This window comes from Scomber scombrus, chromosome 18 (genome assembly GCF_963691925.1).
Source record: "Scomber scombrus chromosome 18, fScoSco1.1, whole genome shotgun sequence".
In the NCBI taxonomy this organism is placed as follows: domain Eukaryota; kingdom Metazoa; phylum Chordata; class Actinopteri; order Scombriformes; family Scombridae; genus Scomber; species Scomber scombrus.
Genome location: NC_084987.1, coordinates 18,422,777 through 18,536,519, shown reverse-complemented (window position 1 = coordinate 18,536,519; position 113,743 = coordinate 18,422,777). Strand labels below are relative to the sequence as shown.

The window sequence follows — 113,743 nt, the reverse complement described above, 5'->3', positions numbered from 1 at the left end:
GTACATTTACTTTTTCATTCAATTTCAGTTCATTTTACTACAGTACATTGAGAAATTCAAACTTTGGGAAATGTATACGTGTTGTTTTATTATATCTTGTTCATTGTGTAAAGAGGTTGTTCTGGGGTAAAACCATAACCATCATTATTCATTGCAGTATCAGGTTTTTACAGTCAGTGTTTTAAATTGAGTAATAGCTACTTTGTAGTGTATGTGTTTTCAGTGGCAACGTTTGGTTTAGATGTAACATTACAGGGGTTTGAGTGGAGAGATTACTTTTGAAATTGGAAGTTTGAAGTTGTGAAGTTGAGTGTGGGATTATGAATTTGTGTTTAGAGTTTTGGGAAAAAGGAGCATCATTTCAAGAAATGTGTATTAACAATCATTAAAAACTGTAAAAGTTGTATCCCATTTCTTGCCCAGTGCATCCTGGGATAAGCTCCAGCCATCTGCAACCATGAATAGATGAACAGCTGGACAACTTCAGATTTTAGTGATGTTTACAACTTCCAAGCATTCACATCATCGGACAGGTCAAAACACTTATAAGACTGCATTGTTGGAGGATGACAGTTAAAAAATACTTTGCAGTGAAAATATAACACTGTTGGAGATAGTAACAAGGGAAGATCATTTGGACTGCAGCTGGGCTCATTTACATCTTGAGTCTTAATAATACTCTGCTGAATAAAAAAAAGCAAAGACACAACTTTGAACCCCTGATTGTGATTTGAAACAGAGTTGATTACTGTAATATCTCCCTGTATCCTTTACATTTAGGTTTAATTACCTTGAATAACAGACTGACGTGAGGGATCCGTGTTTGTCTGCTTTAATATTATTTAACGGCAAGTCTTTCAGAAGTACCCAAGCCTCCGAGTCATAATTACGTAGCATAAACCAACCGTAGAAATAAATATATCAGAGGAACAAGCCAGAGGTTGCCATTTCTCAGAGTATGTGCATGAAGGCTTCAGTGTTTCAGCATCTGAATACCCTTCCTATCTCTCCTTTATAATATCAGATTTGGGAGGTGAGTCCAACTCTCTTTTTTTAACTCTCTGAAAATGGCAATCAAATAATCACAACCAAATCATGCAGCAATTAGCCAGATGTGCAGACGTGCGAAAGTACAATAATCAGGATATGAAATTCTCTCTCAAGCTCCGTTTTACATTCTTCACACAACTACTTCTGCCACTTTCTGAGTGCAAACTCAGTGGGCCATATACAGGGACATTTTTGTATTCTTTCCCTAAAACTGTCTTGCTCACACAAGTGTTTTAAGCGAGATTCAACAAACTCTCTTAACTCCCTGAACTCATCATAAATCGCTCATTTCAGCATTGATGAATATCACCTATTCATGAGGAGGTGCGTGTTTGAGAGATTTACTCATCAGCATATTCATAATCTAAAATTGCCATTAAAGTCGACACGTTCTGCTCTGTTTGAGGAGGTTCAATTACAACATGTTCCAAAAGAGTAAAAACAACAATTTCACACTGCAGAGTTTTAAATCTTGTTTTCGGTAAACAGAAATAAACATAACATTTTAGAAGTGTCAGTTGTTGGGGACCCAAAACAATTATGAAATATTAATACAGCTTCCAACGACATGCCCTCAGAGCAGTGTTGTGTGTGACAGAAATAAAGATGGAATGAAGTTAGCTGCTAAAACATTTTCCTGCCTTTTGTGTCGCCGTTCAAAATAACTATGAAGATTTTTTTTTCCTTCAGACGTGGTTTGACATGAACAATTTAGGGTAAAGAACAAGCATTTCTCCTGACTTTTGTCATTGCGACTGCAGGACCCCTAACTGTGAAACTACAGTAGCTATTGACTTCTAATTCTTACTGTTTGAATGTGTGTACTCCTCCCCCGGGCTGTAACTCTAAATGAGAATGGGTTCTTAAACAGTTTGCCCTGCTTTAATGGAGGTTAAAAACCCAGCATGGGCTTCCAATCTCAAGAGTAGAGTGGCGGTATAGGGGAATGGAGAAATTACACAACAAAAGCACTCTAGGCTCCATCATTCCCCTTTAAGTTTGAATGATGTTAAGATCAGGTGACCGATGAAGCACCTTCTAGTCATTTAAACCACTCTTGAATTTGTGTTTCTGGGAAGGGTTATTGTGAGCAGACTGTCAAGAGGAAACTCTATGATGGACCCCGTACTGTAAAATGGCTGTGAAGTGATTCAGAACTCTATGGCACAATTATATAATCTAATGATCTCAACCCAAACCACTACAGATCACATCTAACAGCTGGGAAGCTGAAGGCGTTCTGCGGCTTCTTCCATCCGTCCAAATATGGTTAAAAATGATCTTTTAGACCATTCAGCCAACCATCCATTTTCCAACTCTGCTTGCATTCAGGGTCACAGGGAGGGTCAGCACCTCTAGTGTTTACAGGGCCAAAAACACGGAAACAATGAAGGAAAGCAGCCAGTTTAATAAAAAGTCTATTGTTTTCTTATCACTTACACTGTTTTTGTTTTCCTCTAACTAGATGTTATGTGATTATGCACTGGGTTTTGACACAGAAACTTCATCAATGACAGCTCTACAATGCCATCACTGCAAAGCCTAGATTACTTTTTAAATGATCCATTTTTATGTTTAGTAATTATTTTGCTTTGCAATCTCCTTCAGACTCCTTAGAGAGATTTATAGACATTGATGCGGGGCAAATACTATTAATTGTTTTAAGCTTCCACACTGTGTCATTAACAACCAAAAACCCTTCACACAATCAACTAAACACCAACAATTATGGACCAAGCTGTGAAAATATTTGTATTGCTTTGACACAGAAAGCATTCAGTGACTAAAGCCTTCAAATTTTCTGAATACCTTTCTCACTTGAACACAAACAGCAAATTAAACTCTGTGGATCTGCAGCCAATTTTGAAAATGCTTACACTTACACTTCAAAACTATTCAGTTTATGTTCAAAAACTCACTCGCTAGTCATGTAAATATCTGCCCAATCATAACGACATTGAAATACATCTATATTCCCCCAAAAACAAGAAAAGTGTCAAAAATAAAGCCCACTGAAACCTTTCCTGCTGCATTTCTATGACTCTTTGCTGCAGAACATATTGTATACAATTTTTACTATTGTGTAATAATAATAATAAAAAGTGTGTTTAGACGATATACACCTTTCTTGCATCGTCAATTAAAAAACATTACAGTACCAGTCAAACGTTTGGGCACTTCTACTCATTGAAAGGTTTTTCTTTATATTTACTGTTTTCTACATTGTAGAACAATACTGAAGACATACAAACTATGAAATAACACATATGTAGTCATGTAGTAAACTAAAGTGTTAAATCATCATATCTTTCATAATTTGAGATTACTCAAAGTAGCGACCCTTTTGCTTCAATGACAGCTTTGCACACTCGGCCTTCTCTCAACCAGCTTTGTTAATTTGTCACCTATAGGGTGCTTTTCCATGAGTCTTAAGGAGTAATGCTGAGTGCTTTTTGGCTGCTTTTCCTTCACTCTACCCTCCAACTCATCCCAAACCATCTCAGTTGGGTTTAGGTTGGGTGATTGCCCAGGAAGAGTCATCTGATGCAGCACTCCATCACTCTCCTTCTTGGTTAAATGGCCTTTACACAGACTGAAGGTGTGTTTGGAGTCACTGAACTGTTGAAAAACAAATGATGGTCCCACTAAGTGCAAACCAAATGGGATGGTGTGTCGCTATTGTGGTAGTAGTCATGCTGGTCAAGAGTGCTTTGAATTCTGAATAAATCACCAACAGTGTTACCAGTAAAGCCCCCAGACACCATCACACCTCCTCCTCCATGCTTCACAGTGGGAACCACACATGCTGATACCATCCATTCACCTTCTTTGCGTCTCACAAAGACACAGAGGTTGGAACTAAAAATCTCACCATGGACTCATCAGACCAAAGTACAGATTTCCATTAATGTCCATTCCTTATGTTTCTTGGCCCAAGCGATTCTCTCCCTCTCACTGGTTTGCCTCAGTAGCGGTTTCTTTGCAGCAATTCAATCATGAAGGCCTGAGTAATGCAGTCCCCTCCTGACACTTCATGTTGAGATATGTCTGCTACTTGAACTCTGGGAATCAGTGATGTGGGCTCTAATATGAGGTACTGTTCATGGGTGATTTCTGAGGCTGGTGACTGTAATGAAATTAACATCTGCAGCAGAGGAAAATCTTAGTTTCCTTTCCCCAAGAGATCCAGTTTCATCATAGTTTTGCATGTTTTTTGTGACTGAACTTGAAGAAAATGTAAAAGTTCTTGAACTTTTCCAGATTGACTGACCTTCATGTCTTAAAGTAATGAACTGTTGTTTCTCTTAGTTGAGCGGTATGTAGGTCCTTCAACTTCTGGCAAAAAGGTGGCCTGAGGCTGCTCTCTAATTGATTGCTTCAGATTTTTCACAGGTCACAGCTCTCTGTACTGTTCTACAATGTAGGAAACAAAAAGTAAAGAAAAACCTTTGAGTGAGTAGACTGGTACTGTATACACAATAAAACAACAAAAAACTAGAGATCACAAAGTGATTTACTACTTCAAAGAAGTAAGATGCATCATGTGTCATTATTAGTGCTTTTTATCGCAGCATGTTCTGATTGAAATGAGCTGTTGTGAATTTATATTAAATTTTAGTTATTTGTTTTTTTGTGTAAAATGAGCTGCTCTACCCAGCAGTGTGTAGGTAAAGTGTGTACGTACAGTAGGATTTTGTGGAGGGTTTTCTGTGTTTACTGCAGACAAAAATGCTCAATTTAACGGTGGATTTTACATTGCAATACAGTTTACACTGTTATGTGTGCTCGCTTAGCAATACAGCTGCAGGAATTGGGAAGAATTGTGACTTTTTTAACTAATGCCAATCAAGAGTCATATGTAATCACTTCCTTAGATAAAAAGCCTACTGCATATCTTAGAAACAACTATGTTTCAGTGCTAATTTTTAAATGTCTTTTAAGAATATAAGAACTTAGAAGTTATAAAAAAAAATGTTAATAATGTGCTTTAGTTCCATTCATGATCCCTTATTAAATGAACTTTCACCTCAACACTAGCAGCAAATAAATCAGTCAACAATACAATTCAAAAAAATACAAAATGCTGATTTTATCAATGGCAGTTATTTTTGCTTGTGAGATTCTATCTTGTGTGCCTGAATTGTTGCTGAATGTGCATTACCACGACACGAAATGCAACAATTGGTCAGTTTGTTGAGATAATTTGGCCGTTTCATGCAGAAGAGTTGGGGAATTTAACAAAATTGCTTTCACAAATACTGCAGAACTTTTTTGAATTTGTGTTGATTATTGAAATTGCAATTTCCTGAAAGGTATGGTTATCTGTGTGAAGAGTTATGAAGATGAGGACTTATTATTCAACCTTACATGCAAGGAATCATTAAAAAGAAAACTGTAATAAGTGAGGTGAAAAGCTCCTCTGTTGTGCCTCTGATCACAGCAAGGTGCCCTATAGTGTACTGACCTCACTACAAAGGTTAAACCAGTGGAGGTCAGCAAAAATGAGAGCTGGTGTTAAGCTTCGACTCCACCAGGTGTACACCTTAGTTCAATCAGCAATTCAGATGTGTCTCAGAAATACCAGCTGTTGCACCATATGTGGAAGATTAGCAGGTGTAAATGTATATCACAGCACCTCCCTGGACTCCCTGCTCTACCTCTGACTGAAATTAAACAGCTAAAATTGAGAGACTAGAAGCAGAGGCTTAGCTGTTTGCTGTTTTAAACTCATTCTTTGTGTGTTGAGACTGCAACCACTTCTGTTATATGAGCTAGTGAAAAGTATTTTATCCTGTAAGTGTAACAAACACTTAAATTGCTGCAACTAATAATCATTTTCATTATTAATTAATCTGGCAATAATTATCTTGGTTAATCTAATTGTTAAGTCTATGAAATGTCATAAAGTGATTTTTTTTTTAATTCCAGTCTCCTTAAATCCAGTGTGACATTGTCAAATGTCATTTTTTGTCCAATGGGCAGTCCAAAATTTAAAGCTATTTCATTTGAGAAGCTGGAAGCTTTTCTTGAAAACAATCAAATGACTAACATATTACTGTTTTAGCTCTAAATTAAACAGCACTTAGTTTCTTAGTGTTTGGCCATGTAGACACTTGTAGATCTAAATAATGCTTGCCAGTAATTGCTAAAGTATGAGAAGATAAGAGGATTATACCAAGACTGGAGTTGCAAATTTTGACACACTTTTGCACTGATGCAACTAGCTGATTTTGCCATTCCTTTGTCTTTTTTTTAGTATTCAGGTTCAAGATAATGTATTTGTGCCATAGGTAAATTTAGTTTGCAGTAAGGGAAGAAGGCATCCAATCTTGACACACATATTACAAGCAGCACAGATGATAGATAAATATGATGAAGTGCTCAAGACACAGCTTTGACAATAAAGAATTCATAGTGCAAATAGTGGGAATCTTCATTGAAAATAACTAGTTATCTGCTGTAACTGTCTAGATTAGGGATGCTGTGTCAAGCTGTGACACACTGATAAGCCTGTTTCTGTTCTTTAAAATTAGGTTTCCAAACCTTGACATCAAAGTCAAAGTAAAGTAAAATATATTCTATCAAGGTAAAATAGAATAAGGTCATCTTGGTTTTATCAATATGGAAATAAGACAGTTTCCTCAAGCAAAAAACACTGGTACCCCCTTTTGAACACAGATTCACAACTTGCTTCAAAGTTCAGTTTGGGGTCAATAATTGTCCAAAGATATTTGTAGGACTGCACATATTTCACTGTCTGACCCTTAATGGATATGACTTCATATTTGTGGGCATGTCTTCTAAAATCACTTTGTTTAAGTAAAGATAGGACAACTCACACCACTTGACAAAGTAGCTGCTTGACCGGGCAGTGGCTGGTCTCATTGTCCTGGAGCCGACTAACAATAACAGAGTCTTCTGCATGCTTTAAAATGGTCCTATTTTCACACCTGCTCTGACACATATTTGTGTGAAGGATAAACAGTAGGAAAGCACATATCTTTGTGGGGAGCAAGAGGAGAAGCAAACTTGAGATAAGTCAAATTGCTCTAAAAGCCTACTGGTTAAAATATGGGGGTGAACTGTGTTAACAGCAGAGGAAAAGTCAATAAATAAATGTCTAGCTTGAGTCCCATTTCCCCCAGTGTTTAAAAAGTAAATTAAGCAAAGTGACTGTGGCACTACTCCTCTGTGTGTCCTGTAAGCAAACTGCATGGGATGAAGTGCATACTCAATTTTCCTAAAGATTTCACCAGTTTCTCAAAGGTTTTCATTAAAATTGACATGAGTGAAACCGGTATAGAATTGTTAAGAGTTTTGAGGCAGCTGTATTTAGGAACACGGGCTAGCACGGCATCCTTACAGACCTTAGGTACATGCTGAAATTGTAGTGGAATACAACCATAAATGTTGGCAGGTGCTGGACCTTTTCAACATCCTTTTGGTCTGTGTCAAAGTTCAGATTGTCTTCAAGTTTGTGACCGCTGAGTTTCAGTACTAAAGTCAAAAGTATCAAAACTAGAACGTGACTGATACATCGGTCAGCCGATATTATTGGCCAATATTGGCATATCACAGATATATCAGTACCGGCTAATGTTGTCCAATATGCACCAATATTTTTATATATAGCTGCATTTTATGTATATTTGTGGTATTTTCAGTATATATTTTAAAGTTAATGTGTACTTTTTATCTGTTTGTTGTTGATAGTAATTGGTAATCATTAAAGTCCAAGTGGACTAATATCATTTTATACAATAAAGTTTATTGTTAAACTGTATTATATAATGCCTCCATTACATAGCTTTGTCGCATGTGTTTGATAACCACATAACTCCCCAATATCTGCATCTGTATCGGCCCCAAATATGCAGTATTAGTCGGGCCCTAATCAAAACTAATATAAAAAAAATGATTGAGGGCATTAGCAAGCTTTGTATTTGAACTGAAGCCATCCAAAGTGACATGACTGCTGTTCTTTGGAATCCGGAGGTCTGTTACAGTTTTCATGCTACACCAGGCTGAGCCAAGGTTGTTAGGAGCCATCTTGTTCTCTAGTTCAGATTTATGGTTCTGTTTTGCTTTTACTGGACACTGAACAGGCTGCACTAGGAGTTCAATCAATAACTCATCTATAGTAGATGACAGTGTGACACCACTCTTTGCAGTCCGGATCCCTTATTTTATACACATTGTACATTTCATATAGCAGGAGTTTAAGCAGTACACTTACACTATACAGATAAACGGCATAACAGACCTTGGAATGAGTTTTAATCCCTTGTTCGTGTACATTAAGAGCAATTGGCACAGAAGAGTGAAAATCTAATTTGACAGTAAATGCACAAATAACCTGGAATTAATAAATAACAGTACTGGTGAAGCTGGTCCTTTCTGACAGGCTGGAATACAAAAGCTCTTTCTGGTAGCCATTTTTTTTTAAACCAGAGCCAACAGCATCAAGACTTATTACTCCACCACTACGGAGCTCAGTAGACCAGGTTGACCTTAACGACTCACAGCCTTGATGAATATCTAAATAACCTTCCCCCCTGAGTTCTTCAAATCTATCTCTCCTCTCTCCATTCACGCTCATCGGCTGCTTGCATTTCTCTTCACCCCAATCACTCACTCCTTAATGGAACTTTACAATAACTGTCCTTTTAAACCAATGGCTTACTCTTTTTTTTATTTTTTTTGGCCCCACAACTTTCCCTTGTAACAACTTGCTCCCCCCTCTCCTCTCCCTCTCTATGTCTCCTCCTCAATGAAGGACAACAGAGGTTACTGAGCTATGTCGGCGCCTGCAGGCAGGACAGGCTTTCAGGAAAGAGAAGATGAGGTTGATGCTACTCTGAAATCTAAGCGCTATTCTCACCAGTCACGTAGGCTCATTTTACTGTCACCTTAATGCATATTGAGAAGGGTAGCCTCATGGTTAGAATAATGGAAGGTTTATATATTCATAAAGCATTGAGTTTTACTTCATCATCAGAAAAAGAAAAGCCCCCCCTTTAAGCTGAAATTGTTGACTTGAATACCTGCTCAGTTTATGTTCAGTTTATGTTCACAACAGTTGCAAAGCAGCCTTTGGCCCAAACAGTCCAGTCTGACTCTGGACAGATGGGCCCTTGGGCTCCGAGAGAACTCTGACACTGGAGCAGAGAGGAGGGACAACATGTGGGAGGACAGGAGGGGAGCAGTTTAAAGACACGATGTGGAGTTTTGGTCTGTCTGTCTCCCTCAGAGGGTATAAAAGATTCAAACTGGGCCAAAGACAGGCCACACACACACACACACACACACACACACACTCATCTACATGCACAACACAAACATGCACACACACGTACCAAACTGTTGAATTCAGCCACATTAAAAAGCAGACCAGGTTAAGCAGACAAGAAAATGACTTTCAAAAAAAACTACTGCAGACAGTTAGGCAATAAACAGAGAGAGAGAGAAAGAGACAGAGAGGCTGACTGAGGAGGACAGCCAGGAGAAGAGCTCATTAAACTAAATGTGAAGGGCAGCCACCGACAGTTTGGGGTTTTTTTTGTTAGACAGGCAGAAAGTATCGACAGGAATCATTACACACACAGATGTCTTCATAAAATCTCTGAGAGCAGCTGTTATCAAATATTTCTTAAAATCCTCTGCCTAATTAGTTAGTTAGGTAGTTAAAGTAGTTAAAGTATGAAGACATTTTAAAGTTATATCACAATAAGAAATTCCTTCCAATTAGTGACACCAGTGGCCGTTAGCATCAGAATTCTGTTGCTCGAGCGTGTGCTTGCACTCAGTTAGCACAAGTGAGCAGCGGCACGAGACGACTGCAGGTGATGGCTCTTTCCTCACTTAAACTTCTCATAACAACATAAAAAGATGTCTAACATTGAGTTGTACCACTTACTCCCAGTCACCTCTCCACATGCAGGAGCTGAGAGGAGAAATACAAAGCATGTTATCTAGAAGTGTGTAGGCCTACTGTACATTAAAGACATAATATGATATTAATTTGAATGTTTTTTGTCTGATAGGATTTTTTAAAGAATGACACATATTTCTCAAAATATTTGATAATGGATGCGATATTAAATATTTATCTTGACAGTGTCAGATATGTCTTATGAATAATAATATTCAAGTTAAATCCAACTTATAAACTTCTTGTTTATTGTTGGTGATAAAACTAGCTATCAGGCACAGTGTAACCAACTACTGGACTGGTGATATGCAATATACCTGTGTGCAGCAGTATTAGAAGAAGTGTGCACCAAGTGTGGATTAAGTGTAGTGTGTGTTGGTAAATTTCAGACGTGGGACACACTTGGCAGTATGTCAACATGCACTTAAGACTCAAGACTGTAAATGTGGGTATTGGGGCTCAAGTTGTCTCATTCCAGCAGATGCAACAAGGCTAATAGGAGAGTGAGAGAGATGTCAATCAAAAAGTTTTTACATGTCCACAGAGTGTTGAAGAGGTCTTATCAGGAAAAGTGAGTTAAAACACCTGCACGGTTGGACCACAGACTTTTGCAAGTTATCGATTAAAAATGGTTGACTAACAGTTTCAGCACTAATTCTATCTCATTTCCTCTCACCGTTGTCACTTTTCATTCTCTCATTATTATCCCTCCATCTCCACCTCCCTCTTACATCTTTACATCTCCCCCAACTCCCATTCCTATCTTTCTTTATTGATTATTAGCCTTCTCTCCTGCTTCTTCTATCTTTGTCCAATTCCCTTCCCTTACTTTATCTTTTTCTCTTCTAATTCTTCAGTGTCATTACTGTCACTTCCACAGCTCCTTTGTTACCTCTTCCTACTGTCTTTAACAAACACATTTTTCTTTTTGTCCTCCTCTGTGTGAGTGTGCCTGCATACACTTGGGCAGCATGATAAGCGTCAGGGCCTTTTCGTAGGAGCAAAGTCGTGAACCAGTGGTCACGGACCATTAGTCACACACAGTTTACGACATTAACCCCCATCAGCATCTCTCACTTCTATAAGCCCATTCGTGTTTGTTTGTGTGTGTGCGTGTGTGTGTGTGTGTGTGTGTGCGTGTGTGTGTGTGCGTGTGTGTGTGTGTACCCACTTGAAAATTAGATAGTATGACTCACTGAATTATGCTTGTTAGACATAATATTTTGTGACAGTTAGTGAGCAAAGACTATCTGTGTGGTGTTTGTGTGTTTAAGCTAAAATAGGAAAGTGGTGTCACTCAGTATACCTCTCTATTTCTCTCTCACTCCACCCCCCCCCCTCCAATGTCCCCTGCTCTGGATGAATCACACTCACCTAGAGATACCTGCGAAGGGCACTTCAGACATTTCCTCCGAGATGCTGCAGCCTCCGGGCGCGAGAATGCTACATGCTCTGTGACGTAAAGACAAAACTCCGTAATGAATACATAAAGAAACATGTACTGTTATGTCATTTTTAATCATGTAGGGACATGCAGGACATCACTGTAGCCTCCAGGTAACCAGTAAAATGTGTTCTCATGTTCAGTGTGATTAACAGCAGCAATATTACTTGTCACTACCTTCCAGAGCTGTTTCCAGGCATATTTTCAGGGAAACTACATCTAAGGTGTATAGTGCCAAGGGACAATGCCAGATTGGTATTTGTATGTTCTGAAACGAACATTTGGGTTTTTGGGTAAAAAACATCCAGAGAAAATTAGATCTCATATGGGCCACATGACCCCTTTGGACCGGCCACTCCGCAGTGACTTTTTTAAATGGGCCGCAAATCATGAGGCCGTCTGACTCTAAATCAGGCGTTTGGCAGGAAGAAGGACCACTGAGATGGAAGAGGAACAAAACGAGGTCAGGGAGATTGGTGTGGGGGGGGGGGGGGGGGGGGGTTGAGGAGAAAGATCGACAGAAAGGTGGTGGGAGGAGGACATGAAGGGACGGATACATGACAGGTGAATAAGAAACGTAGATTGAAGGAGAAGGGAAGAATATTACACGTGATCGGAGGAGGAGGGAGAGACATGGCGGGCAGTTGTGAGGAGGATGAGAAGAGAAAGCCGAGAGGACGCTGGGGAGAGATGTGCAGGAATGTTGGCAGGAGGAGAGAACAGGGAGATGATGGGAGATGAAAATGGAGCTGAGGGATTGCAGGAGGTGGAGAAAAAGAAAGACACAAATTTGGCAGGTAAAGGAGGAGGAGTAGGCCCAGTGAAGTGGTGGGATGAAGAGAAGGGAGGGTTAGGGAAAAGCTGGGAGGGAGATGAAAAGTGAAATAAGAGGTGGTGGGCGGTAGAAAGTATGCAGACAGAAAAGGGGGGGGGGGGTCAGGGGAAGAAGAAATATTCAGCAGGAACGAGGAGAAAGAAGGGAAAGGAGACTCAGGAAAGTCACAAAGGGAGAGAGGGAGAGAGTAACAACTCTATCAGAGGAGGGAAGAAAAGGAGAAAAGGGAGGTCAGGTGTACAGAGGATGAGGGCAAGAAGGTACAGGAGGAAGAAGAGGATTACAGGATAAACAGACAATGTTGTCATGCGGGTATCTTGGGAATTTTGGGATATCTGATAGCTGTCTCCTGACTCTATAATGGGGGCCTGTTTACTAATGACGAGTTATTACTTCCCTGACTTCATTATAGAAGGAGATGGAGATTTTGGCGGTGATGAGGACAGAAAAACAAGCATAGATGAGAGCAGATGAACAGAGAGGTAAAATGATGGAGGATGGAAAGAGAGCTGTTGTTTGGGCAGTGATAAAGGTCAAAGACTCGGGGGGCTCGCTGCTGTCTGACAGTAGGACACGCAGCAATCCCTCAGAAAAAGAGAAGGGGGGGGGGCAGATAGAGAGATAGACAGAGGGGGAAATTATAGTTTGTCTTCGCTGTGTGTGACAGAACTGATAGAAACAGTTGATTCTCCAGCCTCAAACTATAACCAAGCTAATTATCTCAACAAAGGCCGCTAATGGCTACATAGCTTAATAATTACCCTAAAGTGTACGCTATTTTGAGCCTTTATAATAGGCTTTGCTCCTCACAGCAATATAGTGTTGTGGCACATGAGCCTATTGTAATTATTATTTGCTACAGCACAACATGTCATGTCATCCAGACATGCATTAATGCTGTCATACACATTTATGATGATGAGATGCCAAAGCTTTGGTTACATAGGAACAGAAACAACATTGTACTGTGTACCAAGAAAGATTCCCTGAGTGCAACTTTGTTGACTAGCTACCAAAACATATGAAGTCTTTTTTTTCATAGTTTATATATGTATTTAACTGACACTGCAGTCTCTGTAAATGTGATGATTAGCAAACTGTGTCCAAGCCTTTTCTGCAATACCAGAATATTCTAGTGGAGACATTTTTAATACTTTTTTTTTTTAAATCATACTTGTGTCTTTTCTTCTTATGAAAGCATCAGAATCACCCTCCCATGTCCTTGGTTACCCTCAAAGGGACAGCACTGGACACAGTTATCTACTGGAAAATTGCTATTTTGGGGTGTGCTTAAAGGAAAAGTTTAGCTATAAACACTGACTACTGGTCACATTTAGGGAAGTCATATTTGTGTCCTTGAGTGTTACACTGTGTTTAAGAGAAGTTGCAAAGGTTTAAGTTATTCATGTCAAAAGTTTCAACGATAATGACAAAGTTAGCTACGCTTTCTTAACAGCAGAGGGGATAATGTTGGACAACTTGTAGTGGATACATTTCGCTGTAGACTATTAACCTTTGGTAATTGTCGACATACAATTATCATTTAATTGCCTAAAAGACTCCAACAACATCTCCTCCCCACATGAGCAGAAAACTACCGTTTGCTTGACAAAAAAAGCTCAACACAAGCTCAACTTACTTTGTCTCTCCAAACATTTCAAGCACATGTCCTGGCTTTCCTTGGCAGAGGGAGTTGCTAATCCTTATGTCATTTAACTAAGTTAATTAAAAGGCAGGCATGTCATTTCTATTTGAGAGCAAGTTGTATTTGATTTCCCAGTCTGTGACAGCAAGGCACCGCCGGGTAAAAAAAAAAAAAAAAACTCAGGTGAAGTTTGCGTTTTCTTTGGCACACTGCCGCCATCTTATGGGTTTTATTATTATTTCATAGACGCTTGTGCGCCTTCGCCCAGTTTGGTCCTTGTCGATTGCCATAGGGAGGAGCAAGAACGCGTCGCCCTAGCAACGGATAGGCTTTAGATATTTAGGATCAATGAGCAACATAAATCTTATAAACTGGGTTGAATTTCTCGGGAAATTGACACACCTTCAGTTTCCAATTCATAGACTGAAGCTGTGATGGCTACAAACAACCCGTCCGTGTTTCTTCTCACGGTGAACGGGCAGATTGAGGGAGCGAATGTGAGTGTTTCTCGGTTAGCCTAGCCTAGCAGCTAATTTCAGCGAACACTCGGCTCATTTTTGTTTCGACTATGAGTTTGTGTTTCGGTACTAACATTGCCAAGTCTCATGTTGATATGTCTTGTTGTTTTTCAGTTTCCAGAGTACGACAACTTGTACTGCAAATACTGTTTTGTTTACGGCCACGACTGGGCTCCTACTTCGGTGAGTAGCTGGACATGAAGGTTGATTTTGTTCATGGTGTCAGGTCAGTATGTTAATGTTGTAATGTAAACTGCTCTACATGCTGTTAGGAACATACCACAAGCTATAGTCTCACCAGCAAATCTGTATGCGTGTTTGTGTACTTTCTTCTAGGGCTTGGAGGAAGGCATCACTCAAATAACCTGTAAAGGCAGTCAGTCTTCACACAGATTAATATGGAACTTCCCTCTGGAAACAACCTTTAAGAGCACAAACCCTTCTGGATGTGAGCATTACACACACAAACACACCAGATAGCAGTGTTGGTAGTTATTGCTTTCATTCAGGCTTTGAGTTTTATCACTGAGGTTCCAACAGAGCATTTAGGACCTGGAAGATTAAAAATGTGTTATAATTATGATTTCTTCTTTATTTTGCAGGGCCTCAGCTTGTGGTGAGTGTGTACGGTCCAGATGTGTTTGGCAACGATGTGGTGAGGGGCTATGGAGCGACTCACATCCCCTTTACACCTGGACAGTCAGTATTGCCTCAGCCATCAACTTCCTCTTCTTTATTTATGCAACAGTCAACAAATCTTAGTTGTGTTAGTGGGGTTTTTTAAGGGCAGGGTTTTATATAATAATATATTCCACTTAATAACAAAGTCTTTATATCCCATGGTCTCACCAGAACTTTTCAATGAAGAGCATTTTTCTTTTCCAGACATACATGTACCATCCCCATGTTTGTGCCTGAACCCACATGGAGACTTCAGAAATTCACAAGGTGAGATGTGTGAACAGTGGTGTGTTTCACCATCTTTATCTGCAGCTTTGTTGCGACGGATGGTGTCGGGCCCGTTTATTGTTGCAATTATTTATTAGCATCTGTCCCAAAAATCCAGCATCAGTCATGCCCTAATCACTGCAGTCATTTTGTATTTGGCTCAGAGCCCTTCCAACACAGAGGCGCTCTATGCTCAACACTGCACCTGAATGCCTCCAGTGTAGACACAGACAGCTGCTGCCTTGCTGACATGCTGTTCACACCACGCTAGCTGTCTAGACACGACCTTAGGCGTCTGTGGTGAGAATACTCCACATCAGTTGGCATTGATTGCCAGCTGCTGTTATTAGTGCATCATAGCTACATGCTAATCAAGGTAATTCCGACCAACCCGCTAAACTGTATGAGAAGCATCTGGACCTTTTTAGTTTTACTGTTCAAACAGCAACATTGGAAGTATTTGTTTTTCCGCTCGGACTGGGAAAAGTCTCTGTGGGCGGTGCTTTTTCTTCCACATGCAGCCAGACAAATCAGTGTTTAGGCTAGATACATTGACCCATCACTTCCTGTGGGTCATGGATGGCTTTTAAGGTAGATGATTTGCAAAGCAATTAAAACATATCTCCTGATTGTTTGAATTTGTTTTAATGTTAAAGTCTCATTCAAGAAAAATAAAGTTAGAAATCTTATTTAAAATGTCATATCAGATTTGGATGATACTGTCAAAACAACGTCTATGTTTAATATATTAATATTACCTTTGTGTATCAGTAACTCACTCATCAGATTAACCCTGCTATGTATACAATATACTGTACACCGGCAGCTTAGTTCACTCGGAGGTTCAATGCCTTCCTCCCCTCTCTCTTTAGATTTAACATGTGTTTTCCTTTTTTCTGTAGTTGGCTGTTGGGACGGCGGCCCGAGTACACAGACCCTAAAGTAGTAGCCCAGGGTGAAGGGAGAGAAGGTGTGTGTGCATTTATTTCTTTAATGTGCATAAACACGAAGCTCCCACATATCGATGGTTGTAATTCAGGTTTTTAGTCATTAATAATCTAATGTAATTTACCTCTATAGGTCGAAAATGTTTAATTGAACTGCCAAATGTAACATTCTCATTATTAGGCATGTCAGTCTCCATATGTTACTATTAAGGTTTCAGGTTAAAATGAGTTATCATAACAGGATTCTTTCTGGGTTTGTTTAATGTATCCTGTTTGTATTATTTCTGTGTTGCAGTGACACGGGTTCGTTCCCAAGGCTTCGTTACCGTCTCCTTTCACATCATGACCAAAGACATGAAGAAACTGGGCTACGACACAGGACCGTCAAACCTTTCAAGCAATCGGTCATATTCGGCCACATCGGGCTGGTCAACAGAAGAGCAGCTGTGGAACACGTAGTAACCTAAAGGACTGTTTACGGGACAAGCAGCTGGTGGGTTTTTCTACTCCTCCTTCCCTCGAGTGTTTGTTCCCCACCAAAAACACAACACTCACTTAAAATACGAACTAACATGTTTACTTCCTGCTTTATAGACTCAGTCACATACACACACGCTGCCGTGCTCAAGTGTTTTATAGTACAAATGTGTAGAATTGAAATTATGACATTTTAGCATATATTTGTATTGTCTTAAATTTTTCAGTTTTACATTTTATACTTTTTTAAATAAATGTGGACTTCACAGAAACAATGTGTGAATGCAGTGAGTATTTGTTAAGACTACTATACATGTTTAAACTTAAATTGAGGCTTAGGTTAATGTGAAAATGTAAAATTTCTACTCATGTTTGTATGTTTAGTTTTTAAAAAAAACCACAAGGACACACACACAGACAGTGGAGTTACAGAGCTGAAGTGATACAGATTTTATTTTGACCAATGCAGCTACAGTTGTCCTCATCCAACAGGGTGTGGGCCTGCTGCGTTCGTTTGTTTAGATGCCATTAAAATACCACGGTGACTTTTTCCTACAAAAACCCATTACACAGAATAATAAGGTATACAGAAGAACAGTATGTTACAATAGTACAAATGATAAATTATATTATACAGTTATAATGCCAACGGGTTGAGCACGTATCCAATAAAAAAAAAAAAGCAGCCTGCTCCCAGTACTATGAGAAGGGTAAATAGACAGACATGTAAAAGAATAGAGGCTGTTTATGCATATAAAGACAGACAGTCCAAAAGGTCGGTTAGTCCTCTTGATAAAAGCATAGTGAATACATAGTAACACAAAGAGGAGCTCGCTACACACAGGCCACATTTTCACTGCACCATAGCCACGACTGTGAAACTGCTGCCAGGGATCAAGAAAAAAAAATGTTCATCTGCAGTGTCTTCTGACTTTAGGAGTGCTGAATTTGTTCAAGACAGTAAAGGTTGTTTTTTTGTTTTTTTTTTCAATGCATCCATAACAAACTTTTCCACAATCGCTGGAGTAAAGTTTAAAGGTCAGGCCGCAGTGAAATCAAGGCCAGTGAGAAAGTGACACGTCTTCGCTAGAATATCATAGTAGCCTTTCAATAAAGTATAAAATAAGTTTGCAAAACACATCAAGCGGCATGTCTTCTTATCTTTTTACTTTTCCGACTCCAATTTTTGCATATATTTAGTTGAGATTAAAAATGTTTGCTGGTCTGCAAGTGTCACACCCATTCATTCAGGATCCCAAGCCAAAAAAAAGGAATAAAAAGAAGAGACAAAAAAGAAAAAGAAAAAATCATCACCACCCTCAGCATCATCAAAATCATTCAAACAGTTGGAGCCGCCCCTTTTGCCTGAGAGAATAAAGGTCTGTTTAGTGGAAATATTAACAGGTCCTGCAGTGTAGCTATCATACCACAACAGACCAGGAGAGGGCGCCAACTCACACCAAGAGAGACAAACACTCTTTCGACAGTAACAACATTGGCAGTGATAAACAGAACTGAAGAAAAATGGAGTACAGTGGCCTAAAGAGAGTAAGGATCTAAACATCAGGCGCAATTCATCATCTTTAGCTGGATTTCATCAAATGTAACTCAAATAACAGAAGACAGACGCTCAGTTTGCTGTCAGTAAATGTGCCGATATTTAGCCAACAGTAACACTTTAAATGTGCCGATATTTAGCCAACAGTAACACTTTCTTACACAAACTTTTGAACAAACGGTAAAATAGCTCTGAAATATTAAAAAAAACAACAACAATGGGAGTCTGATATCATGAGCATCCATAAACTGAAAAGAAAAAAAAATGTCAGTGAAGTGTGACCCTACTGTTCATCTACTCAAAAGTATTACATCCTCAGAAATCACAGTCGCTATGACTTTGGTAACAGTTGTGCTTCTAAGAGAAGAGAATTACATAGCCTACCCATAGGGTGAAAAAACTAGAATGACAGAAAATAGACAAAAGAGAATGAAGATGATACATGGCTTAAGCTAGTACACAGCTCCAAAACTCAGAAAGGCTTAGCTATGGATTTACATCTAACGAGTAAATAACAACAAAAAGTAACCAACAAAATTAACAACTGCTTGTTTACATGACCTGTCTCGCTTTCTTGCTGTGGGATTCCCTGGGCTATCAATAGACCAGTACAGGAACAACCACCGTTAGTGAGAGTGTGTGTGTGTGTGTGTGTGTGTGTGTGTGTGTGTGTGTGTGTGTGTGTGTGTGTGTGTGTGTGTGTGTGTGTGTGTCCACCAGATAAAGTTCTTGTAGATAGATTAGCCACAGTAAATCCACTCGGAGGTATAACTCGCTTCACGATGCTGAGTGGCTGACGTGCCCTTTAAACCTGGAGCTTTCTTGGCAACGCTGTCGCTATAGGAACAGTCGTTGATATGTGGTTGCGCGCACACACGGGCACACTTAAGGCTGCAGATGTCTACATTACCACTTGTTTCGACTTAAGGATCTTACTTGAAAACAGCTCTCTCTTCAACTTAACTAAATGAGAAATGGAAAAACTTGCTCATTAAAGTACACTTGGAAGCTAAGCATATCTCTCATGCAAACTGCGCACGCACGCACACGCACACACACACACACACCTCCCTCTTCCCTTTGACCCTAAAAACAAAACCAAAAAAAAGATATTTCCCACGATGCCGCTCCTTGAATTCAGATGGCAAAATACTGATGCCATCGCAGTTCATGTCTTCTCTAAAACACACACCGGGGGAGACTCAGTGACACAAACATTGACATGTGGCTGTTAGTATCTGAGCATTAACAGTACGCCTGCAAGCACACACACTCAACAAAAATTGCGTTAACTCATCTTTTTCAACCCCTTAAGGACAAGGGATTCATCATCTCCTTTGATAAGCGTTCAGTGTAAATCCCGTGACCCCGTAGGGTCAAAGTTCTTGTGGAAGGGTTGGGGAAAGTTCTGCGGTGAACTGAAGTGACCAGATGAGAGTTGTGACCGAGTGGTACCGAGAGCCGAGGCAGTGTGGGTCGTCTCGTCCTCTATTTGTTTAGCGGCTAGCCTCTCTCCCTAAGCTAAGGTGTAACGGTGAGCCCAACAGTGGCAGAAAGAAAAATTTTAAAAAAGCAAAAAATTGTGCAAAATCCCTGCTTAGTAACACGCACACACGCACATACACATACATACACACAGAGTATAAACACATCTGACTGTCTCTCTCATCCATACTCCAGTGTGTGAATTAAAACCCACTGGAATATACACAGTGTAAAAGTACTAAGATGTGCGCACACACACACACACACGCACATACATACACACACACTTTCAGCTGACAGGGCTTATAAAAGATTAGCTCTACTGAAGAGATAAGATCCTGGCGTTAGTACAGTCAGACTCTCCTGTCACTCCACCACAGAAGAAGAGGAAAAGAGCAGTCCTAAGGGAGAGGAGGCGAGTGAATGAGAGGAGGACAGTAGAGGAGACACTAGGTCCGGTCTTGCCTCTGTGGAAAAACTGTAAACACCCCTGCTACTCTGTAAGTCTGTAGACAGATGCAAATGCTTTGTGGTCATCAACATCATCGTCAGATCAGTATGGAACACACAGGACTAGGCAGCTTGTAGCACTGAGAGAAATAGAGAGAAGCGGAAGTCTGATAAGATAGGAGGAAGCCTGGTTTTGACTACGACCTGGCTGGGAGTTGGTTATAAAAGGGATACATGGGATAAGACATCTCCTTGTTCATGTTGAAGCTTCGTAAGGAGCCAAAGTGGAAGAGAGAAAGAGAGAGAGAGGAGGGGTTACTCTGGGTGGAAGTCATCCTTTCACAAAAGGAAGGGGTTGGTGGTTCCGGTGGGCTGGGTCCCGGCCTGGGGGGGCATGCTCATGAGCGGCTGAGGCATAGACATGGAGGCCGGGATGCTAACGCTTATCCCCGCACTAGTACCTACCCCTCCCACGGCGCCAGCCCCCATTCCGGGCATCATGAGGCCCATGGGGGCCATTCCTGCCAGAGGGACCATGGCGATGGGCTGAGCAGGCAGGGAAGAAATGGCCATGGGTTCAGCTATGGTGCCGAACCCAGCGGGCATGGGGCTGACACGCATCTGGTTGAGGGTCGGGGGAACTGGCTGGCTCACTTGGAAGGGGTTGGCATGGGCTGCTGGAGCTGCAGCAGTTCCACCTAAATAACGCAATGGACAAAGAAAGCAATTCAATGATACTAAGCTCACAGAGAATCAGAACTGTGTACATTACATGTAGGTTTGAGTTCTAAAACAAGTAAAATGCTATTGTGCTAAATGCTAATCCATACTTTCTATTACTTAAAATAGATTAACTATAACCAAGATGGCCAACCACAATGTGCTACTGTAATTTTATGAAATAGCTATGATTCATCTCTCTTGCTGCTGAGTTGATAGCTAATATTGGTAGGGCAGGGTAAATGATTCAGTATTAAACTGTGTAGATGGGTGTGTCTGCCTGTGTGTGTTCAGACCTGCACGTGTATGTCCACGTCTTTTGGCTTACTGGCTTCACTGCCGAGCTAGCCAACTCTTATCTAATCAGCACAAGTTATCCAGCATGTTTACCTGCTTTGAACTCATGTTTATATAGAGTGTAAAAAACACCAGGAAGTGGTAAGATTTTAGATTTTGCAGGCAATTTCTTTATATCTTTATATCTTCTCTTTGTCCTCCCACCTGTTGAAGCCAAGAATGGGTTGATGACTGGTGGTGGCTGAGCTGGTTTGGTCACCAGAGAATCCAGATTGACCAGGGCAGCATTGGGACCCAGGAAGGACTCTGGAGTCTTTCTAGTTGGGTTTGTGGTGCTGAAAGAGGTGGGAAGGGGGTCGAAGAGGTCCAGGCTGCTACTGCTGGCAAGGCTGGCTTGGGAGGGAACAGATGATGCTACGCCCCCATCACCTGGGCAACAAAAAGCAGAATACTAGGTTTTTTTGTGGATTAGAAAGACATTGCTACCTGAACTTCTCTTTGAAAGAACAAAAACAAAACATTTATACATCATGAAATCAGGAAAGTAACATTTCCTTATTGAGTTTTGCACTGCATTGGCCACTAAAACTGGTTACAAAGGGCTCATAATTTTTTTTTTACTTTTTATGTTCATCTTTAAAAATACAAATTCTACAATGAAATGCAAAAAACATCTCACTCATCACTGCTCTTGTGCACATAAACATGAGTACCCACCTGCATTTGAACACTCACATTCACTAGGAAAGACAACTGAGTTGATGCAATAAAATGATCAGAAGATGCTATTATGAGAGGACATCAGAGGCAGACAGCCTGGCTGTTTGTTTTTTGGCGGCAGTCAGACAGCAGTGGAGACAATCATTAATGCACTCACACATGGACACGCAAAAACCCAGCAAGCCAGCTGCCAGACACAGACACACGCACACAAGGAAATGTCAAAGATGGAAACTGCCTTCTCAGAACGGGAACTGAGATGTAGCAGAGCCAAAAAAAAAGACTCAAGATAAGACAGGACGAGTGAGCATTAACGCCTTGTGAATCATGTACATTTCAGCCAAACACTAAGATTTATGTAACTTATTCTGCAGAAGACTGCTTTCTTAACATTACTAAAGTTCTTGTCCTTTAAGCACCATGAGGTGACAAGGTGGCTTAGAGTTTCAACAGGGGCTTTCACTTTCTGGGAAAAGTGACCTTATACACCTGTGTTTGTGTTCCTTTCACTTTGTCCTTGACTGTATCAGGAGGTGTTTGTGTTAAGTTGAAGCAAAAGTCTGACACCAATGTCACCCTCCCACTCTCACACACAGACTGCCAAACCACATGAGGAAAAACACTGAGGCCTGTGCCAAACTGGAACCATCTCACAGACCCACCTGGTCAAGTTGTTATAGTTTTATTCAGACTTTTCAAATATTTGCTGTTGATTCAGATGAACCAGATGAGATTTTTTTTTGTTTTAAAGATCAGAGCAGATCTGAAAGAGGTTCCACAAATGTGATGGCTCAGGTCTAATAATGTATTTAGCAGTGCACACATAAAAGCTGAATCAGATTACACCACAGTGATATGGGACCAGACCAGTGCAAAAAGCTGTTTCTTCCACCATTACATATGATTACTGCAGCATTTCATTGCAGTTCCAGTGGATAAGTATCAGCCACTTAAACATGACTGCAATGGTTCTAACACTCTCTTTGCTCAGGTCTGGTGATAAGTACATACAAAGACAGGACATGTTTGTGTCTGTGCCCTGCAGAAACATTGTCTCTGCGGACTGGTTAACTTTTCAGACACTGAAGAAGAACACAGACTCCGTTGTCAATAGAGAGACGAAGACAGGGTGAGTACCGGTGGGGACAGAGGAGGAGGAGCGCAGGCTGTCAAACTCTGAGAAGTCCTCTTTGGACGTACCGTTCGATGCACTGAAGAGATCAAAGCTATCTGGAGGGGGGGAAAACGTATACACACAAACAGACACACACATACACACACACACACAAACAGAGAACAATACACAGGGTACACAAATGCACATACAGACAGCAGAAACATACATACACATATAGACAGATGGAAATAGACAACACAAATATCAATGAGTATGGATATTTTGGTAAATTAATAGACAAGTGATCATTATAAGCATATGAAAGCATGCAGATGTGCATCCATATCCACATGACTGTTTGTTACTGTATACTGTATGTACATGGGCATGAGTTTGGACAAATAAAGGAGAGAGCAAACTTTAAAACATACTAAACAATTCTCCAAAAGACATTTACACTCAAACACACCATTACAAGACAGACTAACTAGCAAAAACATGTCATCCTCTAAATCAGGTAAAGCTGTGGTGGTGACTGGTCAACTTTGTGAATTCCCTTGATGTTGACTCCAGTGGACAATATATATTTTAAAAAAAGCTACTTTTCCCTGATGGTCACCTGTGTTGGAAGCCTTGGGACGAGTGGCTGCAGAGCCCCAGGGGTCAGAAGCAGGAGTAGAGTTTGATGCCCAGGGATCATGGCTCTTCATGGGTGGAACAGAAGGAGGAGCACCCCATGGGTCCACTGGGGCTGCTGGTTTAGGGGTAGAGCCTGGGGGGGAGGACGGTGGGAAAGGTTCAGCGTGGAGGAGGGGGGAGCATGCAAAATAAAAAGGCCAGATTGGAAAGGAGGAGCAGGAGAAGGGGACAGAGAAAAAGAGAAGGAGCAATGTGAGGAAGGTAACAAATTATAAAAAAGCAAAGTAGTTTCATGCAGGTTCAACAACAGGCATGTATCTGATCTGACCTAAAAAGTCCAATCAACTCTCCCTCTTTAATCATCTAACATTTACAGATCTAACTCTCCACAGCCTCCGCCCAGGTGTCGCCATCCCTCTACACATCCTTCCTTCACAATATCTTCCTCTAACATCCTCCACCCTCCCCTCCTCACTGTGCAGTAATGCTGCTGGGCCAGCAGAGCTGCATTCCTATTAACAAAGAGTCTCAGTTCTAAAAGCTGCAGGTGGAAAACAGAGATCACACACACTCACACACACACAAAACTGCACGAAAACACTGACACTTCCCCACAGCAACAGCCTCTGTTCAGATAATCATAACCCCTTTCCAGTTTGAGTGTGTATGTGTGTATACCATAAGGCTGCCAAGGGTCTGCTGATCCAGCTCCAGCTCCAGCTCCAGCTCCAGCTCCAGCTCCAGCTCCAGCTCCAGCTCCAGCACCGGCCCCGGCCCCAGCCCTGCCACCCCAGGGGTCAGCACTGGCGCCAGGCTCTGGGACATCCATCAGATCCATCAAAGATGACTGTGGCTAGAGAGGAAGTGGATAAGAAAGATTGAGACACATGAGACAGGAATGAGGGAGAATGGGAACAGTAAAGACAGAGAGGGAATAGAAGAGGAGGAAAGTCCATCTGTTGGTCAGCCATTATTCTCAACAGCACAAATAATATTCAAACATACTGATGATGGTCATTATGTGCTGAGAAAAAACACGAGCTATAGTCATACAGCCCTACTTCTTCATTACTTGTGCTCTGCATGCCCTCAACTCTAGTCAGCCAGCTATTCAGGCAGAATAATGATGAGTAAACTAGGCAGTCTGCTGCCAGTTCGAGGCTTCATTACTGCTACTGAGGGAGCAGACAGGGTCAGGCTGAATAAAGGGTCGGGGAAAGACGAGATTATTTCAGAAGCATGGTAATGGGACAACTGAGTCACTCTAGTCTCCACGCTGTTGAGTATTTTACCTCTTTCTTCTTCTTGGCCAGTTTTGCTGAGCCTGGACCTTCTTTCTTACTCTCCTCCAAGGCCATCTGTAGTCTCAGGTCGTCTCCTCTGCGTATGCGCTCCTCCTGAACACACACCCAGAACCCATTGAGCACAGGCAGCATGTGTGATTCCTCCAATTCATATCAGAACGTAAACCTCAGTCTTGCCATTGTAGATGACATGATATGTGCAGAATGATTTACATTTTGTTATTTGGCAGATCTCTAATCCAAATTGACTTAGAAGTGAGGGAAGACAATTAAGAGTTAGAGTTAAAATCCATTTAGTTTTAAACAGCTGATGACGATATACTGTAGGGACATATTGCCCTACACACAGATACATTCATACATCTTGGGTGCAGTTGCTCATATTATTTTCACTATCTGATCTTATTTACAAAACACTAACCCAAGCTAGTAATGTGTGTGACATAATTTGGTCGGTTGTGTGTTGAAATCAAGTAGTAGTGCTTATCTGCCTGTTGGATAAAAATCATTTCACTGCATCGCTTACTATCACTGTGTTTTAATTTATTGGTGAGTACTTTCAGTGTGTTCAATGCCACTATAGTAATCAAATTATTCCAAGTTCTGGCTGTAATGTCAGAAATGTTCATTGTTTTCTTTTTCAGTTTTAGGCATTTAGATGCTGATAACAAAAATTATTAATTTGCCGTGCTAATGCTTGATAGGCTTTCAAAAAGATTTTTAAGTATGTGTAATTGCAGGGGAATGACCTAGGATAAAAAAAGTGATGTGTAGCAGAATGCAATAAAAGATTCAGTTTTACTGCTGTAACCAAGGTAATTAAATTCATCATCAAATGCACAAAGCTGCAATCATCTTCCTTTAAAATCAACATTTTTTTAAATAAAGTAATTTACACCAAATCCGGTAAACTATCTGCTAATTTCAAATAAATGCGCACAGTGAGAAAAGATAATGACATGCATGGATTTATGCTATGCCGTGTTAGCACACATGTGATCGTGTATGTGTGTGTGTACCTGCTCTGCAGCCTCTCTGCTCATGGCCAGAGCCAGCTGAAGCTGTAGTTCCTCCTCTCCACTGGTCTGAGGTCTGGCCTGCTCCAGCTCTGAGCCAGCATTGGGAGACGTGGCTAACAAACACATTCAGAGTGTGTGTTAACATCGCATCACATACCGTACATAATTGTACTGAAAAGCTGTGTTGTTGGCTATGTACATTTTAAAACTAGTATAAAAAATGCAATCACATTAAAGCAAGACACATTTGAATTGTCACATTTGAGTGTGTGTGTGTGTGTGTGTGTGTGTGTGTGTGTGTGTGTGTGTGTGTGTGTGTGTGTGTGTGTGTGTGTGTGTGTGTGTGTGTGTGTGTGTGTGTGTGTGTCTGATTATAGGCCTTCAGTGAGCCTGTGAAACACGAGTCAGGACAGGTACATTCAGATTATTGGATTAGATCAGGCCATGTGGTACAAAAATCAGAGACCCTGCACGTGGTAAAAACACACACTCACATATCACAAACACAAGCTATCTGGCCAGCAGTTAGGAGTTGCAACGCCAAAAGACATTCATTAAGTAATCCAAGAATGTATGTTTTAATTCTAAGTGTGACTGTGTGTCTTTCAGTTTGGAAACAGTAACCTCTCAGTTTCCGTGGGAAGCGTGGCGTGGGAGGTGATGAAAAGACACAGTGACATCACCACATTACCCTCACCACATCCCCTCTACAATTGTCTTTTATTTCGAAATAATGACACTTTCAGCTTCATCACACAGTCCAGCAAATGTAAATGTGTTTGTAGACTGAATAAACTGTTTTCTATGACTCAATTTGATTGTCCATGTAATATTTCATATACAAAGCTGCTTTATTCATTATAAATGGATATGAATAGAAAAAAATGTCAATGTAAGCCCTGTGTCTCTGCTCCAAACAACAAAGACCGGTCATGACATGCTCTGCTGATGAAGTTTACACAATTACATTCATTCAATATTCATCACATCATGATAATCTTGTGTATAATGTTACATCATGTATGTTGGTTGCTATTCAGAAACGCAAAGGTTAAATTGTAAAAAAGACGAAAGAAAGAAACACAACAATGACTCCAATATGTGTATATGACATGGGGAAACAATGATGACGACTTTCATAATTAAACACAACTAACTTTGAAACCCTCACTTTGACTAACATCCTCGCGCTCTGTCAAGACGTCTTAAAGCAGTAAGTCTCATCAGCAGATTTTTGATAAACATCACAGTGAATTTACCACTTCAAATGTTTCCATGATGATAAAACACTAATGGTACAAATGTGTACTATTAGTGGCACCAAAAAAAAAATACTATTGTATTTACACATTAATTCTCCAACATTTCCATTTACACTGGAACAGTGAAAGGCTCGGCCTGTGAATTTTTCTTGAAATTAGTAACCATCTGAAACAAACTGTTACCAACTTTATTTGTATAATAATATAATAAAAACAAAAAATATATACCTATCCTACTGTATGCTAACAAAGTATAAAACTCAAAATTCTGCATGACCAATGAGCATTGCTCTGTATCCATGCTGTGTGTCCCAGGGGATGGTGAGCAGAAGTACCAGGGGTAGAGGTGTGTTTTGTTAGCTGCTGGGACTCGACATCAGCTACAAGGCTGCCTTAAATAGACAGTGAGCACAGCTGTACCCGACCATTAAAATAGACAATGTAAATATTGAATATGTTTGAATGATCTCATGTAATTTACAGTACGCAGAAAATAACTTGTGAACTCTATTTTGAAAGCAAAGCTGTGGCATTAAGCTGCAAATGGTATTACAGTCAGCTTTTACCATGAAACATATAGAGAGACTAAACTGCCAACACTAGATAGTAGAGACTCAAGCAGACAAATAAACACATCTCAAAGCCAAGTAAAATACACGCCAGTTTCTTGCCTACTTCTGTGGGAATGGGCCATATATGGATAATCACAATTTCCTGGCATTCCTCACAGACACTGCTCTGCCTGCAAGCTGAAAAAGACAAATCTTACACATTATTCTTACACTGTTTCCCGCTTCTGTGTCAGCTGTTTAATCCAGTTGTTTCTTATGTCTTCATCTTAATTTTCTGCACTGCTAAGTTTCATGACTACCTATTAAACCAAAACTTACAAAAGCCTTCAAATAAATGTAAGACTCTACCAGCTGAAAGCAATTCAAGCGATGAACAGATGTCTGGAGGGACTGAAATGGTCTGATGACCGCTTGTGTCATCTGTAGTGCATTTATGATGTGATAATAGCTCACAGAATGTCTATCCCAGGGTGTCAACCACTAGCCACCCCCACATGTGCAGCCACTTTGTCTCTTCTCTGACTGCTCTCTCCTCACAATGTTTAGTTAATCAAAACATTTAGGAGGAAAAAAACGTATTAAAATCTGTTTATTTCAATATTAACACACAACATAAATGTTTATGTTTAGTAAAGAATGGAGTGAGCTGAAGAACAAAAAATACATGGAATTATTGAAAAGGAAAAGAATGAAACCACATTTAGGACATTTTAATGCCCTAGATCAAACACATGTCCGACCTTTTCAGACACTTTGTGGAATACGCTTGCATGGCCTGCCTTTCATCACACCCTGCCTGAGCAACAATAACCGGAAAGTTCGCCTGGAATCCAAAAAATCCCGCCTGGCAACGCCCACATCGACATCCCAGCATAACTGTCATTGGCTGGCCTCTCCTTCAATTTTCTCAACTGATGACTCAGCTGCAGGAGCTTCCGCTTACATGCAGTAATGTGGGCCACACACCCTAAGTAAAAGACGAATGGACATTCCACACAACACGTAAGATCCACCTAAGCTGAAATCACACGCATGACAACAGACAAGATGCATACACACCCATAGGCGTGCACTCACACGTAGCCACCCTGCTGTGTACAAAGGGCTTGGGGTCAGAGGGTGAAAGGAAAAGAGGCCAAGGTTCACTCTTTCATTTCTCCATTCTTCCCCTCTGTCCCTCTCTCAGTTACCCCACTTCCTGTGATTTCTGTTTGTTTTTAACTCTCTCTCTTTCAGTCCATTTGAACTCTGCTTTTCATTCTCTGTTGGAGGAGGGAACTGGGTGCTAGTTAGAAACTAGAACAGAAACACAAGAGTACTGACTACTTATCACCTCATAACTTTAAGGAACCCTTTCATTAGAGGGGCAACGGATCACAAAACTCACAGTTAAAATCGTATCACAGTTTTGAGTCACAGATCAGATCATTTTTCAGATCACTTTTGCCCATAGTCTTAAATGAAAACAACCTTCTAGATGTCCAAAACTAAAATAAAATCTTAAAAATATATATACATACTCAATTAAAGTGAGACATGAGGCATGACACCTTCTTCTTTAAACATGGCAGTGATCAAAACTTGATGATAACTTAAACCATGAACAAATGTCTTTCCCTGAAGCTTAGCTTGTTGAACGAGCCACCGAATGAAAATGTACTGGGGAAAAGAGTAATGCTAACATCAGTTAGCAGCTGGATAGCTATAGTCGCAGCAAATTAAACCGCATGTAAAAACGTCTCTTTGGACCCATTAAATGCTAGTTTGGTCATTGCTCTTCAAAATCCCTGTTAGCGACACGCTGTCTGTCCATGACTTGTAGCTATAGCAGTTTTGTTTACTTTGTCCCAAATGATGCATTCAGTGGCAGGGGTGATCCTTACTGATCACAGATAGGCTGCATTCTGTTACACCACTGCCTTTCATATATCTATTTTTTCACTTAGAGAGAAATTTGTGTGATTTGATTCCTAGATTGGCTAAATATACTTGAATCGTTTTCTTAATATATTAGATTGATCTATGAATAATTAACTCATAATACATTCCCATTTTACTTTATAAGTATGAACTAATGTACACTCTCACTCTCCATGAACAGAAAGGGACAGTTCTTCTCTAGCTACTTCTCCATGTCATAAAACTGCTTTCCTTGAAAAGTCTGTCACTGTTCCTACATCTCTCTCCCGAACTCTGTCTCTGGAGAAATGACTGTATCATTGAAAAGTGGAGCAGATTTCTCTGTCATGTGGATGATAGAGGTTGGGGGGGGGGGGGTGAACTCTGCTTCCTCTTTTGTGTATGTGTGTGTGTGTGTGTGTGTGTGGCTGTGTGTGTGTGTGTGTGTGTGTGTGTGTGTGTGTGTGTGTGTGTGTGTGTGTGTGTGTGTGTGTGTGTGTGTGTGTGTGTGTGTGTGTGTGAGCTGAGGAATGCGGCCCTACTGCAGGATTGCAAACCAGAGACAGAACAGGGGGAGGGGCAGGTTTCAGGATGTAGGCCAAAGTTACACCAACTGGGACACAATACAGTATGATGGAGTATTCTGTATTACATGTACTGTTTAAAATAAATGGAAAGTGCCCTGTGTCTGAGTGTGTGTGTGTGTGTGTGTGTGTGTGTGTGTGTGTGTGTGTGTGTGTGTGTGTGTGTGTGTGTGTGTGTGTGTGTGTGTGTGTGTGTGTGTGTGTGTGTGTGTGTGTGCGTGCGTGCGTGCGTATGTGTACAGCTTATGAGGTCATAATAAGCTTGTACTCACAGCCGTGGTAAGAGGCAGGTGAGCCCTCGGACCGGCCGTACTCTTCGCTGTAGGAAGTGGAGAGGTTGGGCTGAGATGAGCCTCGACCAAATCCCATCTGACTGCTCCCTGTGGATACCTGGGCCATACGCTCTTTGGTCTTCAAAGCCTGAGACCTATCAGAGCAACAAAAAAAAAAAAGTAATCAATAAAATAAGCATGATATACATGAGGGTAAAGTAATACTGAATTAGTCTTTGGAGGCCTCAAGAATCAGAATTTCAATTTTCTAAAATGCCACAGCAAAATCATTAATGAGAATTAAACATGCTGACATACAAATGATGAAACATCCCTTTTCAGGACAATTAATATCTTTCTGGAAATTATGCAACATTCAAATTTTTCTCAAAGTCCACCAGTGTCTGTGATTCTAAAAGACAGACGGAGATGGATGAACAAACAAGCAGATTAACATAAGACGACCAGCAGTCGTGTCATCTTAATCACAATTTTTATTTTACTAGAATTACTTATTCAGCATCTTCCAGTTGCAAGAAGAGGGAATTATAGAAGTAGACAACTCATGCTCCGAGTGGTGTTTGTTTAAGACTGTTAATCTGGGAAAGACATTAAATCTGCAGCCATTTTTTCAAGCGTGGTTCATTTGTTTGCGCTCTTGGCAATACAAGATCCCTTACAAAACAACAGAGATGATATGGTGCTGTGTGATAAGATAAGGATCTTGTGTTTAGAACCAACAGGTGGGGAAACACAATGAGCAACGTACCCCGAATCCCAGTGGGAGAGCCACAACACTATACTTCAAGGGGAAAAACCCCTGTCTTCATTTTGCTTACAGTTGTTGTTGGTCACCTTGAGGCAGACAATCATTAACATACTGGCACTGTCCAGTTTATAGAAATGATAGAAGCTTTGATGCATACTGTTACTCTTAAAGTTACACTAACAAAAGCAGGAGCATATTTTGTGCAATAACTAAATAAAACAAGCTTGTTCATGTGGTATGATTTATGGTATGTCATACATTGGCAATATGCTCTTGATATAGGTATGAAATATTTCCATGCCTCATAAATCAGAAATTTTACTTCTTTCAGCCAGCACCTGGTTGCTAAGAAAGAATTATAACCTGAGTATTACATATCAAAATGTAAACAATCTGCTGTGGTTCAGTGTGGAGATATAGTGCTCCAATTTTCAGTATGCAACTGTGTGCCAAATATTTTACAAGTTACAGACATCTAATGACTTAAAACAATTCCTGAAAATTTCAGGCATCAAGCATGAATAGTTCAAAAGTGATCTCTCAGAAACTAAAACAAAAAAAAAAACTTATAAAAAGTATGAAGCAAATCCAAGATGGTCAGTTGGGATTTATTTTCTTTTTCTTATTTCTGTTGATTTGACCTGGAATTAACTTATCTGTCAGCAATAATAATGCTAACCACAAAATGAGTACATGTACATTAAATACATGTTGATTTCAAACTTTTCTTATCTTCTGTTTGTTCTAATCAGATGCATAAAAATCTCACCTCTCTCCTTTGAGGCGGTCCTCGTCTTTGAGTAGCACCACTAGCTGCTTGCTCTTCTCCCTCACATTGATGCCCTGGTCTTTGCCGTCCCTGTCGATGTACTGGAAATCCTTCAGCGTCTGGATGGCGAAGATGTTCTCTTTGCACTGCAGCGCCACTCGCTCCGAGCCCGTCTTGATCAGGTAGTCGAGCAGGGTGAGCGCCTTGTAGACGTGGCGCCAGTTCTTGCCGTGATCGTTTAGCCGCTTCCAGATCATGCTCATGATCTCGCTAAAGGCCACCACGTTGTAAGTGAGGTCGGCAATCTCGGACATGAGCGAAGACGACGGGCCCCAGGGGTCGTTGGAGGTGGCCTCTCTGACTTTCTTCTCTGCGTCAGAGTAGTTGTTCACCATGTTCTTCATCTGCCGGCGGATGGTGGAGCTTGGCATTGTTGCGGTGGAGGTGGGACAAGCAGAAGAAATGCGATGTACACTCTCACACAGGAGAGAGAAAAAACGTTTTTCCGCGTAGAAAGGCTAAAAAACACACGCACACACACACACACACAGAATGTGCAAATGTGTTTGTATGCTAGGTGAAGCTAGTGTTAAGTGTCCGTGCGTTTGTGTCCTTTCTCACAGCACGATGGCGGAGTGTGTAAGTGTAAATCTTGTGTTCAAGGTGTGTGTGGTGTGTAGGTGTTTTGTTTAAGAGGCTTCTCCAGGCCAGTGCAGTGTTCCTGAGTCCTCCAGAACAGCGTCTGTTAAAACCATCCCCACACACACAGCGCTGGCTGCACACATGACCACGCCATCACCTAGGACAGACAGACAGATAACAGGTTAGTGCGACAAGGAAAAGAAAAAAAAACTGATATCTAGGAAGTAAAATGAGAGGGGTGAAAAGAAATGTTACATTGTAGCCAAACTAAAAGAAGCACAGATCACATAATTTCCTCATTCTGAGCAGTAAATACCCACAGCTGCATATGCCAACAGATAGCTATTCATTTTAGCACTATGACACTTTTAATGTGCCAGCACTCACAATGTATCAAATTAGTGGCCTCAGTAGTCACCTTTTAAGCATGTAGTTGTTGTTTTAAAAAAAATATAACCTACCTTTCATTACAGGGCCATTGAAAAATAAAATTAATCAGCCTAAACAGGCACCAAAATATCTAGCAGAGCCTTGGGTCTAATCTGAGTTTAATTCTGTGTGTTGTAATCCTAATCCGCACCACAACAATAAGAGACTTCATGAAGATAATTTGGATTTATAGTGTTGACTGTAGTCCTTCCTTTTTGAAACTAGACAAAACAAAAACAGCCTTCATATTTTCACACTTAGATAAGCAATTTCCATGCGGTAGGCACTGAGAGAGTCTGCCTCCTTCATGTTAAACAAGGCCAGGGCGGTGTGACCAAGAACTGTGTTTCCACTTTTGTAATTTTAACATGAGTTTACAGTAATCTGACTCGCCTGTAAATTAAAAGGCAGGGTGTTGAAAATGAGGGCAGTCAAATTTATGTGGTCACGCCAATCTCGAGGCTTTTCAGAAAGTTCGAGCGGGTGCTCATTGGGTGGGCTTTGGAAGCAAGAAATGGGTGCATAAAACACAAAAACATTCAGAAGAAAACACAAGATTACTGGAAACCAATGAGAGGGTCAGAGAGATGAAAACAGTATAAAAATAATAATCAGAATCGCACAAGAAGGCCTACACAACCAGTGTCTCGCAGGTTAATATGCTCTAGCAAAAATATCAAAAATCACAGAGAAAATTCATATTAGTAATATATGGATCCAATCAATCTTCTGGTTTTAAAATGTGTTGCATGTAATGTAAAATGTTCATTAACCGACGACCCATCATCCAGCCTGTGTAACAGAAATATCTTATTTCAAGTAACACCAGTGTCTAATGTAGAGGTATTAATATTCTGTTTATTTAAAATACAATTAGTTATACTGTTAGTTTGTTTTTTTTATGCTTGCGAGTTCACTCTGCCTCTAAGGAACTGCAGTAGCCCGTATGACAGAATAGTAGCAGCCATGTCAGAAGACGAGAGCTGAGCTGACAGAGGAGGTGAGGTGGGGAAGGACTGGATCTAAGCCATCCTTCATGGCGGTATTAATTAATTATATTTTATATCACTTGTTGCTGTATGCACTTTAATGGTAAACACATTGATTTAAACTTTCATTAAATGTGCTGTATAAATAACACTCCCCTGCTGCGATGCTGTTGGTTGAAAACTCCCACCAAATCTAAGGTTAAAAATGCATTTCTTACTGTATTAAAAATATATTAGTGTACGCTCCACTTGTGGATAAATGCCATAAATTCTAAATCTTGCCAATTTTTTGTCTATTAGGTATGTTTGAAAATAACAGTTTTTAGTGACACTGATGTAAATGTGAGCAGAAAAAACACCTTGTAAGTAGAGGTGTACATAGTTGGGGTTTAACGGTACACAAAATTCATGGTTTGCTACACACCTCGTTTTTGGGGTAGCAGAAAAAAATGTGGTCCTTTATTTTTATGTCATTATCATTATTATTATTATCTAATTTTTTTAGATACAGCTACAGCTCATTAGCCAGAATTATTAGTGAAACAGTTTATGCTGCAGTGAAAAAACGAAACCCTTCTGTTTCCTGCTGACTGTTTTATGCTGATTTATGATCGCTGAGAACCGGTTGTTACAACGTGCTGTTCAACACGACTGAAATCACATTTGTTTACAGGGGTTTCAAACAGCTTCATTCAACGATGACCGTCACAGAGAGGGGAGGGGCAGAGGGGACGAGATACTGTTTAAATACGGACATCATGACACATATTTTAATAATAATGATGACAGCGATACTACATGAGCATGGGTAATCAGGGTAACTTGGCTAAAACAGCAAGTAAACATCAGTGAGCTTTCTACCTGCATTCTACTGCTGAGCGGTGCGCTGCAAAAACATTCCAGGTGAAACTTAAGCGCTAACGTTTCTGCAGGTCTGAGTAATTGGATTATTAAACTACTCTGACATTTTCCACAAATAAAGGAAGATTTTCCAGAGTTAACATCATGTACAGATTATTTGTATCAATACTAGTTTAGCCAGAGGACATTGCTGATTAAAACAGAAATGGATTTACTAATCTAGTTTCTGATCAATTCAATCCCTATTCTCAGACATTAGACCCAATGAGTCTTTCTCTGTGTTCTTTCCACAAACCAGAGTATTAACATTCAGTAAACGTCTATGAGAGACACCAGAGCCATCAGTGAGTAAAACTGTGTTTCCACCCTTTGGTGCGTGGCAGAGGAGATAAACCATTTCCAGTCAATGATGACTGGTGGAGAGACTGATGACTCCTCTGTCCTGTTTCTAACAAACCAGAAGCGCTGCTACTAATCACTTCCTGACTGACACACACACACACACACACACAATTGGAAAGTGTGTGGAGACTCACAGCTGTGCAGCCTCAACATATAAATTATGCAAACTCTTTATTATGCAAAAAGTCTCTTCAGTAAAACAAAGTTATGAAACACACGTTTACTGATGAGTTTGCTTCTTTGTCTATTTAGGTTGTACCTTGAGTCCTGAGGTACAGGCTGTTTGGAGAGGAAATTAATGATTTCAGTGCAATCTGATATTGTAACACAGCTCAAATTCAAACAGCAGGATCTCCTTGGCTTGATCACTTAGCCAGATTACCATGTAGGCTGGTCTACTTTTAATTTATCCAGAGAAAATTTGCTGACTGGACACACACACGTTCATCTCCCACACTGCTGTCATGCAACATTGTCACACACATAAGTTACAAACTCATCGCATCTCTTTTCAAATCCGTGTTGTCAGAAATAAATATCAACATGGGCTTTCTGAGATCATTTTGTGGCTGCTGTTCCTCTACCTGTCATCTAGGGAGGCCCGTGATGACTTAGTAATCTGATCCCTGCACCGAGCCTGCACCGACATGCCCCACAACCGAGTGCACAAACAGAGCGAGAACGCTGAAAGTGATTAGCTGTTGGTGCCGTCTCTGCATTGAATGCAACAGTTTCAAGTTTTTCAATCTCCAAAAAGTAGCAAGTGATACAAGTACAGTTACTTGTGTCTGTGTGTGGAGCTTCCTGCCTCACAGTGCCATGGAAAGACAGCTGGGGGGAGGGGGGGTGCAAGGGTGAGGAAACGAGGAGTGCTTAGGGGTAAGAAAACAACTTGGCATATCCTGTAAATTCACTAAACGCCAATGAAATGTGATTCCTGTGGAGCGTGACCCCCCCCCCCCCCAAAGTTCCCTCGTCACCCTGCATCCGCATGAATACAGCTCAGACCTAATGACACATCTGCTGCTATAATCACCTATTCACCCTCAGCAGACAGGAGGAAGAGAGGAGAGTCTGTCTCGTCCATCCCACCCCCTCCCAAACCCCACACCCCGGAACAACCCCCCTAACCACAACACACAGCCGGCCCGCCTTCCTTCAGCCCTTCTTGTGCTGAGATCACTCGAGCCCCCAGGAGAGACGGGGGGCACACACAGGACTGGTGTGTGCAGAAATACATATTCATGTGTTAGTGCAGGTTTCATTATGTCCATCATCATTCCTGCCAGGATGCCTTGTAGCTGTTGGAAGAGGGGGATAACCATAAAAATCACTGAGTCTGGGGTCTCCTTCTTGCAGCTCCAGATGAACTCACACAACCATCATCTGCTGCCACCCTTCCAATCTCTTCCTGTCTGTGTCTGACCATCTCAGACTGACACACGTTGACAATGAGCAAACAAATGAGGACAATTAAGTCGGATGAGTCCTGCTCTCTCATGTTGCTTTCCTGTTTCAGGGACAAGTACCAAAGATACCAAAATACATAAGCTTGTTGTTAGTGAACTAAATCTGTGGTTTGGTAATATGATAATAAATATTTTCCCCCTACTCAAATGGTTCCCCCTCGCCCCCAATATTAGCATTTTTACCTCTCTTCTCAACCATCAGGCTCTCAAATTCATATAGATATTCATAATAGGCTTGGTTGGTATCATAATATTGTGGGATATCCAGATGGTATGATCCTCAATACTGTTAAAAATACAGACTCCGAGTAAACCTGGAGTTTACAAGAAGCACTTGAAGGCAGCGTGTAATCCTCCCCTCCGACCACAATTTGGGATGCAGTGGCAGAGAGGCGCTATCCGCATTTCCACTCGTTGACTCCGCAGGAAGTGAAAACTGCAGAAACAATTCGAAGACTATAACCGCTCTGAAAACTTGAGATATTCATGTCATGTTTGTATTAAAAGGACACTCGCAAGAATGTTTTTTGTTCAAGCTGATATTCAACTGCTGGCCCTCAGTAAGTTTGTTCCTGACATTTACTCAGCAGTTTTCTGCTGTGATACTGGATGGATGGATAAAACTATGTGTTCATTGAATTCATTGAATGTTTGCCTTGTACTTCCACTTAAGTACTCAGGTGGCGGCTTGTGGGTCAGGTTCGGGTGGTTGACTGATGCATATTATTGCGGGTCAGGTGGGTGCAGGTGTTAAAAAACACTCTGACCCGCGCATGACCATTAAGAAATGTCATACATACTACAATGACTTCTTTCATCAGCTCAGCTTTTACAACTTTTTTTTAACTCAAATACCATCATATACCGTACACCCTGGTAAAATATCTGGACAGTATGTATAAAAAAACCTAATTCATGCCTATAATGCTTATAATGATGAAGGACAGAAGGGTAATGTCAGCAAAAAACTGACAGTGCTCTGGAACTACACACGTGTACCTATTATGACCTCGGAGTTGGGCTTCGTCCAAATTCAGTTTTTGAATGGGTAAGAGAAGATAAATGACCTAGCAAATACACCACATGCCCAAAATTAACCACACCACCTCCACAGGGAACTATGACAACATTGTAGTGTGCATAGTTACATGCAAAGTCAGAAAATTCAAATGAAACCTGACTGTGGAATCCCGTTTTAACCAAATGACATACTTGTGAACTAACAGATTACACTGTTATCTGATCTGGTCTTATGAGGAATGGCTTTTATCGTAGATAAAAATAACTGCACTATGGTGTGGTAGTGTAATATCTACACTTTTTAAATTGATTTTCAAAAATAGCCACCAAAAAACTGCATTGGACAGATCATTCCAAAGTGATTGGGGCATATTTCACTTGACATAAAAAACAATAAAACTCATCTAGCAAAGCTTTTTCCAGAGCAAACATTGTAGCAGCAGTTATCACTCTTTATCACAAAGTGACCTAAAAAACACATCTCAACACAATCACGTCAGGTATGTAATAAACTCGCAACACAAACTGACCATCTAGTGTTGCAGTGAGTGGTGCTTCAGCTACCAACTCATGCAGAGGCATCTACTGGGTATGTCAACACCCCAGCTGCAGGGACATTGTTGGGGCTGATCTCAGCATTTTGGGACGGACCACATCAACAGCATAAAAGCCATATCAACTGCAGATCCTGTTTGCTTGGAACCAGTGCACCAGCCATCAAAAACGCCCGGTGGCAATTATTTAAAAACACAGGAGCCAACCATGCAAATGCCCTGCCAGCTGATTGATGTAATGACAATGACAAATACAACACAATAAAAATAATTCAGTATTGTATTGACAAATACTCAAGGACATGGACTGGGGTCATAAAAAATGTGCCTGCAACAGAACCACGTCAGTGGACAAGTATAAATCTGGCTTGCCCCAAGGACTCGCAGCAGTTGTTGATGTGCTGCATGCTGCTACACGGCCAGTGTAGACAAGACATTTTAGAGACAGAGAACAGGACCACTTATTAAAACAAGCTTCCCTCGTCCTATTCAACATTTGAGCAGTATGTGAGACAACACAATACTGACTGCAATGGTCCATAAAGGAGAGAGCAAACTCTGGAAATACAAGAACATATCAAGTTAAACCTATCCTCTGTGTGTGCGCGTCAGTGTGTCTTGGCAAAACCTGTTAACTGTGATTAGTACACTGAGAACAAGTCTACCTTGCCAGGCCCACACAGCAAGGGTAAAGCTGATCTGGAGATAGAAGGCTTGCACAACCATTGTACCTCTGAGTGTGTGTGTGTGTGTGTGGAGGAAGTGGGGGGGGTGGGGGGGGTAAAAACAAAGTGACATTAAGTTATCCAGCCGGTTCCTTCACCATCCATTAATTTTAAGTTTGATTCAATTGTAAGCACAAGCAACATACTAGGGATTAAGTTCCAACATGCCAAACTAAGATTTGTGTCAACCAGTAGACAACAATGCCACTAACGCATGTTGCAAAAGCTCTGAAGTGACAGTAAGGTGTGATGACCATGCCTGAAACCATGAGGAAAAGAAAGGACAAGTAGCCACCTTCTGATCCACATGTCACCCAGCCTTTTGTCCTCCATGGACGGCCGAGAGAGACAAAGCCAAGTCAGGGACGGGAGGAGGACGGTGATGATGCATCTGTCACCCACTGTGACTGACCGATCATCCTGACAATAGACAAAGCCCTGCCCCTCTCTCACACCATGTTCATATGGGTTCAGTCGAGCTCTAATAAGGAAGCTCAAATCCCAAAACACCGGCATCTCCAACAACGCTCAATGCAACATTAAATAAAAACATTTGCCTTAATTTTAGTCTTTCAGCAAACAGTTATGCCTGCCTACCTACACTGGGGGGGTTAGCCGGAGTGAGTGAACAGACAGCGCCCACACACCGTTAATGATATACCTAAAAAACCTCAATTAGTACATAGACGTCAAGTTTTGCATTGTTTACACGCAGCTGCCTTAGCTAACTAGGCAGTCCTCTCTCTCTGAACGTATGGTGCATCAGTAGTTTTTTAGGAAAACCATAGAATTAACGTAATGCCGCTCAAAAAACGAAGAGCAAACAAATCACTGCGTTTCCTTTAACTGGTGTGATTGGTAGCACATAAGCTATAGTAGCTTTAGCTAACAAATAGTTTATGAGGTAACCATTTCATTCAATTGACCTGTCTGAATTGCGAAATGATGTTGGGTGTAGCAAAGATCTCAGTTAGTGCAACGTCACTTTAATGCAGCAGGCGGAATAACAACTAGCTCACTGACGGTTAACGCACCGCTAACGCTAGCAAGTTGAGAGCAAACTTGTTAGCTAGTTATCGTTAGCTAGAGAACAATGTTAACTTACTTGCGTTGATTTAGTTCGTTAACTCGGCTCGTTAGGAGATGTCTAGAATGGCTTAAGGCTGTTTACTGGCATATTCGGTACTGCTCAGTTTTTGCCCCTGATCCCGACAGTACGCTGGGTTTTCCAGCCATTGAATAATTTCTAATACGCGATCAACACTTGGCTTTGAAAAAAGTTGGATCAAAGCTAGCAGACCGTATGTTAGGTTAGCCAGCCGCAGAACTTATCTCCTCAGAAGCCCGGCTAAAGAAAACTAAAGCACTGAGCTGTTCAGCATCTAAATGTCAGACTATTCTCGCTATTTACATGACTCACGATAAGTCCTACGTATAAATACACAACCATTTCTGTCAGCACCCAAGCTTATTTTCTGTGCCAAGACAGCCACTTAGCATGCTAGGCTAGTTAGCAATTCTTCAGCTAGTAGCCAAGACGGGAGCTCGATGGAGACATCACCGGAGCGAGCAGGATTACAGGACACCCTGGAAAAACAAAACAACTCGACTGTCTCCAAAGCCGACTTCAACTTACCATATCTGTTGCGCTACGTATGTTCAACTTATAGTCCAGGGCTATAAAACCATAAATGAGTTTCGCCAATTCCAAGGGAAAATCAAGATAGTGTACTTATTTCGGCGTCCAAGGAGCTTGTTGCGCCTCCGCCTAGCTGGATGTTGCTAATGCTAAGCAAGCTAAACCAAGGCTACACGTATCTCCTCCTCCAGAACATGGCGGGCAGAGTGGGAGGGGGGAAGCCGGGAAGGGTGTGACCAAGGCGGCTTGGTTTGCCAGGGGCACAAAAAGCCCCTTCCTTCCCTGCAGAAAATTACCCAGCAACTCTTAATTTTAACATTACAGCATCAGGGCAGGTCTGTGTCACAAACTCCATATAGAGTCATAATCATGATAATATATGTTTCATCTGGGTTTTCACAGGCATTACTTGCAACACCGTGGATCATATTGCTGGGAGAATAGAACTACAACATGTGTCACAATGTTTGCAAATAACAAAGATAGTCCTGTCTAAAAACATAGTTTCCTGTTTCTTTTGTGTTACCTGTTTAATGATCACACATCCAGTATATCAGGATCTTCTCAGGAAACAACTTGTTTGATTTTCTTCCTTTCTTAGGAGATAAATAAACGAAATAAACACATAAGCTTGTTACACAAGCAAGGGCATTTCATGATTTGTCACTGCCAGAGACAGCCCAGTATATGTGTGTTACAGGTGTGTCAGTACAGGCTTGACGAACATTGCAGGACAGCATTCCATCACTCAGGCATTTCCACTGTCACTGTGTAAGTTTTAAATAGAGGGAGGGACACAGACGTCACATGTCTCAGACACACATGCATAACGCATGTTTATTCAAATCAGGTTATATGAATAGACACGAAAGATTCCCTTAAATTGGACAGTGAGCTATGAATAGACATCTTCATGCATAGCTGGTGTAGCTGGAGAATGTGATGCTTATAAATAGAGATAAGGATCAAAATATGACAAAAAAATGTGAATGTCATAGTTTTACATTGATGCCAGCACAACACCTAAACTACAGTATGTAGATGGACAGTGTGGTGTTGTGCTGTTTCTCTTTCTCTTTCTTTCTTTCTTTTTTTGTTTTGTTTTCTATTAATATGTTGTACCCTCTGGCTGCCAATGACATTTTATTTTAGTCTTTTTTTTTTCTTTTTCTTTTGAATCCTTTCCCTCTTTACACACAGCGTCACACTGGGGCTTTTGCTCACTGTCTGCTATGTTGGGAGCACAGGATAAGCCAAAGCAAGCCTAAACAAAGCTGATTTAGGTGTGTTTGTTAGGCTCTGTGTGAGAGAGAGTGACAGACAGGAAGATAGAGTTTCTGGTGTGAATAGGTGTGAACAATACCTTGTTATTATTATCAAAATGAGCGTTATTTCTTCAGGGAGAATGGATATGACATTTGAAAGTCAAGATGCAAGTAAAATAGTTAAATGACATTTCTGTGTCTCGGTGACTTTGTGTTTCTTTCACTCAGAGTTAGTATAAAGTCGATGAGAGTTTAATCAAATGGCCAATACTGACTGCTTTACATTTAATTGGTTGCAAGAAAGTAGAACTACTTGTTTTGGATTATTAATTAACTTCACCAAATATTATCAAGCATTGCTTTATAAGTACACAGCAGTAAGCCAGACCTGGCTACTGATTTCATTAAAGGATGTGTTTTTTTATGTGTGTCATTTTAGTTTACTTTTTTAACTAGGTATCTGACCTGGTGACTTAACACACAGAACTTAAAAAACATCCACATTAGAAGACCAAGCGCGAATCTTGAAATACATGAGAACAGTCAATATTTAGCCCAGATATGATCCCATTCACAAGAGGATTAGGTGCAAAATAACAGTAGGTTTGTCCAACAACACTAGAGGTGACAGGGCAAGATCATGTTGTCTTATGTGTTATTACAAATGCAAAACATATTCTAGAATATTGCAATACAAAATATATACTTATCTGGAACTGGCCAAACAACAATAAATACTATCTGCCTCCACAGCATGTTATCAGCAAAAACCATGAAATTGCATTTCAAGGGCAGGTCAGATTTGTCAGTAAAGACATGATTTTGCAAACAACAAAAGTAAAACAAACACATTAACATGAAAAGAAATGTCACCTTGCCATGAAACAATTGCAGGTTTCTGTTATGGCATTGTTTCATATGAGAGTGCTTTTTTATCACGTCTGCCCAAGTGTTATCATGTTTGTTGTTACATTATCAAACCTGCACCAGCTTCTGCCAACCTGGACTGTGCTATTCTACTGAAGGTAAATTATTTTAAAGGATCAATGAATGCAATACAGGTGAGAAATTATTATCATTAACCCCTGCAGTTTCAATTTCAGCCAGTAGAGGTCAGGAGTGTTCCACTTTTTATTACAATACTTGTGATCAGAGGATTTTCTTAGAAGGAAAGGTAACTTAGGGAGCCCCTGCAGCCATGCGTGTCCTTTAATATGTGTCAGCTACTGGTGGCCCTCGATTTTCAAAGTCATTAAAGCTAATTAACATTAAACTCCACAGCACTGCCTGCTTTCATATAAGTACACCCATTCACAGCACTCACTGCCTATTAGACCTTTCCTGCACCCTTCGATCTAATGCACTGTCCAGGGTTTTTCCAGGTCACACAGCAATATAACCATTGAGTAATAGCCACACGCACAGGATTGGTTGAGCTGCCAGACTATTTTGCATACGCATTAGTTAAACCACTGTTTAATAGAGGGCCTGTGACATGGGAGAGGATCTGTGACACACGTTTATCTTCTACCTCTAGGGGAAAGACTGGCAGGATTCAGTCTTTTGCCTGCAGTAGCACACGCGGTTCCAGACAGAGCCGAAATCAGCAGAAAGGCAGAGGAAAACAGAGAGCATGAAACAGGATAATACCTGCCACTCCTGCCAGCTTATTAGCAAAATCTTTTCATACCTGCAAATGGTATAATTCTTGCTATGGGGCTGGTGGTGTAAATTCTACATGAAGAGGGTGAACAAGGAGAAAACAAGTATTTAACATTTGACATTTATACTTTTTAGGACACATATCTGAAATTTGTTCGTCTAGAGTGGACCATTGCTGACAAGGATTTGGTTCTGTAATTCCACTTTCCATCTCTCACAACTAATAATTAAAAAACATAAAATTACATCTTGAAATCTATACTTCAGTGACACTCACTGTCTCCCTTTCTGTATGCAGATACCGTAGTTTTTAGTATATTAGTGTTGATATCCCATACACCACAAAACCAACTGATGTGATTTGAACCAGCAGTTAACAGATAAAACGTTAATAATACACACTGTTAATCTTACTCGGCTGCAAAGAAGCATATTAATTAAATAAGGGCCGGCTGCTCTAACTTATTTTGCTGTATAAATTACCAAATCCCAAATCTGACATTCTTATGTTTAATTCTCCATAAATACCTCAAGTAAAACGCAGTTGTTTAACATACAGATTGTTTTTCACCATGTTTCACGATTCCCCATAGTTTTGCCCCCACCGTGGTTTCAACATCACTCTTTCCTTGTGAATGAACGTGTTGATGGTGATGGAGGTCAATTGATGTGTTTCCACAAAATGATGGTGAATAGAATGTGGTATACAATTTAATTAAAGACAGCTAGTGAATAATGCATTTTTTAAACTAAACCATGTACGTTTTGCAAGGATGGGAACAACAGTCTCTGCTATACTTGACATCTGTTTTTAGACTTTTATAATAAATGATCCACTCTTTTAATCTTTATTCAACAAAAAAAAATAGACACCGCAATACAAAACAGTGCAATACAATACATTATAACACTTCTCTGGATTTAGAAAAGGGTTCTCTTCGACAGAGGGGGGTTGGTTTGCTTTGAGAACAACACCCTCTCAGACACCCGCCCCACAGACTGAGAGTCACTTTTTGTGGGCTTTTTATATGTATGTGAGATGCTCTCAGACAGGCCAGACAAGACAAACAGGACCGACAAAAAGCTGCTAGGGGTGCAGCCACAGATACAACTAATTTAAATATTATATAATAACTAATAATTTAAAGGTTATCAGTAAAGGTCAAATAAGGTGTCCTGTAGGTCCAGCTTTCCTTTTATTTTTTTTTTAATCGGGTTGCCAAGTGAAATAAACTGTTGCCTGATATCTCTGCCTTCCACTGTGACGGTGTTGGTGAAGGGGCTTTCCAGCTGACAGCAATAGTATTTTTTGCATTTGATTACTGAATTTCCTTTGGTGGCAATTCCTGACATTAAAGTTACAGAGTAGACAAAAACAAGGAGTTGGTATTGAGTTCTAAGCATAATGAGATAACAGAGCATGTTTCCTCCCAATAGGGGGCTAGCTCACAACAAGGCCATTGCATATGCAGTAAGGACCCATTCTGTCTCTTGCACCTCCAACACTAAATGGAATTCAGTTCTACTGAAGTACTAATTGTAATAGCGTATGCAGTTTGTATGAGCCAGAATATTTGAACAAATCTGTGACCACTCTGTAACCGAGCTTTGATTAAAAACATTTAGACAGTAATTTAGTTGCTTTCTGATTCTCTTAGTGTTTTCTCTATTATAGAGGGCTTTGGTTCCTCCTTATTCAGTTTACTCAAATAACAGAATATGTCACTGGGGGAAAAAACCCTAAAATTACACAAAAGATTCAGTATGGGCAACAGAAATCGGAGTGTCATTGGTTCAGTGAGTGAGACTTGAGAGGAGGTGGAGGTGCGGATGTTTTTCAGTGTGAATTCCTTGTACAACCAATGAGAGAACACGAGAGGGAAAGGAAGAAAGAGCGGAATAGGGAAATTGTAGAATAATGTGGCATGGGGACATTAAACATGAGGAAAGCAGACGAGCAGTAGACATAAAATTTTGTCAGGGCAAGTAGTAAAAGAAAGACTGACAACAAATTTATGAGGAACTGGGCCTCAGACTAAACAGATGGACAAAGGCAGTGTTGTAATTGTTTTTGAAGGAAGTTAATAGTCTTTAAGCCCACCTGCTTTTCCGGTGTTGGCCGATTACTTCCACTGACAAACACACACACGTGAACCTGTTCATAAACTATTTCATGTCCTCTGCATCAGTGCCTCTGACAGGATGAAATGTTTGCGTCACTCATGCAGAAAAGTGCTTGCTTCATGCATACCAAATATGTCTGTTGTGGGTCACACATTTGCACTGCAACTGTGATGAATGCCATTCATTTTGGCTAAAAAATCCACAATATTTTAAGAAAATATGACCCTTTATGGATGCACTAATAATAAAGCCATTTCATGACAGCTGTCTTTACTAGGAAAGGACTTGGAAAGTGATGTAATTGCATCAGCTGAGGGGATTGGACAGAATGAAAACGCTAAGAACAGTGATCACCACAATGGCTGAGCAGAAAAAGAACAGAACCACCCACAGAAACTTCAGAAAATCTAAAGGAATAAAGAAAAGTACCACCCACACTATTTTTTACTATCTACAGTGGGTTGTCTCCTATTTGAGATGCCATACATGTCCTGTGTAGGAACTTAGTGGGAATCATCACAAGCATATGAAGGGAGAAAAACTCAGAACCATTCTGTCAGAGTTAAGAACAAGATTTTGTTTTGGCCCTGAACCAAAAGGAAGTTCAACTTCCTCTCCTCCTCTTCCTCTTCTATTCTTCCACCCCATCCAGCCCTCTTCTCTTCCTCCTGTAATCCCTCTTCTCATGACTGAGTCAAGTGATCAGCTGACCGGGGATTTCCTGGACAGGTCATGCTATTGAAACAACAGTCTGACATACTTTCCTGCTGTTCTGCTTTGTCGAATTCTGTTCAGACACCTTTTCTCTTTTCCTCTCTTCTTTGCTCTGCTCTCCTCTCTTCTAAATTCATCTCTCGCTCTTGCTCTCTCTCTTCTAAACCCCCCCCCCCCCTCTCTCTCACACACACACACACACACACACCACAACTGATATCCTGTGGCTGTGGTGGGTATTGCGGCAATACATCTGATTGGCTACTTGTGTTTGGAAAAAAAAGTTCTCAAAATGTTCAGAGTTTCCAGACCCCCTTATGTTACTAGTGCGGGTGAACACACACCTACACACCCACACACACACGCCATGTCTGAGTGAACAGAGGCATACACACTCTTCTGTGCTTATGAAGACCTTTCACTGATTCCACCTGCACTAACGTCTGACTTTTACCTTGCTACATGCTTAAATCTAACCCAAACTTAAAACCAGTCTCACATACTATAAATCATATGTTATATGAATTCTCATATAACAGATATCAGTAAGTACAGTTGTGAAACTGTTGAAATGTATTTAAATTAGCTCCTTTGAAGCTAAGAGTATCCATGTTTTTGGACTTGTGTAACTTATTTATTATTAAGGATAAGAATTTTGAAAAGATACAGAGAACAATGTTTTTCATGAAATACTTTGATGAGGCAAAAGGGTTAATTCTTTCTCATGCGGTGGCAGCTTGTAGTCTCAAAAATGCAGTTTGGAAAACAGAGCTAAACATTTGTGTGATGCGTCTTCTGACATCTGGGGAAAAGAGAATAACATAATTTGTAAAGTATTATACTCGATGAGGGCACTGATGGAGCTGTTATTGCAATATTCTGCAGTTTAATGAGCAAGTATCAGTGGCTTTTTGGGCTAATTCACAAATTCTGAGAAAAATAAGTGTTCCAGTTCCAATATAACAAAACCTGGATTTATTTTTGATGCAACTGGGCAACTGGAGTCCTACATGTTCAGGCAGCATCATGTTTCAATTATGTTCAGTTATGTTATATTCCCCACAGTAATTGCATTAACATTCATTCCTTTTGCGTTACGAGCGAGGGTGGGAAGCGTGGTTTCATTAATGCATATGAGACACGTCTGTGCCATCAGTGTTATTTATGGTCTATGATTCACTGTGGCAGAGCGGGGGTCGCAGTAAGCACAAGGTCTGCAGTTCAAATGGCTTTGTTACAAGGTGTTTTCACAGCAGATGCTTCCCAAGAACCTTTTGAGGAACTCTAGTATTAAACCTAGGGGACTAAACCTAGTTCCTGTAGGATAATTCCAGGTGCCAAGATGGGCCAGGGGGTTTGCAAGTCTACAATCACTGATTGGTCAATTGTGGATGCTTCTGCTTGTTGTTTGTTCCAAATTTTCCCCTTACAATAAACAACAATTTCCTGTAGAACAATAACTTCTGCCTCTCAGACCAGAACACACACAGCATGGAAGTGCGACTTACTCTGGTCATGAGTGTGTCCTTTCAATACTGAAACGAAAAGCTCTTCCTCTGCGAGCCCAATTTACTGTAAACAATTTTCAACTTCTTGCAACTGTTTATTCATCTTCAGGGGTTGGGACAGGTGTCCATTGTCCTCTACAATTTATTATTTTCTTCAAAAAACTTACAAATGTTCATCCTGCTGTGCAGTTGTCATTGTTGGGCATCTTTGAGTGTTTTAAAATGAGTTACTAGTAAATAACAGAGGCACCTTCACTTTCAGTTATCGAGGTGTAATCCCAAAGCTGCTACAAATTTGAGCAGTTTTGCAAAAATGGGAAGTAAAGCTAAGGTATGAAAACTCAAGCTGGTTCGCACGATGACAGAAGTGTAACGACAAACCGCAAGAGAACAAACACATGCATGCAGGCAAATGATTGAAGAAACACATGCATGGAATCCACAGAAGCCACACCGCTGAGACAAATATATACACAGGAAGTGCCTCCTACTCCATTGCCTCTACTTGCTATGTCTCTCTCTCTCTCTCTCTGTCTCTCTCTCTCTCTCTCTCTCTCTCTCTCTCTCTCTCTCTCTCTCTCTCTCTCTCTCTCTCTCTGAACGTTACTCATGGCAGTGTGTTGCTGAGCAGCAGCCAGTCGTGTTTTTCCCCTCGCCAAGCTCACTCTCTCTCTCTCATCCTCTGCTCTGACTGTCTTGCACGCTCTCTTTGGCTCGGTGGACAGGCGAGACTCTCCTGCTCCTCTTCTCTTATTGTCTGTTATTTCATTCCTCTTCTTTTATCTGTTGCTTTTTTTCCCCATTTCTCCCTCTTTCTCCTCTAACCCCTGTGCCAGGAGCATTAGTGGGGGTCCCGGAGTGTGTGTTTGAGAGTGTGTGTGTGTGAGTGTGTGTGTGCTGGGGGGGGTTTGGCATGGAAGCAGTGGCACTGTATACGTTTCGTGCCACTGAGGGCGATGAACTCAGTTTCAACAAAGGAGACTTACTTAAGGTAAGGCAACAAAATGTTCTTCCTCTGCCTCTACTATACTTTGTACTACGTATCTATACAGCACATGTCTCACACACAGTTACTGTACTTCAGAGCAGAGTAGTGGATCAACAAATTACCTGCCTCTCTCACTCTCTCTACCTACAATGTGATAATTACAGTAATTATAACTGAAGTGTCTAAAGCCTTCACAGTACAGCCTGTATTGTATTCAGGTGCTGCTGTTGTCGACTAAAGACCATGCTAAACTGTGATGCTTGAACGTATTGAATGTTAAAAGTGTTGAAACATTTTTCACGGGGATAGGATTTTCCCTCTGATGTGGCTGGCAACTGAACATATCATATGCCAAGAAATATTTCATTTAAACTGCTATAGATTGAAAATGTTTGAGCAAAAGTGTATCTAAAACTGGCCACAAAGGCTATCACATGCAGTTTCACTTACAGCAAAGCACCAGAAACCTCTCCTGGAATCATTCAGTTATATGTCTTAAACTACAATGTTTGATGTATTTTTGTAATGGAGAACAAAATACATCAAATTGTGAGTGCACTGCTGGGACAGTTCTTCAGCTGGGAATTACTGTAGTAGAAAATCGTTCCTCTAAGACATCGGCAGTAAACCCCAGAATTAAAGAGCAAAAGCTTCTTTCTAAACTTCCGATGTGGCACCAGATGTTCATCAGTCATACATGGACAAATCCATTGTAAGAAAAAAAAAAAACACAGCAAGATCAATTTCTCCACTGGATTTTAAAGCCTCAGTGGGATCAGGGTGCAATGCTGCTACTGTAGAAGTTATGTGTCTGGGGCTCCTCTAATTTTTTCTTGACCCTTAATATACTGGTGTCATGTTATTGCTATGTCCACTTGCCCATATCATACTGTATCACTAGTATGGCTCTTGTGCCCAAATGTTGTAATGTAGATGAGGAAGAGTAAATCCCAACACCTCACCACAAATTAAAACATGACATGTATTTTGAGAGTGTCTAACATGTTTACCTTTAATTGTATGCAGCAGGCTGGTATATCATTAATCCCAGACAGATTTGGTTCCAATATGACAGAAGTAGCTTCACTTCTCATTTCTGCTGTCTGCACAACCTTTTTTATTGTGTCGCAGCCAATATAACATGGCATTGCATTTAGTTTTGATGCTATGTCAGTGTGTGGTTAAATAGGTGTGATGCTCTACTCCCAGCAGTATTCGTATGCAGACAAAACTTGGCAGACCCTGAATTACCGACCTGCCAATCCTGATTAGTTCTAGGCCTTGGGACGTCAACTCCAACTCTCTGCCCTATGTCACCATTAAATACTGTGCTTCTGTTGACAGCAGTATCACACTTAACTAATGTTTTATAGCCACAGTGACTCGTTTACTGTAACTAAAATGGGATCGACACTTAAAACACTGTTCAGTTTATGTGCCACGCTTTCTTTTCTTCCCACTGGGACAAACTGCTGTGTCTTGTCTCAGCCAAAACAGCTCTAGTTCAGGCTTGGGTCAAGCTGTACTTTTAAATAATTCTTCACATTCGCTCGTTCCTACTTGCAGCACCAGATGGCCTGAGATTTACAAAATTGTTCCAATTCAGATGACGTTATGTGACTTGTTGACCATTTACGAATAACTTAACTGACTGTCAGATATCACTGCATATGCTTGCTGGTGCCCATTTATCGTCTTTTTACTGTGTCAGAAAAACAAAAAAACAAAAACACCTGTCATGTGAAAAAGCCTTTTTGGTCCCAAAGCTGCAGATAAAAGTAGATCATTCTATTGGGCTACTTTGTTTTGTCCATCTCCCGTTGTGCAGTAGCCATGAGACAATGGATCAATCAAGTTAAGTGGAGTGGAGTCTCATAAAAAAAAAAGATAAAAATAGCTTAATAGTTAAATAAAAAAGTAGATGCTTTGACATTCTGTTGAGAGCTGGAAGTCTGTGTTGCCAAGTCTAACACACGGGACACAAAAGCAAAGTGCAAAAACATGCTTCTTTGGTTCTCTAAACCTCAACACATGAATTTGACAATTTGGGATTAAAATTGGATTTGGATTGGTAGACAAATAATATGATTAAGTTCTTTATTGTAAGTTTTTAAACAAGCTTACAATCTCCCATGCTACTGTATATCATTCATTCTAAAGAAGCATGTAAAGTTATGCATCTATTAGAGTTCTATCCAGATTTTGACAATCAAGCTCCATCATTCATGTTGAATCATTTGCATTTTACCTACCTTGTAAGGTAGGTTGTTATTTTAAGGGTTAATTGTGTAATTGTTAAATATATTGCTATAGCAGCGAAAGAGCTGAATAAGTCGCATCTAATGTAGTGGCAGTGGTCGTCCTTAATATAGGTTTTATATCAGTTTTCTCAGATGGGATCCTACTAGTAATAGGTCTGTTAGCCCGTGTAGACTCAGCAGCAGCACAGTATAACTGGAAGTCAGAAGAGCTTCAACTAGACCTGGTAATTACTCAAATTTAGGTGATAATCTATCAACTTTAATAGGTAGAATGCAGGGCTGACTAATGAAGTTGCAAAAGCAGCATTTTTGATAAGAAAGTAAATATAGGAATAGTATTTATAAAGCATGGAAAGCTTCAGAAGATTTAAAGAGGAAAGGAAGAAATTATTTATGGATTCGACTGAGCTTAGATCAACCCTGTTCTCTCCCAAGAAGCAATATAAATATAACAAGGACAGGTTTTTTTTGTTTTGTTTGTTTGTTTGATTATTTTCCATAATACAGGACTTCACCCAAAGATTTAGGACTCTGTTTATTGTTTAACTCATATTGATGATGCAGTGTCTTGTCTGCAAGATGTAAAGTAGAAGAAAAGCTGATTTAACTGCAAAGAGAGGTGTAACTGAAATGTTCCCCACTGGCAAAGAAGAAATAAAAAGCAAAACCAAAAAGGACTCATAGAGAGAGTTGCAGGTGAGGTGGCAAGAGGAAATGAGAGAAAGTCAAGTCAAGTTTTCTAGTCAAATTTTGTTTGTTTTTTTGAAAAAAGGTTCATGTCTGTGGGTCACAGAGTCAGATATTGAAACCACAGACGGATTTTAAGATAAATCATTCAGTTCTGTCACTTAACAATGATTGATGTTGTGGGTGGCAAATCACTCTGCAGGCTGCAATGCATGTCTATACAACCGCACAGTGTAACCATTAAAATAGCTGGTGCATGAAATGAACTTCTTAAAGGCAGACAGGAACAGGGCAACTTTCAAACAAATGGGCAACATTTCCCCGGGAGTTTCCCCAATCAGTTTCATTGACTGCTTAAGAACTTTACTAGCAGGAAACCTTTCAGTTTCACTGATAAACACAATGTGCTAAAAAGCTTTAAAAACATGTTGAAGCTCAGCTCTGTTGAAGGGGGGGGATAAAGAATGGTACTGCCAACCAAGCAGAACACACAAAACAGCAGCTTAAAATGTTTAAATGACAGGGATGGCACAGCTGGATTAGGACACCAAACAGAAAATGACAACAGAAACATAACAGAGAGACACGACCCAAGAAAGGGGAGAAGAAAAGCTGGCAAACATTAAAGCAGTTAAACTGGAGCATGTTAGGTAACAATGTGTCTCACAATTAAATCTCAAATTATCTAAAATGGTCCATCACAAAAAGTAACTGCCCAACCACGGTCTGTGCTTCATGGAAAAAGAGTACACCACAACAATTGTCACTCGCTTCAGTCACTTCCTAATTTGTGTACGCAACCAAGAAGGTTTTATTTGAAGACATGGAGACAAATCGACAACAATCAGCTGCACCATATTTGCTATTCAAGTCGACACGCAAGTGATGATTGCCTTGTATTTTATCAGATTACACATCCCACTAGTCTAATACCACAAGGCTGCTATGAATGCTTCTTTCCTGCCAGCAACTCTTTTTTTTATCTGCACTAAATCTGATGTGATGTTACTGCAGGAGGCAGAGTTCAGACAATAATGAGTTTCTTGCCTTAAATGAGATGCTTCAAGGTTCTGTGTAAATTGATACCGTAATATCTGTAAAATAAAACAAGAAACTTAAATTCTGACATTTTGATGACATTTCTGGGTTCATGCAGTTCCAGCCCTGTTTGCTGGCCCCTATGTGTGTAATCATGTGGGGCTTAATGTGGCATTTTGAACTTGCCAATAATCCAGTGTGCTTGAAATTTGAGGGCCTTGGTTAACGCAACGATGGATGAAAGTCGCTGTACTGGATAATAGAAAATGAGTGGAAAGGAGATTGATGTACAGGCAGAGAGAGAAAGGGAGAAATGATAGTGGCCTTTCACCTGATAGTAATAGCCTGCGTCAACATCATAATGGGCAATATTTCATCTGTGTGCGTGTTTGTGTGTGTGTGTGTGTGTGTGTGTGTGTGTGTGTGTGTGTGTGCACTTGCTCCTAGATCACCAACATGGAGGATGATCCGAACTGGTACACAGCTGAGCTCCACAACAGAAAAGGCTTTGTGCCAAAAAACTACATCAACCTGCGGCCACATGCGTAAGTACGCACACACACACGCACACACACACACATATATATGCACCCATTTTCATCGCAGCAGAGCAGATGAATATATTTCACACGTCCAGCACTGGTCTATCCAAACAGCTCATCAGTGAATGTGTGTGCAGCTTTGGGCCTTTTCTGCTCTGCTTTGGACATCTGCACTCCAGCATAAGGCAGCCTACCCAAAGGGACACACTCATTCGCTGGCTTATGTAATCACACACACGATACGGCTCTGTGTGTGTCTGTTTATAGTGAAGCTGCTGGTACACCCTGTATCTCACATCAGATGGTCATACACCAGCTGGGTTCTACTTTCACTGTGACAAACATTAAACTGACAACGCAGCCATTATAGCGGCCCCGGCTTGTTAATGAACGCTGATGTGTGGTCCAGTTGGAGTTGCCTTGTTAAGTTTGTGCACACTGTAGGGAGATGGTGTCTGTTAGGATCCGCACATTGCTTCACACAGCTGCGAAATGACGATCAACGATTCTCCCCGAGGTATGCCAAGAAAAAAACAATAGTGACCCCATGACCTTAATCAAGAGGTGCCTATAACATGACCATTATATTGGATGTGCTCTCGCCTCGTTTGAGTCATCAAACCGACTCTTGTTGCAGAGCACAGGTTCACGAGGGCAGACCGTCATTTATGCAAGCCCCGCATTCAAACAAACTGCTCTCTTAAACAAGACTAATGAGAAAAAAAAAAAAAAAAAAAGGGACAAATGAATAATGACGTAATGACGCTATTGCTTACACTCCACAGCTGACAAGTGAAATCCAGCATTCTGGGAGCTGTTTTGCATGCATATTGAGCAGCGTGTTTAAAAATAACTTCACAAATGTGCTAATTTTACACATTTCCTTTAACCTCAATCTTTTCAACCTTTTCTCTGTCAGCAGCAAAGATGTGTGCTATTGTGAGAAGATGCTCTTCCTTTTAAATTTACATCATTACCACTGAAAATACAAGTCAATAAATATCTTAACTTCATTTAGTTGTGCAAAATGGTATTGTTGCTGCTCAGCCACCCTGAACAAAGCAGTTCTCATGCATTAAGAAGTAACATAAGTGAACCATTGCTTTAAAAAAAAAAATTGTCTCTCCTGCCTCCAGCTGGTTTGCCGGTCGTATATCTCGCGGGGTGGCAGAAAGTCGACTCAGGCACAGGGAGTGTGGAGCTTTTTTGGTCAGAGAGAGTGAGAGCGCTCCTGGGGAGTTTTCCATGTCTGTCAGGTAGGAGAAAATCACACACACACACACACACACACACACACACACACACACACACACACACACACACACACACACACACTGTCATGTATCAGTGAGCCATGGTCTCTAAGGCTTTATGGTTTCTCCACAGGGATCCTGAGTGTCATCCTATCTCATCTAAAGCAATCTCCATCTTAACATATGCACAGATGCACACATCCCTACACAAACACGTGATCACCCCTTCTTTGTTCATTAATACGTGTGCATGCATGAGTAGGTGCATGTAGTGTTCAGCAGCAATTGTGTGATGGTGGCATGGGATCAGAAGAGCAGGCAGAGGAGGAGTGTAAGAGGATCAGGTCTGGGGTGGAGGGTAAGAAGGAAGATCTGCAGCCCCTCTGGCGCGATGTGAGCTAATCCTGTCTGGCACGCCGAGGCATCTGGAGCTGCTGATGGGGCCGATTGGTTGTCTTGTCGGGGGGGGGGGGGGGGGGTGGATGCAGCTGAGGCTTGGTGCTGTGGATCCCGAGGGCTGTAGATCTTGGGGGTTCGGGAGTCAAGCCAGGAACTGAGTGTTGGCTTTTCACTGAGCTGCTTCAAACTGGATCAAGTCAAGAATTGGGTTTGCAGGTTGTTTTGTGGTTGGCTGAAATATTGTCTGGGCATCATACCTCCCTCCAGTGTATTTTTGAAACATTAATACAATTTGTTGCTTAATTCCTTCATCTGGCAGCTTTTGGTGACGACTATGGGGGAAAGGAAAGGAAAATACCTGCATTAAAGGAATGGAAAGGGAGAATTAGCAGAAGGTAGAGGAGGGAGGTGTAAAATGGGTTTGCCAAGAGGGGACAGAGAGGATTTGGTGCTACTTGTTTTTTGGAATGTTCACTGATGTCTCTGCGGCTGCTGTTGCTGGATGGTGTAGCAGCCTGAAAATTGGGTCAGGTGTTTGTCTAAGTGTGTGTGTGGTCTGTGTGTGCTGACAGCTTCCCTGTCAGAGGAGACGTCGTGACAACAGTAATGGCGGAGACTTCAGTGTCGGCTCAGCTCGGTCCGGCTTTGACGGCTGTGAACGGAGCCAAAAACAAGAGTCTGTGTCTTGATTTGTTGGAAGTTGCTGGTGAAGTTAGAACATCATTGGAACACTGTGGCATGATATTAAAATCATAATTTGGGAAATTTTAACAGTAATGAACATCTCTTGCTGTAACTTTCCTTCTTTTGGAGAAACGGTCCAACATATGAGACTGTTGGCTTCTGGAATTGAAGGACCTTTTTGTATCAACAGAGTATTTCATGGTGTTAAGGGTCTTTGTGTACAGATGTTAGGATATGTCAGTAGTAACTGGTTGTTTATCCATGTCCCAAATTCTTCCTTAAAATATTATTTTTAAAAAGACAAAAATATGTTTCCATTTTGTACTATTTGTTATGGTGTTGCATTTGCACTCCAGCAAAAACATACAATGAGAGAACTCCCTGAAAAAACTTAATAAACCACCAAAAAAACAGTTTCCTCACTGGGTTATTGAACATATCAACTTCAGTTAGTATCACAAGCACAGGCTTGTTTTTGCTCAGAATACAGTTCTGAAAGGTGGTAATGAAAGAATGTGTGTCTGGGGACTATACCATATATGAAGCTGTCCCAATGGGTTATTTAGTAGCTTATTTTTGGAAAGTAGAGCAATATGGTTCCAACCTAGACTTTTAGAGAGAGAGGGAGATGGAGAGAGAGAGAGATGAGAAATCCAGTTTGCTTAGCTGGGTTTCCACACTTCTTTTTGACTCGGCAGCAGCAGATGCACCCAAAGGATACATTCTGTCTTCTCTGGGTCTTCCACAATGTTGTAATACAGTAGATCTGTTTTGGGAAAAAAGAAACACTTATATAAAGTTAAGAAAAAGTGCTGAGGCATGTAAACATTATTTCTGTTAAGTGACAGCATGGTTTGTTGTTGGCAGGGTTTTTGTTTTTTTTTGCCTTGCAGAGAAATTAACAAATGGAAAATCTCACCTCCTTCTTCATACTATACCAACATCCCCTATCAATAGAACTCCATCTGGCTATATGTAAAATATCATAAATTTAACAACTGCACACAGTCTCTGTGAGCCAAAAGCACTCTAGGACATTAGTAACTTCAGCAAAAGCAAATAAGACACAAGGAGTGAAGAGTGTGTACATGAAAGAATTACAATAATATCTGAAGGTGCAACCCACCTTCAGTCATTTGTTTGCAGTTAGACAGTAGTGTTGTTATATTGTTAAGCATGGCACCAGATAACCTGTACTCCTTGAACACATACCAGTGTATTTGATCAAACTGTAAGAGCAGATGTCACTTCCTTTTTGATCTCGGATGTCTTGTTGCTTGATGTGTAGAGCTCAGGGTTGTTTCGCCAGCTGAGTCGCGCTTTTAAACAAGTTAGCCTGGTGGTCAGCCTACACATGCACATGCACAAAGTAAGTACTAACAATCGGTTTTCCTGTGGCCTTTGTCTCCTATCAACAGAAGGTCACATACGACAAAAGACATTTTCCCTGCTTTAACAGCCTGATCAGGAGCTTTGTGTGTGTGTATGTGCGTGCAATGGGTCTCAAGCACCATTGTCCTAATCGTGTTGTTCAGGGAGTTCAATCAAGGTGCCTCTCCTACCATTAATTCTGAAACAATTACAGTGAGTGTGTATCATTGTTTTAATGATATGACATTATTGCCACTCTGAACTGAAAGTCCTCTGAAAAGTGGAAAGATTCAAGCCTCATCAGGCTCCCTGCTTGCATTGTGAACGACAAACAACACTTTGAAAGAGGCATAATGTTGCCTGGTGACATAAACCTGCTGGCTTAAACAGCTTGCACTTACATGAAAACAGGCTAAGATGTTTGTCTATTGTTGTGTCTTTTCAGTTTGGACGCCACTTTGATTTGGCAGATTTTTTGACATAGCCTCAGACATCACTGATTCATGCTCCCAGTGGCTGATGGCTCATGCAGCAAGTGCTGAATCAGGCTGTTCATTCTGATTCCTTGTCATCACTCACCATTAGGCTCTTATCAGGGTCATTACTTCAAAGAGGAACCATTAAAGGGAACTGACCCTTTGGGCTATGCTTATTTTACAGCTACATAATTTTCGCTGAGCTTTAAGTAGCAGACGACGGATTCAGCGTCCCTTGAATGACATCAGTTGGGGGGCAATTTCACACTAAGTGACTCTTGATAACCCTCAGATAAAAGTATGTGAGCTTAGTTCAGTTGGACAAGCTGCAGTAATGCCTGTTGAGAAAATGTGTCAAGGAACTGTATGACAGAGTGAGTCAGTGAGTTGTGTATCACCATTTTGGAATAAATATTTAGTGCAGGGAGAAAATAGGCTTACAATTGCTTTATGCATTCAAATTGTTTTTTATGGGATAAATGAACAAACCACAAGGGTGTAGAAATATCCCTAATGAAGACATATTTGTCAAAACGTTTAATAACTATTTTTATTACGACTTATGGACCCAAAGGAACAATGCACTGGTCTTTTTTTAATTATCCAGTTAGGCTTTCCACAGCTTACCCCAGAGGCACAATTTAACACTACAGTTCACTGACCAAAACTGAGAGACACAGACATAAATAGAGAGAGAACTAGAAAGAAGAGGGGAAAATATGAAGAGAGGTGAAAAGCTCATGGTGGGTAGAGGAGGGTTACGTACCCGTTTTTTCCTTCCCCTGTCTATTTTATCTGCAGTCGCTGTTTGCTCTTACCCTCTGTCTCTCTTCAGATCTCCCACCGGACTGGCTGGTTTTATTTCAGCTTCACTGTCAGTACGAGAAAACAGAGGAATCATGAATGATTTAAATACATAGTAAAGGGAGTTTCAGTGATGCACATACAGAGATGGTGTCTTTAAAGCAAAGGTTATCAAACTTTTTCAGGTCAAGGACCCCTAAATTGACAAAGACCCCAATCTGATTTTGTGTATGAAACCCATAACCAAAACATTCTGTCATTGTATTACTTATGAATTATAATGAAAATAAATGATTCCCCTTAAATCCCTAGAACCCCCTCAAGAACCTCTGAGTGTCCCCCGACCCCACTTTGAGAACCATTGCCTTAAGGATGACTCCATCTGCTTTCATTTCAGGGTTTTTCAAATGGAAACACCAACACAGCTGTTGACAAAAGGCAGTGACACAGATTGGAGCACTGATGCAGTTGCATGCAGTGACTGACAGTAAACATGTAGACAGTAAACATGGAGAGTGACCAAACTGTCTGCTTAGAAGATGTGTGCTTGAGGTGGAAACTAGTGCTATTTTATTATTATTAACCCCTTGTTTACCATGTGTGTTCATTATTTACCATATTTAACAGATGAAGACCCATTGAGAGTCAATAAAATAACACATTTATTCATTTGTTCGATAACCAAATTTGAGGGATCATATATAAGATTATCTGTGATGGTCCCACAGTCAGCTGAGAGCGGCTTCAGTCCCCTGCGACCCTCTGGAGAAAAAGACATATAGAAAACGGATGGATATAAGATTATCAGCCAATATATCAATATCAGAATGTTTGTACTCCCTAATATTGGTATAAGTATCAGTACCTAAACCTGACACACTGTCATCTTTGTCTGGGTGCTAAAACTGAATTAGGAATGCTGGCCAATAGGTTTCAATACTTCTCACGTGCTATCAGGACTTCCTTAAACAGCAGCCCTGAGAGGTTGTCGATGTGTTTTCATAATGATGCAGACATACTGTATTTAATTATTATTTATCACTAATTACAACAACAACAACAGTCTCTAAAACATTTGATGACTCACAGCAGGCAGTCTGGTCTTTTTAGACCATAACACTGTTGTTGCCTCTCTTCCATTTGGGGTAGCTAATGTGGCAGCATGGATTTCCATCTGCGTCAGTTGCTTGGGGCCTGTCAGCATTCTCATTGTAATGGACAGAAGTGAGAAGAAGTCTGAAACCAAAATCCAAGTGAAATAGTCAATTGAACTTAACAGAGAGGTCAAGGATTATTTGAATATAAATCTAACAACAGATGTGATCAAACTTAAAGCACACTTGCACACCTGCAAAGCACTCCAGTGAAGTAGACTAGATTCTTGGGACAGGACTTCAGAGCAAGGCTGTTGTATGCCTCAGTAGAAGAGGTTTGATACTTGGCAACCATTTCATTACGTGACTGTGATCACGCTGCCATCCAGAACAAGTTGTTTATGACTGATGGTCGTCATGCAACCACAGCCTTGCACTCCTGTGGAAATTTGTAGCTAATAACACACATTTTCATTTGTAAGCGTCACCAAAAACCAGCACAACAAGAACAAATAGACCATTACTTCATTCATTTTTCAATAGGTGTATTAAATCAAGCAAGTAAAACAACACTGGTGTGTATGTGCATGTGTAACTTGCCCCACAGTCTCAGGATTCAGTCAACTCGGTAAAGAGTCCGTTTTGGTTTTCCCCCAACCCCAAATCAGTTCAGGTCGATCCAGTTTCAAAACATAAAACAAAGACAACTCAAAACTAGATTACAGAGTTACGATGCTCACATATTCTCAAGGGGGAATGCATTGGTATAATCTGCCAAGTAGGAAGAGTCATCTGGCAAGTGGATGAGTCATATGGCAAGTAGTAAAACTCATTGACTTCACAAGAGTGCAATCGAGTAGAGGCCACTGGTGATGCAAAGAGAGATTCTGTCTAACAATACACGCTCTTGCTTCCAGTTGAAGTGCTGGTGAAATAATATGGATCATTCTGTTTTATACCGTTTAACATTTACATGTTTGCTGCATAGTGTACTTAAAATGAATCTTACTAAAAGAAACATATTTCTAAATGTTAACAGTCATTCATAATTCACCTTTACAGTAAACCAACATGTAGGAGTAAAGGCTTTACTCCTACATGTTGGTTTTATCAAGGCCCATACAGACATTTCACAGGTTCCAGGTGGGTCTGTATGGCCCCCCCATATCTCTAGTGCTGACAAGAACCGACCAGTAAGTAAATTAGCACATGACAGCTGTAACAAGAGTCCTGTGCTTCTTTGCAAAATATGGCGTATGCTTTTCAGGGTTTTAAAAATGATATCCATGTCTAACAGTATAGAAATCTCTAAATATTTTGGCTAAGCTTTGCTATGTAATTATGCTTATGAACAGTGTTGTGCAAGTTACTGAAAATTAATAATTAGTTACTTCTCTCACAAGCAATTAAATTACCAATTATTGCATATAAAAGTAATTACTTACTAGAGAAGTAATGTCTGCCCTACTTTTAAGTGTCTGCTTCAATTCTCTTATTAGCTACAGTATGTTATTTTAGTGTTGCTGTGGCACAGTGTGGAACAAGACAGCTGTCAGATGTTATCTATCTTTTTTTAACCATTAGTTGTTACTTTGCTTTTGTTACTCACCCCAGCTCTGTCAAAGCCAAAGCTTCAACAATCACTTTACATCTTCTGTTTGGCACTTGCACAAAAAGAAAACAAAATGTTTGCAGAGCCAGCCCATAATTAGGAGGTATTTATGAATCATCAATCGCCAACACTAGTTATGAATAATTTCAACACTATGGCACTAACTTAGCTGAGTCAACGTTAGCTGTGCTGAGTTAAGAAATAACTGAAGAGATGGGCTCATGTTACAGAGAATCAGCATCACTTAGCATCATTTCAGAAAGCATTGGGAAAATAGCATTTTGACGCTAAAACATACATTCTTCAACCAAACCTTAATTTACAGGTTTTAATACATATAGATCACTTATGTGAAGCTACGGAATGACATAAAAAAAATAATATACCCGTCCTTTAAAAAGGTGAAAAACAACTTTATGCTTCCCGGAGTATAATCAGGGCTTGTTTAGATAGGTTGTTGTTTTCATTACTGTGATGGCTGACTTGAAAAGAAACTCTCTGGCTCTTTCCAGCTCACATCATTTCTGTCTGAAAGGCTCCTTATTGAACCGTCAACACTCTTTCGACTAAATTGCTTCCATCAAACATCTTTTTTCATTCTTTTTTCCCCTCGTTCCTTCATCACCTCTCCCTCCCTGCAACCTTAAAGCACACACACACTTCCTCCCTCCCTCTCCATCTATCAAAACAGGTGATGGAGACCCTTTATTAATGCTCCAGGAGGAACTACACCTCTAACTCATTCACTCACTCACTTGCATGCTTGGCTGAAATGCAGGGACAGGGTGACATACATCCACAAACACACACTCACTACTATGAGCTCTGTAACACATGAGATAAGACTCATGCACGGGCAGTCACACACACATAAATACACTCCAAGTCACAGTTAAATTGACAGCTGGAGGTGTCAGTGTGGCTGTGCGAAGTACTCCAGACATCTGCAGTGGTTTAGAAACTGAACGGGGGATTAGAGAAGGGGGGTTGGCAGAATGAGAGACAGAAAGAACAGGGAAGTGAGAACGGATTGATGGAGGAAGTCGAGAGAAAGACGGACGGATGACCTTCATGCATCTTGAATTGTGCTGGCGCAGAGCAAAAGTTTTAAAAATAACTCATATTCTCATCTACAATATATCACACTGTGTTATAGCTTTACATCTATTTCATTTTCTCCCTTTCAATCTCTCCGTTTCTCACTCGCATTTTCTCTTAATCTCTCTCTCTCGTTTCCTTTTACTAGGAAAAAGAACATAATCTCTCTATCGCTGTGGGCCTTAATTACACTGGATCAGGGAGATGAGAGGGCACTTGGAGAGTGTGTTTTGTGTGTGTGTGTGTGTGTGTGTGTGTGTGTGTGTGTGTGTGTGTGTGTGTCTCAGAGAGTGAGAGAGAGAGATCAAACTGAGACAGATGCTGTCTGTGTTACGCACACTAGTTCTCTAATGTCTCTGGGTAATAATTAATAAAACCGTCAATTTGACATCACCCATCTGCTTTCTCGCCTCCTCCCTTTCCTTCCTCTGTAAACCAACTATTTTTTGTATTTGCATTCTCCATAATGTGATGGCTAACCTCTGGTCAGAGATCATAATGACTGCTAGCAAATGTCAAACATAGTTCATAAAAATCCTTACAGGAGATGACACATGATGTAGAGGCTGATATGAATTTACATGTTATAGTTCAGTGTGATGCAGCTGACATAGTAGCCTTTGGTTGCTAAGGTATTATCTTTTAGTTTAGATTTTAACAACTGCTAAACAACTGCTAGGGACAACTAATCATGTCTTGCTGCCACGTTAAATTAGTTGGTGCCAAATTTCGGTATCTTGAGATTGGATTGTGTTGTGACGTCAATTAACTAAAAAAAAAAAAAATCCATATAAGCCTTTATGTAAAGCTTTTTACTTTTATCTTTTCAGCATTCCTTGTCATTTTACAATATACGTTACAATATGGCGAGAAGCATTTCTGGAGCATCTTCAAATATATTCCATGCCCAATATGTTATGATTCATGAAAGTTAAGCACAATATAAGATGAATAAATCTTTCCTTAAAGGTACCTCATTGCTCCAGGGCAAATTGAGTGTAAAGATGTGATGTTGTGGTTGAAGCGTTGCTCCATAAATATTTAACAGAATTCTGGTCAGCTGGAGGCGTCTCTGCTGATGTAATGTGTAGGAAAATTCTAGATGAAACATTTCAGAACAATTTTTGTCAATTTTTTTAAGCTGTGGATATCAGATAGGGAACTACACTTTACTTTACTATTACTATCTGTAATAAAATTCTCCCATAGATATACGTATAAAAACATTTAAGGCGAAATTGTATTGTATTGTATGATGGTCTTTAGAAAATGTTATTGTTTTTCTTGCATAGTTAGAGCAATAATACCTTCAGCTTCCACTCCAAAACAACTGTATATCCTGTGCAGATGTGAAATGTCTTGCCTTCATATTTGAAGTGGCATTAGCTTGGCTTGTCTGTAAAATATTTGATTCTTGTGCCATTTAAACACAACACACTACACTATGGAAACAAACAACATTCACCAAAGAAAAACAAAACTTGTGACTTTATCTCATAGTTATGACTAATTGTCTCATTATTATGAGATAAAAAAGTGTTACACAGCATTCTGTCACCAATCAGATTCTGTGGCCTGATTAGGTATTTGCAATATTGCCACTGCAAATGTTTATTTATTTATTTCATAATGCTTTAGTGAATGCTTTATATTGATGGCTGTTACCAAATGGTGATATAGTATTTAGATATGGTGGCAAATTTTGACAGCTTGGATTAATTTCAAACATATGACCTGTATCCATGAAGCATCCCTTACAGGTTTAGCTGCTCCTGAGGAAACGGTGTCTTTGAGCAGGTCTGAATTTGTTGACTAGACAATGTTCTCACACTAATTATGATACCATCAACATTACTCAGTGACATTAATACATCACAAACCAGGGAGGAAACAAGAGCAATTTAAATTTGATAGTGCTGCCATGCTGTGAAAAGTGATGACTGACAACCATCTTAAATCATTCTCATGACTATGAGATCAGGGTTTCATAATTACTGTCATTAACTATTTTGAGATAGTTTTCTCATAATTGTGAGATCTTTTCTAGCTATGACATAGCTGTATTGAAATGATCTGATCCAGATCTTGCATTATGAGATAGTAAGTCATTGTTAAGATATGAGGTGTCCAATTGTCTTTGTTTGTTGAATTCAATTTGTGCTTCCATAAAAACAAATACTTGCACATAAACTTGAAATCTAGCTGACTTATAATACATCACAGTAATCCACATATTTTCTATTTTGTCTTTATTGTTTCTTTGATTGATTTCTCATTTCACTGATTCTCTAATTCTCTAATAATTGAAAAAATGTTTGTATTATAAAAATGATGCGGCATGCATTGCATAACAGCGTCAGAAAACCAGAACTGGCACATAAACACCAACTCATCTTTGAATGGTGACTTGTTTCCCTTTTCCTTCCTTGTAAGTATTTGATGGGTTCCAGGCAATGTTATTGCAGGGGAAGTCCTTGCCTACGCATATCCTGTCTTTAATCTCTACTCCTCTCTTCACTTTTCACAATATTCACCTTCCAAAACCCTTGCTTATTTTCTCTTTGTCATTCGTTTGGTGAGGGCAAAGGGGCCAAGGTAACAATGCTTTTTCTCATGTTGTCAAACAGCTGCACTGGCACACAAATGGCAGCAGTAACAAAGCCCCACCAGTAGGGTGCAGCAGAGGGCACCAGACAAGTAGGGGACTGGTGGGGCTGATAGTTTCCAGAGATGATCACATCTTTGTGTTGTGTATAAGTTAGTTGGGGGACACGGCTGAATCAAGAGAGCCTATGGAGATCTGGTAGAGCACATAACAAGGAATTGTGATAAGGAGGCAAAAGTTAGACAGAAGTCAGATAATAGAAGAGAGCAGCAGACCCACAGGAAAAGCAGAGGAGAGAAACACTGACAGAATGCGTTATCACTCAAAGACTACAAATGCCGGTACTGTGTCAATCCAAATATAAGAGAAAAAACTTTACATTTAAAACGGTCTGATTTTTTTTTTTTTAGTACTCCACTACAGTTTCATCATTTCTGGGAGACTGGAACGAGAGAAAGGATGGCACAGAGGGTGAAACAGAGAAGGCAGAGAAAGGAGGGCAGGGTGGAGGTGTAGCTGAATGCCATCTAGTCATCAGGGAGTCAGTCCTGCTTGTTCATAGAGTTCAGCGCTAGGATAGAAAAAGGAATTCTGGGTGAAACAGTCTGGCACTCATTTACTCTCTCTGAGCTCGGAGTGGTGCCAATCAGACAAGATAGAGGAGGAGTTTGGAGAGGTTAAACCACAGATGCCATATTGTGCTTGGGCAAGGATGAATGCTATCATTTATAGGACAAATCTGCTACATTTTAATAGAAACCGATGACATAAAAAAGGACCTTTTTTCCACTGCATTATTATGTTTTCCAAATGTGGAAAATTAGATTTTTACAATCATTAACATAAGCCTAACACACACCTACTCTGTGGTGTGTTTAGAAATATGGGGGTGTTGTATTGACTTCCGCTGCATATTAGATGCGGTTATATAACAGGACGATCATGGTGAGATGTCCAGATTTCTAAAGATAAGCTGGCAAGTTACTAAGCAACCACCACAGAGCAGGATAGGGGAGCAGGTATGATTGCCAATGAAAACTGGCCAAACCCTTTCTAATCACAACAACAAGGCATGTATTCCAACACTGCGGCTATTTTCATTTGTGCCATTTGATTTTTTTGAGGATGTTTTTTTTTAGCTACGTTGAATTATTTTATTATTATTCTTCCATCAAGAGTATTCATCAAAATATGATGTGAAATGTTATTAAATAAACAACCTGTGACATAGCTATTTTTTGATACATTACACAATGTGAAAAAATATCTGCTTTTCCTAGAATCCCCCAGACCCACACACAGCAGCCCACTTAAATGTCATTGCCTGTTCTTTTTCATTCAAAAAAAATGAAATGACTCACACACACCAAAAAAAGACATTAGTAATTGCCTCTGTTCTCCAGTAATGAAAGATTGTGTGGTAATGTGGATTTCTCTTATGAGCTATTGTACTATATTAGTGTTGTCTTAGCACCTGTCCTGGCCAGGTTGCACTCAAGACTAACTGTAAACTGCTAGTTTAAAACGTTAAACAAAAATAAAAATAGATACAAAATTTAAAATTAAAAAAAGAAAGAAATAATGTTTACTGCAGGGCTTTTTGAGGAGACGGGTGAAAAGGACAGCAGTGAGTTTATGCCAGGTTCAACAGCTGACAGCTGTGGAGTTAATGGAGAGGCTGAGAGGACTAAAGGCCAAGACTGCTGGTATCAACCCAAAGCTTTACCAAATGTATGCAAAATACAGTTAGTGAAGATGCTGAGACAGGACTCAGGGAATACCAGATAATGTCTGTTAGTGGGCCTCCACGGTTGCGAAATCGAGCCATATCCTTACATCTAATTAGGCAAAGACATCACTGTATCTATTATTTGGAAAACATGATGACTATACTAGAATGTTTCTCTTAAATTATATGCCCATACTTTTCTAAATTGATTTTGAGAGAAAATGCCCCATGCAGTTGCTTTTCAATTTATATGAACAGTACCAGATAATAAAAGTGTTAATGTCTTAGTTTAGAGATAATGATGATTGGATGCTGAACTGACACAGTTTTGAGGATCCATTTTCTATTACCAAATTCTATCTGTTTGTTTTGCAGTTATGGGGACCATGTTCAGCACTTCAAGGTGCTGCAGGATCGGTGTGCTCAGTACTACGTGTGGGATGAACTCTTCTCCTCGCTGAATGAGCTGGTGGAGTTCTACCATAGCAACAGCATTGCTAAGGAGAGGACTGTCTTTCTGAGGGACCCCGAGCACTTTGCCAGGGTGAGCAGTGAACATGTGACTCTATTTATATGTGTTGTTTTTTGCAATTTAAATGATTTTAACACTTTATTACCACCCACACCTAACACTTTTTGAACATTTTTTTACCATAGCAAATAACAAATTGTAAAAAAACAAACATTTTTTAGTTATCACATTAACAACTAATAATTAAATGTCATGTCACCAAGTGATTAAATAAAAACCTGACTGCCTCATTTTGTATGTATGCTATTTGCAACTATTGCAAACACTGGAGAGGACACATTGTATGTGTGATTATCATTTTACACATTTTTCACAGACAATTGGAAGGCTGATGTTAAAATCAAAGAATAATAATGTAATAATAATATAACAGCAACAAACTAAAACGGTTTCTTAAAAATAAATTTCCTATCTTTAAAAAACAGACTGATAAAAAAAGGTACCCTGATATTTTCTTGACCTCATCTGTACCAAATTCCTCTTAGACAGTTCCCCCTTAACATATACTGTAGTCTTTTAGTTTGAGGAAATATTTGCTCTTTGAAATTTAGTTAAATGTTTTTATGGTTTTTTTGGCTGTTATTTCCTACTTCTTGTTCATACTAAAGATGGGCATGAAGTGCTGCTATGTTTCCATCTCATCTTAAAAGTGTCTTTTTGTCTCACTTTCAAAGTGATCTCCTGAATCCATATTCATTATGTAGCACTGTTTATTTTGCAATGTCATTTTCAATATCCTCTCTAAACCAATTAAAACACATCTGTTGTTGCTGTCATCTGTCTCCCTCTGCACAGCTAAGCCTCCAGAGACTAAGTGATGTAGCTGATGAGACTTGACAAAACTGCACTTTCCAGTCACATCAGTATTTGTTTGAACAAACATAACAAGCTACCCAGGTGTTCATATTTCATTTTGCTGTGGCATCAAGGTATAACCAGTGATTTTTTTAATGGGACTGACAGTTATGGGAACATTCCATATGTTGGTGTAATTTCTGGAGCTGTAAGTGTGGCAGCAGGTTTTGCAGGAGAGGTGCAGCTTGTAATGAAAGATCACAGGACAGCCTCCGGTTTGGAGCAGAACCAAATCAGTCATCTCAGGCACCGAGCCAGAGGGAGTCAGCACGCAAGAAAACTGATTTAAAGGCAATTATTAACATCAGTCATGACTGAGTCCCCTCACATCAAGTTTGGACAGAACATTTCTTTGGTTTCTTGTGTTTGGTCCAGTTTCCCTCTAATGTTCACACCTAATGAGTCTGGTTCAGGTTTTTACTCTCACCTACACAGTTTATACACTATTCCATGCGACAGGTTAATAGTGAACATACTTTACTATATTACTCAAATGGGATGTAGATTGTTACCACCTAAAACGGCTAGAAGTACACAATAATGCTAGGATAATTACTCATCTGTTACCCATAAGGCGTATCCTAGATTTCAGCGTATTGACAATACTCTCAGTCAGGTTTAGTGAGAGAGAACTGGTGTCACCATGAGAGATGCTGCTGTTGTTAAGTCTTTATTTGAGAGGATCACATTGCACGCTAAGTATTCTTGGGAGTGGCAGGAAGGCCTAACCCTCAGGCCAATCCGCTCGCTTAGTAGGGGTTTGATCCACAGCAATCCTGACATGACTGCATGTTCGTATCACTGTTACACCAACCACGTGCTAATACCTATCACATCATGTTTACTATTGAAGCTTGCCACCTGAGACAAGACAGACACTCATTAAGATACTAAGGCTCACTCGTAGTTTTTAGAAATCAAACATGAGACTTGGGATTTGCGTATGTTGGAATCCATCATTTTCAGCTGGGTCGGTCTTATTTCTTTTTCCGTGGTAATATCCAGAAACTTTTTTTTTACACACAGCATCCTGGTTATCGTTTTATCTTTTAGTGCAGTTCATTTCACAAAGGCCAATTCAGTCGAGTTTTGGAGACAGTTTGTTTTATTTTTAGCCAAGCTAGCTGCATGGCTCAGGTGGCAACATGGATTGACATGTGTTTGTCAAATACTTTGGTTTATGACTAAATACCTGCAAAACTGGTGACATTCCCATCAACCTAAGCTGTTTGCATTATCATTGTGAGCCTGTGCATGCAGATCGTAGCATTAAGCTCAAAGCATCACTATACTGAAATATGCAACCTCACAGAGCTACTAGCATAGCTGTAGTCTTGTTAGCACACATGACACTTTCACAAGCTGCTTGTAGATAGCAATTCTGTTATTTTACTTGGCAAAGGAGTCATATAAAGTTGAGCGGTCTACTGCTTAATTAACTTTGGGCTTCATTACAGAGACATTAACTCATGCACATTCCCACATGACAGCTGTATCAACATTTTCATGCCCTCTGAATTTTTAAAGTTTGCCCAGTAATGACGGCAATACGTATTCCAAATGGAATTCCTCATAAGTAATTGACATGCACTTAGATGTATCTTCATTTCATTTTGTTCTTCCTAGTGTGCTCAAGTCAAGGACTAACAGGATATGGCAAGTTACATTAAGGTCACATTACTCATTAGAGATGCATTTCATCACTTGTGGCGACTAGCCCATTGCTCTCTTACATTACTAAACAAGATTAATGGAATTAATTATGGAATGTCACAAACTCACCCGGCATCTGAGGTCAGACTATCACTTGGCTACCAGTTCTTCAGCTCTCCTCCAATTGAATCTGTTTCATATTGGTTTAGATTACATGTCAACATTTAAACTTAATTCATATGAACACAAATTAAGCTTTGCCCATTTTACATATAGGAAATGATGGGGGAAAAAAACAATGCTGTATTTTAATAAATGAAAGTTGAATAGCTGAAAAATGTTGCTGATTTTGCTTCGGAGATGTGGCACAGCTCAGATCCATTTGTCCATTTTAATGGTCCATGGATAAACAAAGCTTTTAAAACTCTCATTCAGAGGGCATCAGTCCAAATCAACTAAAAAAAAGATGAAAACAACTTCCATTTCTATTGTCCACTTAGCTACCACCTCTTTTAGTACACAACACTGCAGAATGGCTCTGATTATGACCAGTACTTTGACTCCTCTGGCTTTTTAGCTAGAAAATCGAAGCTTGTACTTAACTACCACCTCACTGCACTGCATGCAGGAAAGACAAAGTAGGGGAGAGTGCTGGCTTGCGGCCACCCCTTGCTGCTCTGTGGTATTTTGGAAATGACCAAATAGGAAGTGGGGAGGTTGGTGGTCAGTGAGTCAGAGGAAATAACACATAAAAACACATGTTTGTGACAATATACAAAAGGTCTTCTTTTTAAAAAAAAAAACAATTCAAGCAGGTATTGGTATTTCAGGGGAGGCAGCACATTGGATTTGTATTCTGCTTCTAGCCAAAAGAATGGAACAAAGGGGCTGCAGGCTTAAATGCCTGTACAAAAATGAAAGAATAATAATTTAGTATTTAATAAACTAAATCTGGCCTGCTTTTGTGCATTTAAGAGAACATGTGAAATAAATGAATGGACACACTGATTAATAAAAGTTTCTAATTTCAAAAAGAATAAAAAAGCAATATCAATATAATTAAATAGGCCCATGCCCACATTATCCAGCACTTGAGGAAAGTCTGACTGGCTGAAATGAGTATGTAAGCCTTTCTTAATCATATGCTCTTTTGAAGATGATCCACATTTATTGATCTTCATGATGTGCAGGCTTTACTTCAATATATTTGATCCTTCAGATGGAAGGAGCTCTTTTTACCCCTTTCATCTTAATATTGCTCTTGTGTAAGTGTAATGGAGTAGAGTGTGGTGCTAAAGCCAGCAGGCTTTGGGCTTTTCATTCACTTTTTTGATTTCTAAAATTGATTTTTCTAACTCAAATGGAAGCAGCTTCTCATAAATGTTGTTCTTGTTTCATAACTCCCTCCCTCTCACTTAGACAGTTCCATACATGTTCTAAATCACCTGGGATAATACTTACAGTCGTCATCTGAAATGCAGAAGAACAGGTGCGAGGTAAGAATTTAGCCCGAGGCCGTTATGATGGCTGTTAATCGGAAGATAATGACCACTGTCCCATGGGGGAATGAAAAACACTGTATGACCTAAATACTGCTCAAACTAAATTCTCTCTAATGTGAACAACTAACAGGGAAAAAATCAGCAGGTCCTTCTGAGCATTTTTATTTTTATTTTATAGCATTAATAGTTTGTGTAAGAACGTCGACACCATCAGTTTCCCTCCGTTCTCAACTGTGCTGCTGTCATGATCTCTGCCTGCAAGTTGGCCTCTCCATCTGCTCAAACAGCTTGTTCAAAAATATGATTCAGTCACAATCTTAATAATCTTCGTCACTGTTTCACTGGCTCTGCTGGTCTGCCATGACCTCTGACAAACCCATGATTACAGTAAAACTGGCCATTGATCTGCTTCCTCTGAGATGCTGCATCCTCTGACTCTTTGATAGGCATTATTTCAGGTATAAATACAGATTTAGGACTGTGACAGAATGCTTATGCTTGTTAATTTCATTGCTATTTCATACTCCATGTATTAATTTTACTGCAATGACGCTCCCAGTTAGTCAATTTGCTCTGCATTCTTGATAAATGGAAAAGTATTAGCAGTTATAAACAGTTATTTTTAGATAGAAATATTAAATGGCCGTCTTCCCTCTTTAGAGTAGAGAGAGCAGTCTTCACTTAATTTCTTCTGCAGATATAGTCCCAGCTTCTCCAGCATCCATTCACAAGCCTCTAAGCATTTATCTTAAGGCTGCTTCTGTTCTATTATCAACACTCAACAGAAGGCTTTAAATTGTTATACTGCTGTGCAATTCACTCAACAGTTATGAAGTGCTGTGAAATGAAAACAGACACAAACTTTGCTTGTAACAACGACTCTATTAATGTTTTTTTCAGTTAAATTTAGAAAACATGTTAACTATAAACTAACTAACTCTAAACAAGTTATAAAATGCAATTACACAAATTAATCTAATTTGCAAGCTTCTTCCTATTTAATATTATTTTATTTCCTATGATATATACTCCATTGTAATTAGTCCATAGCATTTACCACATCACTCAGTCTATATATCATGTTATTTGTCCAAGGTCAGCATTAATGCCATCACATCAGGAACATGCTCATGGTCATTAGCTTTTCTATGAAATATGTGGTCATAGGTCACATTGCTGCTCTGTATTAATGCTAAGATCTAATGAGGGCTGCATGCTATGTGGGCCTAGTTACATTCATCACTATACAATCCTAAAAATGTCATACCCATCATTGGGATCCCTTTAGAATAATACTGTACGTCATGACATGTTCCCCCTAAATGACTTGGTAATTATGAATGATACAGAGGAAGCAGGAAAGATGGCAATGTATATGTACCTTTAAGCTGTCGCAGCAGATAGTTTGTAAGACAGAACCATCTGAGAAGTTGTTCTTGGAAACAGTTGGAAACGGACAGGCACTTGGATGAACCATCACTGTCTATCACCATCTTACCTTGCAAAGCAGCTGAATTCGCAAAGGCGATTGGTCCAAACCCCCAGTGGTTCAGACACAAGTGCATCATTTGGTAGTGCCCTGGTGGTCGAGTGGTTAGAGCGCATGCCAGATAATCTCAGTGAGGTAAAGAGACTTACTTCACCAAAGTTTTGTTGCATTTCACAACACAGCAGCTTTCTCTGTTTACCTTGTTAGTCAGTGTCCTTGTATCACTCCACTATTAGCACACTGGCGTACTGTTGGCCCTGATGCTCTGTCATGGCTTGGCGATATTATGCAGCTGCACTACAACATGCCCGTGAGGGTGGCGTGCTGAAGGTGCTGTGTTTACCTACATGTCTGTGTAGCCGTAGAGAAATATCTGACATTCCACATTAGATTGCTGTAGCTTAGTCATACCTTTATGACTTTGTTTACCAAACTATTTGTAATTATATTAATTAATTAGTGCATTGTATATCTATAGTCTATAGATAGAGAATGATTTAGCAACAAGCAAGCATCTCAAGCATTTTGCAAGTGCCAACTCAATGTCTGCCAACACTGAACACCCACTCGTGTAAAAGGAGGTTATACTTTATTAATCCACAACATATTGATTTGTACAGTAGCTCTGGATCTACACCGTGTGCTATAAATGTAGACATATAAACACTTAAAAACAGCTAGACCAATCTTGTTTCTGTCATCTGAGAGTTATTTTTAAAATTGAACCTTTTCAGGAAATAGCTTTTAATTTTATTCCTACAGTCAACCCTAAATCAAAGCGTGTGTTTTATTTTTATTTTTCGTATGCTAGTCTCCTAAGTAGAAAAAGGAGATCATATAAAATCCATCCTACCTTTTCTTCTAAAATGTTTCTGGCATATTGCAGTCAACACATTAAAAACAGCTCGAGTCCCTACTAGCTTACCCCATAATTGTATATAAAATCACGGTCAGTCTGAGTTTATATCTGTGGCCTTGGGCATCAACAAAGCTCCCACTCCCATCGCATGTCTCTATACGTTTCCCCACAACCTTAAAACAAGCTCTTCACTCCATTTACAGAAATTATAATGTCAGTTTCTTAGCCTTTTGATTTTAGGGGGAATGTAAACATCATTATTGTTTTATCTATTTAAAAAAAATTGTGCATTTCATAAAGATCATCATATGTAGTGATTTAAGTCTTGAGATTGTGTAAAAGCAGCCATATTTACAGTAAAGGCATACTTAACATTACATTACAATTTTAAATCTGATCAAAGAAATAATCCTGAAGCATCTCTGGGTTGAGATGAGCTGATTTGCTGGGATACAAGAGCTACACCGCTTTTGTAAAAACAAACAAAAAACCCCCAATAAAAACAGCTAGAAACTGGACATTCACTGAAAATGTGAAATGTGTTCTTCCTTTGCAGTGAGCCGACCAGACAACAAGACAACTTCACGGCAAGTTGCAATAAACAATCTCTCGCCTTGTACATTATACCTAACTTCTCTGCTGTCAATGCAACGGCTTCCTTCCTCTTTCTTTGTAACCTTGTTGCATATGCACTACGTGTATCTAAAATATTAATAGCATATCCTCTTCTTCAGCTACCAACACACAATTGCATCTTCTCCTTTCACAAAAATAAACTCTAAAAGCACGAAAACACAAGGAAAAACTAGTTCTTACATCGCTCCCTTTAGACCTTCAGATTATCAAATGAATGCCTGAAAAAGGGTTATGGAGAAATCGTGTTAACTTCAGACCATGTAGTGTAAATGTTTCATGGAAACATTTCCTTAAGCTTATTACCCGCTGTTTTACTATCTTCTAATTCATCTCTCTCTTCTTCAGTGTCTCTGACACCACCCCACTATCACAGATTCTTTTTGTTTGTGACAATATGGGTCAGTTTCACAGATGTAAACCGAGTTTGGTGTGACTGTTGGGTTGTTGTCCCTCTTCTTTCCAACTAATACCACATCAGCTCATTATGAAGCCCTAGATCGCTTCTTATCTCACCAAGGCAGGATCAGAAATAATTCCTAGTCTTTTTTTTTCTTTTTTCATCTCTTCTCCTCAACATCTCTCTAACATCCTCATGTCTTCTCAAACAAAAAGCTTTTTCACGTAACACTTCTACCTCTTTTTGACACTTTGTCAAGAGGAAATGCAGTGTCAAAGGCTATTTTTTCTTGCTTTAAATACCCAGTGTGTGTGTGTGTGTGTGTGTGTGTGTGTGTGGTTTTGTCTGTGCATACGAAGAGACAAATCTGTATTGGCGCAGTACAATGCTGTAGTCCATTGATGTTACGGAGTAATTTGTTCCCCTGTCAGCGCTCACTTTGGGTTGGAGCGGGTGCCTCGAGGGGACGTTGATCACAGGGCAGCCAAGCTCAGCTGATATTTCAAGCATATTTCTTCTCGCAAACCGTTGTTCCTCACAAGCTGGCACGAGAAAATGAAAGTTTTTTCTTCCCGCACTGTCACCCACACAACAATCAGACCTACACACACACACACACACACACACACACACACACGCAAACACACACACACACACACACACACACACACACACACACACACACACACACACACACACACACACACACACTAGCAAGAAGTCTAGACTAGATAAACCATACAATAAAGGATAAGACTGTCAGGATTTGGTAGATTTGTTAGATTGATAGATTGTGTCTATTGATCCTAATCCTGTCTGGTTATTGTGTACTTGTTTGTGTGTGTGTGTGCACGTCTCTGCCTGGCTGCCGTTATATCGGGCCTTGGTCCAGGACAGAACTGTCCAAAGCAATAAAGACTAGCATGGGCACATATACCTACACACACATACACACTTACAAAAAAATAAAATTTTCGTATTCCATTCAGTCTCTTAGCTCCCTCCAAGTTCGTATCACATCCACTTTTCTCTGTAGGAGTGCAGCTGACAGCAAAGAGGTTAAGTTCAAGACGCCCTCCTTAAAATAGCCTCTTTTACTCTGCTACTCTTAAACTGCTTTTACTTGGCGAGTCAACAGAGATCTGAGGAGGCCGGCTATCAGGAGACGAGAAAAAACTACATTTGTGAACTTGAAGAAAAAACACAGTGAGACATAGAAAGCGCAGCATCTACAGATTGAATCAAAAGTAGTTCACCTTGCCACGAAACGCTGTCAAACATAATTTGAGTTTAACAGCTTCTGTTCTTTTTCGTGTGTAATGATGCTCTCTTATCTCACTCTCACACAAACACATCATCCTGGACTTATAGCGCCTCTCTGTCTCTGTCTGCCTTTCTCTCTCAGTGTCTTGTGCTATTTTTCTCTACCATGACCTCAACAAATGATTTATGTGTCATTTATTCTGTGTGAAGCTGCTCTGCTTCTGCCTGATAAAAACCACATGTAGACAAATAAGGAACCAATCTTATGAGGGGAAGAGCTGAGCGGCTTGATTTTCATGTTTTGAAATGTTGCATGTGGTGAGATCTTTGTAACAATGCACACCCTATGTATCCACTTAAACCACAAAATGCAACCTAATTGTAGATTTACCCTATTTGAACGAAATCCACATATGTTCAGTTATGACCACGCTGAAAATAAAGCTTTAAGAAGGCTACATCCTATGACTCATACTTGAGCATGGTGGATATAGTGGGGGCAGTCATATTTCATACTTTCTGCTAATTTATGTCGGCTGTGGGAGTAGACATGTCCAAATGCTAACTGTAACTTTAAAGGTATCAAATGTAAATGTGACACCGCTGTAACTTACCTGTTTACCTACCTCACTCTGTCTGTCTGTCACTGTCTTGTCAGTGTGTCAGTAATTTACATATTCAAACTCTACTCAGCAATGCAGAGCTAGACACAGTATGTAATTCTGTGCATCAGACTTTAACGTATTATCATATCAACTGTCCCTGAAGTGACACAATCCAAAGAAAAAATGTCCCTCCCTACTCTAAAGGAGTCTGAATTGAATCACACCCAAAGCAGGCAATGAAATCCATCATCTGCTAGCGTTGCCATACATAACCTAGCTGTCACCTGCTCATGTCAATCTTGTCCACAGAGCAGTGTTCACAGTCAGCAGCTTGTTCAGAGCTGTTCCCCAACCCCATAGACTCAGCAGCAATGGTGTTTATCACACTGATTCATCAGAAGAGATGATAAGTGGTTATCACTGGTAATATGTACTTTGATGTCGTTATTCTTATTCTGTATCCTTGCTGTTGTCATCTTGATCAGATATCCACTATTAGATGAATACAAATAGTCAGACTGGGGCGATAAATGTTAAATTAAAAAAGATGAACAAAATGTGTTTTTACTTGATTAACAAGGATGACAATACATTGTTTACAAAGTCAGCTTATTTGGCTGGTTTTGAAAATGCAATGGAGCTGCTTTGTGGCTGCTGAAAGAAATGACATCTTTTCAGGAGCTAAGAAAAACAAGCATATTGACCAACATTAACTTTGAATTAATTCAATGGGGAATTTTACAAAACAATGCAATCCTTCAATAGAAATAAAGAATGATAAGAAAGGAATGACTGGAATTCTTCTTATTTTAATCCATGCTGAAAGAACCTGTTATTATTTGTATATCAGGAATGATGTAATCTTATTTAAAACATAATATCCAGCATAAAATACAAGCACGCAGAAATATTGCCTCAAACTAAATAATGTATTTGGTTAAAGACATATTTCTACCACTCTCATGTCTGTATGATAAATATGAAGCTATAGCCAACTGCTGGTTAGCTTAGCTTAGCACAAAGACTGGAAACAGGGGGATACAGATAGCCTGGCTCTGTCCAAAGATGACAAAATCCAACTACCAGCTCCTCTAAAGCTCACTAATATGGTTATTTGTCACTGTGCCAAGTCCTACTGTCCATACTGGCCTTGAAGCTATTCTCTTGAAATGCAACTACACAAAGAGGGAATTGCATATTAAACAAGCTGTACATTTGGATGATACAAACTTAACTCTAACTCTTAAGACTACTGAACCTCATTTTAGTTTGAGAGGAACTGAACAGCTCCCATTTTTGCAGTGTAGTCTCGTTCTGAGAGAATAGCTTCAGGGTCAGTTTGGAGAGTAGGAATAATTACAGAAGGGTCATTCCGTGAAATCGGTACATTTTGCGTCCCAGAGAAATAATCTGTCATAAAATCACTATAATACCAAATACACACATAATTTAAAAACTTAACATTAGTATGTCTTCTATCATCAACACTACCTCAAATTTAAGTAAATTAAATATTACTTTCCATAGTTAAATTTGCATTTATGTTGATAAGGCAGGGATTTTCGCCTGTCCCTCACTATGAAAGTTATTTTTCAGGTCTTTTTAGTTGTTACTTGTTGTTGGAAAAATTATACAATTTTCACATTTGTATATTGTTCTAATAGTAATCTCATTGTTAAGCAAGGTTTTCAGCATGAATACATGTCATCTTTATAAAATTTAAATCATTTTATCAGTGTCCCCTGATTTCATGTCAACCCTGTTACTGACACAAAAAAACCTCTGTAAAATAAAGGCACATTCCAACAGTGACATCATTCACAGGAAGTTACATCATTTACAGGAAGAGGATTTTCAACAGTTAAAACACAACTAAGTTTCTCTCTTCTATAATGTATAATTTTGTTGTTTTATGAGATTGTTGGGGTGGGGGACATCATACAGCGTCATTACTGTTACCAATTTGTAACATATTAATTAAAATAATAATTTGTATATCTTGATATTTACCATATCTACAAGTAATATTCTTTCAAACTGTATGACATGTGCTCTTGTGACCTTGAACATTAGCTAGCTAGGGGCAAATTAGCTTGAAATCGTCAATCCTGTTACTTTTCCAGAGTAACAGGAGTGACACTGATTAGGTTTCACTCTAGTCACACAGTTTAAAACGTTTATTTAGATAAATTGCTAACATTTTTAAAAGTTATCTTGTTTGTATCATTGAGCTGATGCCCATAATATGAAACATGGGTGACGTATGAGCATTTATTACAGTCTTAGTAACATTTGTTAGTATATGCATCTAACATTTTATTGAGGTTGCTTTCTTATTATAAAGATAATGTAATATTGTTGTTTTGATTAAATTGTTTATATGTATACTTCAATACACTTTTACAGATGCTATTAGTATGCGTGACCAAACTCTGAGCCAATCTAGTGCAGTTGATTGGACTAGTACAGACATCATTGGAAAGTGGTGTATGGTCAGGTATGATGGTGACATTTACCCAGGTATTGCAACAGATGACACTAACATCCAGGTCAAATGTATGCACAGTGGAGGTCCAAATTAATTCTATTGGCCTATTCATGATGATGTAATCTGGTACCTCTATGACGATGTGCTTCGCTTCATCCCAGCCCCATTACCAATCACTGGTCGCCATGTGGCGATCCAAAGCGATATATGGTTGGATCTTACAAAGTAAAATGAGAGATATCTCCATTGAATGTGCATATCACATTCATAGATTTATTTGTGAAGTAGTTCTCCTGTTCTGTTTTCAACACTTTATCTCCGTTTCTTGTTAACATTAATTATAGTATGGTTACATTCAAGTTTTGAATCTCATTTTCCTATGGTGCTACCTCCCTCAGTGACAGGAAAGTATTACTTTAATGTGGTTTTGCATTCACCATGTTATTATTTACTTATTTAACTTTGATGGAGTTTTTACCTAACTCAATGTGAATTTTGTTACCTACTTCAAAGAGACTTGTGATGTGTGATAGGTCTTTATGGCCTGGTTTTAATGCCAGTTGATTTCTCTGACCAGTGTAGTGAGGATCAGTTTCAATTAAAGTAACATTCTTCTAAATCTTTTGTTAATCATGTATTTGTGTAAATACTACACTACAGAACCTCACCCCTATCTTGTAATGTTAAAGAAAAGGAAACCAAATACCAGCTAAAAGAACTTTGTCTGGAATTCATGATCCCGACTACAAACCCCTCAAAACATTACATTTCTTAGAATTCAATATGCTTCACTAATATAACTGTGCAAATTCCATGCTACTGCAATTTAAAAGATAGTTATTTATAAGGTATAATAATAACAACAATAATAATAAATGCAGTAATGTTTTTAAAAGATACAAATATGTACAGTGTGCTGAACAATGTGTCCCATCATTCCTGTTACTCTTGTCAGTCCTGTTACTTCATATGTCAGTCCTGTTACTGTCATTAATTTGATAAAAATGTAAAAATGATAATTAGAAGGGCCACCCAGGTATTACCAATCCAAATAAGACTGTAAAATGTTTTGGAAACTACCTTTTATTCAATACTTCTCTCATAAAAATACATATATATCTTAATTAATATGTGGTCTCTTTTTAAATTTTTTATTTTCTTGGTCATCTGAATGCTGAAATTGAAATTTTAAAAATATATTCATAATCTGAAATAATCCCAGTTTAATGAGGGACTGAAATACTGTCCATACATGTGTAAACTGTTAAACAATTCTAATTCCAAATATATTATATAGTAACCATTTTGTCCGTAACAGGGTTGACAGATAAATTGTATCATGGAGTAGATAACATGTCATAAAATAAATAAAATAAATAGCCTGAGATGGCACCATATAATTTATTGTCACTTTAAGATGTCTTCTTTCCATAGATACTTTTAAAATTGTGATAAAAATGATTTTATATTTTAAATTCTGAAAGTTGAAAAGGTACCGATTTCGTGGAATGACCCAGAAAGCAAGACCCATTTCCATGTACATTTTGGTGCATCAGTATTGTACAGACTTGAAAAAATCTGAATCTAAAATACCATTAATAAATTCTCAAAAAACAATGTATTAAGTTTGTTATTACTACAAGCTGGTTCTTTTTTTATGATGTGACGACTAACTGATGATCTTTACCTCCCCCTCCATCCCTCCCCTTGCATCCTCCTTGCCCCCCCTCCCTCCTACTCCATCCCTCTTTCCCTCTCTCTCCTTCTCCTCTACAGCGTCCTCACCACGCCCACGCTCTCTTCGACTTCACCGGTCACCACCCCTCCCAGTTACGCTTCCTGCGTGGTGATGTCATTGAACTAATTGACTGCTCTGATTCGCTGCGCTGGAGGGGTCGTTGCCATGGACGCGTAGGCTCCTTCCCCCCGGAGTATGTCCAGCCCATTTACCAACAATGACCTGACATGTCAATCAAACACACAACCCGCAGTCTCATCAGTGAGCTGTCTTGACCCCGTCCCCCTCACACTGCTCCCCTGCTCTTCACTTGCCCGTTTTTGGGGGTTTTCTTTTTTGTTTTTGGAGTGGACTGACGAGCTGCCACTGAACTGCTCATTATGTGACTGACTGCTCCCATTTTACCTGTGAAGCCACCTGTCAATCACAAGCCTTGCCCAATCAGCTGCTACAGGCTCATTCATCGCTTCTACCTGATTCCACAACTGCACTCTTCAAACATGTAAAAATAAATATTCCAGATATGGACCTATACACTGTGGAGAACTCATACTCACACACACACACACACACACACACACACACACACACACACACACACACACACACACACACACACACACACACACACACACACACACACACACACACACACACACACAGACAAACACACACACAGACAGATAGACAGACAGACAAACACTCCCAGGCATAATCATTTATTACAGCTTATCAGGACTGGTGCAGACTAAATAAAGGCACCACACACACACACACACACACACCAACCTGATGGAAAATAGTGTGTGGCCCACGGGAGCTTGGGTTTTCTCCACTGTGGATGAGTCAGGATTTGCTCCAGTATTTTACCGCTGTTCCAATGAAGAGATCTGGTCAGTTGAGCAGAGAAACACAGAGAGTCATTGTGTGAATATTTGGGCCAGACACTCGGAGTATACTGACACGGCAGATTCCTCTCTCTCGCTCTCTGGGTTGGTGTGTGTGTGTTTGTGTTTAAGTGTGTGTGAAGGGGTTTGTGTATAAAATGTGAGTCTGAGTTGAGTGTGTTGTGTGCTAATGAGAAAGTGAATGCATGTGTGTAAGAGTTTGGTGGGGTTGGTGTGTGTGTGTGTGTGTGTGTGTGAGTTTGTGTGTTTGTGTGTACACAGCCCTGTGCTCTTTGGACCATGAAATGAACACTGCACAGACACTGCTTAAAATGTAATGCTCGATTCAATTGTCCATTTCAATTTATGGATCATTTCTTTCTTTCTATGTATTTATTCTCATTCATGTATAATCTTAAAAACATATATTGCAAGTAAATAAGATTGAACATTGTATAAAGGTTTTGTTTCAGTTTCAACAAATAGATTAAGAAAACCACATTTTATGTGATTAACAGTAAGAACTTGGACTGGTCTTCCTTAACCTGTAATGACAAATCATATAAATAAAGGGAGAAATGTACCTCTTTGAACTTGAAGCTCGGACATTACTGTACAATAATAGTTCATTTAATTTGCCTAAGTGATAACATGAATGACTGGAACACATAAAATAACACACTTTGTGAAGAAGGATGTCAAAAATGTTTTTATTTAAAAAAAACAAACAAACCCATAGCTAACACTGACAGGTAGGGCATATTGAGTTCTACTCAATAGTAATTTGTATGACTAAACATGTACATACTGTGTATATATATTGCGCATATCTCTTAACTTTATCAAACAGTTATAAGTTTCCCCTTTAAAGTTTGTGTCTGGCATCTGTAACTGTGATCTACACATTTTGAAAAGTTTATAGATATAGTTTTTTTTTTCTTTTCTGCTGCATCTGTGATTTGGCCACTGATGATTTGATATATTTAATGCTTCTCATATGAAAAGTTACATTTTCTGACCCAGTTTGTGGCATCATGCTGTCAATTTGGTCATTTCTTGCATTTCATATCACAGAATGCAAGTCACGCACAAAATGCAACTACGTTACATATTGAAAAGGCAATTTCATGGTATTTTCAATAGTTGACACTTTGTGCCACAAAAGATTCATTTCAGAGTGAATTCTGTGCATTTTGTGTTGCTGCATACAGAAGGTGCCCACAGGAAATGAATCAACCATTTCAATAACCAATTCATTGTTAAAGTCATCAATCAACAAAAGTGTCTTTGCATTTTGTATAGTTGGTTGGACAAATCAAGCAATTTGCAGACTCCACCTTTGACTCAGAACTTGTAATTTATTTTATAGACTTATTAAACAAAAATCTATGATAAACTAATAAATAGACAACCAGGCGTCACTGACAGGCATTTCATGTTACTAAATGATAATGGTGATAATATTGTAATTAGTGTGTGATACCACACAGTAATTATAAAAATCTCAGGTTATCTTGTGTATCTGCCAGCATAGACGGATCTCACTGTCATGTAATACTTGTAGTCATAAGAGGCATTAGACCTTGTATTCAGGAAACACGCGTGCACAATACATTATGAACCTTATTAACTTTGTGTGCTCTGTCAGTGGAGTGGTGCTATGTGAGGAATGCAGTGCTGCTTCTCTCACTAGGATGTCATGATTTGAAATCGAGCAGGAAATAGGGTTACATCCTATAATTCCCCTAGACTGCAAATGACAAGTGACAGTAAATAAACCAGCGGCATTCAGCAAGGGAGACGAAGAAAGGACATGGAGTTAAAGGTGTACCAGAAATAGTCCTGCTGTTTTCTTCCTCCGCTCTTTTGTAAAACTGCTGAGTCACTTTGAAGTGTGTGTGCGATAGATGAAAATGTGTGTCTGTGTGTGTGTGTGTGTGTGTGTGGTTTGCAATGTGTGAGACAAACCAACACATTCATGCTGACATATTTGTGTCGTAGAAGTGAGGCAATATAAGCATACTCCACATCACTGATGCTGCCACAAAGCAAAACGCATGGTGAAACATAACAGATGAGGGCAAGAAAGTGAGACAGGCGGAGACAAACGGGAGGAAAAGTGGAGTGAAGTTACGGGATAGCAGCGAAACGAGGCAGGATATAGAACAGAATGGCAAAGAGCGCAGGGGTGACAGGGAGAGACGAAAAAAACAAAGGAAGCAGCTGAATACCAATGAAAAAAGGGAAGGCAGGGTGGGGTGGCGGTGTCAGATGTAGAAATGAGATTGACAGGAAAAGAGCAAGCGGTGGGGGAAGGTGTGCAGGCTGTGACATCACGGATATTCATAGGCGTTAAGGCACATAGAACAAAACAGTTAAACCAGTTTGACAGACAGATAGCTTCTGGCTGTTTTGGCCCTGATAGTGTCAGCCTGTAAACCAGCCAATTTTAGTTTATCAAATGATTAGTGACAAACTGTCAATCAGCAAAACCATAAATCAAATATGAAATGGGCAGTTGCATGTTGTCAGTGTCCAATATATCTTCTATGTTTTTAAGATGCTTTTGTGTGAAGCAACTGTCTGGCGTCGCATCAAACGCTTCTCATGTTTTTGTGATGTGTTTTCTATGAGAAGCAACGGACCGCGGTGCTGTGCCCAAGACAAATTTCCCATCGAGGACAACTCTACTCTAGTGCATGTCATGAGTTAGAGGGATACCATCTAGAGATTCACTGATAAGTTACTAAACAGGTAATCAGCAGTGAGGTAGGGTAACGCTGGCAGGTGCACTGTACTACATTTCTTACAGCATGCGTCTGTAAAGTTATCACAGCAACAGTCATTTCATTTTGTGTCGCAGTAATCGCAAGGTAATCTGTGGAATTACACCATTAAAACATAGTTACTAGCGGGCATAATGGTGGTCTAGTGGTTAAGATATGTACCATGTAGGGTGTTGCAACGACAGTACATGGCCAGGAATCTGTGTTGCATGCCAACCCCCCTCTCTCTCTTCCCCCTCATTTTTTGTCACCTGAGTCATGAATGTGCACTTGCAAGTATTTAATTGGTCTTGCCAGATGATGCCGCTTTAAATTTAGGCTGTAGTCGAGCAGGGATTAGCATTTTTTTGCCTTTATGCTTTTGTCAACGGCGTCCCATTGAAATGAGGCGACTGGGTTTTTGATGCAGTGCTGTTTTGTTGCCTGTCGCTGCTGTAAGCTTTCTAGGAAATCTTTCAAGCCAGTAAATCTGCATCTGTTTGGTTCAATTCTAGCAACGGAGCTGCTCATGCAAACCTGAACCAGATAGCTAATTTAAGCCCTGTTCCTCAACACATAAAACACAGTTATTTACTAATTATTTGCTAAAAACCCTGTTACACCTACAGTTTAACAGGTTAAATTTCACATTACAAAGATCATCTGAGCGCACAAAACCCAATAAGTAACATTGGGCTATGCGTAATTCTTTCAAATTACTATTTGCATGTAACGTGCACTGAACTCCATGCAAAGCAGTATATTCAAAAAAGATGTAGACACACTAAGTGAGCAGAATACCTCATAGCTTTCAGTCTGAAGTGTAATTGCTTTTTTTCCAGCTGACTTATGGAGCATCTAATGATGTGCAATTACATCACACCCAACTGCAGAGATCAAACCAGGCTGCATGCACGACTGTAATTAGCTGATGAAGTGAGGTGCAGAAGTCTAGGCTCTTTTCAACTAATTTACAGTTCAAATAAGGTTATTAAAATATGAAAGATACATAACTGTCCTATGACCTGAGGCTGTGTGTTAGATTTGGCTGTTGTCTGTGTGAAGACTTTGGCTTCTTTCATTGTGAAGTATTGGGAATTAAACCAAAGCTCTTAAACATAATGACACATCAGCTCATCAAAACTAATATGAAAGACTTAAAAACGTCATGATGTGACCCATAATAGTGTACATTTTATGCTCTGTCACCTCCAGTTAATGTTTATTACATCCCATTAATCCCACCCTAATCTCAACATCTGGTTTTATGTCTTTGAATAAAGCAATTATGTGCTTCATTTCTATCTTTTCAAAGCACAGCCTTTGGACTTCCCCATCCTGGCCCGAGTGAGTAAACATGACTGAACTGGTAAAACCGCACACTGCTCCTATGGGTTTCACGTGACGTCTCTGCACGCTAATGATTTAATGAAGTTTTCAATACACGCACGCATAGAGGATCCTACAAATCATGTGACAAAGGTGTGCATGTTTCTGTGTGTGGGAGGGTGGGTGTGTGTTTTTGCCTGTCAGGGTCACACCTGTCGGGCGGTGCAGCCAGCGGCGTGTCATTCACTCTCTCTCTCGCGCTCTTTTACCGGGCAAGTCCTTTACTTGGTAACTGGGTGATAATGGACAGCTGTTAATGAGACATGGCCGGTCACGGGAATTACGAAGCTGACCGATGCATGGAGCAGCGTGAAGTAATGTGTACCAAGTCTCGAGTCAAACACCACATAAGAGGAATTAGAGCGCTTTTATTCAACTTTCTTTACACAAACTCCGGAGAAGTTTAGGAGACGAATTTACCCGTGGAACTTTGTGGATTTTTAAAGGTTAGGTGTTAAGTCTTTTGGGGCTTCAGTTATGGCTCTGTCCCAGTTACAGTGCCTGGACGATAACCACGTGAACCCGCGGACGCATGAGTCCAAACCGGAGTTCTTCTACTGCGAAGACCAGCGGCTAGCGTTGGAGGCTCTCCTCCGGGGTGGTCGCGAGGCTTTCGCCAAATACCTGGAGGCTCGCGGCCTGCGGGGCTTCCTCTCAGACCCGGAGCAGGACATTTTGGCCGATGCAGTGGAGCCCTATGACCCGGGCTTGGAGCTCTTCCGGGAGGGTGCCGAGGAGAACGACCCCCCGCTGTCACTGCACTACTGGCCGGACTTGTCTGACACCTCCATCCCACAGCTGGACCTGGGGTGGCCGGACAGCGATGCTTACCGGGGGGTGACACGCGCTACCGTGTACGCGCAGCCACCCCTAGATGGTCAGGCTCACATTAAAGAGGTTGTCAGAAAAATGATTGCGCAGGCGCAAAAGGTATGTTTGGCCAACAGGTGTTACTGGACAATATCAAACCTGGTCTGCTCAGAATTTTAATGTAAATTGAATTGTCATCACAATTATTTCCCCACATACAAAGCCACATAGATGATAGGATGAACTAGGTCTAATTATAGGCCCTAAGGTAGCTGAGAACTTGAAAATAGTTTTTCTCTTTCAACCATGCAGCTGCTTCTTGAGATTCTTGTTTCTTGGCTTAGTAAATGTCAGGAATGTCCCATCACTGTAAAAATCACACTTGCCTCTAAATTCTACCAGCTCCTTGTTTTTTTTCTTTCTTTTTCCTCTGACCTCTGTACCCATTGAAAAGATTAACTGTATAATATTGACTGTGTTACCAAAAGTAGCCATGGCTCTGTCTGTATGAGGTCAGAGTACGGCCCGATGAGCAGAGGAGACAAACAGGAGTAAAGTGCAAAGTGATTAAGTTGCTTTATCGGGGACTAAAACTAGCACCTCTCATTAACTGTTCCAGCAACATGTGTGTTATGCTGGATATTTGCATTGCATTGAGTATGTGCATTTCTGCCAGGAAACATGTTATAGGCATGTTTCTGAGGAGCTACTGACTGAAAATAATTAATATATGTGTTATGGAGACCTAGGAGAAAATGCAGAAATACAGCTTAGTTCAGGCAGGCAGGAAAATCATGCTTCTCATTCCTGTCAAAATCATTCACATTTACGATCTATTCCATCCATTTTTGCTGTCTTTATAAACCAGGTGGTATACTCATTCCTTCTGTTTGCCCTAATGTATACTTCATTCCTCTCTCCTGTATTAGCTTCTGAATGCAATTCATCCCCCGCTGCCTCCCCAGCCTCCTCCTGTATTAGCATCTAGTTGTTGTGAATCTGAATGTTCAATCATTCATGTTATATTCTTCAATCAGTGTGCATCTAAAGCTCTGTTGTGAGGCTTTGAGCTCAGTGTCAGTCTGTGTCAGCTTTCTCTGATTGTTCCAGAGCATCACTTGAGCAGAGTCTCACCGCAGATCAAAAGTGTATGTCCTGTTTAAATAAATGGGCAAATCTGTCTTGAGTGTCCAGACTGAACATCACTTAATTATAGTCTTCAGCATTTTGTTTTGCACTGAAAAACTTCTGCGATCATATTTTACTGAAACCTGTTGAACAAGTTTTGGCAGAAGAGGGTAAGCCCTAATGTTTGCATGTATGCTGACAGCAGCTTGAAGCTTAATTCCACTTCATTGAAATGAAATGCCTGTGTGTACTGCTGTGCATGCAAAATTAAGAGTATGTGCATCTATGTTGTGTGATCTAAGCTGCATGTATTTGTGTCTGTGTTTTCAGGTGATTGCAGTGGTGATGGATGTCTTCACTGATGTTGACATCTTCAGAGATCTCTTAGATGCTGGTTTTAAGAGGAAGGTTTCTGTCTACATCCTGTTGGAAGGTACAATGCTACCTCACTTCCTGTCTATGTGTCAGAGGGCCAACATGCACGCCGGACACCTCAAGGTAATTTCTGTGTTTATTTTGAACAAGTAACAAACTGTGACCTGATGGTTACAATAAAGAAAGGGTCAACTCAAGTGCTCTAAAACATGCATAACAAAATTCATCCAAATTTCATGGCAATCTGGTCAGTAGTCAGTCAGACTTTTGCACTTAACCACACTGTTGGAGAGACTGACCAACCAAAATCACCATATAGGCTCTATCACTCCAATAATAGTTAATGATAACCAGAACAATAAGCTCATAAGTTCATTATCGATTTTTTAAGGATATGTTGTTTTAGTTACCTCATATTATGTCAATGTTTCACTGATCAAGAGAGTGAGTGTTAGACCTTTGGTTTGCTGGGGGAATTCCCAGATGTTCAGAAAAGGCCAGAGAACACACTTGAATTAAAACCCTGCATGCATACAAAAATGATCACCTCAGAGACTGAAACATATCTAGAAGGTGCTATTGCAGAATACAATTAGACCATATTATCATGTGAAAGTGAGACAAGCAATTGAAGTTATTAAGAGATTACTTGGATAAGTGAAAGCACGTGCCAATCTTCCCTTTCACTTGCTCTCCTACAGAGAGTTCAAACAACAACCAGCTAACCTGTGTAATTGGCACTGTACCACAGATCAGTCTCCTTTTGAGTCTAAGTGTTTTGGTTGAAAATTGGCTGGTAAGCATGAGAAGTAAAAGCTAAAAACTAAATATTGTTCTTGTTCGGGCATGTGAACGCGAGTTAATGATAATTTGTATTCAGTGAATGATTTCTCTTTTGATCAAGCTGCCAAGTCATAAACCGTGATTGTTTTGACACTAGTCAGCCAAAGTGAACATATTTGAATGAGGTGTGATTATTTCCCAAGAACAGCAGTAGACCATAAATGGTTAGCATATTATACTTTCACGCACTTGCTTTTGTGAGTTTTTTTCTTTCTTTCTCTCTTCTGGGGAGATTTAGAAAATCCTGCAAACGGTAGAAACAGGGTTGGAGAATTTCCCCAAAATGTGTGTGATTAAAGTAGTATTTACTTTATATGTATATATAAGGGCCAGTATGTGGAAGGCAGGACTGACAACAGAAGATGCAGCATTTAGTAGACAAGGATCAATTTCTAGAGATGTTGATAGAATGTATGTCTGTCGGATACAGATTCTTTATACAGGTATATAAACACAGAACACACACACACCCTTTCATGTACCACACACACAAACTCCCCTCTGCCAGTTTTATGCCTCAGAGAAACTAAAAGGAAACACAAAAGCAGTAGGAGCCTGACAGAGTGTCAGTACCATCTGGATCTGGATTACAAGCAAAACAGCAGACAGTGCCACAGTCTCATGTGGCTGTTTGTGTCTCAAAAGCATACACATATGTTTATATGGCACATGAGAGTTACACATGACAAGCTAACTAGGATGTTTTAGTAAGTTAGCTTTTTTTAATACATGATTTATTCTCATGGTGTCTGTCTTCATTTTGTTGCTTCTTACTGACATTCTCAGGAATGTCTCAATCCGGTTTCTTTTTCTCCCACTCAAGTTTTTTTTAATGATACCTAGTGCATTCCTGGCCACAGAAATACAGCTGCACATTTAGCCTGGAGTTAGACTACATTTAAATGTGTCAAATTTTTGATATCAGAACAGCTCAGAGAACAGTTTCTTATTTTTGTGAAGTATGCTACAATTCTAACAGAAAGGTTTGAACATAATTGTAGCACACCTGACGAATTCTGCTCCATGCTAAATCCTACAATGTGTATCTAATTCATTAGGGAGCAGCCCTCAGGAGCAGAGCCTATTCTACCTAAGAAAAGTGATTAACCATTTATGGTATAGATGGTCCTGTGTCCTTTAATGTCAGACACTGACAGAAGCTTATCACTGTGGTTCAGGTGGTATCAGTGTCACGGTTCAACTATATAAGTGGCAGTTGTGACCACAAACAGTGAGGAGGGGGACAATCTCTGAAAGTGACAGGACTGTCCTGGAGCAGAGCCTGGATTGCAGAATGAGAGGATGTCTGGCAGAAAGGGGAGAAGACAGGTGTGACAGCTTGATGACAGGATTTTTATTTTTTTTTGTAAGTGACAAGAAGGAGTAGGTTGAGGAGTGAAAAGACAGAATGGGGGGAGGAACAGATGAGTGTGATAAGTTGACATAGGCAAAGAGGTGCCAGATTCTTCTCAGTCTTTAGTTGTCTAAGGAAGTTGCTGGATATGTTACAGCTCTATTGCAGGGACCCCTCACACTGTCAAATGTGCACTGAGAGGTGGTTAAGTATATAATAGTCCCTATTGTCTCAGTTATTGGGATGTTCTTCAGTGTGGTAGTTTCACTGTAATTACAGCTCTGTAAGTTGGTTGTATTTCTACTGGAACAGCTAAGGGCTCATCACCCACATCTTAAGGCTGAAAACCCACACACAGAAATGTAATTTGCTGATTTAATCTGCCAGTAAACCAAAGGAATGCACTGAAGGAAGGAGAAAGTGAAGGGTGGGCCCATAGAGGGAAGAAAACAAGTGTTTCTACTGTGAAAGAAGCAATGCTTGCCAGGAATAATCTGCTGCATTAAGACAACTGGTTCTAAAAAATGTTGTCTGCGTCCCAGTTCAGGAACTGATCTGCCCAATAGACCAAGTTATGTCCTTCAAAGGACCTGGAGACCAGGTTGAGCCTGTGCTCCTCCCTAAATGAAATCGTTTTGGTATAAATTCACAAAAAACAATATAATTTTGTGTCTGTGGCCCGTGGTCAAGTCATTTAGTCAAACCTCTGTAGTTTATCACCAAGGTGACCTCAAACAGTGAGACAACTGCCAAACACTGTACCAGGTTAATTGTAAATATACCCATATAAACATAATTTATCCGTAACATTCTATAATTACTGCAACAACATAACCAGGCTGCTAATGAGAATAAAATGTGGCATTTATGGCCATTATTTACAGGGCTGCTGTATGTGCCAGTGACTGATCACCAACATAAACCAAACGTCTTGTAAACAATCATCACATGGTGTTTCCAGCAAAAAGTCCAGTAAACAACTGTGGACAATCATTTATTGTGGTATACCATGTTCTCCAAATTCCAGCCAAAAAATGTGCAATCTCAATTGAACTAGCTTTTGACTTTTTTAGGATCCAGTCCCTGAATTGGGATACAGCTTTAGTATTCTGGATATTCATTATATGACATGCAGCAATGGTCCGCTCTCCGGGATTCAAACTGGGGGTCCGCTGCGTATACGGCATGCGCTCTTAACCACTTGACTACCTGCGTGTCCAGCACTTCTAAATTCTTATGTATTTTACTTTTTACCAAATTGTGCGATCTATCAGAAACACACAGGCGAAACAGGGAAGCATCAACAAAGATAATTCAAGAGAACGGAGTGGCCTACAGTGTCAAATGTAGCACTTAAATCAAGTAACAGCAAGATGAGAGATTGAATTAGAATCCTTGGCCATCAACATGTTGCTGGTTGTGCAAAATTGAATTGGCTGTGCTGTGTGTTATTCTGTTATGTGCAGTGGCCGGCTCAGATTAAGGGTAGCAAGTGGAACACTACTGCTCCTATTGCCTATGTATAGCTATAGGGATTTAATCAAAAGCCATCCTAACATGCAGTTGGGACATATTTTGACATATTAAGGCTGGAGTTATTCTGTTAGATGTGCACAAGCAAAATTCATCACATGCATGCATGCATGCATGTCTTACCTGGTATCTGTCTGCCTAATTTATACCACACAATTGATTGTGATCATGCTTTTTAAACTATGCATTGCTCGCAATGGACTCTCAGTAGGGCTGATAAGAGCATATGGAGTGTCTCTGATTTATTAGCATACACCCTGACCACCAGTCAGCGAATAAATATTCAAAGAGGATAATAAGGTTGTGTCTTTCATTCTGTTTCTACTTGACATCAGGTATTATAAATATATGTTGTGATTGTAATATCAGATTAATTTGCTCTTTTCTTGACTCAAAATATTGAATTCCACAATGTTACATGGAAATACAACAGGTTAGGTAGTTTGTTCTAAATCTGGAGGAGTCATGACCTTTACTCTTTGTGTTTGTTTGTGTCACAGAACCTTCGTGTACGCTGCTCAGACGGAGCAGAGTTCTACACTCGATCCTGCACTAAGGTCAAAGGGCGAATGGGACACAGATTCATGTTCATCGACGGAGACAAAGCTGTGTCTGGCTCATACAGGTTAGTGGACTTTATGTGTGTTTTTGTCATGAGAGTGTGAGTAAGGGATAAAGTAAGAAAGACAGATTATCTCTGTGGACTCCACCTCTCTTTGTGTGGTGTGTAAAGATATGAATAAAGAATGTTCTGTGTCTTTCAGTTACCTACTCTACATACTTGACTAACAGGTTGCAAATGTATCATGTCAGATAAATAATTACAGTTGCAGTAATAGTCCCAAAGTAGCTGAACAACGACACACTTAGAGTACTTTAGGATCTGCACTTAAGTTAAACCTTTAATTTGAGGGTGTTTACATCAACATCAGACATGCTTTTTGTTCATTTTTCCCAATTTAAGAGTGCAGAAAGTAGTTGGACAAATAAATATTAAATAAAAAAATAAAGTCATCATGATTTATATTATTAAAAAACCATTGCAGCCAATGACTAATTGAAGACTACGCCCCATGAGTTGGTGTCTTGGCATTTCAGAAATCCATGAAGCTAATAGTCAGGGCTTTAACATAATGTCAGTTTTCTTGGCAGTGTTTGTTTTGCAATGTCTAGTTTAAAGTTGTCTAACTTTGTATTTTCTTTGTGTTCTGTAGTTTCACCTGGATGTCATCACGGTTGGACAGAAATCTTATCACTGTGGTTACAGGCCAGGCGGTGGAAACCTTTGACCGACTGTTTTGCTTCCTTTACACAAGCTCCAGCTCTGTTGACCTCCGGCAGGTTGCCACAGAGCCTGAACCTGAACCAGAGCCTGTCCCTCAGCTAGCCACTGTTGCCCCTCCTTCTGCTGAGATTGCTCGAAAACTGTACAGTCCCATGTATGCCCTTATTTCTGCAGGCACCTCCAGCTCAACCCCTGCCCCCTCTGCTAGTGACAACAACCCTAAGGAGTCCCAAGAAACCAAGAAGAAGGGACAGAGGAGGGCTCATAAAGAAGCCATACAGGAAGCTCCTCCCCTCCATCCTGGACTTACCAATCTTGAGAAGGCATGTTTGATCTCATATGTGCCAACCTGGCCAGAGCCAGACCCCCCCAGTGATGTAATTGGGTTCATTAACGTTCGGGATACCAGCAAACCAATTCAAGTTGGCCTGCAGCGCTCACAGATGTTTGAAACCAGTCAAGCAATCAGGTTTAGCAGTCCACTCAGTTTGCCCAAGGAAACCCTGCCAGGGGTCGCAAAGCCGAGGCAGTCCACAGGTAGACACGAGGAGATGAATAAATCCCAGCCAACACAAGAATCAAACAAAGTTGAAGAGCCTGTAGTTAACAGACCACAGCCAACACAACTCAATGTAGGACTCAATGTAGACATCCAAACTAAAGCAGAGGAATCTGAACAAAAATCTACTACATCTGGACCTGTCAAAGGTGAGTCTCTCAACACTGAGACACACAATCTGCATGCAAACACACCCACCAACCAAGACGCAGATAACCGCAGTACATCTCATATCAACTCACACACACCTCCTCAATCCAAGGTGTCCACTCTAAACACTGAGAGACCTTCACAAACTGTCACCACAAACAGTCCAGAGCCAGACTCCCTACCTGAATCAAACGCCAACAAAGGAGAAGCACAAACTGAGACTTGTTTAAACACACAAAGTGCTGTTGTAGACAGGACTTACACCCAGGAGTCGGACAGTACACAAACCTCTCAACTTAGTAACCCAACTGACTCAAACTCAAATGCAGAAGAACAAACACAAACAAAGCTAGGGCTGCCACAAACAGATTCACACACACAAGCTGTTCACACGCCGCTTCAAAGCTCCTCTGAAATTACTCCTAACAGGCAAAATCCTGCCGCCCATGGCCATATTTCTTCTTCCTCAGTTGCTGCTGTGCATTCTCAGTCTGTCAGTTCCACCTCCGAATCCGAAAATAACTGCATCCCCATTACTACAGTGCACTCAAGCATGGCTACCAATCCCTGCACTCCTTTGCCCTCCATCAGCTCCACTTCCTCTCTTCCTCCTCCTCTTACTTCTTCCTCTACAACTCTCCTTCCTTCTTCTTCTACATCTTCTCCAATCTTAACCCCTCCCATCCCTAAACCTCGCACTGTCCAGCTGGTTATCAAAGATGGCAGCAATGTCCTGGACCTGCCAAAGATCAGTATTGTTAAGAGACCTCAAAGCATGGCAACAACGGGGCCGCAAGTAGCCCACAGTGAGCCTGCAGTAGAGACTGTGGTGCAGATACCGGCAGAAAAAGAGTCTGTCCTTGAAATGCTGGAAAATGGTGGTAGCAATACAGGAGAACAAAAAGATAATGAGAATGCAGGAAATCTCAGAGAAACTGAACAACAGAAACAGAGTGAAACTTCTCCAGAGACAAAGGTTGAGGAAGCAGTTGGAATAAATAATGACAGAGCAGAAACCCAAATGGTGGCTGCAACCAAACTACAAACCGAGTCAGATGTTTTGATTATTGATTCACCAACGGCAGAATTTATTTCAAGAGAAGTTGAGCCCAATATTTTGATGTCAACAGACTGCAATATAACCCTAAAGATGCCAGAGACAGACTGCCTAGCCACAGCTCAGACAGAAACCAAGGCCACAGCAAAACTGCTGACTGGCTGTGAGCTTGCTAAAGTGCCAAATGAAGAAAGTGAAAACATGACGCAGCACAAAATATACCTTGCTAGAGCAAATGAACCTCAGAGAGTATCATATTGTGAATTGAATCTACTGGATGTGGGTGTATCAGAGATTATGGACTTCAAAGCTCTGACCGACAGTCCTGTTCCCGCCACACATAAGCCACATGTAACCGAAGAGAGCACGGGTAACAGATCTGCTGTAGACACATACGATCAACAAGGAAATTCAAGTGTCACATCAGAGCCTTTAGATGGTACGCCAAATACCAAAAAGAATAACACACAAGACACCTCTCAAGCACCGCAACAAACAACCAAAGCACCGGAAAGCACACACACACCTGAGAAACCCCTGCGATTACGCCTGTCCGACATGTCTGTGCCAGACTTGCGTTCACAGGCACCTGAGATAGAATCACCCACTACTCTCGTACATGCTCCAACTCCTGACGGATTTCTGACATGCATGTCCACCTCAAGCTCACGAACAAACACTCCGGATTTGCGACCCTACACTCCTGACTTTCGAACACCTACACCTGACGTGAGTGACGGGTATTTCTCACCGAGGGAGGACTCCACTCCTTCCTCCACTTCAGAGGAGTATTACGAATGCAGTGACTCCCCGTTCCATGACCACGATGACAGCATGAGAAAGCAGGATGACAAGGGGAGTCTGGCAGAGAGGAGTTACAGGACAGAACAAGATTTCCAAGTGAAACAGAGGAGAGGCAGTGTGGACGCTAAGAAAACAGCAGGCCATTTAATACAAGGTAAAGATTTGACACAGACAGTAGAAAAAGAGAAGGAGGCTCAATCCCAAGCCCCCAAGAGAAAGAGGGCACTGAACAAGTCTACAGCAGAGACACTTGTCGACAGAGGACTGACTGCAGGAGAATCAACCCATGGGGGAACAGAGCCAAAGCGATTGTCCACAGGTGACCTTAAACTAGACAAAGTCTCCTTTGAGGGAGAGAAATCTGACAAAGTGGCGCTTAGACCCAGCAGTGTGGAGAGGAGGGACAGACCCCGATCAACCAGAGGGGCTGAGGGGCAGAAGGTACGAACAGTAAGACAGCAGATGTTTTCATCTTTATATTCAAAATTACTCGTCACAAAATTATCACTTGATTGACATATAAAAACCACAATATAGGATAATGGAACCAAAATAATGTGCACCTTTTTATTTTTACACCAGTGATAGTTTAGCCCCTTTTTGAAAGGACCATTGCATTCAGTTAAAGGGGGAAATGGTGTTTTAGTTCATATTAATGTGATATGTTTGTAACATTAAGTTTCATCAATCAGCATTTTTACATGAAACATTTTCCACATTAAACCTACAGACATTTGTAAATATGTTTTATGTTGGCAGTGAAAATGAACATGAATTTGTGTAAAATTAACTGGAAGAATGAAATTATTTCTGACAAACTGAAGAGCAGAAAATGCATCTCAATTCATAATTGATTCTGGTATTTCACCACACCTGCACCATAACAAAGGGTGTAATAATGTTTATATTAGATTTAAAAATTGATATAGTTTGGGTTTACTGGAACTTTTTCTAACTTTTTAGTAAAATTAATTAAATAAGTTTACATGACACAAGCCACAAGTTTGACGCATGTTATGTGTCTTTTAAATCTAATTTTATAATTAATATGTTCCTCTTGAAGCTCAGGTGATGTCAGTATTATTTGTATAGCCCAATATCACAAATCACAAATTTACCTGAGGGGGCTTTACAACCTGTACAGCAATCCTTTGAATAAGGAAAACAAATGGAAGAAACCTCAGGAAGAGCAACAGAAGAGCATATGTGTCCAACCTGCTCCCAGGATGGACACATATGCAATAGATGTGTGTATAGAATAAAACACAAATTACAGAAATACAGACAAGACAAACAGGATGACAAAATTATAATGGATTTATAATATATATGAGAAATTTGATCAAAAAGCTCATAAATATTACTTATTTCTTATACATTTTGAGTCATTCTAGCCTTTGTTTCACTGTATTAACCCCAAATTACCTGTGTGGTAAACAGACTAATAAAATACAAGTATTGACAATACAATATTAGCAGTAGGCTGGTACAAAATTAAATCACCTTGCTGCAAAATGTCAGATGCTGAAGTTTCACTGAGGTGTCACTGAATGTGTTTCAAATATTTAACAAAGTCAGTCTTTGTGTCTTTAAACGTACCTTTGTAAATGCATCTCAGAGGTGAAGTGTGGTTATCTCTCTATATATGTGTGGGGGTGTCTAGGTCTGTTGAGTATGCACCAGCCGAGCAGCATTAAGTTGAAACACACAACACTTGTTCATTATTGAACAAGGAGACTGTGTGTGAATTGAAGTGACTTACTTTTAATGAAGTACGCGCACTCTCGCTGATACAATATTAATGAATTGGTTAAAGATTGATATTTTCACATTTATTGCCGTAGTTTAACTCACTCACTGTTAACCTGAGTCTGCTGCTTTTTATCTAACAATAGTCTCTTCAAGTCAGTGAGGTGTTGTTGGCGTGTTTTACCTCAGTTCAGTCATGTAATATTAACAGAAGGGACAATAAAGCAGATCTCACTTTTGCACCCTAGTACCTCTCTTCCATTTGCAACAATGCTGTTATGTCACTCAGCACTGCATTTGTGAGTGTAAAACATTTACACTGCATTGTAGATGAGATTAAATACAATAAGTGGTATGTGTTACTATAAACCTTAGTCCAATTTATTGATCCTTCTCTTCTCTTCTCCCAGTCTTTGCATAGTCTTGCCAAGCCTCCACGAGCAAAGGAGCAGCAGCAGGACAGTGGCGCATCTTCCTCTCTGCGATCAGGTCAGCTATCCAGATCCCATTCAGCCCCCCAGTCTTTGGGACGTCGTCCTAAGGCAAGCCGACCGCTGAACCAGGCAGAAAGCAAGGCACTCCACAGTAAAGTCGTGGATGATACCTCATCTCCTCACAGACCACCATTCAAACCAGCCCCTCCACTAGCGGCTGCCCCTAAGCACGCTGAGGCCTCCCAGAGCCAGCAGAGCCCCCCATCTCAACAGCATCCAGCAGCGCAGGGCAAGAAGCAGAACCAACATCCTCAGCCGAAACCCAGCGCGGCCTCTCTCCAAACACAATCAAACATGCAACAGCCTCTTCCCCAGAACCAGACAGTATCAGCACAGGAAGCAAATGGCCAGGAGGCAGGAAAGGGTCCATTTGGCTTCAGCTTCAGCAGGCTGTACAGCTTAAAAGGCCTGAAGGACAAAATGAGCAAGCTGCCAGCACCAAGCAAGAGAAGCAGCAGCAGCTCTCCAGCTAAGGGACGCAAGAGCAAAAGCTAGTTTGGTACCTTCGGCAATCCTGGGAGCAATCTCTATGTTGCTTTAACTAGGAGTAGTTTGACATCTGACTTTGCTTTCCCCCACCTTCTCGCATGAAGAACGTCCTGCTCATGGAGTTAGTGAATTTCTGAACTTTAAACTTCTGTTTGACTTTTCGCTTTTGACCTGCCCCCATCTTGTCTGATGAAAGATACACTTAATGCTTTTTTCCACATGGTCTTGTCCTGTAGGAAACTGCATCAAACTTTGTGTTATTGATTAGGTTTTTTTTTTTTCTCAAAGTCTCTTTCTCTCCTCTCGTTTTTAGAGATGGTTTTAAAAGATTGGTATTCAAACGGCTGCATGTCAAACTGTTGAAATTCTTTACACATTCAGCATCCAGCTGCTTGACTGGCTGAGTTTGGTCCTTTAAGGGGATCGTGATCTCTGAAGCCCTGGACATCTGGAGTTGAACCATAGCTTCCTCTCATAAATTATATATTGGAACTCTGGCACCAAAAGTTGAATGGTGTGAGTGGTTTTTCAGCCCCTAGACCTTGGTGGCCAGAAACTTTTGTAAAACTTGTATAAACCCAAAGGTTTGTCTTTCACAGTAGGTGATACTAAGTGTACATATACTGTAGATCATGCAAAAGTATTGTTTCCTGGATTAACTTGTAATATTTCTTTAGTGAGTTGTTTCATTAAATAAACCACTTCCTCTTGTTTTAACAGCTTTGGGATTTACCTCAGTTCTCACTCTGCTGAAGTTTGTTTTATCTTCATTTGTCATTTTATTCAGAAAAAAAAATACATGCGGGAGTTCTTCTTTTCTCACAGTGTTGTATATCAAGGTGGCGCAATGTGAATGTCAATTCAGCACAATTAATCAGTTCTGACTGCACATTTGACTGAAATAGGCACCATTAAATGCATTTTTCATGATGGTAACTGATCAATGCTGGAATGTTCCAGCTATCTACTCTTTACTGCCATCACTTTACATTCATAGAGTGGACAAATAAATGTTCAACTGTCTAGCCTCATGAAAAGTAAACACAAGTAGAAAGATAACCATTTATATTGTGTTTATATGAGGGGAATGGCAGTTTTCATTTCACACTTGTATTATAATAAACCATGATTTTCTTCCTCCGCGCATCTGTATATTCAGAAAGTGTGTACGATATGAAATGTGAAAGCAAAGCTGTTGTAAAATTGATTGGTTTTGGATGTCTCAGACCTTCATTTAGGCTAGTCTATACTCTTCCACTGTTATGCTGTACATTGAAAGACTAACGGAGTCAGGTTATTGATTTATTTGTTGTTTACACAAAATCCCATTTACATTCAAAATGCTTCTGTCTGGAAAACAAAGTCACGGTGGCTGTGCCCCAAACAAAGCATAAGTTATCTTCAGGCGAGCGCAATAAATAGAACACTTGACAGACTTGTTACTCTGGAGACTGATACAGATGTCCCCGCAGATTATACCAGCAGTGCACAAGATGGCACCCCTGTATTTCTCCGAAGGAAAGTGGGAGATTTGCTGTTTGTAGGAGAAATAAACACATTTATGACATCTATGAAATGGCTGCTAATTCATTGCAGTAAAGTTGAACCTAAGACATGAATTTGCATATCAAATGTTTTAGACAGTGTATGTGTCTTTCATTGCAGTTTTATTTATCTTCTGTGAGCGCTTGGTGCATTTTGTTTCAGGATAGATTTCCCAATCTGGGAGGTAGCAGAGGAAAAATGATTATGTCAGTGGAAAGTATAATGAGTTCAATTTTTTTTTAAATAAACTTTAGATTATGGATGACTGGCATTTGCATCTCTGAGAGGCTGCTGTGCTTGCTGACGGAGATATGTACAACTTGGCATCATGCAAGCCTCAGAGCAGAAGAAGAGAGGATGCGCTTAACATCTAATAGATTTATCTCTGTGTATTTTGTCAAGTTTCAATCCTGTCAAGAAACTCAGAAATAAGTGAGCAGAGGCACTGTACAGTCCCATGATGCCTCTGTGGTTTTTGGAAGCTCCGGTTCTTTTTTCACTGCACATTGCTGTTCTGCAAATATCAGCTGTGATCCATGTCAGACACGGCTGTGAGTTGTCACCACATTTCCATCAGTAAATAGTACATTCAAGATGATCCCAAAGGATATTTTTATCGCATGTTACCTAATATTCAGAAATTCAACAGACAAGGTTGGCTTGAAAAAGGGTTGAGTGAGTTTCATGGAAATCTGCGGCCGAGGTCAGGCTGATTTATAATTTATTCTCGTTTAATGTGTGAAATACCAGGCAGGTTTTCTTTAAAGTTGTCTGTCTGTACTGTGACGGCATACAAGCAGTGACAAGTGATACTACCCTATGACGGCTGATTGACTCACCTGGATTTGCATGTTAACAAAAGGGTAAGAGAGATAGTGCAAACACACACACACACACACACACACACACACACACACACACACAGAGGCATACTGTACATGCTCACAGTGACCTTCACACAGAGCGTATTATTTCTGACGTAATCACCTTGAGAACACGTGGATGTGACTCACCGGCATTCTTCACACTTTTCAGGACTAACATTAATTTAAACCTGTTATAGATCTCAACAAGAAATAGAACCCCAAATAGACCAAAAATTATATTTTCTATCATATTAACAATTAAAATATATTGTATGCAAAATATCGATATGAGATGTGAAGTGTTAACATGATTTTGTCAGCCACCATGACAGTGACAAATGGTACAGCTAAATTATGAACAAAAATTCATAGAGTCATATAGACACAAGATAAAATATGCGTTATGGATAGTTTTCTGGGTCACACATCCAGATTTAGAGTGAGTCACAGAGAGAAACACACACACACACACACACACACACACACACACACACACACACACACACACACACACACACACACACACACACATACACAGTGACCTTCACACAGTGCTCATTATTTCTGATGTCAGCCTCATGAGAACATGTAGATGTGGCTCATTGGCTTTCTCCACACATTTGAGGACTAATATTAATTTAAAACGGTTTTACTACTCAGGGGCAGAAGAGAGCAGTGATTGAGATGCAACGAGCTGAGAGATAAAGAAAGAGAGAGAAACAGAAAAATTCCTCCTTGTTATCTGAAATGACTGAGAGGCAAACGGCAGGGAACAGAAAGAAAGCGCGAATAAAGGGAGAGGCAGAGAGATGGAGAGACAGAGATATACAGCAGGAGACACAGGAATATGAAATCTGCTAAATAGATTGTTGACTTCAGCATCCATAGTGCAGACTTCTTCATGAATTTACATTTGAACTCTTCTGTTTAAATGTCTTAAAAAATGGCTCTATTTGTGGGGGGGCGGCTGTGTGGATGGCAATGCCAGTTCGTCTATTTGATGGATTGAATTCTTATACAGACACTTCATGGTCCCCACAGGATGAATCCCACTGAATGCTTTGATTTTCCCTAATACTTTGGTTTATGACTCAGCATCACCTGTACTTTCTGTTTAAAGCTAATTAGCTAAACATCGGCATCAAAAATACGTTTTTTCTTCTTGTTCCTACAGTTGAAGGTTTGAGCTTCACTGTGTAGAATGATGCATGTGCAGAGTTTGATAGTAGAAGCTTGTTGTCACATTCACCTGCTGAGGATGTGAAGTTTGTCTTTGCTCACTGAAAGCAGGGGGTGGGGCTATGAGCATGATTTGTGACATCACACATTGTTTGGAAACCAATCCTGATCCAATATTTACCTTATACAAGTGTGATGTGAAAACCTGAAGCTTCCAGTGCACACATACTGAGAACTGACTTTACAATGAAGTAGGGGACATCTTGTATCTTACAGTTAAACATTTGAAACATGAAATATTTGCATATTCATAGATTATCATCAAAAACACTCTCTCTCTTGTACAACTGAGTAGTCCTTGTGACAAGTGCGATGGCGAAGTAGCCACATATTAAAAAGAGGAAGGGACACCCGTGCAATAAACATACTTTACTGAAATTCATAGATTCTGAAATTTTTAATGAGGGAGAAGGAGACGATGTAATGATTTTAACAGGGTAATTGAATTTATTTGAAAAACCATATCAGACACACATTATTATTCAAAGTCGACCTAGAATATTTTATGTGCATCTTAAAACATGTCTGGAGAGGGTGAGTAAGTGCTGTGGCTGAAAACAACATTATGAAAGCAGTGAGAGTGAACAGAACAAAAGAGTAAAGTTGCAACAGAAAAACAATGAGCTGAAACTAATTTTAAAGCTCCTTAATTCTCACAATTGTATGTGCATCACTATGAGCAATGCCTCTCACACATTGTCAGTTGATACTTGGATTTATATTTTACGTTCATAAAAAAATATTGATTATAGCCACTTTAATGGGACTGAAGAGGCTCTATAGTTTAAGGAAGCTGAGGTACTTGTGAACACAAGATAAGCACGTTTAGGATGAAATTTATTTTAAATTGACCAACATAATCTTATGAGAAGATTCCAATAACAACAGCTTTGGCAACAAAGAAAAATTCACCTACAGATAACATTTTCTGAATCCATGTGCTGAGACATGACAAGAATGTATGCTTTGTTGTCTGGAGTTAATGAGCAGTGCTGGCTGTTATCTTGTCTGCTACCAGCAAATTCTTATCTTGGTGATAGGATGGAGCCTGGATGGTATTTAGATGGGACAGACACAAAAAAAGTTATCTGTAGTGTGAATGTGTGTAAGCCACATGTAACCTGTTCTGTAAAACGTTACAGTCAGCGAGCCTTGCAGTGTTAACTGATACTCAGCAGTAAAACGATACATTAGCTCTCCACTCATTCCAAACATCATGCAAATCTCTTTAACATTGACACGCACGCACAGACACATACACACACACACACACACACGCAGCCCTCATGGATGTCTTGTGATGATGATTTTGTTTTTGTGCATGATTGGACTGTATGATAGTAGTGGCCTGTTCCCAGAATAGCCACTATACACATTAAGACACACTCACATTTAAATAGAAATCATCCTCTCTCCCTTAGGCCATTTATATGGAGATGAGAGAGCTGGTTGCCAGGCGGACACACACATACACACACACGCACGCGCACACACACACACACACACACACACACACACACACACACACACACACACACACACACACACACACACACACACACACACACACACATAAATATAGACATTGATTGCCTTACAGTTGCACAGATACAAGACGGGGATTAACAAACAGACAGGTGTTGTGTGTATGTGTGTGTGTGTGTGAGAGAGAAAGAGAGTGAGAGAGAGAGAGAGAGAGAGAGAGAGAGAGAGAGAGAGAGAGAGAGAGAGAGAGAGAGAGAGAGAGAGAGAGAGAGAGATCAGCTTGGCAGTTGAAGGACCCAAAGGGCGGTCTTCGAAGCAAAAGGACCCAAAGGAGGGCTGAGTCACTGCTTTGTGTGTGTATGAGTATGTGTGTGTGTGTAGGAAGGTGAAGGTAGACTGGGGCTTTAGTCAAGCCATCCTCTGTTGTCAACAGTTTCCAACACATGATGTGAGTTATTCTTTAATTAGCATCTTTTCATGCTCACTCTGTCCCCTGGGTAATAAGCACTTCAAATTTCTTTATGTGACATTGGGCGACGATAGAAGATGAAGCTGTGTTTTACGTTCAGTCCTTCCTGAGGTCTTTACTTTTGTGTCTATAGAAGCATCATCAGTATGACCGAGCAGGAATATAAACCTGCTGTCCTTGAGACAGGTAACCTTATGAGAATAAATTCAAATCAGTATTTTTTTTAGCAGGAACTGTTAACACTAAGTTGCTGCTATTTCTGTTTATTACAATCGGCTCTGATTTGCTGGGGTGGCTGTCCATTTAGTGATGTTATCTGACTTAACAGTGCAGTTGAGGTTTTAGTGAAAAGTTAGAAAACTAACATGTCACATTTATGTCTTCTTAAAGTATTTGGTGCGTTTTGTCTTTGTTTACTGGAGAGGTAGTTCATATGCAGCTAGTTGTTTTTTTCTTCTTTTTTGAGCCACCATGTCACAGCTAATCTTATTGCTGGTCTGGGCAGTAAGTCGGCAGACATGTGCGACTGCAGCGTTATCCCTCACTGGCTTCCCACCCCTACCAGTTATTTTTGTTTAAATGCACAACAAAGACAAAGGACAAAGAAATGAAATAAAACTACAAAATGTATCACGAAAATAGTACACTATCAAGCAGCTGGTCTCTGACTGATCCACTAATTCTGCCTTTTTTTCTGCTGTTTTTTAAATTTTTAAAAATTAAAAAATTATAATTACTAAAATTATACCATTATTATAAAATGACATCTATTGTTCCCCCTAATTAAAACATATCTATGAATATGCAAATATATTTCATTTCAGAAATAAGGTGTATAACGTGTTCCTTCTCAGTTTATGTGCACTGGAGGCTTCAGGTTTCCCCATCACACTCATTTAAATTTGCTATTGGATCAGGATGCCCCTTAAACACTAATTTGTGATGAGCACAGAGGAACTTTCCCCCCTTCAGGATGAATATGAAAACAGTCTTGCAGTGTCAGGCTCTGCATATAAATGATTCTGCACAGTGAAGCTTAACAATCCAACTGTAGTAACAAGAACCTTTACCTCCCTAAGACTGAGCTCCTTGTCATCCCAGAGTGTTCCTTTATACAAAAACAGCTTGAATCAACTCAACCCATTCTCGTAAAATCTGCCCGAAACCTGGGTGTTATGATTCATGACCAACTAACCTTTAAGTTTTACGTTGCCTCGATTACTCAGCCATGTCAATTTTCCCTGTACAACAGGAAGATCAGACTCTACCTGTTGGAGCATGCCGCACAATTCTAGGTACAGGTTCTTGTAATAACACTCCTATCAATTCCTTACCAGCAGGTCTCTCTGCATACATACAAGTTCAAACCTCTGCAGATGATCCAGAATGTGGCGCCACATCTGGTCTTCAAGCAGCTCAGAGCAACACATCACACCACTGTTCACATCCCTCTCAGATAGCATACAGAAGTGAGCTACTTCAGGCAATGATGTGGCACTGCTGGTCTTCTTCTGGCTTGAACAAAATGGATGTGAACCTGAAATGGCCCACATATAAAATAGCAAATACGGCCCAAATATCCAAAATCAAATATGGGCCTTTTTTTGGTAAAGATATGGTGCTGTTGTGGTATGTGTACTCAGGATGTGGGCCAGTTCTGGTTCATCTGTTTTTTCTTGGTTGACATACGGGATTGCTATGGCTTTCTTGTGGCTCAGATCTGGTAAACAGATGTGGTCCGCCCAAGTGCCATCATTCCACGCAGTACGTGAGCTGGATGAAAGTGCCGAAAGTGTCGGGTGTGGGTTGGATCTGGGCCACAGCAAATTTGCTATCTTGACTCCACTGGCTCCCAGTTGATGCCTGCATCAAGTTCCCACCTAAACAAACTCCCTCATTCAGGTGTACTCTCCTCCCCGCTCACTACACTCTGCCAATGAAAGGTGTCTGGTATTACCAGCACAACAGGGCCCTAAGTCACCAGGTAGTCTTCTGTAGGTAAAGTAGGTGAGTAGGTAAGTGTTGTGTAGTCCCCTGGTGGTGGACCATGTTACTAAACTGTGTTTGATTCACAGAGTCCCACTCAATCTTTAAAAAAATACTAAAGACCCAACATTTCTGTGAACACCTCTGCACATGGAAATAAAAAAGAAATCTGCTTCTAAGAACTCAGTGCATTGCCCCTGCTCATTGCTTGTTGGCACCTTCATCCTATCAGTCTCAACTGAGCTTTATGGTGCCTACTTAAATGGTAATCTGCTGACTGGATCCCTGCTTGTGTCATATCAACTCGTAGATATAGGTCCCTTTGGAAAAAAGAGTCTGATAATTGAAATTGTAGCGCTGTAAGAACAAAACAACACATTTGAGTGAAAGGGGACTTTAAGTAAGTACAGAAATGATGTGCACTGTTTGGTTTCTAATCCGCCACATATACACATTGAAATAAAAATGATAAGCGTACACGTAGAGGGCAGTAAATTTGAATTAGAACTGCTACTTTCAAGGTGTATGTACAGTCACTGCTGGTCCTTGGTGGTTGCAGTCTGCTGGTAAGAAAAATGGGACCACAGCGAGGCCACTGAAGAATTAAAACTGTGGAAAACTGAGACAGTCAAATTTGTGGTGGCAGCTTGCCGAAGCTGTGGGGCTCGCCCTGTTACACAACTGTACAGCTGGATAGTACTTCCATCACCTGGCTGTAGCTGTAGTTTGTCTGCTCTTGTTTGGGAGCAAAGTGCACAAAGCACCGTGAAATCAGATGCTGACTGCACAGATGACTCTCTCACAGCCTCATGTGCTCTGGAGGCCGTACATCTTATAATTTCAGCTGACAGAATGTCCACTAAACTTAGAGAAAGAATGCGTAATGTCTGAGGTGCAGGATTTTAAAAAACGAAAAGAAAAACAAGCTTTCCTTCCTGTAATAAAGAAAATGGATTGTAAAGCAGTGGGAGCAGCTGTATGTCACCCAGGTGAATAACGTGTCAGGATCCGCTGGGAGGGAGGGTGTGAGGAACAGCTTACATATTTCACAGGTCACTCAGGTACATGATCCTGTTTCAAGCTCTCTGAACATCGTAGTTTGGAGCCAGGCTATTGTCTTTAATTGTCAGATCTAATGCATTATCATTTGTTTTACTGTAAATTTATTGGAGCAGAAAAATTTTATTAAACTCTTGTTATAGTAGTAGACTATTAAAAACTTTATCATTAAATAATAGTAACAACCAATCAAGCACAAGAGTGTTTTAAGCTTACATTCGTGTTTATTCATTTTTTTTACTTATTCATTTATTGGAGTTCCATTTACGTTGTACCCTCAACAAAGTACTGGGAATGGGCAGTCTGGTATCATTCAGTTTAATTTATCTGGGTAACAATAATATCTTTTATTGAGAAAACAAGAAAAAGTTCTGCAGCTGCATATTTTAAACCATGTTAATGCAAATCTAAATGAGCTCAAATAAGATCACATGTACACATAATATAGAACTAGGGAACTTTTATATTAGATACTTAATTAAATCCACTAAATCAAACATATTATTATCTCTCTAATTGGCTTTGTAATTACTCTAGAAAAATTAAATCTGTGGTTGCAGAGTGAAGAAAAATGCCCAATTTATGACAAATAATTTTGATGGGAATAACAACAGACCTCTCACTTTCCTCCAACCACCTCACAAAAGCTTCCACTCTCAAAATGTAACCTGTTAACTGTTTGTTTGAAGCTTGCTTCTGAACAAATCTCAATTTTGAGAACCATAATTAGGTTTAAATTAGGATAGTATTTTAAAAAATAAAACAAATTCAAGTTGTAAAGTTTGGTGCAGTAAACTATTACTGAAACATGATTTATTGTTATGATTGATTTGTTCCTAAAAGTTATGGTTATTTCAGCCCTCAGCTAGATGATGTTGATGTCATACGTGCACTTTGTAGAGTGGGTCCAACCTTGTTTTAGAGGAAGCTTCTCTGACATCCAGAGGCAGGCTTAGGGCAAACTGGCACATTTTGGAAGGCACATGAGATTGCCTTTATTGTTGTTTTAATGCCAGTGATGTTGTTAGATTATATTTAGGTTGATCCCAGTCTCACAACAGCTGGCACACTGGCTGCCCTGCAACCAACCAGCCAGACAATGAGGCAGGCAGAGATGGTTTTGGATCTGTTGAGGCAGAAAAGCAGGAAGAGTCCCAGAAAAGAAAGTACTTAAGGTTATACACACATACACACATACACACCATTCACTGGCCCACTCCCTGCTCTGGCATGCAGCTGACTGTTGGAGTGGCAGTTAATTAATCCTGTCAGAAAAGGTTAAGAAAAAGAAGAGAAATGGGAGGAACAAAATTAAAGAGACAGAGGGAGAGACTTTGTAAGGCGCTCCATTTCCCCGCTGAAAAACAATGAGGTTCTCTAAAGCAAATTATTTTAGCTTCACCACTCTGTAGCCACTTAATCCAGTGTACTTGAACACGTATTTGGATAGATATAAATTGTGTTTTCATGCCAAAGGTGAAGGTTAGTGATGGTGATATTATGAGCTTTCTGATAAATCTTACATATGCTACAGTAATTTGCAGTACTCCTACTCTGGATCTCTGGATTCATGAAGATGCTGCTTCACATCCAAATGCAAGTTAAACGTGAAAAGCATCACTTATCAAAACTCTTATCAAGCCCTTGAGCAACGTATTCAACCCTTATAGGGAGGTGCAGGAGAAGACCTGTTGTACAGGTGTGACCATGTGTAACAGGCTTTTCCGAGGAAAAAGAAAGATTGATCTTAAATTACTGATAAAACGAAATGTGTGCTGTTTTCCAGAAAAGAGTGACCTGTTCCACTAAATTGAAATATTTTATTTCTATTACTAATGGGACACAAGTTGAAAAAGTGTCCATGGATACACACCTTGGTTTCTGGCTTGATAACAAGCTATGCTCTAATACCCAGAATTGCAGAAAGCAAAATGATCAATCGACCTTTTCATCTGTTTTGGACTATGATGATGTAACTTATATGCACTCTCCTGCATGTACTCTTAAACCTCTTGATGCAGTCTATCATTGTGCCCTTAGGTTCATAACTGGAGACGGCTTTAGAACGTATTGTTGTATTCTTTATGAGAAAGTTGGGTGGCAGTCGTTGGCAGTGAGAAGAGAACCGATCCTGCTGCATCCTATTTATATATAAAGCACTTCTTGGAAAAGTATCTCACATGTCTTTTGAACTGTAGATCAACGTCACACTGCACTAGGTCCCAAGACTATTTGGTCCTTGAAAATCATCATGTAAGCAATGAGATTGGGAAACTGTTTTTTAAATACTGTGCTCCACACAAGTGGAACAATCTGCAGAAGCTTGTAAAATTAGACAAGCTAATCCCTTTTAATCAATTTAAATCCTTTTTGACTGACATAGAGCAGTGTGCATGCAAATGTTCTTGAACTGATGTTGTCTCTTATGTTAATGTATTTGGCCTGTTTGTTTGTTGTATAATATGTTGAGACTGCCATTCATGTGCTTCTATTGTTTTCATACGTTTATTGTTTGTCTTGTTCTTATATATGATTTGTTGTTGTGTGCTTTCATATGTACTGTAATCAGGGCATCCTTGTAAAAGAAAGCTTTCCCTCAATGATCCTCCCTATTTTTTAGAGAGAGCTCTGTTTTACTGCTCTGTACCTCAAGATGACAACAACAGTGTATCTGCAGGGGTTGATAAGGTCAGTGATGACCTCATCAGGATGTGAGACTTTTCTAGCGAACAGAGGAAATCAAGGCCATAGATTATTCAGTGCCATTTCTGTGTAATAAATGTTAAAAGTTGACGCAATCTATACTATATATAATCTATAGTCATGTTTACATATTCACCAAGTGCAGAGGTGACCTATAGTGCCTGTTGTCTGTGTGTCATAAGGCTGTGACAGCGAGTACAGAGACACAAAGACAGGACACACAACAATCTGCGGTTTCCTGTGGAACAATGCCTCTGCACCGAGGGACACTAAATGAAATTCATACAGACACACACAAACACTAACCTCACTTCAGAATCTACTCTACTGAAACTGTATTGCCATCTGCAGGCCATCAAGTTTCATAGAGTGTAACGCCATTAATTAGCTGCCAGTTTACACCTGAGTAAAACTAATGCAGTTTAATGAAGCAGCCCTGCAATAAATCGCACCTTCAAGAAGGTTTTAATATTCAGTTTTGGATGAAACTGTTTTACAGAGGTGTTCATAAATTTTATGATCAATATGGAGGCTTGTGAGGAGATTGTGAATTTCTAAGTGAACTATTTAATATGAATTGAATTTACATTTTTGAACTTTGAATTTGGACACTTAAATAAAATGGCATGAAATAACTATAACGCACATGGTTGTAATGAGGCAATCATTTCAGATAAAGCTTGTGTCTCCACCTAGAGGAGAATTAGTTGAGGTGCAGTACAGTGACCACAACTGGCTGTTTTTAAGGAAAATGTATGTATCCAGAATGCACTCTCGCCCAACCAACGGCCCTCCTACAATAGAGAAAGTGAGTGTCATTCCTTAGCTCCAGTATTCAGGTACCAATACATTTTATTTGAAATGAAATCAGAATATCTTGGTGTTTTGGTGTTGCCTGTTCAGAGATATTTGCTGTATTAGACAGCCTCTTACAGTTTCTATCACCAGATTAAATTACATGCTCCTGACTGTAAACTAAGATCTAATTTACATATAGATCAACATGTTAATTGGTGGTGCTGCTGTGGATATAGTCTTGGTGGAATAGCATATGAATATTTGCTGTGTCAAAGCCCCATGTCTCTTAATAGGTTTGTCTTTATGACTCTAGTTGTCAACCACTGTACCTGGGAGACAAGTGTGTTGAGATACTGGATACAGAACCCTTTAGAACCATAGACTACACAACCATCTACTAGAGTCACTTTTCATTGAAAGGATACGTTTAATGTAGCTACACCATCATAATTTCTGTTTCTATAACCTATAATCTAAATGTTGTTCCAATGTTTAGAATGTGGAGAATGTTGGGTCTCTTTAAATTAAATTAAAGAGTACGATCTAGACCTGCTCTATGTGTAAAGTGCCTTGAGATGACTTTTTTTGTGATTTGGCGCAATATAAATAAAGATTGATTGATTGATTGATTGATTGATTGATTGATTGATTGAACGCTATTGAACACTAATTTTTCTTCTCAGAATTTAAAATTTGATGATAAAGCATGTCTACAGTATTAGAAAAAAAGAACAGAAAAAATTACACACAGATTTTGACGTAATAGAACAACATACCCTTCCCTAATCTGCCTCTATTAGTTTTTCAGTAACATAACATTATGAGACAAACAAGCAGTGTTCAGTTACACCCAACTCAAAAAGGAGAGTTCACTTATATCTAGGATGTACTAGATACAAGTGTAGAATGACTGTATTTCACTTCACAATCGTTTGTCAGTCTATCATGGCTCTCTTTATTTTGACCCCAACCAGTCTGTTTGTTGAAATTAGTTCTTCAAATCTCAGCTTTTTAAATTTGAGAAACTTCAAATATATTTGGAACATATTATTACTGAAATAACCTCATGTGTCACATACTTACTGAATGCAATGGTTAGACAGAAGCACAAAACCCCCGTTTTCTCTATGAATATGTTTATTGATCTTTAAAAAAGAAGTCTAAAAATTACAGGAAAATAAAAGGAAATGAGGATTACCTGGTTGTTGACAGCCGGTTCAATGATTGTAATAACAGCCTTTAAAACCCATTCAAACTCCTCATCTACCACAGAGCTTCACATATCATAACGAATAAAGAATCAGCGTTTGTGTACAGATTAGAGCCTGGAGCAGCCTCATTGTAATGCTGATGCATACCAATAGACTGTTTTTCATAATGCTAAAATGTGATAATTTCAAGTGATATAATATCATGACACAAAGTTAATGAAAAGAATTTCCTTCTAAAAGACTGTCAGTTTTCCCAGTGTTTTTCTGTGCACCACATACTATATCTGCTGTCTTGGATAACGACTAAGGCACTTCTTTAGAGATGATCTGAAAACATTTTCTTCTCTATTTTCACTAACTTTAAAGTGAAAAGCTGCAAACACTCTGCACACCATTTCCAAAACAGATTTTTTCAGACGGTATAACAGATTCAACCATACTACATGAATGTCCTGAACTACTGCACCAGCACATTAAACAATAAAACAACAAATAAAAACATCCCTTACTTATCTGTAATTCATTGCACCATTTCAGGCATAAGTGTAGATACAATAGCAAGACACAAATGTTCAAAGAGATTCTAAGTTAGCAGAGAGCTTTGTCATTTCAGTTCATAATCTGTGACACTTAAAAAAAAAAAAAAAAACTGCTGTTATATTACAGCAGCCAGTGGAGTACAACAATTTAACAGTAGAGTACCATAAGTTAACAGTAGTGTTACAACATCCTACGCCAAGGTGTTGACATTGATAATTATTTGCAGCTGTATTTATGCAAGTATCAAGTAAATTTCTTCTCTGATGTTCAATTACAATGAGCTGGATATTGGCTTTCAGTCATGAAGATTTGTATGAAGAATGCTTCGTCTCCTGCAGCTGAGCTTAATCTACATTGTAAAACTACTCTACTCACGATCATTATTAAATATAAAAAAAGCAGGAAAGAGGTGGTAGTTTGAGGAGATTGCGTTGTATGGGATAAAATCTTCACTCCATGTCCTTCAGTGATATGAGCGTTCCAGCAGAGGGACCCCTCACACCAGATATCTGCAGCCATGACAAGGCATTTGCATAGCTTATCTCTACCCTTATGAAATGCATTTTATACATTTAGTAATGAACAGTGTATGTTGGCAGCTGCAAAAAACACAGCCTGAAGAACATGAGAATGCAATCAAAGCACCTGGAAAACATCACTGAGGATACAGTATTGGTAGAAGAATAACATGAGTTGTAGCTACGAGTATTATACAGTAAATGTAAGGATGTAAAATCAAGTTATAGGCAAAAATCGGCACTGCAGTGAAGATGGAAACCCAAAAGTACAGATGTTAAGTCAGGTCAGGTCTACTTCAAGTACATTACAGTTTTTATAGAATATAATATTCCTCCCAGTGGAAGCCAATCAGTCTTGGTTTCTTTCACAAGATCCAGAAAGACGCTCATGGTGCAAATGTGTTCTTTGATTCTGTAAATGAGTTTTCTGATTTGTTGACTTTTTTTTTTTGGTTTTGAAAATGTGTTTTCCGAAACTTTGCGTTTTTCTGATTTTGTAATGTGTTCTTTGGTTTTATAAATTGGTTTTCTGAAATGTTGTTCTGTTTTCTGATTTGTTAACATTTCTGTCGATTTTGCAAATGTATTTTCTGAAAGGTTGTGTTTTACGAAATGTCATTGTGTTTTCTCAAATGTGTTTTTTGTTTTGGTTTGCAACTGTGTTTTCCAAAAATGTTATGTTCTCTGATTTGGTTACGTGTTCTTTGGCTTTGTGAATGTTTTTTCTGAAATTCTGTTGTGTTTTCAGTTTTGTTGTTGT

General features: G+C 39.9%; 4 protein-coding genes across 7 annotated transcripts; 3 read left to right on the top strand and 1 right to left on the bottom strand.

Moving 5' to 3' along the window:
* Window positions 1-14,219: 14,219 nt before the first annotated feature.
* b9d1 (B9 protein domain 1) lies at window positions 14,220-17,030 on the top strand. Its single transcript, XM_062439133.1, has 7 exons — window positions 14,220-14,403; window positions 14,539-14,607; window positions 14,761-14,872; window positions 15,027-15,123; window positions 15,310-15,372; window positions 16,275-16,342; window positions 16,615-17,030. Exons 1-7 carry the CDS (start codon window positions 14,341-14,343, stop codon window positions 16,776-16,778), a joined length of 636 nt encoding a protein of 211 aa, XP_062295117.1. The 5' UTR covers window positions 14,220-14,340; the 3' UTR covers window positions 16,779-17,030.
* Window positions 17,031-18,481: 1,451 nt separating this feature from the next.
* Window positions 18,482-41,093, bottom strand: epn2 (epsin 2). 3 transcript variants are annotated; one of them, XM_062438605.1, is made up of 11 exons: window positions 40,960-41,093; window positions 32,233-33,031; window positions 30,695-30,849; window positions 26,106-26,218; window positions 25,075-25,179; window positions 24,461-24,635; window positions 23,763-23,915; window positions 23,227-23,256; window positions 22,024-22,059; window positions 21,511-21,735; window positions 18,482-20,987 (listed from the first exon to the last, which is right to left on the bottom strand). In XM_062438605.1, exons 2-11 carry the CDS (start codon window positions 32,661-32,663, stop codon window positions 20,629-20,631), a joined length of 1,782 nt encoding a protein of 593 aa, XP_062294589.1. In that variant the 5' UTR covers window positions 32,664-33,031; window positions 40,960-41,093; the 3' UTR covers window positions 18,482-20,628. The 3 variants fall into 3 exon arrangements, with proteins under 3 accessions (XP_062294589.1, XP_062294588.1, XP_062294590.1); XM_062438604.1 differs by lacking the exon at window positions 22,024-22,059 and having other exon boundaries at window positions 23,164-23,256; XM_062438606.1 differs by lacking the exon at window positions 22,024-22,059.
* Window positions 41,094-47,436: 6,343 nt separating this feature from the next.
* Window positions 47,437-82,358, top strand: grapa (GRB2 related adaptor protein a). The gene is made up of 5 exons (XM_062439388.1): window positions 47,437-49,226; window positions 53,657-53,754; window positions 54,888-55,007; window positions 67,252-67,420; window positions 80,932-82,358. Exons 1-5 carry the CDS (start codon window positions 49,149-49,151, stop codon window positions 81,112-81,114), a joined length of 648 nt encoding a protein of 215 aa, XP_062295372.1. The 5' UTR covers window positions 47,437-49,148; the 3' UTR covers window positions 81,115-82,358.
* Window positions 82,359-86,120: 3,762 nt separating this feature from the next.
* Window positions 86,121-99,853, top strand: LOC134000083 (mucin-2-like). 2 transcript variants are annotated; one of them, XM_062439385.1, is made up of 5 exons: window positions 86,121-86,864; window positions 88,203-88,370; window positions 92,478-92,602; window positions 93,192-96,273; window positions 97,992-99,853. In XM_062439385.1, the coding sequence occupies exons 1-5, from the start codon at window positions 86,412-86,414 to the stop codon at window positions 98,568-98,570; spliced, it is 4,407 nt and encodes a 1,468-aa protein (XP_062295369.1). In that variant the 5' UTR covers window positions 86,121-86,411; the 3' UTR covers window positions 98,571-99,853. The 2 variants fall into 2 exon arrangements, with proteins under 2 accessions (XP_062295369.1, XP_062295368.1); XM_062439384.1 differs by having other exon boundaries at window positions 93,192-96,282.
* The last annotated feature ends 13,890 nt before the right edge of the window (window positions 99,854-113,743 follow it).

Excerpts from the sequence above, each read along its gene's own strand:
- LOC134000083 (XM_062439384.1), top strand. The coding sequence starts at position 86,412 with ATGGCTCTGTCCCAGTTACAGTGCCTGGACGATAACCACGTGAACCCG. Across the intron at positions 86,865-88,202 it reads TGATTGCGCAGGCGCAAAAG|GTGATTGCAGTGGTGATGGA; the intron begins GTATGTTTGGCC and ends CTGTGTTTTCAG. Across the intron at positions 96,283-97,991 it reads AGGGGCAGAAGGTACGAACA|TCTTTGCATAGTCTTGCCAA; the intron begins GTAAGACAGCAG and ends CTCTTCTCCCAG.
- grapa (XM_062439388.1), top strand. The coding sequence starts at position 49,149 with ATGGAAGCAGTGGCACTGTATACGTTTCGTGCCACTGAGGGCGATGAA. Across the intron at positions 49,227-53,656 it reads ACAAAGGAGACTTACTTAAG|ATCACCAACATGGAGGATGA; the intron begins GTAAGGCAACAA and ends ACTTGCTCCTAG. Across the intron at positions 53,755-54,887 it reads ATCAACCTGCGGCCACATGC|CTGGTTTGCCGGTCGTATAT; the intron begins GTAAGTACGCAC and ends TCCTGCCTCCAG.
- epn2 (XM_062438604.1), bottom strand. The coding sequence starts at position 32,663 with ATGCCAAGCTCCACCATCCGCCGGCAGATGAAGAACATGGTGAACAAC. Across the intron at positions 23,916-24,460 it reads AGACCCTTGGCAGCCTTATG|GCTCTACCCCTAAACCAGCA; the intron begins GTATACACACAT and ends CCTCCCCCCCAG. Across the intron at positions 21,736-23,163 it reads CTCCTCCTCTGTCCCCACCG|GTGATGGGGGCGTAGCATCA; the intron begins GTACTCACCCTG and ends TTTGTTGCCCAG.
- b9d1 (XM_062439133.1), top strand. The coding sequence starts at position 14,341 with ATGGCTACAAACAACCCGTCCGTGTTTCTTCTCACGGTGAACGGGCAG. Across the intron at positions 14,404-14,538 it reads GGCAGATTGAGGGAGCGAAT|TTTCCAGAGTACGACAACTT; the intron begins GTGAGTGTTTCT and ends GTTGTTTTTCAG. Across the intron at positions 15,124-15,309 it reads ATCCCCTTTACACCTGGACA|ACATACATGTACCATCCCCA; the intron begins GTCAGTATTGCC and ends TTTCTTTTCCAG.